General features: G+C 69.5%; 15 protein-coding genes across 17 annotated transcripts in view; 10 read left to right on the forward strand and 5 right to left on the reverse strand.

Annotated features, from left to right (window-relative positions):
* Window positions 1–8,531: 8,531 nt before the first annotated feature.
* On the reverse strand, window positions 8,532–11,332 carry DNAJC22 (DnaJ heat shock protein family (Hsp40) member C22). Its single transcript, XM_075724886.1, has 3 exons — window positions 10,544–11,332; window positions 9,310–9,620; window positions 8,532–8,715 (listed from the first exon to the last, which is right to left on the reverse strand). Exons 1-3 carry the CDS (start codon window positions 11,330–11,332, stop codon window positions 8,532–8,534), a joined length of 1,284 nt encoding a protein of 427 aa, XP_075581001.1.
* A 9,995-nt stretch (window positions 11,333–21,327) lies between these two features.
* Window positions 21,328–23,484, forward strand: C1QL4 (complement C1q like 4). The gene is made up of 2 exons (XM_075725042.1): window positions 21,328–21,849; window positions 23,305–23,484. Exons 1-2 carry the CDS (start codon window positions 21,328–21,330, stop codon window positions 23,482–23,484), a joined length of 702 nt encoding a protein of 233 aa, XP_075581157.1.
* Window positions 23,485–26,801: 3,317 nt separating this feature from the next.
* On the reverse strand, window positions 26,802–30,304 carry PRPH (peripherin). Its single transcript, XM_075724887.1, has 9 exons — window positions 29,940–30,304; window positions 28,690–28,750; window positions 28,352–28,447; window positions 28,098–28,259; window positions 27,901–28,026; window positions 27,601–27,821; window positions 27,149–27,198; window positions 26,936–27,012; window positions 26,802–26,846 (listed from the first exon to the last, which is right to left on the reverse strand). The coding sequence occupies exons 1-9, from the start codon at window positions 30,302–30,304 to the stop codon at window positions 26,802–26,804; spliced, it is 1,203 nt and encodes a 400-aa protein (XP_075581002.1).
* A 2,320-nt stretch (window positions 30,305–32,624) lies between these two features.
* Window positions 32,625–34,528, reverse strand: LOC142596080 (tubulin alpha-1C chain). Its single transcript, XM_075725041.1, has 3 exons — window positions 34,408–34,528; window positions 34,163–34,311; window positions 32,625–33,599 (listed from the first exon to the last, which is right to left on the reverse strand). Exons 1-3 carry the CDS (start codon window positions 34,526–34,528, stop codon window positions 32,625–32,627), a joined length of 1,245 nt encoding a protein of 414 aa, XP_075581156.1.
* Window positions 34,529–44,554: 10,026 nt separating this feature from the next.
* Window positions 44,555–46,578, forward strand: LOC142596079 (tubulin alpha-1A chain-like). Its single transcript, XM_075725040.1, has 3 exons — window positions 44,555–44,675; window positions 44,773–44,921; window positions 45,598–46,578. The coding sequence occupies exons 1-3, from the start codon at window positions 44,555–44,557 to the stop codon at window positions 46,576–46,578; spliced, it is 1,251 nt and encodes a 416-aa protein (XP_075581155.1).
* A 2,881-nt stretch (window positions 46,579–49,459) lies between these two features.
* Window positions 49,460–53,003, forward strand: LOC104023813 (tubulin alpha-1B chain-like). Its single transcript, XM_075725038.1, is given in 5 exon segments — window positions 49,460–49,491; window positions 50,641–50,863; window positions 50,960–51,010; window positions 51,013–51,107; window positions 52,023–53,003. Coding segments are annotated over 5 exon segments (1,353 nt in total). The 5' UTR covers window positions 49,460–49,488.
* Window positions 53,004–53,966: 963 nt separating this feature from the next.
* LMBR1L (limb development membrane protein 1 like) lies at window positions 53,967–59,312 on the forward strand. Its single transcript, XM_075725039.1, has 17 exons — window positions 53,967–54,038; window positions 55,746–55,830; window positions 56,139–56,175; window positions 56,348–56,487; window positions 56,581–56,684; window positions 56,754–56,880; window positions 56,999–57,067; window positions 57,303–57,367; window positions 57,508–57,583; window positions 57,706–57,789; window positions 58,009–58,085; window positions 58,168–58,245; window positions 58,336–58,409; window positions 58,493–58,583; window positions 58,840–58,906; window positions 59,004–59,165; window positions 59,254–59,312. The coding sequence occupies exons 1-17, from the start codon at window positions 53,967–53,969 to the stop codon at window positions 59,310–59,312; spliced, it is 1,467 nt and encodes a 488-aa protein (XP_075581154.1).
* A 2,731-nt stretch (window positions 59,313–62,043) lies between these two features.
* On the forward strand, window positions 62,044–65,756 carry DHH (desert hedgehog signaling molecule). The gene is made up of 3 exons (XM_075724888.1): window positions 62,044–62,355; window positions 64,163–64,424; window positions 65,089–65,756. The coding sequence occupies exons 1-3, from the start codon at window positions 62,044–62,046 to the stop codon at window positions 65,754–65,756; spliced, it is 1,242 nt and encodes a 413-aa protein (XP_075581003.1).
* Window positions 65,757–67,003: 1,247 nt separating this feature from the next.
* RHEBL1 (RHEB like 1) lies at window positions 67,004–68,721 on the forward strand. The gene is made up of 8 exons (XM_075725043.1): window positions 67,004–67,055; window positions 67,535–67,606; window positions 67,834–67,901; window positions 68,001–68,083; window positions 68,204–68,260; window positions 68,332–68,379; window positions 68,473–68,557; window positions 68,632–68,721. The coding sequence occupies exons 1-8, from the start codon at window positions 67,004–67,006 to the stop codon at window positions 68,719–68,721; spliced, it is 555 nt and encodes a 184-aa protein (XP_075581158.1).
* A 3,698-nt stretch (window positions 68,722–72,419) lies between these two features.
* Window positions 72,420–98,716, forward strand: KMT2D (lysine methyltransferase 2D). The gene is given in 56 exon segments (XM_075725033.1): window positions 72,420–72,468; window positions 72,571–72,697; window positions 72,793–73,016; window positions 73,111–73,217; window positions 73,302–73,464; window positions 73,590–73,755; window positions 73,830–73,944; window positions 74,036–74,202; window positions 74,339–74,677; window positions 74,679–75,115; window positions 75,390–75,524; window positions 75,617–76,467; window positions 76,710–76,823; window positions 77,223–77,333; window positions 77,444–77,548; window positions 77,830–78,011; window positions 78,096–78,260; window positions 78,359–78,468; window positions 78,559–78,606; window positions 78,700–78,915; window positions 79,001–79,144; window positions 79,234–79,350; window positions 79,673–79,797; window positions 79,911–80,100; window positions 80,614–80,688; window positions 81,104–81,208; window positions 81,358–81,540; window positions 81,877–81,961; window positions 82,074–82,315; window positions 82,596–82,681; window positions 82,762–82,812; window positions 82,965–84,674; window positions 84,944–85,117; window positions 85,202–85,350; window positions 85,625–86,165; window positions 86,167–87,709; window positions 88,098–88,221; window positions 88,317–88,404; window positions 88,882–88,948; window positions 89,095–89,327; window positions 89,411–92,419; window positions 92,506–92,649; window positions 92,725–92,889; window positions 92,976–93,132; window positions 93,226–93,307; window positions 93,516–93,691; window positions 94,566–94,714; window positions 94,817–94,952; window positions 95,059–95,198; window positions 95,546–96,716; window positions 97,308–97,444; window positions 97,565–97,695; window positions 97,779–98,064; window positions 98,189–98,262; window positions 98,387–98,495; window positions 98,620–98,716. Coding segments are annotated over 56 exon segments (16,122 nt in total). The 3' UTR covers window positions 98,713–98,716.
* A 2,642-nt stretch (window positions 98,717–101,358) lies between these two features.
* On the forward strand, window positions 101,359–104,798 carry PRKAG1 (protein kinase AMP-activated non-catalytic subunit gamma 1). Of its 3 annotated transcripts, XM_075724901.1 has the most exons (12): window positions 101,359–101,389; window positions 101,561–101,627; window positions 102,235–102,338; window positions 102,595–102,676; window positions 102,754–102,812; window positions 102,934–102,979; window positions 103,108–103,162; window positions 103,269–103,395; window positions 103,774–103,939; window positions 104,092–104,129; window positions 104,253–104,399; window positions 104,492–104,798. In XM_075724901.1, exons 1-12 carry the CDS (start codon window positions 101,384–101,386, stop codon window positions 104,588–104,590), a joined length of 996 nt encoding a protein of 331 aa, XP_075581016.1. In that variant the 5' UTR covers window positions 101,359–101,383; the 3' UTR covers window positions 104,591–104,798. The 3 variants fall into 3 exon arrangements, with proteins under 3 accessions (XP_075581016.1, XP_075581018.1, XP_075581017.1); XM_075724903.1 differs by lacking the exons at window positions 101,359–101,389; window positions 101,561–101,627 and having other exon boundaries at window positions 102,203–102,338; window positions 102,595–102,685; window positions 102,736–102,812; window positions 103,269–103,399; window positions 103,778–103,939; XM_075724902.1 differs by lacking the exons at window positions 101,359–101,389; window positions 101,561–101,627 and having other exon boundaries at window positions 102,223–102,338; window positions 103,269–103,399; window positions 103,778–103,939.
* Window positions 104,799–114,455: 9,657 nt separating this feature from the next.
* WNT1 (Wnt family member 1) lies at window positions 114,456–116,308 on the reverse strand. The gene is made up of 4 exons (XM_075724968.1): window positions 116,208–116,308; window positions 115,652–115,905; window positions 115,171–115,436; window positions 114,456–114,944 (listed from the first exon to the last, which is right to left on the reverse strand). The coding sequence occupies exons 1-4, from the start codon at window positions 116,306–116,308 to the stop codon at window positions 114,456–114,458; spliced, it is 1,110 nt and encodes a 369-aa protein (XP_075581083.1).
* Window positions 116,309–120,446: 4,138 nt separating this feature from the next.
* Window positions 120,447–122,860, forward strand: ARF3 (ARF GTPase 3). Its single transcript, XM_075724889.1, has 4 exons — window positions 120,447–120,594; window positions 120,729–120,839; window positions 120,961–121,085; window positions 122,807–122,860. The coding sequence occupies exons 1-4, from the start codon at window positions 120,447–120,449 to the stop codon at window positions 122,858–122,860; spliced, it is 438 nt and encodes a 145-aa protein (XP_075581004.1).
* Window positions 122,861–126,102: 3,242 nt separating this feature from the next.
* On the forward strand, window positions 126,103–128,477 carry FKBP11 (FKBP prolyl isomerase 11). The gene is given in 8 exon segments (XM_075725066.1): window positions 126,103–126,195; window positions 126,197–126,222; window positions 126,847–126,907; window positions 127,762–127,780; window positions 127,783–127,851; window positions 127,975–128,008; window positions 128,095–128,165; window positions 128,260–128,477. Coding segments are annotated over 8 exon segments (591 nt in total).
* Window positions 128,478–128,821: 344 nt separating this feature from the next.
* Window positions 128,822–129,053, reverse strand: part of DRC2 (dynein regulatory complex subunit 2) — a 2,213-nt gene continuing 1,981 nt past the window's right edge. Inside the window, 1 exon segment of the mRNA XM_075724890.1 lies at window positions 128,822–129,053. This exon segment is cut by the window's right edge and continues 17 nt beyond it. Coding sequence (XP_075581005.1) covers window positions 128,822–129,053 — 232 coding nt within the window.

Consider the following 129,053-nt stretch of genomic DNA (forward strand, 5'->3'; position numbering starts at 1 on the left):
CTGCACTAGCCAAGGCGTACCTCGAGTCTCCCAGCTTGTCAGAGCCGTCTTGCTCATGCTTTTTAAGAGTAAAATTTGTATTTATGAAACAACTAGCTGGAAAAAAAAGCAACATTAAATATAAAGCAACAAGATCCCTACAGACTTGGTACAGTTTCAACAGGCTTAATTCAAAGCTACTGTAAGACACTGTCACTTAAGCATGCAAGCAGTAAAACCAGGGAGGTTTAGAACCCATCATAAAAAAAAAAAAAACCCACGTTTACACAAACGCCAGCATTTACAGACGCAAAAGCTGGACCGAGAGCGTGGCTCCTGCACTCGGTGACAACACTCATGACAGCAAGAACTCTTAGATCTCTTGTGTGTTAATGCAACCAGCATCCCAGGAAAGGCAAAATTCACTTTGCTGCCAGCACCCAAAAGCATAGAAATTTTAAACACTTTTGCTGCTTATTTTAGAGCACGGAACACGAGCCTCCCCCCCGCCCCGAGACGGTGCAGGGGCAGCTCCACGTGGCATTACATACGTGTATTTTCCTTGTGCTCCCGCCGCTCCTGATTTAAGGAGCCAGCGAAAGCAGGGGCAGCAGGCACCACATCAAGTCGGATGACAGGTTAAACAAAGAACAACAGGATACACAAGGTAAGGAAACAATAGAGACCCCTCTGCCACGGCAAACCCGCCTAACCCCAAGGAAGGATCTGGCCCCCATTTACAAAACCTCAAAGCCACGTTCACAATGGGGCGGGAAAACACAGAAAAAAATTGCCATTTCAATATGTAAAACGCACGTACCTGAAGACACAAAATATGTTACTAAACATCAGACCTTGCACATTTGAGCAAAACCCACACGCTCATGAAAATGCAATGACAATACTGAGAAACACACGTCTAATTTGCTCCAGAAATAATCAGGAGTTCAACTCCCGTCCACCCCGATCAGGATTATTTTTTAAGGCTATGGTTTACAAGTCTGAGGAATGCAGCGAGGCTGTAACACAAGAACCGGCGGCACTGCCCCAGGGTTCATCGACAGGGTCCTAACGAGCCTCTTTTGATTTAAAAATAGACGCTTCCTATCATTAGATTTTTCCTTTATTAGCTACACAGCAGTTCAAAACTTATTTCTAACCCGTGACCATAGCAATCTAAATCTGAGACAGAGTCAACGCTCGCTGTCTGCGCAAAAAAAGACCGTGCAAAAGAATTTTTTACCTGCAAACAGAGTCCCAAAACGAGAGGTGGTTACAAACTCCTGCCTCGCCGCCTTCAGCTCTCCGAATTAAATGCCTTCATTCGCTTTGATGCCTCGAGGCACTAAATACCACCTCCTAAAAATTGTGGCATTTGAAACTCTGCTCACAGATAGAGAAGCCGGCGAATTTAGCGCAAGGATTAAGCTGCCGTATCGGGATGTGCGCAGCCCCGGAGCTCGACGCCTGGAGACCGCCAGCAGGTCGAGCTCCGAGCTCTGCCGGCCGTGCTCGCGCGGGCGACGCGCTTTGGTTTGCACGATTACACCCAAGTTTCACTTCCCTGCCTGACTGCTTTGTGTCCTCAACCAGGAAACGCTGTGCAGGCGGCGCAGCCATCCAGCTGCCGGGAACCTCCGGTATCTCCTGTGATGTTAAGATAACGCCGGGTTGTGGAGAAGGAAAGCGCTCACGCACTGACCTATGATACCCGAGCTAAATGCCTTCGGTATATATTGCTCAGAGTTTTAAAACCAAACAAAAAAAAAAAAAAAAAAAAAAAAGAGAAACCCACAACCATGCTTTAGAGTTGTCTTTACAATTTCATTTTTTAAATAAAGACCAGCATGCTTTAATCCGGAGGGAGCGCATGAAATACACGGGTACTGACAAAAGCCCGTACCATCACGCTTGAGAGTACTTGAGGTGAAGCCCCTCAAGTTGTCTCAAATGTAATTCGTGAAACAAAGGAACACTTAAAAACTGCCTCTGCACGTACATCCCTGAAAAGCAAATAACCGCAAGAACACTTCATTCCAATAAAGTCTAGAAACAAGCTGTAAAAAACCAAAAAGTTGCCAGTAAAGAAGTTATCGGGAAATCTCAAAAAGCCTGAAAAACACTGCACTTTATCACCCAAGAAATATAGTTTTACCCACTTCAAAGGAGAAAAACAAACGATAATTAAGTCTTGGGGGGGAAAACAAACAACATACAGCGGGTTCCGAATGACTCTTTGGCAAGCTAAATTCTAAGCACAAAAGTAGTCAAATAATGGACTGGAAACAAAACCCCACTGATACAGCTGATGAGTATAAGATGGTAAATCTTTACTCCTTGACGATGCAATTAATATTTCATCCGCTACGCCCCGTGGTAAGAATCTAGAGCCAGACAGTCAGAAGCAGCGCCGGCTCACGTCAGAATCGGGGTTCGGGCTGCTGCGTGACCTGCCTTTAACTCGGCGTCTCTCCCGGCAGATCGGCTGGAAATTTCAACACGGCTGTTAGCCGGGAACCTTAAACAGATCGGCGCGAGAGGGCTGTAAAACACACAAGCGTTTTTAAAACCCAAGTGGAAATTTCAAGACTGGTAAAATAGCAAAGGTTAATGCAAGTTTGGATAAACTCGTTATAGGTGGCGAGCTCCTTCAGATAAGGGCAATATAAGGTTTATATAGCGCACCGAACGCCTCTATAGAAACTGTAAAGCATCAGTACAAAACCGTCAAGAAATCTACCTGCAGGATTAAAATAAAATATGGTTGTTCCAACAGAATTGGCGGGGGAGCAATATAACCTGCAGAAACCCAGCTCCCTCCTGTTACAGACACAGCAACCAAACTCCTCCCAGAGCTGCCAGCCGTTCAGCTGACGACATAAAACTTTTCCAAATCGCACTGGAAACGCACATTACCATTAAATGCACAAATATCAGCGCGTATTCCACCTAATTTAGAAAGAAGGAAAACACTCAAAATTTTACAGACGGCAAGTCAAAAAAGAAACGACTTCTAAATCCCCCACCCGCGGCGTTAGCTTGCCGTGCTATTCTCGCTCCGTCTAGACGGATTATTTCAGCAAACTTTCGGAACTCGATAGCTCCCTATTTGAAGGAAAAGAAGATAAACAGTGAGAAATTTGTCTGGATTTTTTTTTTTTTTTAAATTAGTCTATGGAAGATGCTTTTGCTGAGAAATTGGGAGTTCTGAAAAATAAATAAATCTGCTTCTCGGGAGGGTTTTTACCAGGGTGGTTTGGGGATCGCGGGCAGGCGGCACGGTGGGCTGTCCCCAGCCGCCGCCTCACGCCCGGCTGGAGCATAATTCACGCTGTTCAGTAGCATCTGGCTAATTGGCTTTTGAGTTAAGTAGTCCCTTACCAAGCTATTTTAATCTTGTTGATCGAGCACGTAAGAGTCGTCTCTGTGAGTACACACAACAGCGTTTCAGTAGAATAAATTGTCCTGTTTGTAATTTATAATCATTCTCAAATAAAAACCCCATTTTCCAAGACTCCAGCACCTCAGAGGAGCCGGGTGTTTACCTACGGCACTGGACCCCCCCGCCCTCTGTAATGCACTCACGCAAGAAGGGAATTAACTCAATTTTATAGCGTGTCCTGGAAAAAAACAAAAAGGCAACAATTACACTAGAAAATCAGGAACTTACTCTACCTGTTATGGAACAAAACTTGGAGGAGCAGGTTTAATGCGCCCGCTTGCGCACAGGAACACCCCGACACCCCGACGTCGGGCGCTGCCAGCCCTGACTCACAGCACAAGCGCAACCTGGTTTTTCCCAAATCGCCGCTGAATCCCTGGGGAATTCATCCAGCGCCAAAACCCCGAGACTTGGCGGGGGTTCGGCAAATACCTGTTCAGTTACAGCAGACCAAAATCAGCCTGTTCATCCCTCACGTTCAACAGATGCCTCAGTCGTTTCTGTTCGAAGAACTTAACTGTTTTTTTTTTTTTTTTTTTTTTTTTGCCCTGAAACAGACCACGAAACACATCAGGCCAAGGTTTTAATCAAAGCCAGGCAGCTTTATTACCCCGCATCTAAAAGGAAGGGATCGCACCGTTCAGCAGCGAGCGCAGCACAAGCCCGACTGTAACTTGGGGGTTTTTCTCTTTGCTTTTTTTTTTTTTTCCCTCCCCCCCCTTTTCAAATGGGAACAATCGGTTTCCAGAAGCTCCTTCCACCAAACAATGGCTCGGTCAGAGCGTGCGGGGACGGAGGAGCCCGGCCTCCTCGCCTCTCCGAGCACAGGTCTGGGAAGGTCTAATGCCAGCGCCCACAGCCAATTCCCTGCCTGCACAAAGCAGCTTCTTTTTCTATCCTGGACAAGTCCTTTCATGGTACTGGATGAAGGATCGTAAAATTGTACAATACAAAGAACCATTTTAGGGTTTTAAAAAAAAAAAAAAAAAAAAGTTTCTTAATATCACTCTTGGGCTTTGGGGTTTTTTTTTTTTCTTCAGTATTTCCTCAGGAATGAACCGAACATTTAACCTCAGAGATAATTAGCTGTCTATATTCTGTTTAAATCCACACATTTATTGTTCTTTCACCAAATGCATTATGCAGAGCACGACTGGGCATTAGCTATTCTCAAACACCTACCTCTTATAAGCCAATTGTGTACCGTTTGGCAGCACAAAGAAGTAAAACTACGGATTTCAGATGACAAAATGCTCCCGTACCTATTCCGATGATGCACAAAACCCCACCCGGAGTGTTTACAAATACTTAAACAAGATAAAAGAGCAGACGGCCGGGTTTTGCGTTCTTCAGGAGGGGGCTGCGGCGCGGGGTTCCAGGTGGCACGCTGTTTTCCATACCCACTTTCCATCAACGGGTACTGGGAATTGCCGGTGGGATTTCTGACGCTTTACGCGGCGATGCAAGCGGAGCGATTCGGCAGAAGCGAAATGCTGTTGAGTTGGGACACCAAATTTTGCTTTCCTGAGGCAAAGATCTCTTTGCACTTTCCCTTCTGGTCCTCCCTCCATCCAGTCACAGCTTTCTGTACCCCTTCCTAACCAGCCTGCCCGGGGGGAACAGCTGCAATGGAAACTCGCACGTGTACGCTTGTCCCGTGTAATTTTTGCGTGCATTGCTACTATTTTTAGATTGTATTTGCCAGCATTGTGATCTGGAAGAGTCTCAGCGACTTGCCAAGAATTGTTTCGTGTTTAAGAGGATAAACACGCGCCTTTTAGATTTCATTTTACTTTTTATCAAAATATCTAAAAATCAGAAGCTTTTAAAGCGAAGGAAGGAAAAAATAACGGCAAATACAGCAGAAGATGCCGCCTTTCGTTGCCCCACTTCAAGTGGTGAAAACATCCTTCATCCCCCCACCTCCCTTGAAATGGGGTGAACGGGATTACTGCAGCCCTACTAGAAACCTTCCCCTCTCCCTCTGCTTTTTCTTTGATTGTAGCTAATCTCCAGGTCTGATATCCCAAGACAGAGCTTGAAAATATCCTTAAAAATAAGCCCTATATTTTAATTGCCAGACGTATTATTTTTTAAAAATGCAGTCCCTATATATCCTCTTCAGATTGCAAACCACCTTTAGAGCTCCTTTGTCCTAAATCCACCAAGAACCTTCTGCTTAGGGGTTACATGGCTCGGAAAAATCATAAAATATTTAAACGCCCCTTGAAGAGTAAGCTACAATTTAAAAAAAAAAAACCAAAACCCAAACCTTATGCATTAGACAATACCTGCAAGAGGAATTTAATCTGGCAAACCTGAAACGACAGTAACCTCAGCAGCCATCGCTGTGGCCACATATATGTGATATACAGCAGACCAGCTGCCGAAGCCGCACGCAACTTCCACGCAGATTGTGTCCGAGAGCTAAGACGGGCAGCACGCGCTTTGCTGGCCCAGCGCGCACAACCTACGTTATTAGCGGAGTATCGCGATAAAGGAAATAAGCACCGAGGCCCCAAGCACCGAGCGCACAGAGCAACGCCGTGTGACAGCGGGAGAGCGATACGGACCCGAGTGACGCTTCGGCGGGGACGTCCCGCGCTCCCCGACCATGGGAAGGTCTAAGCAGGCTCAGACCCGCGCTTCTTCCCCTCCGCTTTTCAGGAGGCAGCGTCAATACCGACCGCGGGCACTTCGGGGAAGATTCTGCCTTTTCTCCTCAACCCGAGCGCAGGCGAGGCCGCGCGCCCACGCTCCGTCTCCCCGGGGCAGGGGACGAGGAAAGCCAGAAGCACGGTGCCGGCTACAGTCACGAGGAGTTAAGGAGCTCTCACGCCAAACGCAGATGCCCGCTGCCCTTTCTGCTCTACCAGACCTCCTCCAGGTCCCAAAATCTCCTGGATTCACGCCTACGCTCCAGCCGGACCGCATAACGGGGCACCCCCAGCTTGTGTGACGAAGTTCTGCTTAAAAAGCACAAAGTCCCAGAGCCAAACAGTACGGCAAAACACTCCACGCCCTCAACCTGCAACTTCCGAGGCAAAAGGCCTCAAGATCTACAATGCCTCCAACGAGAGACGCGGCAGCCAGAGCTTTCCAATGGAAGCATCCAGCGGGGAAAACGCAGCGCAGAAGTTAGTGAAAAGTAATCATTATAAAAAGCTCAAAATCACGAAAACAGCTACCAGGCTCCGGCGGGACACTGAAGCAGATCCCACAAGGTAGTCGGTGGGGAATTTTCTGTTGATTGTTCCAGGTTTACCTCCCATCAATTAACAAAGGCCCCACACAGGAGCTTTTGTTTCTATTTCTCCGCATCTCGAGCTCTTCCGACAGCCTGATGATGGCAAGCTGCTTTACAAGAGAACTGATCGGACCATCACACCTCCGCAGAGGAGCATTATACCCAGGGAAGATGGTTACACCAGGGGAACCATTAAGGCACCCTCAGAAAGAAATCCCACATCCCTCACAGGATTTTGCCCCCCTCTCCAAACCAAACAAAATCCTATTCTTCGCCTTCCTTCCTATGGAACCACGGCGTAGGGCCCGTCTCTGCGGGGAAGGAAGCGTCACAACTTCTCTGCAACAGCTCCCTCTGCGGATACATTAACAGCTCTTTTTGCTCGCTCAGGAAGCTGATCAGCAAGCACAAAACGAGACCAGCACCGATGAGCACCCACGGGAGAAAAAGAGTGGGGACCAGGCACTGAAAGCCACCTTCTAACTTACTGCTGGCTCGCTTTCTCACGGAGAAGATCCTGAGCAAATAAGGGGAGTCAGGCTTTAGGTGTGCCGAAGCCCACAGCCCTGTGGAGGTATGGGAAAAATAACATTTCCCTCTTTGCAACTCAGCCTGCTTTTCACCCTCCTCATTAGTTAATTATTTGTGTCACGGTAACAACTAAAGGCCACAGAGCAAGATCTCCAAGTGCACCGGGAGAAGATTCCTGCCCCTGGGATTTACGAGCCAGGTCGGTACAGGAGGAGAGGCACGGCGGAGGCAGGGATGAAGGACAGCGGGTAGAAGCAACGGGCGAGCTGGGCTGCGGACGTGTACCGGCTGCGGCATAAATAATGCATTAACGCTCCTGACCGTCCGCTCCCCGTCAGTCACGCCAGCCCCGCGCTGCCGCGGCTCGCCCCGCCGGCCCCGGCTCCCCGCAGGCTGCCCCGCCGCGGCGAGCCGCGGGCTGCACCATCCCCCCCACCCCCTTTACCCCCTGAAAACCCAGCCCAACCCCCACAACCCCCTTTTGCAGCCTCCCCCGGGTCCCCCCACTGCAACCCCTGCCCACCGCCCCCCGGGCCCGCTCCCCAGCACGGGCTGCCCCTTCCCCATGGTTGGGGGGGTGGGAGGGGGCACCCCAGGCCTCCTGCCAGCCCCTCTCGCCTGTCACTGTCACCCCCCTCCCCAAACAGCCCCCCTCCTGCCCCCCCATTTCCCCTCAGGCCAGCCCCCCTGGCTGCTCCCTCCCCCATAGAGACCCCCCCCCAACCCCACGCAAGACCCCTCAGCCCCCCCTTCCCCACGCAAGACCTCTCCCGACTCCCCCCCCACAAGGCCCCCTCAGCCCCCCCACACCACACAAGGCACCTCAGCTGCCCCCCCCCCAAACACAAGGCCCCTCCCGCCCCCCTCCCCAAGGCCCCTCAGCCCCCCAACCCCACGCAAGGCCCCTCCCGGCCTCCCCTTCCCCACGCAAGGCCCCTCAGCTCCCCCCACCCCACGCAGGGCCCCTCAGCCGCCCCCCCACCCCGCAGGGCCCCTCCCGACACCCCCTCCCACACACACAAGGCCCCTCAGCCCCCCCCTACCCCACGCAAGGCCCCTCAGCCCACCCCCACCCCACGCAAGGCCCCTCCCGGCCCGGCCCCCGGCTGCGACCTCCCCCCGCCGCCCCCCCTTCCCCCCACCCCCGCCCCCTCCCCTCGCTCCTGCCCGCGCTCCCCCGGCCGGGCCCGACCCCGCGGCCCCCGGGCGCCCCGCACTCACCGGCCGTGGCGGCGGGGCCCGCTCGCCCCTGCCCGCCGCCGCCCCCCCCTCACCTCAGGCCGCCGCGATGCACCGGGGAGGGGGGCGGGGGCCACGGCCCGGCAGGAGCCCTCAGGCCGCGCCAGCCAATCGCGACGCGGCCACCGCCCGGTAGCCAATGGCGAGGCGAGGCCGCCGTACCGCGCCCGCCCTCCTGGAGGACTTCACCAATGAGAAGGCGGTGGGGGCCCGGCTCAGCCCGCCTTCCTTCTCCTCCAGCCAGTCAGATGCGAAGCGGGGGCCGGGCCGAGGGCTCCTGGCCAATGAGGAGGCAGAGCGGTGCCCCTGGGCGCGCTGAGACGCGGCTGGGCGCGAGGAGGGAGGCATCCCGCCAGCCAATGGCGAAGCGGCCCAGGCGACGCGACTGCGAAGGCCCCGCCCTCTCCCGCCCCCGGCGCGCGAGAGAGGCGTGGCCAATTTCCGCCGAGAGCCAATCGCATCCGACAATGCCGAGGCCCCGCCTCCCCGCCCCCATGATGGGCGGGCGGGGCGGGGCGGCGGGCGCCGAACGTGGACGGAAACTGCCGAGAGCCACCGCCCTGCAGCGGAAACACCCGAGTGCCCTCCGGGAAAGGCCGAAGACGAGGGGCGGCGGGGGCTGAGCTCGGGGCTGCGCGGGTTCGCGGCCCCGCTACGCCCTAAGCGCCCACCGCCCCGGTCCGGCCCCGCCTCTCCCCCGGGAGGCACCGGGGCTACCGGCTGTGCAAGGGCTGGCGGGTTCTTCGTGTAACAGCCTGCGCGGATCGCCGTGCGACGGTTCGCACAAGCCCCTGTGCGACGGTTCGCACAGCCCGCCATCCATCGCTTTGCCGACATCCCCGTGCAATGGTTTCCCGGTGGCCCCGCGCACGCCTTGCGCTGCTGCGCCGGCCCCCGTCGCACCGAGCGAAGGCACGAAGCAGCAGCCAAGAGGGAAACCTCGTGTTTACAAATCCCCCCGCAGCTCTCAGTCCCCGCCATGGCGGGGGCTGCCGGCGGCGTCACCCCCGCCGCCGCTCTCCTGGGCCCCGCCAGCTCCTCGTAGGCCTCCTGCAGCTCGATGAAGCGCCTCTCGGCCTCCTCGGCACGGCGCCGGTTGTGGTCCGGGTGCCAAACCTTCACCAGCTCCCGGTAGCTCCGGTGCACGTCCTCGGCGGAGGAGCCGGCCGGGAGGCCCAGGACCTGGGAGCGAGAGGCACGCGCTGGGCAGGTGGCAGGGACCTTGCCGGGACCCCCGGGGCTGCGTCTGCCCTCAGCAGCCTGAGGGGACCCCAAAAAGGGTGTTTGCACCCCCAGGGCATGGGAGCAGCCAAACCCCACGGATCCCCCCCACTGCGGCATCCCACCACAGCGTCCCTCCCACCACGGCATGCCTCCGCAGCGTCCCACCGCGGCGTCCCACCTCAACATCCCTCCACGGCATCCCACCGTGGCGTCCCACCTCAACATCCCACCGCAGCATCCCACCGCAGCATCCCACCACAGCATCCCACCGCGGCGTCCCTCCCACCACAGCATCCCGCCACAGCATCCCTCCCACCACAGCATCCCTCCCACCACAGCATCCCGCCACAGCATCCCACCACGGCGTCCCTCCCACCACGGCATCCCACCACAGCATCCCTCCCACCATGGCATCGCATCCGTCCCACCACAGCATCCCTCCACAGCGTCCCACCGCGGCATCCCACTGCAGCATCCCTCCCACCGCAGCATCCCACCACAACATCTTTCCCACCACGGCATCTCTCCGCAGCGTCCCACCGTGGCGTCCCTCCTCAATGTCCCACCATGGCGTCCCTCCTCAATGTCCCACCGCAGCATCCCACCGCAGCATCCCACCGCAGCATCCCACCACAGCATCCCACCGCAGCGTCCCTCCCACCACGGCATCCCGCCACAGCATCCCTCCCACCACAGCATCCCTCCGCAGCGTCCCACCACGGCATCCCACCACAGCATCCCTCTGCAGTGTCCCACCACGGCGTCCCACCTCAACGTCCCACCGCAGCATCCCACCACGGCATCCCACCACAGCATCCCTCTGCAGCGTCCCACCACAGCATCCCCCCTCCACCCCAGGTACCCAGCGCCGCATCCCGCACCTCGTACGCTCGCTGCTGCCTCTCGCTCCAGCTGCTCGGTTCGAAGCCGGTGCCACGATCCTGCGCCGGAGAGCCACCGGCGAAGCCCAGGACCTCTGCCAGATGCTGGCCGGTGCGGAGGGGCAGGAGCAGGAGCTCGGTGGCAGCACGGGGCAGGGCCAGGAGGGTGCTCAGCACCCCGGCAGCACTGCAGAGCCCGCGGCAGGCGAGCGGGGCGGCGAAGGCCAGGCACGCCAGCCCCAGGTGGTAGAGCCGGGCGGCCAGCCGGGGCCGCGGCATCCCGCGGGGTTTGTAGCGCCGGTGCCGCTGGGCAGCAATGCAGGCAGCCAGGCTGGTGGGCAGCACTGCCAGCACCCGGCTCTGGAAGAGGAGGGAGGCGAGGAAGGCTGCGGCCAGCACGCTGGGTGCCTCCGCCGTCTGGTCCCCCACCGAGGAGACCAGCTGCACCCCCAGCCCCACGGCCAGGGGCTGCGCCAGCAGCGCCGGCACCCAGGGCAGCCCCAGCGCCGCCACCAGCCCAAAATACATCCCCACCGTCAGCTGCCCTGCCAGACGCAGGGGGCTGAGGGCCGGCACAGTGCCATCGCGGTCCCCCGGCGCCCCGGCCCCGTTGGCGGCAGCCACCCAGCCCGGGAGGTGCCAGAAGTCCCAGAGCCAGCCGCCGCCGAAGCCGCCCAGCGTCAGCATCCAGAGCAACGCATGGCTGTCCCGGCCCAGGTAGATGTGGTGCAGCCCCAGCGGCCCCCCCAGCGCCCATAGCCCGTAGGCCACCAGCAGCCGCTTGGCCATCGTCCCCCCCGGCTGCGGTGACCAGCGTGGCAGGGCTGCCCAGGGGGGTCACCGCCCCGGCGGGCACCAGCACAGCCCCGGCATCCGGCGCCCTGCAGGATGGAGAGCATAGTCAGGGACCCCTGTTCATGCTGTTCCCCCTGTGCCAGACCCCTCCAGTGACCTGCATGCTCACCCAGGGCTAGTGCATGCCCACCCAGGGTCCTACATGCCCACCCAGGGCCAGTGCATGCCCACCCAGGGCTACTGCATGTCCACCCAGGGTCCTACATGCCCACCCAGGACCAGTGTGCGCCCATCTGGGGTCCTACATGCCCACCCAGGGCCAGTGCATGCCCACCCAGGACCAGTGTGTGCCCACCCAGGGTCCTACATGCCCACCCAGGGCCAGTGCATGCCCACCTAGGGTCCTACATGTCCACCCAGGACCGGTGTGTGCCCACTCGGGGTCCTACATGCCCACCCAGGGCTAGTGCATGCCCACCCAGGGTCCTACATGCCCACCCAGGGCCAGTGCATGCCCACCCAGGGCTACTGCATGTCCACCCAGGGTCCTACATGCCCACCCAGGACTGGTGCATGCCCACCCAGGACCAGTGTGTGCCCATCTGGGGTCCTACATGCCCACCCAGGGCCAGTGCATGCCCACCCAGGACCAGTGTGTGCCCACCCAGGGTCCTACATGCCCACCCAGGGCCAGTGCATGCCCACCTAGGGTCCTACATGTCCACCCAGGACCGGTGTGTGCCCACTCGGGGTCCTACATGCCCACCCAGGGCTAGTGCATGCCCACCCAGGGTCCTACATGCCCACCCAGGGCCAGTGCATGCCCACCCAGGGCTACTGCATGTCCACCCAGGGTCCTACATGCCCACCCAGGACTGGTGCATGCCCACCCAGGACCAGTGTGTGCCCATCTGGGGTCCTACATGCCCACCCAGGGCCAGTGCATGCCCACCCAGGACCAGTGTGTGCCCACCCAGGGTCCTACATGCCCACCCAGGGCCAGTGCATGCCCACCTAGGGTCCTACATGTCCACCCAGGACCGGTGTGTGCCCACTCGGGGTCCTACATGCCCACCCAGGGCTAGTGCATGCCCACCCAGGGTCCTACATGCCCACCCAGGGCCAGTGCATGCCAACACAGCTCCCACGTGCACACCCAGGACCAGTACATGCCCACCCAGGGCCGGTGCATGCCAACACGGCTCCCAGGTGCCCACACAGGGCTGGTGCATGCCCATCTGGGTTCCTGCATGCCCACCCAGCACCCTGTGGGCCCACCCAGGGCCCCCTGAGCCCACCCAGCACCCTGTGAGCCCACCCAGGGCCCCCTGAGCCCACCCAGCACCCTGTGAGCCCACCCACGGCCCCATGAGCCCACCTGGGGCCAATGCACCTCCACAGCCCCCAGACCCTGCGCCGGTGGGGCTCCGGCCCACCCTGACCCACCTCTCCCTGCGGAGCTCCCGGCAGCACCGCTCCCCCCGCCAGACTTTGCCCCGGCAAGACGCCGGCCAAAGGCCACGGCATCGGCATTGCCGCACCGGTGCGGGGACCTTGGCGGGGGGGGCGGGGGAACCGGGTGCCCCACACCGACACCCCCAGCCCCATAACCCCCTTCCGGGGTGCAGCCATCCCCGGCACGCCATGGTGCCTGGTATTGGGGTACCCTCTGCGTGGCGGCTGTGGACTCCCCGCGGTGCCAGGGCCCCCCCTCCCAGCCTGACCCCCCCCCCGGGACTCTCCGCAGCCCCTGTTTGCTCAGCCCGCGCCGCCGCCGCTGTGTTTGCAGGGATTAACCAGCCGCCGGCCGCCAATTTGGTCTCATCCATTATTAACGGCCCCGCAGCCGCCCTGCGCCGGGGGCTCAGCACCGGGAGTGGGGCCTGGGGGGGCTGCAACCCCCCCCGCTCCAGCTCAGCACCCCGCAGGCGATGCAGCCGGACGGGCTTTGGGGGTGCATCGCCTCCCGCTCGCTGCTTCCCTGGGGCTGCATGGGTTTGGGGGTGCAATGGGGCAAACCTCGGGTTTTTGGGGGTGCCTGGGCCCCTGGGGAGCCCCCCCACCCTGGGATGCTGGCATTTGGGTGGGGGATGCTGGCAGCCCCCCCCCTGCTCCGGCTCGGCTGCCCGTCAGGGCGGGCTGACAGCGGCCCCCCCCCGCGCTGCCCACCCTGCGCCTGGCTGCCTCCCTGACAGCGGGTCCCAGCGGACCCCCGCCCACGCTCCGCTGCCCTGAGCCCCGCCACCCTCAGCAGGGAGGGGGGGCACCCCGGCCTGGGTGGGTGCTGGACCCCTCACCAGACCCCCCCAGGACCCCCGGGCTGGTGGGGGCTGTGGTTCCATGCCCCCCCCCCACCTCACCCCCCGTTTCGGTGCAGCATCGATGGCGGGAGGGCGGGGGTCTCGCATCCCAATCGATTCCTTTAAGTATCTGGATTTAAAAATGTCAAATTTGCCTTCGGTGAGCAGGGCCGGCGGTCGATGGGGTAGGGGGGGCAGAGCCCCCCACGGCAGCCTCAACTTTCCCCAGGTGCCCCCCAACACACGGAGCCGGGGGGGCTGCAGAGGAGCCCTTGGGGCACCTCGGGGTGCCCCAGCCCGGGGGGGGATGGGGTGGGGTTAGGGGGGCTCTCCCAGTCCCCCCACGAGCACCCGTTTGTGGGTGTAATTGGTGCCATTGATCGGCCCCCGGCCACCAGCGTTTAAGGCATCGATTTTTGGAGGCTTCCTGCGAATTGAAGCATCTGTCACCGCCCGGGCGTGCAGGCAGCACGGCTGGGGACACGCAGGGAGCACGGCGGGGGACACGCGGGGACCGTGGCCGGCGACACGCAGGGACCGTGGCCGGGGACACGCAGGGACCACAGCCGGGGCCGCATCCTGCCCACCCCTCCCTGCAGGCAGTGGGGTCAGAGGCTCCCCGGCCACGAGCTGTCCCCCCCCGGTCGCTGTGCGTGGCTGTGCACAGCGCTGGGGACACACGCGTGTCCCCATGCACATGTGTGCCCTGATGCACGCACGTGTTCCCACGCACACACATATCCCAATGCACACACATGCCCTGATGCACACACGTGTTCCCACGCACACGCATATCCCAATGCACACGCATGCCCTGATGCATACACATGTCCCCATGCACATGCATATCCCGATGCACACGCATGCCCCGATGCATACACATATCCCAATGCACATCCATGTCCCCATGCACACGCATATCCCGATGCACACGCATGCCCTGATGCACACACATGCCCTGATGCATACACATGTCCCCATGCACATGCATATCCCGATGCACACATATGTCCCAATGCACACGCATGCCCTGATGCACATGCATGTCCCGACACACACGCATATCCCAATGCACACACATGCCCTGATGCACACACGTCCTGATGCACACACATATCCCAATGCACACGCATGCCCTGATGCCCACACATCCTGATGCACACAAGTATCCCAATCCACATGCATGCCCTGATGCACACGTATGTCCCAACGCACACACATATCCCAATGCACACGCATGCCCTGATGCACACACATGTCCCGATGCACACACATGGCCTGATGCACGCACGTGCCCTGCTGAACGCACGTATCCCAATGCACACGCATGTCCCGACGCACCCGCATGCCCCCACGCCCCCCTCCCAGCACAAAGCACCCCCCACCCCAACACCCCCCGCCGCAGCCCAGGCACCGCATCCCCCCACGCAGGCCCACGGGACGCACGCGTGTGCGCGCGGCCGCACCACGCACCCCTCTGCACGCCCGCCTGCACCGGGCGCACGCTCACGCTCGCACACGCGCTGGGGTTCGGAAAAACCGGCCGCGGGGCTGGTTGAAGGCATCCGGCGCCTTCCCGCGTGTCACGCCGCCTTGTCAGTTTGCTGGTAATTAATGCAAACGCCGGGGCCGGAGTCCCTCCGGACTCGTACATCACTGCCAGCGCCGGCTGCGGCGCGGCCCCGGTACCCAAGTGCTGTTATTAGGGGAATTTTATATGTATTAGCTGTTGATGCACATTAATACATTAAAAATGTCAGCGGTGGAGGCCAGCTAATTGTCTGATTTAAATGTCTATTTGTCAGCGCCCGGCTCAGGTGGGCATGAGGCGAATCTGCAATGAGCCCCCGGCCCCGCCGGCGCGGGGGGCAGCACCGTGGGGAGGGAGCCCCCGGCCCCCCGCGCCGCGGCTGGGGGGGACCTGTGGGGTGGGGGGACCCGGGGTGCTGGCGTGGGTGGGGGTGGGCAGGTGGAAGGGGGGGCGAGCAGGACCCCCGCGCCCCGGCCACCCGCCTAATTGCCGCCCAGCCGGGATGGATTTCTCCGCCCGACATCCTCTGCATCCGTAATAAATGCCACTTGTCCAGAGAATTAATCCGGGCCGGCCCGCAGCCATCCATCTCGGCAGGCGCCGGCACGCCGTGACGGACGGCCCTGCCACCGGGGCCCCCGCCGGCGCGGGGGGGGTGCGCAGGCAGGAGAGGACGTAAATCCCCCCCCCCCGGGATCCCCCGGCCGCCCCTTCCCGGGAAATATCCCCCCCCGGAGCCGGGCGATGGCTGCCACCGCCGCGGTCCCCCCCCGGCTGAGACCTGGCAGCTCGTCGCAGCAGTGGCATGGGTGCAGCCTTGCCCCCCGCAGCGGACGGGGGTGGCCGTGGGTGCGCTCAGCCCCAGGGCAGGATCCAGCCCCATGTGGGGCAGCCCCCCCCCCGTGTGGGGGGCTCAACATCATCCCCAGGGGAGACTCGGGGTGCGGATGAGACCCCCCTCCAGCACCCTCAGCCCCAGCACGGTGTGGCTGGCCCCGGGTGGGCCACCCCACCCTGACCCTGGCCCTGTCCCCGAGCCCCCCGCTCGCCGTGTCCTGAGCCCCCCGCTACCGAGGGGCTCCAGACCCCCAACCCCTACCAGCAACCTCCTGGCTGCCTCCTCACCAATTAGCGTCTGGCTAACGAGCCGGGGGGGCAGGAGGGGAGGGCTGGGGGTGCCCAGGAGGTGCTGGGGCGGAGAGGGCGAGGGCGGGGGGCACACCAGGGGCTGGGTGCAGATCGGGGACTGGGTACAGATCGGGGACCGGGTGCAGGAGGTGACCCAGCCGGTGCTGGAGCCCGCGGAAGGGGACGTGGTGGCGGCCCCCCCGACGCAGGCGATGCTCTGCCCGCTTCTGCCACCCCACCAAAGCTGGCTGGGGGGCACCCGAATGGCCCCGGGGCGCCACGGGCTCCATCCATGGGCGATGCTCCCGGCAGCGGGCCCGCGGTGCTGGCACATCCCGCCCTGGCCCTGCACCGGGGTCCCGACGGACATCCCACCGCAGCAGCACCAGGACAGCCCCGGGAGCGGCACCCCCAGCCCAGCCTCGCATCCCCCCCCAACCCCAGCTGCTGGTTTATTGTCGCCATTCAAGGACAATTTTCATCCAATTTCGGCCGGCCCGGCGCGCGGGGCTTTATTGCAAACATGCCCTGGATGGAGCGCGCAGCGCCCGGCCGCCTCCAGCCCATCTATATTCATTTGCACAAGGCTCCCTCCCGGCCTGCGCGGCCCGCGCTGACACGCCAATCTGTCTGCCGTCCCGGCACGCCGCGGCCATGGGGAGGGAAGCCATCAGCGAAGCCGCGGGGAGAGGAAAGGCGACGTCCCCCGGGCACCGGTGGCCACGCGCTGGCGTTGGGGGCCATGCGGCGGGCACCGGCGACCACGCACCGGCACCATGCGCCGGCACCGGGTGCCATGCACCGGGTGCTAGGGGCCGTGCACCAGCGCCGTGCACGCACCGGGCAGCACCGGGGCTCGGGGACCGAGCGCTGGGGCCGTGCCGGCGCTGGATGTGACCCTGCGGGGCCGCACGAGCCAGCGGGTCCTCGGGGGCCGCAGAGGCAGATGGTGAACGTGGAGTCGCCGGACGGCTACGCCGAAGCCTCCCTCCCCGTGCTGGCGCTGCCGGCCCCGCTGGCTGCTCCAGGGGGAACGGCGGGGACGTGGGGCTGCGGCGTGATGCATTTATTCATGCTCTGCGCCCCGGCACCGCGGCTCTGCCGGCTGCCTCCGGCCCCCGTGACTCACGCTGTGCTCAGCTCCCGGCGCTGGCCCCCGCGCCGCCGGCTCTGCGGTTGGGGACACGCCAGTCCCCGTCGGGGTGGCCCTCAGCATCGTCCCGGCTCCTGCTTGGGGCCAACGACGGCGGCTGGGACGGGGAAACCGAGGCACGGCTCGGTGCAGTCACAAAGGACCGGGGACGTCCCTGCCGTGGCCGTGGCCCCCGCCCGGTGCTCGGGCTGAGCCCCCCCAAGCCCAGCCACCCCCGGCAGCCGCCAGGCACCGGAGCCAGGCCCAGCACGGGAGCCGAGGGCAGGATGCGGCCCTGACCCCCCCCCGTCCTTCCCCATCTCCCCGTGGCCGCTCTCGCCGGGGCTGACCTTTCTCGCCGCCGCTATTTTTACCCCCAGCCTCGGCTCCCCCGGACCCCGCTGGCGGCAGCCGGGACCCTCGGCATCCCCTCACATCCTCCGCAGCCAGGGCCCGGGCACCCGCTCCCCACCAGCCCTCGGTGCCTCCTAATTAGCGCTCGGGCTTCCCCTCGCCGCTTGGCTAATTAATTTGCTGTTGCTGCTCATTAGGATCAGCCGGCGGAGGGGGTGGTGGCGGTGGGACTCCGGCGTCCCCGGGGGAGCGGCACAGGCGGCATCGATGGCGCCTGGACCCCGTCCCCGCCGGGGCGAGCGGGGGAGATGCTCTAGCCGCCGTAATTTGTTGCACAAACATTGCCGGGTTTTTCAGGATTGCATTGATCCTCCTGCATAAAGGGCCCATAAATCCATCCAATATCCCGGCTGATTGATCGCCGCCCTTTGGAGGGAGCTGGCCAGGCCTGCAAATTTAAAAACTATACGGATAAATTACAGACGCCGTCGCTACGGTGGGAGCATCTCCCCCACCTGGCCCCCCTCCCCACCGCCCCGGCATGCATATGCACACACATGCAGCACGCACACATGTGCGCTGAGCACGCACATGCATGCCTACGCATGCATACCATGCACACGCATGCCTACGCACGCATACCACGCACATGCATGCACGCAGCACGCGCGCAGCACGCCCACCCCCCCAAGCTTGCATCCACGCGCGCACGCAGGCGTGGAAGGCCCAACCGCTGACACCACAAGGGCACGCGTGGACCCCTGCGCACGGACACGCGTGTGTAAAAGCCACCCATGGGCCCGTCCCCGCCGTGGTGGCTGCGTGCAGGAGGACCCCCCTCGCCCCACAGCCCCCCATGGAGGGACCCCAGGTGTCCCCGGCACGGGGCAGCGCCAGCGCAGGGGCCGCCCAGGGCAGCCAGTGGCTTTTGCCCAGTTTTTTCCTCTTTTCCATGATATTTTTCTAATTGCCGGGAAGCTGAAGGCGAGGGGCCGGTGGTGGCGGCGGGGGGGAAGCGGCTCCTCTCCCGGGAGCGCAGAGGGCAAGACTTCATTTTGCATAACGGAGCAAATTCAGGCAAGATTTGAAAAGAGCAGCTGTAAATCAGCTCCCGGAGCTCCGGCTCTGCCGCGGTGCTGGGAGCAGCCGGGGCCGGATCCGGACCCCTCCGGCAGCCCTGGCCGCATTGGGCACCTCGATGGCAGCGGGGGCACCCAGGAACGGTGGCTCTGTCCCCGTCCCGGGGCTGGGAAGGGACCCTGCGCCCCACAGAGCCCCCCCGGGCCTGGGGCTCCCCGGCAGCGCCCGTGCGCTCAGGGTGAGCCCTGGGGAGGGGTCTCCAAAACCAGGCCTGCGGCCGCCAGCCTGCCTAGCCCCTGCGTGGGGCTGAGCCCCACGGCGCTGCGGTAGCAAGGGGGGGGGGTGTCCCTGTGCACCCCCCACACATGCAGCCCCTGAGCTGCGCACAGCCGGGCACCCCAGCCCCCTGTACCCACCTTGCACCCGCACCCCCAACCCTGCACCCAGCACCCCCCACCCTCCCCTTGCACCCCCCAGCCCTGCACCCCCCACATGCCTGTGCCCCCTCCTTGCACCCTCCCAGCCTTGTGCCTCCCCTTGCACCCCCACCCCTGCACCCTGCACCCCCCGCACCCCCCCTTGCACACCCCCATCCCTTCATCCAGCACCCCCTGCACTCCCACCCTTGCACCCACACCTCTGCACCCAGTGCACCCAGCACCCCCCACCCCCCTTGCACCCCCTACCCCTGCACCCAGAACCCTCCGCACCCCCGCACCTTCCCCTTGGACCCCCTACCCCTGCACCCAGCACCCCCCGCACCTCCCCCTTGGACCCCCTACCCCTGCACCCAGCACCCCCCGCACCTCCCCCTTGGACCCCCTACCCCTGCACCCAGCACCCCCCCGCACCCCCCCTTGCACTCCCCGCACCCCTGCGTCCCCCGCCTTGCACCTGCACCCCGCACCCCCTGCGTCCCCCGCCTTGCACCTGCACCCCGCACCCCCTGCATCCCCACCCCTGCACCCCGTACCCCCTGCACCCCCCTTGCACTCCCCGCACCCCTGCGTCCCCCCCCTTGCACCCGCACCCCCTGCACCCCCACCCCTGCACCCCGCACCCCCCTTGCACCCCCCGCACGCACAGAGCCGCGCACACGCACAGCCCCCTCCCCCCGCGGGCCCCCCCCGCACCCATCACAACCCCGCACACCCTCCCCTCCCCCCCCCCCCGTCCCTCCCCCCCCCCCCCCCGTTCCCCCCCGCCCCCGCCGTGCCCGGTGCCGTCGAGCGGGGCGGGCGGAGCGGGGCTGCGGGCGCGGTGCGCTGCGGGCGGCGGCCCCGGCACGTGGCTCCCGGCGCCGCGGGCAGCAGGTACCGGTGGGCACGGGGGGGCGGACCGGGGGGAGCGGGAGGGGAGGGGGGGGGCTCCGCCGCGGGCCCGGGGCTGCCCGTCCCCGGGGACCCCGAACGGCTCCGGGAGAACGGCCCCGGGCTGCCCGGCCCCGGCGGTGCGCACCGGGGAGAGCGCGGCGTGGGGCAGCGGCGGGGCCGTTCCCGGGGGTCCCGTTCCCGGGGGTCCCGTTCCCGGGGGTCCCGTTCCCGGGGGTGCCGCTCCCGGGCAAGTTGGCGAGAAGTTGCCCCGCGCGTCGCGGCGGCTCCGTCCCGGCTCCATCCCGGCTCCGGTTCCATCACCAGCTCCAACACCGGCTCCGGTCCTGGCTGCTGCAGGAGCTCCGGTCCCGACTCCAACACCGGCTCCGGTCCTGGCTGCTGCGGGAGCTCCGGTCTCGGCTCCATCCCCGGCTCCGGTCTCAGCCCCTTCCCCGGCTCCGCTCCCGGCTCCGCCGCTGTCTCGGGTCCCGGCTCCGCTCCCGGTTCCATCATCGGCTCCGGTCTCGTCCCCTTCGCCGGCGCAAGTCCCCGCTCCGACCGCAGCTCCGCTCCCGGCTCCGGCTCCAGCCCCAGCTCCGCTCCCGGTCCCATCCTCGGCCCCAGCCCTGCGGCTGTGACCACCCTGTCCCTGTCCCCAGCCCCATCTCCAGCCCCACGGCTCTCCCCAGCCCCACGGCTTTCCCTGCTCCCGTCCCCACTCCCAGCCCTGCTGCTGTGACCATCCTGTCCCTGTCCCCAGCCCTGCTGCTGTCCCCGCTCCCAGCCCTGCTGCCGGCTCTGTCCCCAGCCCCGCTGCTGTCCCCAGCCCTGTCCCCATCTCTGTCCTCAGCCCCACTGCTGTCCCCATCCTCATCCCCATCCCCATCTCCATCCCCATCCCCATCCTCATCCCCATCCCCATCCCCATCCTCATCCCCGTCTCCATCCCCGCTGCCGCCCGCAGCCCCGTCCCATCCCATCCTCGTCCCCATCCCGGTCCCCGCCGGAGCGTGAGGCTCAGTGGGCGGCTGGGTGCCGTCCGCCCCCCCGGCACCACCATCGCGCCCAAGGGCGAGGAGGATCTGCTGGCGCTGGCCGCCTCCCGGCTGAGCCGCAGGAAGCGGGTGGCCGGGGCGGCCGTCGGCGTGGCCATGGTGCTGGTGCTGCTGGTGGCCATCCCGCTGCTGGTGCACAGCTCCAAGGCGGCCGCGCACTACGAGATGCTGGGCAGCTGCCGCATGGTCTGCGACCCCTACCCCGGCGCCGAGCTGCCCGCCGCCTCCCCGCCGCCGTTCCTGCCCGGCGCCAAGGGCGAGCAGGGGCGCAAGGGCCGCACCGGCGTGCGGGGCCCCCCGGGACCACCAGGACCGCGGGGGCCGCCGGGCGAACCGGGCCGGCCAGGGCCACCGGGGCCACCGGGGCCGGGTCCCGGGGGGTACATCCCCTCCTTCTACAGCCCCAAGATCGCCTTCTACGCGGGGCTACGGAAACCCCACGAGGGCTACGAGGTGCTGCGCTTCGACGACGTGGTCACCAACGTGGGCAACTACTACGAGCCCTCGAGCGGGAAGTTCACCTGCCCCCTGCCCGGCATCTACTTCTTCACCTACCACGTCCTCATGCGCGGCGGCGACGGCACCAGCATGTGGGCCGACCTCATGAAGAACGGGCAGGTACGGGCCGGGACCGGCACCGCTGCCGGCAGCCCCGTGACGGCTTCTCCCGGTATCCCCGGTGCCCCCCGCCCTGCTCCCCCCAGCCAGCCCCTCGCCCCGTTCCAGCCCGGCTCCTCCGGCCCCATTTCTCCATGCGTCTCCAGCTCCGCTCCCCCTGCCTGCTCCCCCCATCCCAGTTTCCCCATCCCTCTTCCCATATCTTGGTTTTTCCATCTTATTTCCTCCCATCCCAGTTTTCCCATCCTGGTTTCCCTTAATCTCAGTCCCCCCATCCTGCTTCCCCCTATTCCTGATCCCCCATCCCGGCTCCACCCATCCTGCTGCTCCATCCCCTGTTCCCCCCACCCCAGTCCCCACATTCCATTTTCCCCATCCAATTCCCCGACCCCAATTCCCATCCCTCTTCCCCCCCCATCCCTCTTCCCCCCCCATCCCTCTTCTTCAATCCCATTTCCCCCCATCCCTGCTCCCCCCACCCCAGTATCCCCATCCCTGCTCCCCCCATTCCCGTTCCTCCCCGGGAACACGGAGGGGGTGGCTGGGGGAGCCGCCCCACACCTATCCGCACCCATCCCCACCACCGCCCGCCATCGCCTCAGCCTTGGGTGGGGGGGAACACACAAAACCCCCATCCCCGGGGGTCCGGCCACAGGGACAGGGGGACACAGTCCCCCGGGAATGCCGGGTTCGGAGCCGGTGGGGACCGGGGTCCGTCGGGGCCAGCCGCCATCACTGGGGACAATCAGGTGTGTCCCCCCACCCGGGACAGCCACCAGCATGGGGGGGACAGGGCTGTGCCCCCCATCTGGGACAGCCACCAGCACCGGGGGGGACAGGGCTGTGCCCCCCCAGGCCAGTGCCTTTGTTTGCGGAGGCGCAGCCCGTCTGGCAGCTCCCGCACCGCCTCGCCCCAGACGCTTCCCATTTATTACGGGAGAAACGAGGATCGATCCGGCATGGTCGATGCCGGCCCCGCTGTCCCCCCCCCACCCCAGGAGCTGCCCCCCACCTCCCCGGGGGGTGTCCCTGGGCCCCGGGGCAGCGCAGGGTTGGGCCCGGGGCTCCCCGGATCCGCTCACAGCGGGTCCTCGAGACCGAGCACCGACGGCGAGACCCAGCCCCGACAGCATGCCGCGGGCGCGGGGGGGTGACCCTATCCTGGGGGACCCCAGGGTGTTGGGGGGGGCTCTGTCCCCATCCCCTCCTGTCACCGCTGCCAGCCAGCAACAGTTAGGGCACGGGGGGGGGACACGATGGCTCCCTCGCCCGGTTCTGCAGCAGACGGACGGCGTGACCTTGAGCGGTGACGGACAGAGGGGCCAAGCGGGCTGGGGGGGTCCAGAGCAGCTCAGCTGCCCCCCATTCCCAGCCCCACACGCCGCTGCCAGGCTCCCGTGGGGGACGGCATGCCGGGGCGCAGGGCGGGGGTCCCTAACCAGCCGTGCCCCCCAGGTGCGGGCCAGCGCCATCGCGCAGGACGCGGACCAGAACTACGACTACGCCAGCAACAGCGTCATCCTGCACCTGGACGTGGGCGACGAGGTCTTCGTCAAGCTGGACGGCGGCAAAGTGCACGGCGGCAACACCAACAAGTACAGCACCTTCTCCGGCTTCATCATCTACCCCGACTGAGCCCCCCCACCCCAATCTCTCCCCAGTGCAGGGCTGCGGGGATGGGGTCCCGGCTCCCGCCGGGGTGACCGTCCCCTACCATAGCGCTGGGTGCGATGGGACGCCCGCAAGGACACGCGTGTGTCCCCCACCGTGCGCTGCCCCGCGCCTCTTGGCTCCTCCGCACCCCCCCACCCACAATCACACACACCCCCCCCCCCGCATGCCAGCACCCCCGAGGGTGTCGGGGTGTCCCCGGTGCTGCCCCCATCCCCGCGGCACCCCCTGACCCCCGATCGCTGGGCTCCGTGTGTGTCCCCCCCACCCCCACCGATAAAACACTCTGGGTTGGACGTGCAGCTGCTGCCTTCGCCTCCCGGGGGGACGGAGGGGACCCCCGGGGACAGGGCAGAGGGGATCCCCGGGGAGGGGGCTGAGCCGCCATCACTCCCTGGCGCTGGCCCTGCTCGTCCACTGTCCCCACAGCGGTGATGAGCTCCTGGCCACTGGTGGGGGACCCTCATTGTCACCCCCCCCCCACCCCATGCCGGCTGCCACCGGGGACAGGGACGGCGACAGCCCCCCCCACCACGCACACGGGCGTGCGGGGGCACAGACCACCCCCCCGCCCTCCTCTTGGGGACACGCTGGGGACATCGCCTGCCCCGGGGGTGTTTGGGGGCCCCGGGGGGTGTTTGGGGGGCACAGGGGTGTTTGGGGGCCCCGGGGGCGGGGAGCGGAGCCGCAGGACACCGGGTCCCCCCTGCCCGAGCCCTGCAGACCCCGGCGGGGCGCAGGCGTCCCCCGGCCCTGGCCCCGTCCCCAGCCCCTGGCCCTGGCCCCGTCCCCAGCCCCGGCCCTGCGTGGCCGTGGGCCGGTGCTGCCATCGCGTGGCCAGCGACCGGGAGGACACGGCTCCCACCGGCTGGGGCCCGAGGGGGGGGGCCGGCAGCCTGGGGACCCCCGGGAAGGGCTGGCAGGGGTGGGGGCTCCCCACCCAGGCACCCCGGAGACCCCTACAACAAGGTGCAGCGTGAACGATTTTATTATCTGTGCCGTGTCCGCGGGTGCGTCCCCACACTGGTCCCCCCGTGGGTCTGGGTCCTGGCTGCCCCCGGGGGCGGCTGCAGTTGGGGGGGGTGGGATCCCTTCTCCCACGGTGCCCCCCACCTCCCCAGGGTGCCCCATCTCCCCAGGGTCACCCCCACACACACTCTCACCCCCCACCTCCTGACCCCATTCCCAGGGTCCCGTCCCCCCCCGACCCCAGGATTCTCTCCCCACCATCCTGAACCCCCCCACCAGCACCAGGGTCACCCCCAGCCCCGAGACACCCCCCTCACACCCCCCCCCCCAGCACGGTGGGTGCCTGGGGAGACACCGGGAAGAGCCGGTGCCACCACCTCGGGGTCCCCCGGCCTTCGTCCCCCCTAAAGTCTTGCACCACGCCCTCCTCCTGGGGGGACCACCCACAGCCAGGGCAGGAGGGGCCCCCCTCGGCCCCAGGGAACACCCCCAGCCTGCCCAGCCCCCCCCCCAAACCTCCCCAGGGCCCCCCCACCTCCCTGCCCTGCAGGGTCATGTGTCGTCCCCCCCCCAGTTTCAACTCCCAGGGTGTCCCCCACCTCCCCAGGCACCTCTCTGCTCCCAAATGTCCCCCCCACCCCACTCCCAGGGTCCCCCCCGCCAGCCCGGGGGCCACCCCACCCGCGCATTGCCGGACCCTGGGGTGACAAAGCCAGCGCCGCCTTCACCGTCACCTTGGGGTCGCGCCGGTCTCTGTCCCCCCTAAAGAGCAGCACCTGCACCCCCTTCCTGGGGAAGCCCCCGCAGTCAGGGCAGGTGGGGGCCCTCCACTCCCCTGAGCCCTTGGGGGGGGACAGGGGGCCCGGGGGGGCTCCGTGTCCCCCGGTGCTCGCCCAGGGCATGGCCGCGTCCCCGGTGTCAGCGGGCTCAGGGCTGGGCCGGGGGTTCGGGGTCCCCGTCCCCCGCAGGAGGCTCTGGGGCTGCACCCCCCGCCCGGCCCCCCGAGCTGTCACCCCCCTGCAGCGGACAGGTCCGCGGGGCAATCCCGGGGGCTCGCCGGGCGCCCCGGGAACGAGAGGGGAGAACGGGACCGGGGCGTGGGGGGCGGGGCAGGGAGAGGACCCAGGCGTCCAGGTGCCCCCCCCCCAGCAACCGCCGTCCCGGTGAGGGGCACACGGCGGGCCAGCCCGATGCTGGTGTTACCGGCGGCTCCAGAGGTCTCGGTGCCTGCAGAGACGGGGAGAACGGGGCAGGCCCGGGGAGAGGAGCTACCGGAGGGGAGGGCACGCGTACCCGGGGTGCTGCTCTCAGGGCGGGCCGGCAGCGCGGCCCCGCTCTCCGGAGGGAACGGGGCGGCGGGGCCCGGACACCGCCAAGGCCACTCCCGGGCCCGGCTCCGCCATGGCCGCGGGGGGCAGCACCGCCCGCCGCCGGTTTATAAAACACCGCCATCGCCGCTGTCCCGCCCCGCGGCCTAGCGCTGACCAATGAGCGACGGTAACGGCGGCAGGCGCCCGGCTGGGATTGGTTCAGCGCCGCTCCGAGGGGGGCTCGGCCTGTCAGCGATAGGCTGATATCAGCCTATCAACTTTGGGGAGGGAAAGCGGCGGATCATAGAGAGGCTGGGGAAGGGTAGAGCGCCGCCAGGCGGGGGATTGTGGGATAGCGGCGGCTCCACGCCCGCCTCCGCATCGGTGTCCTGCACCCCCCAGGCCAGGGCTCGCCCCCCGGGCCAGCGTTTGCCCCCCGGGCCTGGCCCCCGCCTCAGGCACGGCTCCCTCCCAGCCCCCCCTGCCCACGGCCGACACGAGTGACCCGACCCCGTCCTCGCCACAGCCTTTATTTGCTGCTCAAGCAGGATGGGGACATGGGGGGGGTCGCCCCCCGAGGCCCCCCCAACCGGGCCCTGCACCCCAGCCCACCCCGAGGGGCCAGTGAGAGGGGCCAGCGCCTGGGGACCACAAAACAGCGGCGGGAGGGGAGCCAGGAGCCCCCCGGGGCCAGGGCAGCACGGGAGACATCCGATAAATGTTAAATACAACTGAGGTTGCAGCAGGGAGAAAAATAAAGAGGCGATAAATAGCAATAAATAGAGGGGAGGGGGAGAAGGCACGGGGTGGGGGCACAAGGCACGGGGATGGGGGACAAGGCACCGGGGAGGGGCCGCAGCATCGTGCCGCAGTGCTGGCAGCAGGGCTGGGGGGCAGCCGGCCCCACGCTCTGCTCCCCGGCCCGCGCAGGGCGCGGCAGGGTCCGGCGAAGCCCCCCGCTCCCGTTGCCACCCTGCCAGGTCGGGCGGTGCGTCCCCTCCGTCACTTCTCCGGCTCCGCTCGCTCCTTGTGCGACTCCGTCACCACCTGCGGTGGAGGGAGAAGGTGGGGGTCAGCCCCACGGCAGGGTCGGCCCCCCAAGGCAATGCCCCCCCCCCCCCCCCCCCAGCCCTCACCTGCCCGTTCCGCGTCTCGATGGTTTTGATGAGCACCATCCTCCGCGCCGGGCTCTCCGCAGGCTGCGGCTCCAGCACTGGGGCACAGAGAGGCCGTCAGCCCCCATCTGCCCCCCACCCTGGCGTGCGGGTGGGTGCAAGACCACCCCGGGCAGGGGCCCAGGGACGTGCACCCCTGTGGGGTGTCTGCTCCCACCCCCGTCCCCCCCTCACCTGAGCTTCTCACGCTGAAGGAGGCCACAGGGTACAGGGGGATGGTGATCCTGGGGGGGAGAGGGGCGTGAGGGGGGGCTCCCAGGCATCACTGGTGACCTTGACCCTTCCACACCATTGAGTCGGTCACCCACATCACGGTTAACCTGTGCCGGGCCGGCGGCGGGCTGTGCCCGCGGGCAGGAGAGGAGCCGGCAGCAGCTCCCCCGCCCTCACGCCTTCCCCTGGCCTTGCTGTTATCTCGGCAGCAAGAAGTTCCCGGGGGAACGTCTTGTTTGCCCGCGGAAATCGGTGCCCGGAGCTGCCTCCTGGCAAGGAAATCCCATAACAACCAGGATGACCCACCGAGGCGGGGGACGACCCTCTCCCCCGGCCAGACTCTGCGCCCCGACAGCGATGGGGATGTGAGGCGGCGTGTGCCAGCCTCCCCGCGCAGGGCAGAGCCGCCTCACCGGCTCTCCTCGCCCTCCAGCAGCTTGCGGTACGTGGCGATCTCGATGTCCAGGGCCATCTTGACGTTGAGCAGGTCCTGGTATTCGCGCAGGTGCCGCGCCATCTCCTCCTTCATCTGCTGGATCTCCTGCTCCAGCCGCCCCACCACATCCTGGTAGCTCCCGATCTCCTCCCCGAATTCATCCTCCATCTCCCGCATCTGCCGCTGCAGCGCCTCATTCTGCGGGGGGAGAAGGGGCCGCGTGGTGCCGGGGCCCGGCGCCTGCGTCCCCCCTGGAGTCCCCCACCCCGGCTCTCACCATGCCCTTCAGCCCATCCACCTCGCAGGTGAGGCTCTGGATCTGCCGCCGGGATTCGTTCATCTCCTGCTTGGCCAGCCGCAGAGCTTCGTGGTTGCGGTTGGCTGCGTCCGAGAGGTCGGCGAACTGCAGGGACCGGGGGAATCAGGGCTGTTGGGGACCCCCGGCCCCCCCCAGGGACCCCCGGCCGCGGGTACCTTCGACTTGTACCACTCCTCGGCTTCCTGCAGGTTCTTCACGGCAATGCTCTCGTACTGGGTGCGGATCTCCCGCAGCGCAGCCGTCAGCTCCGGCTTGCAGACCTCCACCTCCGCCGGCGCTGCCGGGCTCGGGGCGCTCACCTCCAGGTCCCGCAGCTCCTGCGCAGGCACGTGGGCCGTCACGCCGCGGCATGTGGACCCGACCCGCTCCCCCCACCCCCCAACCCCAGCCCCAAACCCCGGCCCCCCACCTCCTCATGCAGCTTCTTGAGGAAGCCGATCTCGTCTATCAGCAGCTCGACCTTGCGCTCCAGCTCCAGGCGGGACAGCGTGGCATCGTCCATGTCCTGCGGGGAGAGGCCAGGACGAGCTGTGGGGCAGCGCAGAGGGGTCGGACCCCCCCCAAACCCCCCTAGGTTGGTGCAGGATGGGGAGTGCCCGGTGCAGGGGGCATCGCTGGGGTCTTTGCACGCGTGGGCAGCTGGGTCGGGGGCTGTGCGCAGGGCAGGGGCATCACTGGCGTGCACTGCACGGGGGGGACAGGGGAATGGGCCCTGCGTGGGGGGGACGGGCTCCCCAGCCCCCTCACCTTGCGGAACAGCACCAGGCTCTTCTCCGCATCCTCCCGCTTCTGCGTCTCGTCCTCCAGCCTGGGGAGAACAGGGATGAGAAGAGGGTGGGGGACAGGGCGCAGCCCCCCCGTATGCTGCAGGCACATGGGGATGGAGGAGGAGGAAGAGGAGCCCCCCCAAGCCTGAGCCACCCCCCCCCTCCAGCCCCTGGGCTGGCCCCAGCCCCGGGAAGGGGCAGCCCTGGGGTGTCCCCGTCCCTGCACAGCCAGGGCAGGAGCAGCCCCTTCCGCAGGACCCCCAGATCGTGGGGGACCCCACCCGGGCCCTGTCACACCGCCCTGGGGCTGCAGGGCCACGGCCCCACTGCAGCCCCCCCAGGGCCCCTCGCTGGGACATGCTCCTCCCGGGGGGGTCCAGCCCTGCCCCCGCCCCATCTCCCCCCAGTGCCCGTCCCAGTCCCCTCCCAGTGCCCCCCACTCCGCCATGCCCCCCCCCCCGGTGCCCCGCCCTTCCGCAGAGCCCTGCTCTCCCAGTCCCTCCCAGTCCCCACCCTGGGGCCCTCCCCAGCGCCCCGCCCCTCCAACTGCACCCACCCCCACCCCACCCCCCCTCCCCCGCAGCCCCGGTGCTTTCTCCCGGCGCAGCCCCAGTCCCCGCCCCGGTCCCCTCCCTGGTCCACCCCGGGCATCCCCCGGTCCCCTCCCCGTATGCGATCGGTCCCTCCCCAAGCGCACCCCGGTGCGCCCCCCCCGTGCCTCCGGTGCATCCCTGGGCCCCACCCCGACGTCCCCCGGTGCATCCCCCGCGCCCTGTCCGTGTCCCCCCCGCCCCATCCCCCGGTGCAAGCCCTATCCCCATCCCGGGGCATCCCCCCCAGCCCAGCCCAATGCACGGCCGGTCCCTCCCCGGTGCTTCCCCCGGTCCCCATTGCCCCAGCGTCCCCATCCCCGCCCCGGTGCATGCTCGGGTCCTCATCCCGGTGCATCCCTCGTCCTGGTCCCCACCCCGGTGCATCCTGGTGAATGCCCCGGTCCCCATCCCGCATCCCCATGCACCCTCCCGGTGCATCCTTCGTCCCGGTCCCTCCCCGGTGCATCCCCTGGTCACCACCCCGGTGCATCCCCCGCTCCCCACCCCGGTGCATCCCCCAGTCCCCGCCCCGGTGCATCCCAGTGCATCCCCCAGTCCCCACCCCGGTGCATCCCGGTGCACCCCGCATCCCCCCGGTCCCCCCCCGGTGCATCGCCCGGCCCCGCCGCCCACCCACCGCTGCCGCAGGGCCACCAGGTCGGCTGCCAGCCCGTCCCGCTCGGCCTGGAGCCGGTCCCGGTCGCGGCCGAGGCGCTGGAGCCGGTCCCGCAGCCCCCGCAGCTCCCCCTGCACCAGCCCGGCGGTGCGGGGCGCGGTGGCGGCGGCGGCGCGGCCCAGGGCGGCTCGCAGGTCCCCGTTCTGCCGCTCCAGGGCCCGCACCCGCTCCAGGAAAGCGGCGAAACGATCGTTCAAGGCCGCCAACTCCTCCCGCTCCGCTCCCCGCGCCGCCGCCGCCGCCGCCAGCCGCCCCGGGGCCACGGTGAGGGGCGGCGGCGCCCCGAGGGTGCGGCGCGGGGGGGGGGCGCGGCTGCCGCGGCTCATGGCGGTACCGGGAGGGCGGCGGCCGCCGGTACCGGCTGTTTATAGCGGGCGGGCGGCTCCGCCCCGCCGGGGGGACCCGGGGGTGCGGGCGTGAGGGGAGGGGTCTCCCGGCCGGGGCGGGGGGGGGGCTGCGGGTGTCCTCGGGGCGGGGCGGGGAGAGGGGCCGGGGGTGGTCGGGGACCCCCCTCGGGGTGCGGGGGGCTGCAGGACCCCCCTCGGGATGGAGGGTGGGGGGCTGCAGGATGCGGGGCTGCAGGATGGGGGGGCTGCAGAACCCCCGTCGGGATGCGGGGTGCGGGGCTGCAAGGACCCCCCTCGGGACACGGGGTGGGGGCTGCAGGATGCGGGGCTGCAGGGAACCCCCTCGGGATGCGGGTTGGGGGGCTGCAGGGCGGGGGGCTGCAGGACCCCTGTTGGGGTGCGGGGCTGCAGGGACAACCCTCGGGAAGCAGGGCGGGGGGGCTGCAGGGCGGGGGGGCTGCAGGATGTGGGGCTGCAGGACCCCTGTTGGGGTGCGGGGCTACAGGGACCACCCTCGGTATACAGGGCGGGGGGCTGCAGGACCCCCCTCGGGACACGGGGTGGGGGGCTGCAGGATGCGTTGCTGCAGGACCCCCCTCGGGGTGCAGGGCTGCAGGGACCACCCTCGGGATGCAGGGCGGGGGGCTGCAGGACCCCCCTCGGTGTGCAGGTTGGGGGGCTGCAGGGCAGGGGCGGTGCAGGACCCCCCTCGGGGTGCAGGGCTGCAGGGACCACCCTCGGGATGCGGGTTGGGGGGCTGCAGGGTGGGGGGGCTGCAGGATGTGGGGCTGCAGGACCCCTGTTGGGGTGCGGGGCTACAGGGACCACCCTCGGTATACAGGGCGGGGGGCTGCAGGACCCCCCTCGGGACACGGGGTGGGGGGCTGCAGGATGCGTTGCTGCAGGACCCCCCTCGGGGTGCAGGGCTGCAGGGACCACCCTCGGGATGCAGGGCGGGGGGCTGCAGGACCCCCCTCGGTGTGCAGGTTGGGGGGCTGCAGGGCAGGGGCGGTGCAGGACCCCCCTCGGGGTGCAGGGCTGCAGGGACCACCCTCGGGATGCGGGTTGGGGGGCTGCAGGGTGGGGGGGCTGCAGGATGTGGGGCTGCAGGACCCCTGTTGGGGTGCGGGGCTGCAGGGACCCCCTTTCGGGATGCGGGGCAGGGGGCTGCAGGCATTCTGCCTTGGGGGTGGCCAGGGACCCTCCTCAGGGGTGGCCAGGGACCCCCCTGGGGATGGGGGGCTGCAAGGACACCCATCAGGATGTGGGGCAGGGGGCTGCAGGGTCCCCCCCCAGCGGTGCAGAGGAGCCTGGTAGCACCAGGGACGGTGGGGAGGGGGCCAGGGGGATGCAGACCCCGCTGGGGTGGAGGGAGAGGGGCTGGGCAGCACCGGGTCTCCCCCTGCCAGGGCGCAGAGAGGGGCTGGGGGACCCCATGGGGTGCGTGGGGCAGTACCGGGGGTTCTGGGGTCCCCCCCGAGGTGTGTGGGGTGCAGAGAGGGGCTGCAGGGCGAGCCCCATCCTCAACCCCCGCTGCAGGGCCTGGCAGAGCCCCCACCCCAGCTGGGTCCCATCCTGCCCGGGGTGCTCACCCCACTGAGCAGGCACCGCAGGCCCTGCCCATCCCAGGGAGGGGGGGCCCTGTGGTCCTTCCCCCCCATTTTGTAGGGACAGCGGTGACTCGGCTCTACGGAGGCCGCCGTGCGCAGGGGCAGAGCTGGATGATGGGCTCTGCCCCCCCCCCCCCCCCCGGACCCCCCTTCCCGGGCAGGGAGGGCGGCGCTTACGGGAAGGGGTCAGGGGGGTCCCTCCCGCCCAGGACACCCCCCCTCCAGCTCTGCAGAGCACCGCACCGTGCCAGGACCAGCACGACGCCACGTCCAGCCCGTCCGCACCCGCCGTGCCCAGGGCCCGATCCTGCCCACGCACCTGGGGCTGGAGGGCGGCTGCTGGGGGGGGGGAGCTCCCAGGGGTCCTCACTGCACCTAGGGACCCCCCCCATATGGCAGGGACCCCGGGAGCAATTAAGGGGGGGACACACGAACTCCCCCAGCGCAGCCGGGCACAGCCCGCTGACGCCAAGGGACGCCAGCCCGGCGCAGCCCCCCCGGCACGGCCCCTGTGCCGGCTACAGCAGCGCCAGGCAGCCAGCCCAGCTCTGCCAGGACCCCCCCTCCCCTCGGGATGTCCCCCCAGGTCACCGCAGGCCACAGTGTGCTGGGACAATAAACGAGGCGAGAGTGGAAAGAGCGATTTTAATGAACAGCACCACAGTGTAACCGGCAGAAGAGCCAAGGCACTAATATTCCTCCCCTTCCTCCTCCCCCTCCACGCTGTCGGCCCCCACCTCCTCGTAATCCTTCTCCAGGGCGGCCATGTCCTCCCGGGCCTCCGAGAACTCCCCCTCCTCCATGCCCTCCCCCACGTACCAGTGCACGAACGCCCGCTTGGCGTACATCAGGTCAAACTTGTGGTCCAGGCGGGCCCAGGCCTCGGCGATGGCCGTGGTGTTGCTCAGCATGCACACGGCGCGCTGCACCTTGGCCAGGTCCCCCCCGGGCACCACCGTGGGCGGCTGGTAGTTGATGCCCACCTTGAAACCAGTCGGGCACCAGTCCACGAACTGGATGGTGCGCTTGGTCTTGATGGTGGCGATGGCGGCGTTGACATCCTTGGGCACCACGTCCCCGCGGTACAGCAGGCAGCACGCCATGTACTTGCCGTGCCGCGGGTCGCACTTTACCATCTGGTTGGCCGGCTCGAAGCAGGCGTTGGTGATCTCGGCCACCGTCAGCTGCTCGTGGTAAGCCTTCTCGGCCGAGATGACGGGGGCGTAGGTGGCCAGCGGGAAGTGGATGCGGGGGTACGGCACCAGGTTGGTCTGGAACTCCGTCAGGTCGACGTTCAGCGCCCCGTCGAAGCGCAGGGAGGCCGTGATGGAGGACACGATCTGGCTGATGAGGCGGTTGAGGTTGGTGTAGGTGGGCCTCTCGATGTCCAGGTTGCGGCGGCAGATGTCGTAGATGGCCTCGTTGTCCACCATGAAGGCGCAGTCGGAGTGCTCCAGGGTGGTGTGGGTGGTGAGGATGGAGTTGTAGGGCTCCACCACGGCCGTGGAGACCTGCGGGGCCGGGTAGATGGAGAACTCCAGCTTGGACTTCTTGCCGTAGTCGACGGACAGGCGCTCCATGAGCAGGGAGGTGAAGCCGGAGCCGGTGCCGCCCCCGAAGCTGTGGAAGACCAGGAAGCCCTGCAGCCCCGTGCACTGGTCAGCCTGTTGGGAGAGCCCCCAGCGGGGTCCAGAGCAGGTCAGCCATGGCTGCACGCCCTCGTCCTCACGGGGATGGGTGCAGCAGGAGCCACCCGTCCCACGCAAGCCCGTGGGCAGCCAGCTCAGCCTTTGATGCACCAGGAGCTCCCGGAGCGGAGCCGGCGGCACAGCAGGTCCGGCCAGCCCCGGCGCCAGCCCCGGCGTGAGAACCAGAGGTTCAAAGAGCTCGGGCAGCCGCACCAGTCAAACCAGTGCTGCGCCAGCACCCAAACCAGGGCTGCCCGGCCCCCCACTGCCCCAGGCATGGGGCTTCCCGTCCTCCTTGGCACCGGGCTGGGCCATGCAGCCCGCGGGGCAGGCGTGTCCTGGGGACAGCCCAGACATGGGGACAGCCCAGACCTGTCACCCACACCCTGGGGCAGCCGGTCCCTCCGGGGGCAGCCCCACCTTCTGTCCCAAAGTGCTGACGGGGCGAGAAGGACCTGCTGATCACCTCCCCAGGGACGCCGGCTTCCCTTTGTCCCCAGCCACCCCTTGGGGACAAACCCACGCCGGGGGACACTCACCAGCTTGCGGATGCGGTCGAGGACCAGGTCGATGATCTCCTTCCCGATGGTGTAGTGCCCACGGGCGTAGTTGTTGGCCGCATCCTCCTTGCCCGTGATCAGCTGCTCGGGGTGGAAGAGCTGCCGGTACGTCCCCGTGCGCACCTCGTCTGCGGGGGAGAGCGCGCCCGCCCCGTTAGCGCCCAGCAGCCATTAACGCCGCACGCGCCCGTGGCGCCCGCTGCCGCCCCCCGCCCCGCGCTCACCGATCACCGTGGGCTCCAGGTCCACGAAGACGGCCCGGGGCACGTGCTTGCCGGCCCCCGTCTCGCTGAAGAAGGTGTTGAAGGAGTCGTCCCCGCCGCCGATGGTCTTGTCGCTGGGCATCTGCCCGTCGGGCTGGATGCCGTGCTCCAGGCAGTACAGCTCCCAGCAGGCGTTGCCGATCTGCACGCCCGCTTGGCCCACATGGATGGAGATGCACTCGCGCTGCGGGGACATGCGGGGGGCTTGGGTTCAGCTGCGGTAGCCCCCACCCTCACACTGGTTGGAGCCGTTCACCCCCACACACGTTGCCCCAGAGCTGGGAGTTGGGGTTCCCCAGGGTTGTTCCCAGTCCCCACCATTCCCAGTCCCCACCAGCCAAGGCTCCCATGGGGACAGGGACAACTTCAGCCCCCGGTTTGGGTGCACCCCTGGACCCCATGGAAAGGGGACCCCCGCCCTTTTCTCCACCAGCCCCTGCCCTTCCCATCAGCCACCGGTTCCCGCAGCGCCCACCCTGACCCACAGGGATGGGCCCCCCCCGCCCCCCGGCTCCACTCGGGGCTCCGGGAATTTCGCCGGCCGTGCCCGGGCCGGGGGGAGCGCAGGGGCTGCCCCCGCCATCGCCCCACGCCGCCGTGACTCGCTCCCACGCGTGGTCCCAGCGAGGGGTGCTCCCTGTCCCCCCGGCACCCCCACACCCCCCCGGGACAGGACCCCCTCCCAGCTCAGGGACCCCCGGGGGGGGCTGTGGGGACACCCCCAAGACTTGCGTGGGAGCTCGGGCCACACGGTGCACCCCGGCACGTCCCCACGCAGGGAGCCCGGGGGTGGGAGCACCCAGTTTCGGCCAGGGTGGGGGGCACGACCCCACGGGGCACACGGGACCCCACGCCCCCCCCGCCCTCAGGGCCTGCCCGGGGTGTCCTGGACACGCGAGGAGTCTTCACCCCCCGGTCCCACTGCCTGGACACGGGGGGAGCCGGCGCCCCCCCACCCCTACGCGCTGCCCGGGGGGTCCCCCATCCCCCAGGGGGTCCCCCATCCCCCGGGGGGTCCCCCCACACCCCGTGGACCCCCCCCACGCCGCCCGGCCCTCACCATGGCCGCTCACTGCCCGAACCGTTACGGAGCCGCCGAGGAGGGAGGCGGGGGGGGCCCCGGCGGGGCACCCCAATATACCCCGGGGGCGTGGCCTCCGGCGGGGCGGGGCGCGGTGGGCGGGGAAACGCATTTTCCCCGCCCCTCTGGGATTACGCTGCGGCGCCGGCCACGCCCCCGCCCGCCGGCCACGCCCCCCGCCGCCCCCACCCTCGCTTCCGATTGGGCGGTTCGAAAGCCGGCCAGGGTGCGTAGGCGGTGACGTGAGCGGAATGGAATGTGGAGGGCGGGGAGGGGGGCGGGGGCGCAGAAAGGGTCGGGGGGCGTGAGGGGCAGCGGGGCTGGGGGGGGCTCTAGGGGGGGAATTTGGGGGGCACCGGCGTGGGGGAGCTTTAGGGGACATTGGAGGGGCTTTGGGGGTGGGGGGTCTTTAGGGGTGGGGGCGTTAGGGGGGCTTTAGGGGACATTGGGGGGGCTTTGGGGGTGGGGGGTCTTTAGGGGTGGGGGCGTTAGGGGAGCTTTAGGGGGGCTTTAGGGGACATTGGGGGGCTTTGGGGGTGGGGGGTCTTTAGGGGTGGGGGCGTTAGGGGAGCTTTAGGGGGGCTTTAGGGGACATTGGGGGGGCTTTGGGGGTGGGGGGTCTTTAGGGGTGGGGGCGTTAGGGGGGCTTTAGGGGACATTGGGGGGGCTTTGGGGGTGGGGGGTCTTTAGGGGTGGGGGCGTTAGGGGAGCTTTAGGGGGGCTTTAGGGGACATTGGGGGGGCTTTGGGGGTGGGGGCGTTAGGGGAGCTTTAGGGGGGCTTTAGGGGACATTAGGCCTGGGGGGGCTTTAGGGGTGGGGGGGCTTTAGGGATTGGGGGGTCTTTAGGGGTGGGGGCGTTAGGGGAACTTTTGGGGGGCTTTAGGGGACATTAGGCCTGGGGGGGCTTTAGGGGGGGCTTTAGGGGTGCGGGAGCTTTAGTGGGGCATTAAGGGGGGCTTTAGGGGTGGGCGACATTAGGGGAGCTTTACGGGGGCTTTAGGGGTGTGGGAGCTTTAGGGGGGCATTAGGGGGGGCTTTAGGGGTTGGGGGGACTTTAGGGGGACTTTAGGGGGGCTTTAGGGGTGGGGGAGCGTTAAGGGGGCTTTAGGTCTGGGAGGGCTTTAGGGGGACATTAGGGGGGCTTTAGGGCTGGGGGTGCTTTGGGGGGACATTGGGGGGCTTTAGGGCTGGGGGTGCTTTAGGGGGACATTGGGGGGCTTTAGGGCTGGGGGTGCTTTGGGGGGGCATTGGGGGGGCTTTAGGGCTGGGGGTGCTTTAGGGGGGCATTGGGGGGGCTTTAGGGCTGGGGGTGCTTTAGGGGGTGTCGTGGTTTAGGGCTGGGGGTGCTTTGGGGGGGCATTGGGGGGCTTTAGGGCTGGGGGTGCTTTGGGGGGGCATTGGGGGGCTTTAGGGCTGGGGGTGCTTTAGGGGGTGTCGTGGTTTAGGGCTGGGGGTGCTTTGGGGGGGCATTGGGGGGCTTTAGGGCTGGGGGTGCTTTGGGGGGGCATTGGGGGGCTTTAGGGCTGGGGGTGCTTTAGGGGGTGTCGTGGTTTAGGGCTGGGGGTGCTTGGGGGGGGCATTGGGGGGCTTTAGGGCTGGGGGTGCTTTGGGGGGGCATTGGGGGGCTTTAGGGGCAGGGGGGCTGTGTGTGGTAGTAGGGTCGGGGGGCTCAGCTGGGGGCAGGAGTGGTCCCTGCACCCCCTGGCCGCAGCCCCAGGCCCGGTCCCTGCCGGGCAGCACCAGGGCCCAGGTTGGGCTGGGAGCCAGGGGGGTCCAGCGGTCCCCGTCCCCCTCCCGTCCCCGTTCCTGTCCCCTTCCCGTGGGAATCCCCGCGGGCGCCCGCCGCGCCGGCTCCTGCACCCGGGCCACCGCCTGCGCTCCCCTGCCAGCCCCTGGGGCGGCTCCGCGGGGGAACCCACGCAGGGAGGGTTCCTGTGGGGCAGGAGGGACAGGCTGGGGGGAGTCACCCCCCACCCACCCGGGGGAGCAGCGCCCTGTCCCACCCTGGGCCCCCCCCTGCCCTGGGCTGGGGTGAGCGTGGGTTGGGGTCCCATTCTCAGGGCCGGAGATGGGTTTGGGGACAGCTGGGGACACGGGCAGTGTGTCACACACAGACCCCACCCCTGCAGTGGGGTCACTCCCTTGGTGTCCCCCCCCCCCGGCAAAGGGACCCTGTCCCCACGCAGGGCTGGTCTGCAGAGAGCCCAGGGTGGGGGGGCCAGGAGGTCCCCGTGGGACCACCCACGGTGGTGTCCCCCCTGCCACGGGGACGCTCCTGGCACAGCCAAGAGCAGAGTGTCCCTACGGGGCCACCGTGTCCCCCTGTGCACCCCTGGGGTCCCTGTCCGCCCTTGCCCCCAGGCTGCACCCGGCCCCCACCGCACAGCGCCGTGCACGATGGCTGAGCCCGGACCCCCAGGGCTCCCCTGGGCACCCCCAGTGTTCCCCCAGTCCCTGGGCACCCCGGTGTCCCCCCAATCCTGGGCACCACAGTGTCCCCCCAGTCAGTCCCTGGGCACCCTGGTGTCCCCCCAGTCCCTGGGCACCCCGGTGTCCCCCCAGTCCTGGGCACCACAGTGTCCCCCCCAGTCCCTGGGCACCCCGGTGACCCCCCAATTCCTGGGCACCCTGGTGTCCCCCCAATCCTGGGCACCACAGTGTCCCCCCAGTCAGTCCCTGGGCACCACAGTGTCCCCCCAGTCCCTGGGCAACCCGGTGACCCCCCAATTCCTGGGCACCACAGTGTCCCCCCAATTCCTGGGCACCACAGTGTCCCCCCAATCCTGGGCACCACAGTGTCCCCCCAGTCAGTCCCTGGGCACCCTCATGTCCCCCCAGTCCCTGGGCACCCCGGTGTCCCCCCAGTCCTGGGCACCCCGGTGACCCCCCAATTCCTGGGCACCCTGGTGTCCCCCCAGTCCCTAGGCACCCCAGTGTCCCCCCAATCCTGGGCACCACAGTGTCCCCCCAGTCCCTGGGCACCCTGGTGTCCCTCCAATCCTGGGCACCTCGGTGTCCCCCCAGTTCCTGGGCACCCCGGTGTCCCCCCAATCCTGGGCACATCCTCGGTGCTGGCACCCGCCTGGGGCCGGGGTGGCCGGTGTCCCCATGACACCCGCTCCTTGAGCCACCGATGCCACCGGAGCCCCCCGAGCCCCCACCACCCTGGGTCTGGGGCCCTGCAGGGGGGTCAGGGGGTGCTTTGTGGGGGGCCGGGCAGAGCAGGGACCCCCCCAGCAGCGGGGTCTCCCTCCCCTCGCCGCCGCCGCCGCCGCCCTGCTCCTTTATTGCCGGCTTTGCCGCAATGCGGTGCTGCCCTGTGAGCACCGAGTGATGCTGCAGCCCCCTCCCCACGGCCAGCGTGGCTGCAGCCCCCTGCACCCCACGGCTGCCTCCCCTGCGCCCTGTCCTGCCCCGGGGGTCCCCCCCGGGTCCCCCCTCCCCGGAGCCAAGCCTGCCTTTTGTTGTGGCTCCGGGAGGGAGCGAGGGCTGCGGCGGGGGGACATGGGGCACCCCGGCTGCGGGGACGCAGGGTGACACCCCCCTGCTCCCTCCCATGGGGTCACCCGCTGTCCCCAGCACCTGGGATTGGGGGGGTCCCTCGCCCTGCCTTTTGGAGGGGGGCTGCGGGGTCGGGCACCGTGCCCCTCCAGTCCCACAGTCCCACCCCGAGCCAGCCCGGGGATGGTGGGACCCATCGGTGCCCCCCACTGCGCCAGGGCCTCATCCTGCACCCCAGCGAGGAGCAGCCCCCGCCCCTGAGCCGCCCCGTCTCGCCGTTTCAATGAACCCGTCACATTGATGGTGGCGGGGGACGGACAGACGGACAGAGCGGGACCTCGCCTGCCGCATTGTGCGGGAAAACAGGTTAAAAATAGCAGCAGCCGGTGCCCGAGATGTTGCCCCCTCCCTGGGAGCCGCGGCAGCCCCCGGCAGGGCCGGGACCCCCTGATCCGCGGGGACGGATGCGTCTCGGCTGTGGGGTGCGAGGTCACCAGCGAGGGACCCCCAGGAAGGGCCCAAACTGGGGAGGGGGGGTTGGAAACCTCGGCCGTGCCGCAGGCAGGGAGCCATGACCGGGAAATCAGCCCACGCTGGGCTGTGCCGCTGGAGGGGAGCGGAGACGCCGGCTCTCAGAGCCCCCCCGAGATGCCCAGGCTGGGGATTTGGGGGGGGGGGGCAGCCATGGGCAGGGCTGGGGGGGTCCCCAGTGGGGTCAGGGCCTGTCCCGCTCGGTGGTGCCAGGCGGCAGACATGGCGGGGGGGGGCAGCAACCGTCACCAGGAGCCGCCGCGTTGCTACCAACAGTCAACAGAGCCCGGGCGGCCGGGAAGTGCCGGGGGGGGAGGCTGGGAATTGGGCCAGACCCCCCCCCATGACACCAACACATACCGGGGCTGGGTATTTGGGGGGCTCGGAGGCTGGAGACCCCCATGGCAGGGTGCAGGGGGGCTGGGCATTGGGGTCCCCGGGGCCTGGGTGCCCCCCCCGGCACGGCACAGGGGGGTCAGGCATTGGGGGGGTCCGGGGATGGTGCCCCCCCCCCCCAGCACAGCAGGGAGGGACCCCAGCCCCAGCTCCCCTCATCCCCCAGGGCCAGGCCCCGAGATGGATTTTGGGGAAGGGGAATGCGAGGGGAGGGGGGGTCCCAGGCTGTCTCCTAGCAACCGGTCTCCTAGCAACCCCGCCACCATGGCCCCGTTGCCTGGCAGCGGTCGGCGCGGGGACGAGTGGCCTTCCATACCTAACGAGATGGGAAGGGGCTACCGGCGGGGACCCCCGGCACCCACGGCCCCTCACCCTACACCTTGCATCGCCCGGGGGGGGCTGAGCCGCCCGCCGCCCCACGGGGCACCCCCTGCCCATGGCGCGGGGGGTGGGATGGGCAGTGACCCCCCCTCCCAGCCCAGAGAGGGGTCCCTGAGGCGGGGGTGGCTGTGACCCCCAGCACCCCAAGGCCCTGGGGACGCCCTGGGGACCCCCTGGGGACGCCCTGCCAGGCCCCACACGGGTGCCGAGGGCGCAGGGTGGTGGGGAGACAAAGGCAGGAGATGTTTCGCACACGAGGAGCGACCCGGCGTGGGGCTGCGGCCTGAGCCATTTTGGGGCCAGGGTTCCCCTAAACACCCCTTGGCAACAGGGACCAGCCCGGTGGGAGCCGAATCTGCCGGAGCTCCTCGGCTCGGCGCAGCCAGGGCCGCCCGGTCCTTTGTTCTGGCAGGCGATGCCCAAATCCCGGCCCCTCTTTGTCTGCAGCCCCCGCGGAACCGGGGGGACCCGAGCCCCGGCCCCTCCCTGCCTCCCACCCCACTTCAGCAGCACCCCAAAAGCACTGGGCTGGCAGAGCCTGGACAAAATTGGGAGGAAGGGGTTAGCAAAAGAATAGAAGAAATAAAAGCTGGAAGAAAAAGAGGAAGAGGAGGAAGAAAAGGGGAAAAAGGGGCAGGAGAAAAAACAGGAGGAAGAAGAACAGGAAGATGGGGAGAAGTGGTTGGAGTCGATCTTAAGGGTCTTTTCCAACCTGATTTTGTGATTCTGTGGCATGGGGCAGGGACGTGGGGCTGGCAGCAGGGACGTGGGGCTGGCGGCGGCGACGTGGGAACCTGGAGCTGCCCAGAAATCTGCATAATGTGGGAAATGCAGAGAAAAATGTGATTTCTCAGCAGGAGGGGGCCATCCTGGCAGCTCCACCTGCGGCAGCTGGGGCCAGCCCTGCCCGCGCCTGCGGCGTGGGGTCACCCCTCTGCAGGCACCAAGCCCCCCGGAGCCCCCCGCTCGGGGGGACAACCCCCCCCAGCCCCAGCCACTGGGGGTTTTGCAGGGACAAACGGGAAGAGGAACCCCCTGAGAAGGGGGAACCCCCCAAGGGCCACAGGGCGGGTGGCTGGGGGGGCCGGGCAGGGGCTGCAGCAGATGGAGGGGTGGCTGGGGCACGCGTGCCCCCATGTCCCAGCTCTGTCCCAACCACCAGCTGCCGCAGAGCAGCTGCGGCTCCGTCCACGCCCCCCACCCACAAAAACCATGCTGGGAGCTACCTCAGGGCTTTGTCCCCAGTGTCCCCCCGTTGTCCCCAGCCCCCCCCGGCCCTGCTCGTCCCCAGCTGCCCTGGGGGAAGGCGCTTTCTCCCCCGGCTGGGCCCCGCGGGGCTGGTTTGTGCTGCCCGAGCAGACAAAGAGGCGCTGGAAGGGACGGGGCACGGCCGGGAAAGGGCCAGGCTGTGGCCAGGACAGGCAATGGGCCACGGTGGGGACGGGGGCCAAGATGTGGCTGGGAACCAGGGCACTGGGGCACGGCCAGGCACGGGGACAGCGTCCCTGGGGATGGGGACAGCGGCACGGCCGGGGATGGGGACCAGGGCGTGGCTGGGGATGGGCAGCAGAGTGTGGCTGGGGATGGGGACAACAGCATGGTTGGGGTCAGGGACTAGGGTGTGGCTGAGGATGGGGACAGGGGTGTGAGTAGGAGCCAGGGCAGCGGGCAGACAGGGGGTGGCACAACTGGGGACAGGGACCAGGGCGTGGCTGGGGACAGGGACCAGGGTCGGACCGGGGATGGGGTGGATGGGGACAGGGACACGGCTGGGAACGCGGGCAGTGGCTCAGGGCTGGATTGGGGACGGTGGCACAACTGGGGATGGGGACTGGGGCGTGGCTGGGAACGGGGACCAGGGTCTGACTGGGGATGGGGACAGGGACACAGCTGGGAACCCAGGCAGTGGCTCAGGGCCAGACTGGGGACAGTGGCACAACTGGGAATGGGGACCAGGGTCGGACTGGGGATGGGGACAGGGACATGGCTGGGAACCCGGGCAGTGGTGCAGAACCGGATTGGGGATGGTGTGCAGAACCGGATTGGGGATGGTGGCACAACTGGGGATGGGGACTGGGGCGTGGCTGGGAACCAGGGCAGTGGTGCAGGGCTGGACTGGGGACAGTGGCACAACTGGGGATGGGGACCAGGGTCTGACTGGGGATGGGGACAGGGACGCGGCTGGGAACCCAGGCAGTGGCACAGGGCCGGATTGGGGACGGTGGCACAACCGGGGACGCGGCCCAGGGCGCGGGCGGGGACAGTGGCTTGGCCAAAAACGGGGACCGGGGCGCTGCGGGGGACACGGCTGGGGCCAAGGACACGGCTGGGGACCGGGGGCAAGGACACGGCCGGGGAACCGGCGGCGGGGGGGGGGGGGGGGGGGCGGGGATCGGTCGGTGGCCGCCGCAGCCCGGAGCCCCCCCCGCCAGCCCGGCCCCCCCCCCGCCCGGGCCGGCCTTTGTCTGCGGCTCCGGGGGGGCATTACCTCATCCCCGCCCGCTCCAATGGCCGCCGCCGCCGCCGCCCCCGGGCCCGCCGCCCGCCCCGCCCCGCCGGTCCCTATAAAGCCCCGCGCCGAGCCCAGCGCTGCGCCGCGCCTCTTACATCGACCGCCTCAGCGTCGGGCTGTGAGACCGCCCCGGAGCCGACCGCCGCCATGGTGAGAGGGGGGGGAGCCGCCGCCGTCGTCCCCGCCATCGCCCCCGGTCCCCGTCCCGCCGGCCTCGCCGTCGTCTCGGGTCCCCCCATTGTCCCCGATCCTCGTCCCGACACCGTCCCCGGTTCCCGTCCCCGCCCCCCCCCCCCCGCCCGGGCTGAGGGATGGGCCCCGGGGCTGAGCCCGCACCGGGCGTGGCTCCCGTTACACCGGGCAGGAACGGTCACCCGGGACCCAGTTCCCAGTGTGGCTCCCGTTAAATGGGTCTGGGTGGGTCCCCCTGCCCACCCCGGGGCTGAGCCCTGAGCCCGCACCGGGCGTGGCTCCCGTTAAACCGGGCAGGATAGGACCCCCGGGAGCGAGCCCCGAGCCCGCACCGGGCGTGGCTCCCGTTAAACCGGGCAGGATAGAACCCCTGGGATCGAGCCCTGAGCCCTCACCGGGCGCGATGCCCATTAAAAGGAACAGGATGAGTCCCCGGTGCTGATCCCTGAGGCCGCACCGGGTGTGGCTCCCGTTAAACCGGGCAGGATGGGTCCCTGGTGCTGAGCCCCGAGCCTGCACCAGGCGTGGCTCCCGTTAAACCGGGCAGGATGGGTCCCCGGTGTCGAGCCCTGAGCCTGTACTGGGCGTGGCCGCGGCTCGGTGAGGCAGGATCGGGCCCTCTCTTCCCGGTACTGAGCCGCCGTCCCGCACTGGGCGTGGCTCCCGTTAAACCGGGCAGAACAGGACACCCCCCCCCGGTGCTGAGCCCTCAGCCTGCACTGGGCGTGGCCCCGTTTAACGGGGCAGGGTGGGTCCCCCGGTGCGGGGTGCGGCCCGGGGTGCAGTGGGGTGGGCAGGGCAGGATGGGCCCCCCACCCCCAGTGCTGAGCACCCCGTCCCGCACCGGAGGGCAAGGCAGGGCAGGATGAAGCCCCTCCCCAGCCCCAGTCCTGCACTGGGCGTGGCCCTGGTGCAGTGGGGACCCGAGTGGGCAGGATGAGACCCTGGTGCTGAGCCCCCCCCACATTGGGTGTCGCTGGCTCTCAACAGGGTGGGTAGGGCAGGATGGGACCCTCGGGCTCCCTGTCTCACTCTGGGTGCGGTCCCAGTCCCTTGCAGCAGGATGAGCCCCCAGTGCTGAGCTCCCCATCCCACAACGGGCAGGGTCCCAGCTCCCTTGGGGGGGAGGTGGGCAGGATGGGACCCCCAGGGCATAGCATCCCCTGCCCTGGGCGTGGCCCTGGAACGGGGCCACTCTGCACCCCTTGGTGCCTGCTGGTGCCCAGAACAATGGGCAGGATCCGGCCCCTGGGATGAGCTGGCCGCATCCAGCCCCGGGGACTGGCCCTTCCCAGCTGGGTGCTAGCCCATCCTGCGGGGGGTCCTGGGCTGGTGCTGCGGCTGGGGGGGGTGGGTGGGGGAGGAGGGGGGGAGCCCGGGGGTGACGTGGCCCTGTGTCCTGTCCCCGCAGCGCGAGTGCATCTCCATCCATGTGGGCCAAGCGGGCGTGCAGATCGGCAACGCCTGCTGGGAGCTGTACTGCCTGGAGCACGGCATCCAGCCCGACGGGCAGATGCCCAGCGACAAGACCATCGGCGGCGGGGACGACTCCTTCAACACCTTCTTCAGCGAGACGGGGGCCGGCAAGCACGTGCCCCGGGCCGTCTTCGTGGACCTGGAGCCCACGGTGATCGGTGAGCGCGGGGCGGGGGGCGGCAGCGGGCGCCACGGGCGCGGTGCGGCGTTAATGGCTGCTGGGCGCTAACGGGGCGGGCGCGCTCTCCCCCGCAGACGAGGTGCGCACGGGGACGTACCGGCAGCTCTTCCACCCCGAGCAGCTGATCACGGGCAAGGAGGATGCGGCCAACAACTACGCCCGTGGGCACTACACCATCGGGAAGGAGATCATCGACCTGGTCCTCGACCGCATCCGCAAGCTGGTAGGGGCGGGGAGGGGGCTTGCAGGTGGTGTGAGCTGAGGACAAAGGCTCGGTTCTCAGTCTCACCCTCCCCTCTGGACTAGCTGGGGCTGGGTTTTAGATTTAATATATTAATTAATGTTAATCCTGTTCTGCAGCGGCTGCCATTGGCCAGCAGCGGGCTGCAGCGCAGCTGGGGTGTTGGAGCTGCTCCACAGCGCCGCGGCCCCCGGGCGCTGGCGGTGCTGAGCTGTGCAATTCCCTCTTTGTTCCTGCTTGGCTCTCACCATGGCCCAGTCCAGCTGCGTTGCGGCTTGGGACGGGCGTCCCGGTGATGGTGGAGCCAGCCCTGACCGGCTCCTCCTGGAGCTGTTGTGGCTGTGCTGGGGCTGCGGTGCTTTGTCCCGTTCTCTGATGCCCAAACCCCGTCCCCAAACCTGTCCCCGTTCTGCTGAGCCAGCGGCACCCGGCCTCCCTGCGAGGTGCTCCTGGCCAGTGTCCCACCCCAGGGACCGTGGGGCTTCCCTGCGGGATTCACCGCTCCCATGAGTCGGTGCCCAGCTACCCTGTCACCCATTGCAGTGGCTCCTGCTCTGCTGCTGGAAATCCCCCAAATGTCCTTGTGAAGCCACAAAGGAAGGAGCAACTTCTGCTGCTGCCCGGACTAAACATGCCCCCCCTTGTCTCTCCTTGCCAGGCTGACCAGTGCACGGGGCTGCAGGGCTTCCTGGTCTTCCACAGCTTCGGGGGCGGCACCGGCTCCGGCTTCACCTCCCTGCTCATGGAGCGCCTGTCCGTCGACTACGGCAAGAAGTCCAAGCTGGAGTTCTCCATCTACCCGGCCCCGCAGGTCTCCACGGCCGTGGTGGAGCCCTACAACTCCATCCTCACCACCCACACCACCCTGGAGCACTCCGACTGCGCCTTCATGGTGGACAACGAGGCCATCTATGACATCTGCCGCCGCAACCTGGACATCGAGAGGCCCACCTACACCAACCTCAATAGGTTGATAGGCCAGATCGTGTCCTCCATCACGGCCTCCCTGCGCTTTGACGGGGCGCTGAACGTCGACCTGACGGAGTTCCAGACCAACCTGGTGCCGTACCCCCGCATCCACTTCCCGCTGGCCACCTACGCCCCCGTCATCTCGGCCGAGAAGGCTTACCATGAGCAGCTCTCGGTGGCCGAGATCACCAACGCCTGCTTTGAGCCGGCCAACCAGATGGTAAAGTGCGACCCGCGGCACGGCAAGTACATGGCGTGCTGCCTGCTGTACCGCGGGGACGTGGTGCCCAAGGATGTCAACGCCGCCATCGCCACCATCAAGACCAAGCGCACCATCCAGTTCGTGGACTGGTGCCCGACTGGTTTCAAGGTGGGCATCAACTACCAGCCGCCCACGGTGGTGCCCGGGGGGGACCTGGCCAAGGTGCAGCGCGCCGTGTGCATGCTGAGCAACACCACGGCCATCGCCGAGGCCTGGGCCCGCCTGGACCACAAGTTTGACCTGATGTACGCCAAGCGGGCGTTCGTGCACTGGTACGTGGGGGAGGGCATGGAGGAGGGGGAGTTCTCGGAGGCCCGGGAGGACATGGCCGCCCTGGAGAAGGATTACGAGGAGGTGGGGGTGGATTCAGTGGAAGGGGAAGGAGAGGAGGAAGGGGAGGAATACTAAACTCTCACAAGGGTGCTGCTCTTACAGGGAACATAACCTAGTTGAAGACCCCGCCGTGGGTCTGTAGCAGTGTGTGCGCCGCGGTCTGTCCTGTTCAATGGTCTGTGCTTCAGTGGAAAAGTCTGTTACGGACCCACCCGTCCTCTTCCGTGGGTCTGAATAAAAAGCATTCCCTGTCTTACCCCCTGGCTCTGGTGTCTTTACTCCCTGCTGCAATGTCCCCCCCTGGGTTTGGACGCCGTCGTGGCTGCGGGGTCCCTGGCTGCACCCAGGGTCCCCACCCTGGTCCCTGAGCGTGTGCTTGGGGTTGTGCTGAGCCCAGCACCCTGCAGCCCCCCCCACCCCCAGCACTCTGTTCCCCAAACTGGTCCTCCCTCCCCATCCCACTGCTGGGCTGCCCATGGGGTGGGCACTGTGCCCCCCCATGCATCCCCCCTGCACTGTAGGAGGGGCTGGGAGGGGTGTTGGGTTTTTTTAGGACCAAGAGCGAAGCGAGCCTATGGGGTGGTTTAATTCCTCCTGGGGGGCTGGGGATCTCTGCCCCCCCATTTTGGCAGAAGCCTGGGGGGTCTCTGGGGAGGGGCTGCACTGTCTCAGGGGGCCCTGCTTGGCTGGGGGGGGAGGTCCTGCTGCCCACCATAGGTGGGAGCACTGGGGCTGAGGGTGGCCCCTTCATCGGGATGGGTGCCCCCCCACCCCCCACCCCATCCATGGTGCATCCTAAACTCCCTCTGTTCCCTCCCGCAGGGAAGCGGAGTGGCTGTGCTGGTCCCCACATCCCCCATCGTGGGCAGGGGGAAATGGGGCAGCAGCCCCCCCCAGCTCTGCCTGGGTATGGGGGGAGCCAGGCCCCTCTGTCCCCCCCCCCCCCCCCCCCCCCCCACTGCTGGCTCATGGCTCCTGTCGGGGATAAATAATGAAGGGGGAGATCAACACGGAGTGAAACTCGAGTGGGTGCTGCAGCGAGGGGCAGGGTGCGCTGTGGTGGGGGGGGGACGGGCACCCCGGGGCCCCTGTGCCAGAAACGCCGGCTCCCGGCGATGAGCGGGGCTGGGAGCAGCTCTTCCCCAGCCAGGGCTGGTTGCCACGTTGGCATCGCTTGGAGCCGAGCTGGCCCCAAGCACCAGCCGGGACCCCCGCACCGATGTTGGCCGCGGGAGCCCGATGCGGCCAGGCAGAGCCGGGGGCGGGGGGAGAAACCCCCTTTCCCGGCGGGAGCGGAGGCGCCGGGGCGGCCATGCGGCACGGTTGGGCGAGGCAAATGGCGGGGAGCCACGTCACCCGCCTGCAATGCAGCTGCGGCGGATGCTGCTGCGCCAGCCCCGGCCCTGCGCACCCCGGCGTGGCCGAGGAGGCTGTGGGGTGGTCTCAGCAGGGGGTGACCCCGGTGGGGCAGGGGGAGATGGGAGCGGGGGGCCCCCGGCCAGCGCATGGCGGCTTGTGCTGCCGAAGGGCCGCTGGGTTGTCCGCAAAGCTCTCCGCAAAACAGGAAGGCGGATTATTGGGAGCAAATAGCTCCGGGGGATTAGATGGGGGCTGGTGCTGGGCCCCCCGTGGCTCCCCCCGGCCCCCCGCACCGGGCACCCCGCGGCCTCGCAGGGAGCTGCACCGAGCAGCGGCGCCCCGGGGGCATGGCGGGACCCCAGCTCATCCCCCATTTCATGGGCATCGCAGCCGTCCCTGCGGGCGGGCGAGGGGGAGTGGGGGGGTCTGGGGGGGTGTCACGCAGGAGATGGGGGCCCGCTGCTGCGAACACGGCTGAGACAAAGCCCACTGCAGTGAGGGGGGGTCTGCCCCCCCCGGCAGATCGAGTGGGGTCCCGGGACACGGTGCCCCCCATTGCGACAGGCTCCAGGGCTGGGGGGGCCACCTGCAGATGGGCTGGGGGGGGGGTCCCTGGGGTACAGATGGGCCAGGGGGGTGTTGGGGGGGCTCTCCAGGCTGCAGATGGGCTGGGGGGGGGTCCTTGGGGTGCAGATGGGCCAGGGGAGTGTTGGGGAGGGGGCTCTCCAGGCTGCAGATGGGCTGGGGGGGGTCCTTGGGGTGCAGATGGAATGGGGGGGTTTGGGGGGGGCTCTCCAGGCTGCAGATGGGCTGGGAGTGGTCCCTGGGGTGCAGATGGGGTGGGGGGGGGTCCCTGGGGTACAGATGGGCCAGAGGGGTTTGGGGGGGGGCTCTCCAGGATGCAGATGGGCTGGGGGGGTCCCTGGGATGCAGATGGGGCAGGGGGGTATTGGGGGGGGGCTCTTCAGGCTGCAGATGGGCCGGGGGGGTCCCTGGGGTGCAGATGGGCCGGTGCGGGGGGGGCCGGGCGGTGCAGATGGACCGGGGGCGCGGCGGGGGGAGGGGGGGTCCGGCGGGCGAAGCCGATTAACGGCCTGGGGGGGGGGGTGGGGGGGGCTCCGGGCGCGGCAGCACGTGCCGCCCCCCCCATGTCGCAGTTTTCCTCTGCAGCGGAGCCGCACCGGGCGGGGGGGGGCGGGAGCAGCCGTGCCCCCCCTCCCTCCGCGGCAAACGCACTCGGGGCGGGGGCTGAGGACAGCGGGGGGGGGGGGGGAATCAGACCCCCGGTGCCCCCCACCCCGTGCGGGGGGGACCCTTCGCAAGCCCCGGGCGGGCGCTGCACCCCGCAGCGAGGAGGAGGAGGGCGGGGGGAGGCCCCCAAATCCCCGCAGCGCCCGCCCGGAGGCGGCGGGGGGGGGGGGAGGGGAGGAGGCGGGTCGCGCCACGCTTCGCAGCCAATCCACGGTGGAGAGCGCACGGATGGGCGGGCGCGGTGGCCAATAGGAAGGCGGGGCGGGGCGCACGGCCCGCCCCCCGGGCCGGTATATAGGGGGCGCCCGGGGGCGGCTGCAGCCTGGTACTTGCGTCGATTCCTTGCTTGTCGGGACGAGTAACCGAGCCGCAGCCATGGTGAGGGGGGCACTGCAAAATGGGGGGGCTAGGGGGCGGGGGGGGGGGCAAGGCTGGGGGCTGGGGGGGCGCGGGGGAGTGGGGGGAAGGGGTGGGAGGAGAGGGGGAAAGAGCGGGGTGGGGGAACAGGGTTTGGGGGGGCAGAGTGGGGGCTTCGGGGGTGGGGGGGCATAGAGGGAAAGGGGGGCACCGCAAGAGCGGGGGGGGTAGAGAGGGAAAGGGGGGGCAGAGCAAGGGCTGGGGGGGCCGGGCATAGGGTGGGGGGGCCGTCCTTGCCCGGGGGGGGCACAGCCCACCTGGAGGGGCAGCACGTGGTCCCGGGTACCCCCCCCAACCCCCCGGTGGGGGCGGGGCTCTGTGCCGCTTTTGGCGCCCAGCCCCGACCGTTACTGTTCCCGCGCGCGGGAAGGCGGCACCCGCCCACCCCCCGCCTCTGCGTCACCAACTCCCCCCCAAATCCAGCCCTGAACCCCCAATCTCCCCCCCACCCCGTGGCGGGGGCTGAGGGTCCCCTGCTGCGCCCCCCCGCTCCTTGCACCCACCCGAGTCCAACCCCACGGGGCTGATCCTGCTCTGTGGCTTCTGGGGGAGCCCCCACGGGCTGCCCCCCCCCCCCCCCCCCCCCCCCCAAAATCCTGGCTTTCCCCCCGCCCCGGCTGGGAGGAATGCGCGGGAGCAGGTGGTGCGGCGCAGGGTGCGGCCGGGAATGTGCTGGACCCGCGTGGGGGGGGGCAGAGGGACCCCCCCGGGGGGTGACGCCATCAGGTTTGGGTCGGCTGGTGCAGTCACGTCCCCGCCGCTGCGCCATGTGCTTCCTCCGCCTCTTCCTCCTCCTGCAGCGCAGCCTTGCCCTGCCGTGCTGCGGGGCTGTAAATGTCCTCCCTGCGCGCCATTTGGAAGCAGCTGGAGGGCTGCTGCGGGGCGGCGGTACCCCAGGGCTCTGCCAAACGGGGGCTCCAGTCTGTCCCCAAATACGTCTGTCCCCCCGCCTCCCTCCCAGGGCAGCTCGGTGCCTGGGCTGCCCCGGCACTGCTCAGCCAGAGGTTTGGGATGGCACCCATTTGGCTCCAGCCAGCTGAGCCGGGGAGCAACCGGTGTGAGGGCGGGGGCTACCGCAGCTGAACCCGAGCCCCCCGCGTGTCCCCGCAGCGCGAGTGCATCTCCATCCATGTGGGCCAAGCGGGCGTGCAGATCGGCAACGCCTGCTGGGAGCTGTACTGCCTGGAGCACGGCATCCAGCCCGACGGGCAGATGCCCAGCGACAAGACCATCGGCGGCGGGGACGACTCCTTCAACACCTTCTTCAGCGAGACGGGGGCCGGCAAGCACGTGCCCCGGGCCGTCTTCGTGGACCTGGAGCCCACGGTGATCGGTGAGCGCGGGGCGGGGGGCGGCAGCGGGCGCCACGGGCGCGTGCGGCGTTAATGGCTGCTGGGCGCTAACGGGGCGGGCGCGCTCTCCCCCGCAGACGAGGTGCGCACGGGGACGTACCGGCAGCTCTTCCACCCCGAGCAGCTGATCACGGCAAGGAGGATGCGGCCAACAACTACGCCCGTGGGCACTACACCATCGGGAAGGAGATCATCGACCTGGTCCTCGACCGCATCCGCAAGCTGGTGGGTACAAACCCTGCGTGGGGCCAGCACCACTGCAGCCGGTGGGGAAAGGGAACCCTCCAGTGGGACCTGGATGGTGATGAGGAGCCGGGCTCTGCCTCCATGGTCCGGGTGCATTTTATGGTTCTTGTCACCCTGCACCAGGTTGGGGCTCCCTGGGGGGGTCTGGATCCTGTGAGTGGAGATGGGGATCAGCCCTTTCCCCTCCCCATGGGCTGAATCCCCTTCCTCGGGACCCTGCAAACCCACCGTAGCTGCAAGCCCAGGATGTGGGCTGAGGGTGGAGTGTGCCGGGGGCTGAGATGGGGCTTGGAGGGAGGCTGGCTCCTTTCTGCCCTTGGGGAAACCTTAATTCATCCCTTCTTAGGGTCATGTGAGGTTTCTCCTTGATCCGGACTCTGATCCTTCTTGACCAACTGCTTATGAGCGGTTGTGCTCTGTGTTTAGCTTGTGCTGGGGCAGCTCGTGCCCTGGGAGGGGAGTGCTGGTGCCCAGCAAACCTCGATGGCCACCAGCCTCCTGCCCAGGCGTGCCCCAGGATGGCGGCTCTGGATGCCCTAAGATGCCCCTATAAAGCACCATGGGTTTCCCCTTCCCCAAAGCAGAGCGCCTGGGTTGTGCTGGGTGCAAGCGCAGCAGGGCCCACTCCTGTAGCGGGAAGGAGCTGAGTGTCCCGCAGTTCCTGTGGGAAGGGGCCCCTTTCCCTGAGGGCCGGCCATGCCAACGCAGAGGATGCTGTGGCTGGAAGTGGAGCTTGGGCATTCGGGCAGGTGCCTGCCCCTGCCTGCGTCCCCAAGACAAGTCCCCAAAGGCCTGAGATCCTGGGGTGAATATTTGCCTTCCTGGGCAACTTGGTAGCACCTTCAATTCAGAATTACTGATGGATCGGTCTTGTTTTCTCTTCCCTTCTTCCAGGCTGACCAGTGCACGGGGCTGCAGGGCTTCCTGGTCTTCCACAGCTTCGGGGGCGGCACCGGCTCCGGCTTCACCTCCCTGCTCATGGAGCGCCTGTCCGTCGACTACGGCAAGAAGTCCAAGCTGGAGTTCTCCATCTACCCGGCCCCGCAGGTCTCCACGGCCGTGGTGGAGCCCTACAACTCCATCCTCACCACCCACACCACCCTGGAGCACTCCGACTGCGCCTTCATGGTGGACAACGAGGCCATCTACGACATCTGCCGCCGCAACCTGGACATCGAGAGGCCCACCTACACCAACCTCAACCGCCTCATCAGCCAGATCGTGTCCTCCATCACGGCCTCCCTGCGCTTTGACGGGGCGCTGAACGTCGACCTGACGGAGTTCCAGACCAACCTGGTGCCGTACCCCCGCATCCACTTCCCGCTGGCCACCTACGCCCCCGTCATCTCGGCCGAGAAGGCTTACCATGAGCAGCTCTCGGTGGCCGAGATCACCAACGCCTGCTTTGAGCCGGCCAACCAGATGGTAAAGTGCGACCCGCGGCACGGCAAGTACATGGCGTGCTGCCTGCTGTACCGCGGGGACGTGGTGCCCAAGGATGTCAACGCCGCCATCGCCACCATCAAAACCAAGCGCAGCATCCAGTTCGTGGACTGGTGCCCAACTGGTTTCAAGGTGGGCATCAACTACCAGCCGCCCACGGTGGTGCCCGGGGGGGACCTGGCCAAGGTGCAGCGCGCCGTGTGCATGCTGAGCAACACCACGGCCATCGCCGAGGCCTGGGCCCGCCTGGACCACAAGTTTGACCTGATGTACGCCAAGCGGGCGTTCGTGCACTGGTACGTGGGGGAGGGCATGGAGGAGGGGGAGTTCTCGGAGGCCCGGGAGGACATGGCCGCCCTGGAGAAGGATTACGAGGAGGTGGGGGTGGATTCAGTGGAAGGGGAAGGAGAGGAGGAAGGGGAGGAATACTAAACGCTGGGTTCCTTCTGTTGCTGTAGCATGTCCACAAAATGTCTGCTTCAAACACTTCAGCTTTCTTGTGCACTGGGTGGGGTTGAGCCCCGTGGGCCCGGCTGGAGGGGTGCGCTGCTCTGGCTGGGCTCGTGCTCTCTCCAATGTGTTCATGTCGGTTTTCCATGTGTCTGTACCATGTCTGTGAATAAAAGGCTTTAAGAGAATCTGCCACTGTGTCGGATACAAACCCTCTGTGTCAGCGCCTGCAGCTCGCCGCGGCCGCCTGGCCCCATCCCATGGGAACAGAGTGTCCCTATTGTCTGTGCCCAGCGAGGCGGCCGCCATGGCTGTGCTCCTGCCCGGTGCTGGCTCTTGCCAGCCCTTCCCCGGCTCCTCTGTTCCCTGGGGTGCTACGGGGTGCGGGGGTCCCTGCCAGGGTCCCCTGGGTGACGCTGCTCTGCCGGGTCCCTCCCTGAGCTGCCCTCTCGGGGGCTGTACACTGCTCCGTGCCCCCCCCCGTCCCCCCAGCGCTGGGGCCGGCTGGGCTGGCCCCCTTGGGGGATTAACTCGCCCGGGGGATTAGCCCTGTCCGGGGATTAGCGCGGTCCCAGCGCCCTAATCCCGGCTCCTGCCCGCCCGGGGGGGGCTGCTGCCCTCGTGGGAGCGGCGGGCGGGCGCCCTCAGCCTATCAGGGCTCTCCGCGCCGTCGTGGACCAATGAGCGGCGCCTCATTCACCGCCCAGAGCCAATGGGAGGGAGGAGGCGGGGCCAGGCCGGGCCCTTTCAGGCCGCGGCGGTGCGGATACATTGTAGCGAGTACCGGACGCGAGGGGCGGGGCCACCTGGTTCGGCCGGATTCGGCTCTGCTCGGCCGGGCTCGGCGCGGCGCTTCCCACCGGCGCTACCGGCCCGGTGGTACCGGTTCGCCGCTCGGTACCGGCCCGCAGCAGCCCCGCCCGGCCCGGCCATGCTGGCCGCAGCATGGCCCCTGCGGAGCAGGACGCGCTGGCCGTGCGGGAGCAGATTTTCCACGAGAGGGTCCGCGAGTGCATCGTGAGTTTGCGGGGGGGGAACACGACCCGCGGCCGCGGTGGGTGGGGGAAGGGTCCCGGTGTGGTCCCGGTGAGTCGGGGCTGGGAGGCCGTAGCACCCCCCTCCCGGGAGGGCTGAGTTCCCCGGGGGCAGCACCGGGGCCCGGCCGCCGCTGTGCCCCACGCCCGGCCCTTATCGGTGCCAGGGCCGCGGCGGGCGGCCGTGTGCCCCGCAGATAGCGGGGTCCCGGGGCTCAGCCCCGGGCGCGACCCCTCCGCCGGGTCCGGCCCCGCTGCTGCCCAGCCCCTGCGCCGTCCCGGCTGCCCCCCGCGGCGCAGGGGTCCCGCCGTGCCCGAGCCCCCGGGTCTGGGCCCCGCCGGGGAGCCCCTGGGCGAGCGGGAGGGCTTGGGGGTGCTGGGTGCTGGGGTGCGGTGGTGTCGGAGCCGGGCCAGCCCCGGGCCAGGCTCGCAGCTCTCCCCAGGGTGCTCGGTGTCAGCGGGAAGGGGCCCTGCAGAGCCCCCCCCGGACCGTGGGCACCGCGGAGGGAGGCAGCCGGGGTGCTCCTCCGGTCCCGCTCTGCCTCCCAGGGCACCCGCTGCCACGGGCCCCGGGGTGGGGACGAGCCGGGCGTCCTGCTCCTTGCATCTCCCGAGGGCCCGTGGGGATGCTGCGTGCGGGGCGGCCAAGCGGGCTGTGGCCAGCGGTGCCAGGGTGGCCCTGCCACGGCCCGATTTGGTGCCTGCGGGGAAGAGCCGGTGACCGAAGCCTGGCATCTCTGCCCCAGAGCTCTCCAGACCTCTGCCCCGACCTGTCCCAGGGAGCCGCATCTCACCCAAGGAGCTCCTGGCTTGGCATGGCCAGCGTGGAGCTCGCTCGGCCTGACTTAGCTGAGTGCAGGAGGTCTTGGGGGTCCCCCAGCCAGGCAGAGTTTTGGGCTGCAGGGTACAGCCCGCAGCAGGAGGGGACCCGCGGCCTGAGACCCTTCCCTGGAGCGAAGCAGGAATGGGAGGACCTGCTGGGCACTGCTCCTCTGCGGGTCAGGAGCTGGGCCGGCTCCCAGGGCTCCCTGCCACCCCACCCGGCAGATCCCGAGGACCCCCGGCCAGCCGAGCCCCCCAGGCCGGGCAGGAGGGAGGTGCCACGGCTGCTCCGCTCTGCCTGTGCCAAGGTGGCAGGTTCGCGCGACCTTTCCCCGTCCTGCCGCGTACCCAGCGGGATGAAAGGTCGCCGTGTTCCTCGAACGTCGCCTGCTCCGGCTGGACTTCAGCGTGCCGGCGGGGGTGGGAGGGACGCCGCGGTCGGCCTTGGCGCCCGCCTCAAGGCTGTTCCCACGGCTCTGCTGGGTGCTGGTGCCAGCGGGGCGAGGGCTGTGGGGTCGGGCAGTGCTGGGGTGGGATGGGTGTTTCCCGGGGTCCGGGCCACCCTGATCCCTGTGGACCCCTCAGCTCTGCCAGCACAGGCTGACCCAAGCTGCCGGGTAGGCTCTCCCTGTGGTCTCAGCCCCTCCAGGCCCTGCTGGCCCCTTGGGTGCTGTGGCAGCTTGTGAGCACCCATGGGTGCAGCCCCCATGCACGGGCAGGGCCGAGCACACACGTGGGGCGTAACCAGGGCCAGGAGTGGAAAAATAAATAGGGTGGAGCTGACGGTCCCCATGGCCGGTGGCATCGCCCGGGGTGGGAGTGCTGCCCGCCAGGCCTGCCTGTGCTGCCCGCGCTCCTCTGCCTGCAGATCTGCACCCTGCTCTTCGCCAGCCTCTACATCCTTTGCCACTTCATCATAACCCACTTCAAGAAGCACACGGACTTTGCGGCAGGTAGGAGGGCGGGAGCTGCTGGAGCCGGGCAGCGTTGGCAGCCGCATTCAGCCTCCCCGGGGTTTGTTCCTCTGTCGCGTTCAGCCTCCCCCGGCAGCTCCAGTCCCACCACAGCCCAGGTTGCAGCGGTATCGGTCGCTGCGGGGCACTTCCCCAGCTGCCACGGGAGGGGAGCAGAGCCCAAATCACCTGGGAGCATTTCTGCAGCATTTGGGAGCAGGGGGAAATTTGGGAGCGGGCAGGGAGCGATGCTGCGGGCAGCCCTGCCTCCCTCAACCCCACTGGTTTCATTTTTTTCCCCCCTGCAGTTCATGATGACGAGGATGCTGCTGTCAACAGGATTGCGTAAGTTCCTGCCCGGCTCGCTCCCAGCCTGCGGGATGTTTGGCCGCTTCCTCTCCCTGCCCAGCCGGGACACCGGGGGCCGGTGACCCTGGGGGCCGTGGCCGGGCTGTGGCACCTGCGGGGGCCCGGAGCTGGTGCCGGAGCCGACGCTTGTCCCTCGTCCCTCCCGCAGGCTGGGGCTCTGCACCTTCACCTTGGCCGTGGCGCTGGGCGCCGTGCTCCTGCTGCCCTTCTCCATCATCAGCAACGAGGTGCTGCTCTCCTTCCCCCAGAACTACTACATCCAGTGGCTGAACGGGTCCCTCGTCCACGGTGGGTGCATGGGGGGGCCCCAGGGTGCCCTGAGGGGTGTGGGTCGGGGTTGCCCCCCTCTGGGAGCTCAACCCACGCTGTCCCCTCCTCCAGGCCTTTGGAACTTGGTCTTCCTCTTCTCCAATCTGTCCCTCGTCTTCCTCATGCCCTTCGCTTACTTCTTCACCGAGTCAGAAGGTTTTGCGGGATCCAAGAAGGTAGGAGGCCCTGGGGGTGTCCCCCCAAGCCCCCCCATCCCCGGCTCCTCGCTAACCCCGCTCCCGCAGGGCATCATGGCCAGGGTGTACGAGACGTCGGTGGTGCTGCTCCTGCTGACGCTGCTGGTGCTGGGCATGGTCTGGGTGGCCTCCGCCATCGTCAGCAACGACGCGGCCAGCCGCCAGTCACTCTACGGTGGGTGCTGCCAGGGTGCCCTGGGGCTCTGTGGGCTCCGGTGGGGCAGGATCAGGCCATGTGCTGAAGGGGAGGAGGGATGCCCGGTGCTGCTGGCCTGACCCTGCTGTCTCCACAGACCTCTGGGAATACTACCTGCCCTACCTCTACTCCTGCATCTCTCTCTTTGGTGTACTGCTACTGCTGTGTGAGTTGTGGGACATTGCCCCGAGGTGCCCTGGCCCCGGCGGTCCATCCTGCGCCGGGTGCGGGTCCCCTGCGTGCCCGGCTGGGAGCAGGGGCTGCTCCCTGCAGATGGTCCCGGGGTGCAGGGGGGTTGCGGTGCGGGGCTGAGCCCCCAGTCCCTATCCAGCACCCTGCTCGGGTGTAGGGAGGGGTAGGATTCTGGGGCACCCCCTGCTCATCCTCTCCTCCTGCCGCAGTGTGCACCCCCTTCGGCCTCTCCACCATGTTCACCGTCACGGGGAAGCTGCTGGTGAAACCCCGGGTAAGATGCCCCCTCCCCAGGTCTCGCTGCCCCAGCCTGGGGGCTTGCTGTCCCCAGGACTGCCTGGTCTCCCGTGCGGGGCACCGGGTGCTGTTCCCACCCCTCTGCCAGCTGCTCACATGCTCCTCACCCATCCCCAGCTCCTGGAAGACCTGGACGAGCAGTTGAGCTGCACGAGGCTCGAGGAAGCCGCCATGTCCCGCAGGATCTCCTCCGGTGGGTGCCTGGCACGGCCGCTGGCTGGGAGGGGGTGGCTGGGGGCAGAGCAGGGGCCCCTCTGCCCCACCGCATGGGAGCCCTCAGCCCCCACGAGCCCCTCGGCATCTCCTCCCTGGCAGGCAAAGCTTCCTGCTGGCTGAACTTGAACGTGGAGCTGCTGCGGGAGCAGTTCTTCGCCATCCGGAGCAAGAGGCGGAAACTGGGTAAGGAGCCTGGGGCGGGGGGGCAAGCCCAGGACGCCTGGGTTCACTCCAGCTTGGCACTGGGAGCACTGGTTCCCTGGGAGCCTGTGCCCCATGGAGGGAGGGCGGGTGTGAAATTGGGGGGGGGGGGGGGAGGGCTGTAACCCCCTGTCCCAGCGCCTCAGGGCCCCCCTCAATCTCATTGCTCCCCTCTCACCCGGGCATGTCCCCCCCCCGCAGAGCTGCGACACCGAGCGTCACCCTGGCAGAGGAACCTGGGCTACCCCCTGGCCATGCTGGGCCTCCTGGCACTGACCGTGAGTGTCCCGGGGCTCCCGGGGGAGCTGGGGCTCGTCTCTGTCCCCCCGGCCACCCTCACTCCCTCCCGGCTCCTCCCAGGGCATCTCCGTGCTCATCGTCTGCTTCCACGTCCTGGAGCTGCTGCTGGACGATGCCGCGATGCCGCGGGGCATCCAGGTACCCGGGCAGGGGGGACAGGGGACAGCGAGGGGTTGTGTCCCGGCCCGAGGACCCCCCCCCGCAACATGCCGCCTCTTCTCCCGGCAGGACGCGTCCCTGGGCCAGGTCTCCTTCTCCATCTTGGGTTCCTTCGGAGCTGCCCTGCAAGTCGTCCTCATCTTGTATCCTTCAGGCGGGCACTCGTGTCCCCAGCGCTGTCCCCGGGGCCATCCCACCCTGTTCTCCTCCTTAACGCCCCTCGCAGCTACCTGATGGTCTCCTCCGTCGTGGGCTTCTACAGCTCCCCCCTCTTCACCCGCCTGCTCCCCGAGCGGCAGGACACCCCCCTCACCAAGGTGGGAGCGCCGGGCTGGGGGGCTCCCGGGTCCCCCTCGGGGTGCAGGACCCCCGGGCCCCGCAGCGTGTGCGTCCCTGTGCACTGGGCCACGTCCCCATGCGAGGGCACCGCGTCTGCCCCTACCTCCGGCACAGGCGCGGGCAGGGTCCCCGTGGGTCTCCAGCACCAGACACCCCCTTCCCCTGGCCAAGGGGCGGGGGGCCAGGCCCTACGGCAGTACTGCTCCCCCCAAAACGCTCCTTCTTCCCCCCCAGATCATCGGGAACTGCGTCTCCTTGCTGGTGCTCAGCTCGGCCCTGCCCGTCTTCTCCAGGACGCTGGGTGAGCTCTCGGGGTCTTGGCAGGGGAGATTGGGGTGACCCCAGGACTCGGGTGTCCCTGGGAATGGGGTGCCCTGACCACCCCCTCCCCGGCCCAGGGATCACCCGTTTCGATCTCCTGGGGGATTTCGGCCGCTTCAACTGGCTGGGCAACTTCTACATCGTCTTCCTCTACAACATGGGCTTCGCGGGGCTCACCACCCTGTGCCTGGTGAAGAAGGTCTCCTGGGCTGTCCAGGCCGAGCTCATCCGCGCCTTCGGTGAGGACAGGGACGTGGGGACGCAGGGACAGGTGCTGGGTTGTCGTCGTGTCCCCCCCCCCCGCCCTCACGCTCTCCCTCTGCCCAGGTCTGCACAAGCTGCCGCTGCCCGTGACGCGCCGCCGGCCCCTCGGCAAGCCCTGCTAGGGCTGGGGGACAGGGACGTGGTGTCCCCCCCCGCCCCGTGGTGGCCCTCAGCATGGCCACCAGCCGCAGAGCCGGCCCCGATGGCACCTGGTGCTGCAGGGACGTCGGAGCCCCCCGGGGAGAGCCAAGAGCCCATGGTGGGGGGCCTGGCCCCCTCCCCCAGGTCTATCTCAGCCCATTGCGCTACTGAGCCTTGGCCTTGAGCCGTGTCCCCCTCCCAGCCCCCCCAGGGGCACGGGGTCCCCCGGGGGGCTGCACTGGCTGCAGCCCCCCCCCCCCCCCCGTTTACATACCTCGTGCGAGAGCAGCTAGGTCCCCCCCCCGGCCCGGTGCTGCCCCAGCTGCTCCCTGGGGTGCAGCTGGGTTTTAAGTGTACCCCCCATCCCACCCCGGGACTGTCCTGATGCTACAGTGGGGGTCCCGTGCCCCCCCCCTTGCCCACGGTCACTCCACACCCCGTCCCTGTGTCACCCGCGGGGCTGCCGGGGGGCACTGGTTGTCCCCCGCCGCACGGCCTTTGGGGTCGGCAGGGGAGGAGCCGGGCTGGAGGGTCCTGGGGTGCTGGGGACGAGCCCCCACCCTGGCAGGTTGGTGTGACGAGTCTGTCAGGTCTCTGTTACCACGGAACTTGTTTGGAGCAATAAACAAAGTCTTTTTTTTAATATAAAAATAGCCGAATCTGGGGGGGGGGGGGGGGGGGCGTGTTTATTCCCCCTGAGGGCAGGGCCGAGCGTGGCGGGGGCTCGGTGCGGTGAGGCAGGGCCCGCTCCCTGTCTGGGGGGGTCCTGGGCTTGTCCCCCGCTTCCCCTCTCCCCATGGGCCATAATTAACCCTCGTCCCGGCCGGGGCTACCGAGCCGCTTCCAGGAAGGGCCGAAGGCGAGGGCAGCTCCCTGCCCCGGGGCTGACGGCCCCCGGGGGTGGCGGGGGGCACCGGGGCCGCTTTGGGGTGCGGGCGGGGTGGGCTGAGCTGCCCCCCGTGAGGGGCGGGGGGGGGTCTGGCCCCTGAGCTCCTGGGGAGGGGGGGGGTCGTGCGGCCGGAGCGGAAACTGCCCGGGGAACCGGCCCCCCACCCATCCTGCCCCGGCTGGGGCCCAGCCAGGCCGCCCCCCCCATGGCGGGGGTGGGGGGCCCGGGCCCCCCCTGCCCCCCCCCGGCCGGGGCCGAGCAGGAAGCGCAGGAAGCCTGGTTTATATTGCAGGAAATGAGGCCACCGGTGCCCGCGATTTCCCCGCGACCTGCTCCCCTCCCAGTCACCCCGGGCTGGCACCGGGGCTGGGGGGGGGGGGGGGCAGGACCCCCCCGATCCGCTCCCAACTCCCCACCGCCCCGCTGCTGCCTCCTGCCCTCGCCGGGGCCCTCGGCACCCTTGGGTGCTTCGCTGGGAGCTCTTGGGGCGGGGTGGGGGGGGCACGGCCTCAGCCCCGTGGGGAGCCCGGTCCCGGGGGTGCCCCTTTCCCCGGGGTGCCCCTGTCCCCGGGGGAGCCCGGTCCCAGCCCCGGGGGTGCTCCTGTCCCTGGGGGAGCCCGGTCCCGGTCCCTGGGGGACCCCGGTGCCGGGGGTGCTCCGGTCCCGGGGCGCGGAGGGGCCGGCCGGGGCAGGGCAGCGGCAGCGGAGCCCCGGCGGGGGCGGCCCCGGGGGATGTGGCCGCCGCTGCCGCCGCTCCCGGGGGCCGGCTCCGAGGCGGGGCCCGGCGGGGCTGCCCAGTGCCGGAGCCGAGCGGCCGCAGGTGGGGGCAGCCCGGCCGGGGCGGCTGCGGGCAGCGCACGGTGCCGACCGGCGCCCGGGGCAGCCGGTACCGGGGGCTGGGCCAGCAACGGGGACCGGTACCGGGGGTCGCACCGAAGAGGGGGAAACCGGGGTAGGGCCAAGAAGGGGGTCCCGGGAGCGGGGCTGTGCCGGGGGACGGAGCAGGTGCTGGTACCGGCGGCGCAGCGTTAGGATAACGGGTGTCCCCGGTGCCAGGGGCAGCGGCAGGAGAAGAGGTGCCGGGACCGGCGCCGGTGGCAGGAGAGGGGGTCCCCGGTCCCGAGAGCCGGTGACAGGAGAGGGGAGAGGTCCCGGGACCAGAAGCGCGGCGTTAGGACCGGGATAAGGGGGGTCCCGGTACGGGAGCGCGGTGCCGGCAGCGGGGAGCGGCGCCGGGAGCGGAGCGCAGGGTGCAGGCGGGGAGGGGGGGAACGGGATCGGGGCGCGGGGTCAGGTCCCGGTGCCGGTCCCGGGGCAGCGCCAGGAGCGGGGCGCGGGTGCCCGGGGCAGCCGCAGGAGCCGGGTGACCGCTGCCGGTCCCGGTGCGGGGTGCCGGTGCCCGGTGCCGGGCCGCAGCGGTAGGAGGGCTTCCCCCCACGCTCGGGTTGGGTCGGGGAGTCCCCGGGGCCGGGGTGCAGCGCCAGGCTCGGGGGTGCCAGGCCCGTGAGCGCGGAGCCGGCGGCGGCGGGGCCGTCCCGGTAACCCGGGCGCCGCGCTCCGAGTGGGTGGCGGCACCGGCGGGGGGGGGGGGGGGCGGCGGCGGCGGGGGGGGGGGGGGGGGGTGTCAGTCGTCCCGGGCGGCCGCGGATCCCGCAGCGGCGACGGGGCCGTGGGTGTGAGAAGGAAACGGCGCCGACCCGCCCCTGGCACCGCGACCCTCTAAAAGCCCCGGGGCCGCCGCACCGGGACCATGCCCGCCCCGGCCGCCCGTGCCCCCGGCGACTGAACGGGGCCCGCGGAGGCAGCGGGGCCCGGCGGCCGGGATGCCCCGGCGGAGCCCGCTCGCCCTCGGCCTGCTCGGCCTCGCCGCCTGCCTGCTGGCCGCGCCGGCGCTGGGCTGCGGCCCGGGCCGGGGCCCGGTGGGGCGGCGGCGGCTGGGGCGGCGGCAGCTCTCGCCGCTGCTCTACAAGCAATTCGTGCCCAACGTGCCCGAGCAGACGCTGGGGGCGAGCGGGAAGGCGGAGGGCAAAGTGCTGCGGGGCTCGGAGCGCTTCAGGGACCTGGTGCCCAACTACAACCCCGACATCATCTTCAAGGACGAGGAGAACACGGGGGCGGACCGGCTCATGACCGAGGTGGGGGCTGCGCCCGGCCCGGCCCGGCCTCGCTCCCGGGGGCGCGGGGATGCAGGGGCGGGGGGAGGGCGGGGGGGGAGCCCGGAGACCCTCCCCGGGGGGCACCGATCCTCCTCGGGGGGCACCGATCCTCCCCGGAGCGCACGGACCCTCCCCAGGGAGCACCAACCCTTACCAGGGGGCACCGATCCTCCCCGGGGCTCACGGACCCTCCCTGGGGGGCACCGACCCTTCCCGGGGCTCATGGACCTTCCCCGGGCGGCACCGACACTTCCCGGGGCTCACGGACCCTTCCCGGGGCGCACGGACCATCCCCGGGGGGCACCGACCCTTTCCGGGGCTCACGGACCCTCCCCGGGGAGCACCGACCCTTCCCGGGGCTCACGGACCCTTCCCGGGGCGCACGGACCCTCCCCGGGGGGCACCGACCCTTCCCGGGGCGCACGGTGCCTCGCCCCGGTCCCCGTCGCCGTTCCCCGGCCCTTGACGGCGGCACGGCGGGCACCGGAGCCCCGGGACGGGGCGGTCGCGCCGCGTTGGGCGTTCAGGACCTGCCGTCGGGGATTAACGGGGCAGGGGCGGCCCGGGCTCCGGCCGCCGCACCGGGCGCACCGGGTACCGGCGGCTCCGCTCCCCCCCACGCCCCGGGGCGGTGCCGGCGGGGCGGCTCAGCGGGGAGGGGGCGGCCCCGTCCCCCCCGAATCCGGGCCGGCGAGAGCCCGGGCCGCGCCGCGCCCCGCCGGGATGCTCACGGTTGCCATGGCGAGGGGCGGCTCCGCGGTCGCCATGGCGACGGGGGATGCTGCGAGTGGTCCAGGCGGCGCCGGCGGCTCCCGCGGGCCGGGGCGGCGGGGGTGGCGGGGCCGGGGCGGCGGGGCCCGGTGGGGCCGCGGGCGCGGAGCCGGCCCGGGGTGCGGGCGGCTGAAAGGGCCCTTTGTGGCCGTGCCGGCATTCCCGGGGCCTGAGGTCAGCGCCGGGCTGGAAGGCGCCTATTGTCGCCGGGCCGGGCCGGGCCGGGCCGGGCGCATTCCTGCCCCCCCCGCCGCTGCCGCCCCCCCGGGCCGGGCCGCCCCGGGCCCGCGCCCCGCACCCCCGCCTCCACGGCCCTGCGCTCCCGGGAGCGGCTTTGTTGCACGGAGGGACGTGGGGCACCGGGGTGCCAAGGGATGCCACGACCTCACCGGCTGCTGGGGGGGGGGACCTGGGGGGAGCTCCGACCCCTGCACCCCACACCAGTGCTGCCGCTGCTGATGGGGAGAGGGACCCCGGAGCCGCCTGGGACCCCCCCGCCATCGCCCCCGGCTCTGGGCACTGGACCCCCAGCCCCCCCCATGCACCCCCATGGCCCAGCTCCCCCCCCACCCTGCCTGTCCGGCGCTGAGCCCCCCACGGTGCCGCTCCAGGATTCGGGTCAGGTTCAGGGTCAGCTGCACCCCACAGCCCCCCCCCTGCTGGGTTAATCAGTCACAGCCATGGCTGCGGGGAAGGTGACACCGTCCTGGTCCCCGTCCCGGTCCCCTGCCCGTTCTGCCCGGCTGCCCGCACCGGGGAGCAGCTCCACCACGGGACCCCGGGGCACGTTAACGTTCAACCCATGCCCAGCTGGTGCGGCAGCTCCGCCGTGCCCCTCTCCACACCTGGGGGGGACACCCCGTCTGTCCCCCACCAGCAGCCCCTTTGGGCATCCTCCAAGCCCTGTGCAGGCCCAGTGTCTGTCTGTCCGTCTGCGTGCAGGACCCCCTGGGGAGGGGACGGGGTGCTGCGGCGGGGCTGAGGGTGATGCTGGTGCTGGTGTCCCCCCACCCAGCGCTGCAAGGAGCGGGTGAACTCGCTGGCCATCGCGGTGATGAACATGTGGCCGGGGGTGAAGCTGCGGGTGACGGAGGGTTGGGATGAGGATGGACACCACCTCCCCGACTCGCTGCACTACGAGGGCCGGGCGCTGGACATCACCACCTCCGACCGCGACCGCCACAAGTACGGCATGCTGGCACGCCTGGCCGTGGAGGCCGGCTTCGACTGGGTCTACTACGAGTCCAAGGCGCACATCCACGTCTCAGTCAAAGCAGGTACCATGTGCAGGGGGCTGCCGTCCCCGTAAGCGTCCCAGCCTGCGGCCCCCGCAGCCCCCTCTGCTCCTCCTCACCATCCCAGATCCGCACGGGATGCAGCCCTGCTCCAGCCCGCGTCCGGCCCCAGCGGGTTCAGCCTGCGTCTGGCCCCAGCCCAGCTCCCCCCCGGCCTTTCCGGCCACCAGATTGGCAAAAAACCTCACTTCCCTCCCCCCACCCCCCAAATTTTGCCTGGCTGGAGCCGCCCTCGCGGTTCAGCTCCCGGTGCGGGGCACCGCGAGGGTTGTTAACGCCGCTCCGGCCGGCTGCAGCCCAGCCCGTGTCCCCCAGCCCCGCGGCTGCTCCGGCTGGCAGCCCCCCGTCCGGCCCAGAAATGACAATCGCCAGAAAGTGAAAGTGGCAGTAAATGTCACCGTCCCCAGCCCCAAACAAAGGGCGTCAGTGCGGGGCAGACAAAGGGGCCCTGCAACGCCCAGCCTCCCTGGGAGCCGTGCGCAGGAACTGGGGCGGGGGGGGCTTCGGAAAATACCCGCTTTGTTCCGGGGGCGGTTTGGGGGCCCGGGGGGGCGGCTTCGCTCGGGGCTGTTTCCCCTCTGGAGGTGGTGGCTGGTGGAGGTGGCCGGCGGGGGCCAGGGACCCACAGCTTTCTCCATCCGTCCAGATAACTCGCTGGCTGTCCGCACCGGCGGCTGCTTCCCTGGCCACGCCACTGTGACGCTGCGGAGTGGCGAGCGCCGGGGCCTGGCCGACCTGCGCCGGGGCGACTGGGTGCTGGGCGCGGAGCCGGGCGGGCGCCTGGTGCCCACCGAGGTGCTGCTCTTCCTCGACCGCGACCTGGGCCAACGCGCCTCCTTCGTGGCCATCGAGACGGCCAGCCCGGCACGCCGGCTGCTCCTCACCCCGTCCCACCTGGTCTTCGCGGCCCGCGGGGCGGCCAACGGCACAGCCGCCTTCCTGCCCGTCTTCGCCCGCCGTGTGCGGCCGGGCGACGCGGTGCTGGCCCACGCGGCCGGCGGGCAAGGGCTGCGCCCTGCGCGGGTGCTGCGGGTCTCGCGGGAGGACGGCGTGGGGGTCTTCGCCCCCCTCACCTCCCACGGGACCTTGCTGGTCAATGGGGTGCTGGCATCCTGCTACGCCGTCCTGGAGAGTCACCGCTGGGCCCACCGTGCCTTCGCCCCCCTCCGCCTCTTCCACGGGCTCCTCTCGCTGCTGCCCACCCGCGCCGAGGCAGGCAACGGGACGGCGCCGGAGGCCGGCATGCACTGGTACTCCCGCCTGCTCTACCGGCTGGCCGGGGGCGTGCTGGGCCACGAGGCCCTGCAGGCGTAGGGGTCCCCGGGCTCCCGAGTCGCCGCGCTGCAGGTCGTGCCGAACACTGGAAGCGGGGGGGCTCCAGGCCTGGGCCCCCCTCGGACCAGCGGGCGCTGGGGAGGAGGCACGGGGGCACCCCCAGCCCCACGGGGAGGTTGGGGTGCCTCTCGGCTCAGCGCTGCCCAGGGGCGTGGGGCGGTGGGGACAGGGACCCTGGGATGGGGTGGCGTGGGGTGGCCCAGGGACCTGGTCTCAGCCCCCTCCCGTGTCCTGGACCCCCCCGCAGCGCTGCCTGGCCGGGTCCCCGCGCCCCGGGCCCCCGCGTGCTCCCCCTGTATTTATTGCTTTATTAACCACTGCGCCTGGGGCCGGGGTTGCTGTCTGTTGAGCCAAGGCCGGGCATTGCCAGACCCTGCCCTGGGGCCAAATCCAGCCCAAGGAGGGGGGCTGCCGAATCAGCCCAACACCCAGCATCTGGCAGCGGTCCCTGTCCCTCTGTCACCCGCGGCATCCCCGTCCCCGCAGCTCAGTGCCACAGGGCAGCTGGACGGGGTGTCTGCCGCGGGCACCCTGCGCCGGGCCCGGCTCTAACCGCGCTAACCGCTAACCCGCCCTGCTTGAGAGTTTTATTTTTCTATTTATAAATGGTAATATAAATGTCCCCCGCGCCCCGGCAGCGGGGCCCGCCCCTCGGGGCAGGGGGCCAGCCTGCTTTTAACCACTTCTGTTTAAAAACAAACAAAAAAAGAAATACTACTATTTAATTGTTTGGATAAATAAAGAGACTTTATGGCCCTGGTGGAGCCGTGGCTGGGAACCGGGGGCTGTGCTGGGGGGGGGGACCCGGGGGTCGGGCATCCCGGGGGGCTGGGGGTCCCTGGGGCTGCGGGGGGATCTCGGGGAGCAGGAGGTGGGTGCGGGGGTCCCCGGGGGTCTGCAGGGCGGGGCGGTGGGGGGGCAGGAGGCGGGGACCCCCCGCCCGCTCAGGTGTGCGCCCACCACGTGGCCCCAGCCGTTCCCTCCGTTTTCATGAATGGAGCCCCAGCGGCCAGCGCGCCTGCGCCGCCGCAGCGCCCCGCCCCCGCCGCCGCCGCTTGGCCAATGGGAGCGGGCGGGCGGGCGGTGTTGTGGTCACGTGGGGGCCGCCGGTGTAGTGGCGGTGGCACCGCCCCCTCCCCGCCGCGGCGGGCGGTTTATAGCGCCGTGTGCCGCGCCCGCCCGCACCGCCCCCCCCCCCCCCCCCCCGCCCCGCCGCGGCGTGGGCCATGCCGCTGGTTCGCCACCGCAAAGTGCTCATCCTCGGGTACCGCGCCGTGGGTCAGTGCGGGGGGGGAAGGGGGGCCTCGTGGTGGGGCTGTGCGGGAAGGGGCTGTGCCCTCTGGCTCTGGGGCGGCGGGGGGGGGCGCTGCCCGGGTGGTGCGTGGGAGGGGGGCTGCCCCACAGGGCACTGCCGGGGGCACGGGGTGCACCGGGGGGGGGGGGGGCGAGCCGCGTCCCTCGTGGGGGTGCCTCCCGCCGCCGTGGGCTCGGAGCACGGCGGGTCCCCCCACCTCGGGTGGGGGCTGTGGGGCAGGGCTCTGCCTGGGCACCCACCCCGCGAGCACCCATCACCCCGGGAGCCCCCGTCACGCTGGGAGCCCCCATCAGCCCGGGGCCGTGTCCCCTGGAAGCCCCCGGAGGGGGTGGCGAGTGTAGGGGCATCGAGACGGTTCCCCTCCCTCTGTCGGGCTCCTTCCCCCGCCCCGGGGGGATGCAGGGACCCCGGCCCCCAGCCCTGCGCTTTCCCCCCACCCCAGGCAAAACCTCCCTGGCCCACCAGTTCGTGGAGGGGAAGTTCATGGAGTGCTACGAGCCCACAGTGGAGAGCAGTAAGTTTTTTTGGGGGGGGCTACCTGCCTGGGGTCCCCCTTCCTGCTGCTTCCATGGGGCCACGGGCGATGAGAGCGGCTGCGTCCCCGCTTCTGGGCTGCGCCCCAAAGCCTTGTGCCAGGGGCTGAGGCACCCCCGGAGTGGGCTGGGGTGGGGGGAGGCTCGTCCCTGGTGGGGGGTGCAGGGGTCCCGGGGCAGCCCCATTAACCTGGTGCCACCTCTGCAGCCTACAACAAGATGGTGGTGGTGGGGAAGGACGAGTTCCAGCTCCAGCTGGTGGACACGGCCGGGCAGGTAATGCCAGAGACAGGTCCTAGGGCAGGGGGGGGGCCCGGGGGGCGAGGGGCTGCTGGCCCCGGAGCCACCCCTGGCACTGGCCCTGCCGTCCCCCAGGACGAGTACACCATCCTGCCCCACTCCTTCGTCATCGGCATCCACGGCTACGTCCTGGTGTACTCAGTGACGTCCCTGCGGAGGTGAGGGACCCAGCCACCCTCCCTGCCGGGCTGTCCCCACGCCCTCGGGGCTGGGTCCCCTTTGGGGGGGGGGGGGACCATGGTGGGGGGCAGTGCCCGGAGCTCCCCTTCTCCCCGCAGCTTCCAGGTGGTGAAGAGCCTTCACAACAAGCTGTACGAGAGCCGGGGGAAGACGCGGTAGGTGCTGTCCCTCCCGGGGAGGGGGGTGCCCGGGGAGGGCCGGGCCCTCACCCTCCCCATACCTGCAGCATGCCCGTGGTGCTGGTGGGGAACAAGGCGGACCTGTCCCTGCAGAGGTAAGGAGGGGCTCTGGGGGTTCCGGTCCCTCCCACTGTCCCCCCGCTGGGGACCCGGTGGCCCATCTTGCCCATTTGCTGCTGTGTCCCCAGCCGGGAGGTGAGGACAGATGAAGGGAAGAAGCTGGCCGAGTCCTGGGGGGCCATTTTCCTCGAGTCCTCAGCCAAGGAGAGCCAGGTCTGGTGACGTACCCTGTCCAGGGCTGGGAGCGGGGTCCCCAGGGTGCTGGGGCTGATGTCCCCCGTCCCCAGGTGACCCAGGGGATCTTCACCAAGATCATCGAGGAGATTGACCGGGTGGACAACTCCTACGGCAGATCGACCGGCTGCCGCCTGATGTGAGCCCTGCCCGGGGCAGACCCCCAGGACGGGGCAGACCTCCCACAGGACCTTCCCCCCGGACCACGGTGGTGGCTTCGGGGGGGCACTGGGACCCACATGGTCCCGCTGTTATCCGGGACCCCTCACTTTGCACAGGCTGTGGGGCTCATGAAGGGACTGGGAAGCGGGGTGGGAGTCCCATCCCAGCCGGGGAGCACCCCCTGCTCGTAGCCCCTGGCCCCCCCCCCCCCCCACGCACGAGGACACGCTGGGGCTGTTCCCCCTCCGGCTGCGGGGAGCCGGGGCTGAATGCGGGTGTTGTTCCCGGCGCGGGGCTGCGGTCCCGGCTGTGCCGCGCTGGCAGCCGCTGCTCGTGGGAGTCGGGGCCGCGGGGCTGGAACAATTAAACGTTGTTTTGTCTGTGAACCCCCTCGGAGCCCAGGCTGGGGCTGGGGGGGTCTGCTCCTGCCCTGGGACAGGGGAGGAAGGTGAGGCAGCATGGGGGGATCCCCCAACACCCCAACATTGGGCTCCCCCAGCCCCAAATGCAGTGTGGGGCACAGCCCCCCCATGGGGCTGAGCACCCTGGGGCTGTCACTGGGACCCCGGGGGGGCTCTGCAGCCCTGTCCCCCCCACCCAAAAGCTGCACCCCCGGGCTGGGTGCTCTGCAGTGCCGGGGTGCCTGGCCTGGTTGCGGTTCCCGGTGTGGCTTATCTCCACCCTGCCAGGCTAATTACTGCTAATTACCCAATTAGGCTGCTAGAGAGGAGCAGGGTGCTGCTGAGGGGGGAAGTGGGGTGCGGGGGGGGGGCTGCTCTGTGCCCCCTTGCTCGGTGTTGGGATGGGGGGGGGGGGGCAGCGGGAGCTGGGGTGTTGCAGCCTGGGGGGTACCGGGGTTCTGGGCCCCCGGAGTCCTGTCCCGTCCCCCCCCCCGCGACCTCTGGGTCTGGGCTCAGGCCTCCGCGGGTCCCTTGGCTCAGCCGGTACCGGTCCTTGGTCCCCCCGGGGCTGGCCTGCCCCTGCTGGGGGTCCCGGGGCGGGGGGGTCGCCGGTTGTGACCGAGTGGGGCCGGGGCTGCTTCCCCCCCCCCCCCCCCCCCCACGCCGGAGCGGGGTCCCCGGGCTGCCCCGCGGGATCGCGGCGGCCGGGCTGATCCGGGACCGGGGAACGGAGCCGCCGCCCCGATCCGGTCCCGCTCGGCCTACGGGTGCCCCCGCCGGCTGGGGGGCTGTGGGGCCGAGGGGTGCGGGACGGAGGCGAGTGGGGGGGCCGGGGGCGCAGAGCGGGCGAGGGGGCACGCGTGGGGCTTCCCGTGTGCGTGGCCCTGGGCTGTCCGGTACCGGGAGGGACCACGGGTACCGGGAGGGGTCCCGGGGACCTGGCGCTGCCCCACGGGGGTACAAGAGCCGTGGCTCGGCACCACGCGGGAGCCGTGGGGAGCGCGTCCCGCGCGTTCGCGATCCAATACCGCCGGCGGCGGCCCCGGGGACACCGGCACCGGGCGCGGAGCCCTCCCTACGGGCACCCACGGCCACCCGCGTCCCCGGCAGGGCCGCTCCGGTCCCCACGGTGGTGGTGGTGGGGGGGGGGCGGAGCCAGCGCCGTTGCCCGGTGCCGCCCCGCCGTGCCCACGTGCGCGCCGCCCGCCCCGGCGCCGGCGGGGTTAAGCGTCGCGGAGGGATCCCTCCCGGCAGCGTGCGCTGCGGCCCGCGCCGTCACACCCCCCGCGGCCGCAGCGCCCGCCGCCGCGCACCCGTCTCCCTCCGCCCGAACCCCCCGCCGCCAAGTAGTGCGGGCGCGGCGCCCCCCGGCCGCGGCCCCCAGGGCGCAGCGCGGCGGCCCCCGGCGGGGCGGGCGGGCGGGCGGGGCGGGGCGGGGGCGGGCGGCGGGACCTACTTTCCTCTGGAAATGGCCGCGCCGGGGAGCACCGTCCGCCCCGCGCCCCGAGGCCCGTCGGCGTAGGGGCGGCCGCGGGGGTAAGAGCCGGGCGAGGGGCGGGGGGGGCGGCCCCGCCGGGGCTCCCGCGCGTTCGTGTCCCGGGCCCCCGCGGCCCCGGAAGGGAGAGGCCCCGCTTTCGGCCCCGGGCCGCGCCGCCTCCGCCGGGCCGCGCCGCCGCCGCCGCCGCCTCCTCCCGGCCAGGCCTCCCCGGCGGCCGGGCCCGGAGCGCGGCCCCCGGGCTCCCTTTGTGTCCGCTACCGGTACCGGCGATGCCCGCCGCCCGGGGAACCGGTGGGGCACGGGCCGCCGCGCCGCCGCCCGAGCGCAGGTACGGCCGGGCCCGCCGCCCCGGGGCCCCGGTGCCGGTGCCCGGGTAGGCCGCGGCGGGCCGGGGCACGGGGCCTGGCTGGCTCGGCCCCCCCGGAGGGCCCGGTTGTACCGGGGAAGGGGGGAAGCGTGGTCTGGGGGCACCGGGGAGGAGGGGGGGGGGCGTCCCCGCGCGGTGCTTCAGCCCCCCCGGAGCCCCGGGGGCGCGGGCAGGGCCGGCCGGGCCCCTCCGCCGACCCCCCCCCCCCCGTCCCCGGTGCACGCCGGGGCCCTTCCGGGGAGGGCGCAGCCGCCCCGGGGCGGCCCTAATCCCCCCGGGATTACCGGGGAACCGGAGGATATTTGCTGGGGGGGGGGGCGGCGGCCCCCCCACCCGGGCAGGGACCTCACCGGGGGCTCCCCCGACCTCCCCCCCCCTCCCTCCCCGCGCCGTTTCGGGGGGCAGCCGGGGTTTCGGGGTGCCGGGGGCTGCCCCTGCGTGTTCCCCACTCCCCGGTGCCCCGTGCCGTGGGGTGCGGGGGGGTGTCGGTGCGTGGAGCTGGGGGGGGCCCGCGGTCGGGTCGGGGGTCTTGGCTGTGGCTCGCGGTCACGTTTGGGGTCTCCTTTGCCCTCCCCCCGTGCTTTTGGGGTGTACGTGAGGTACTGGGGGGGGGCATGGCCCCCCCCCACCTTTGGTTGTTGTGTTTGTGGGTGACCCCCCCCCCCCCCCCCCCCCCATTTTCCCCCCTGCACTCGGTGCCGGGCCTGGGGAAACTGAGGCACAAGGCAGCGGCCGGGTGCCAAGGGAGGGGACCCCGCGCACCCCGCTTTATCGCCGCACCCCAAATCCCACCCGGCCCCACGGCGCAAGGCACCGGGGGGGTCCTGGCTTTGCTGCGGGCGCTGAGGGTGCTTCCCCCCGACCCCCACCCCCCATGGAGCTGGTGCTGCTGCTCCTGGCGGGGGGGTCCTGGTAGCTCCTGGGGGGGGGTCCGGGTGGCTCCTGGGGGGTCCCGGTGACCCACCGGGGTGCCAGTGTGGCACAGAGCCGGGCTTGTCCCCCAACTCTGCGGGTTTAATCGAGGTCATGCACCCCCCCCGGCCCCCGCAGGGGCCTCGCTGGTGGGGAGGGGGCTGCCCCAGGGTGTCCCCACACTGTCCCCACCCTGACCTGGGGGGTGACACCTGGGGGGCCAGTGGGTGACAGGGGGAGCGGGGAGGAGCCGTTCCCACCTGGCGGGGGGGTTGTGGACCCCCGAGGAACCGGGTCGTGGCACACGTGAGGGGGGATGCTTCGGCCGGGCTGAGACCCCCCAAACTCACCTCAGGGGGAGCGGCTGGAGGGCGCTGCCCTGTCCCTTGGGTGGGTCATGGGGGGCTGCGGGGGGGCCGGGGAAGGTGCCCTTCATCCACGCGCCGATGGATCTCGCCCCCTCGCAGCTGCAGGCCTCCCCCGAGGGACGCCGGAGGCAGGATGGACGAACAGAAGCCGCCCAGCGAGGAGAAGGAGGCGGACGTGCCAGGTGAGTGTGGGGCAGGGCAGGGTGCTGGGTGGGGGGGGGGGCTGGCGTGTCCCCCCATGGGTCCCCCCACTCCACGGTGGCTGATGGCCAATCTCCCTGCAGCCGATGGGGCCGTGGCCTTGGAGGAGATGGGCAGTGCGGAGGGGGACCCCCTGAAACCCCCGGAAGGAGCCTCCGCGGGGCCGGAGCTGGAGACCACGGACACGAAGGGACCTCCCCAGGGCGGCAGGTGAGGACGGGGGGGCTCGGGGGGTGGCGGCGTGGAGCTGGTGGGGGGGTCCTGAGCGTCCCTGACACCCCCCTGTCGTGTGTCCCCCCACCCAGCACACCGGCCCGCCGCTGCGCCCTCTGCAACTGTGGGGACTGGAGCCCGCACGGGCAGCGGGAGCTGCAGCGTTTCGAGCCGGCGCCCGACTGGCCCGAGCGGCTGGTGGGCCATGAGCCCCCCGAGAGTCCAGGCCAGCCCCCGCCAGAGCCGGTGGGCGACGACCTGGCGCAGATCGGCTTCTCCGAGCGGGTGACTCCGGTGCAGCTCTTCGAGCCGACGGGTGAGCGCAGTCACGGCTCCGGGGTCCCCGTCCTGCCGTCCTGGGTGCCCTGCCCGGCCTGGGGACCCCCCCCACTGACACCCCCTCCCCACAGGGCACTGCTGGGTCCACCGCTGGTGCGCAGCCTGGTCCGCCGGCGTGGGGCAGGAGGCGGCGGGGCTGGCCGGTGTGGACAGAGCTGTTTTCTCAGGGATCTCACAGGTGAGCGGGTCCCGAGGTGGGCAGCGGGGGCTCGGCCCGGCCCCGGGCAGCGTCTCTGACCCCGCTGGGCTCCTTCGCTTTCAGAAATGTGAACACTGTCGGCGGATGGGGGCTACCATCCCGTGCCGGGCGACCGGTTGCCCCCGCCTCTACCACTTCCCCTGCGCCGCCGCCAGCGGCTGCTTCCAGTCCATGAAGACTTTTCGGCTTCTCTGTCCCGAGCACGTGGCCGAGGCTGTGCAGATGGGTGTGTACGGGCTGGGGCTTCTAGCCCTGGGTGCTGGGTCCTCTCCTGCCCTGGAGTGGGTTCCCGGGGGGGCAGAGGCCGGTGAGGAGGTGGTCCTGACAGCTCCCTCTCTCTTCCTCATCCAGAGGATGCCCGCTGCTCGGTGTGCGATGGGCCGGGCGACCTGCGGGACCTGGTTTTCTGCACCAGCTGTGGGCAGCACTACCACGGGGCCTGCCTGGACATCACCCTGACGCCCCGCAAGCGCTCGGGCTGGCAGTGCCCCGAGTGCAAAGTGTGCCAAACCTGCAGGTGAGCCCGCGGCGCCGTGGCGGGGGGGACGTGGCCCTCACACCCCGCCCGGCCAACCTCCTTGCACCCCGCAGGCAGCCCGGCGAGGACTCCATGATGTTGGTCTGCGAGGCTTGCGATAAGGGCTACCACACTTTCTGCATGGAGCCGGCCATCGAGGGCCTCCCCGCTGACTCCTGGAAGTGCAAGGTGCGTCCTGCTCTCGACGAGGGGGTACCGGGGATGCCCGATGTCCCTCCTACCCGCGCCTGACATGCCTCTGCCTCCCCCCTGCTTGCAGAACTGCCGGGTTTGCTCGGATTGTGGCCGGCGCCCGTCAGGGCTCGACCCCGGATGCCAGTGGGATCGGAGCTGCTCGGTGTGTGAGGGCTGCCAGCAGCGCCGCGCCACGGAAGATGCCCGCGGGGCGCCGGCACACGCACCCCAGCCGGACCCCCCTGCCCAGATGTGAGTGGGAATGGGGGGACTGGTTGGGGGGTGCGGGGCTGGGTGCCCTGTTTGGAGGTGGGAGGATGGGTCCTGCAACCCTAGGGAGGGTGACTCCTGAGCCCCGCTCCCCTCACCCCGGTCCCCCCCAATCCAGGTTGGTGTCCCCTGACCGCAGCGAGCCGCCGGACGTGCCCGTCCCCCCGCCCCAGCTGGAGCCCGTGGGGCGCGATGAGAAGCCGCAGCTGGGGGGGGACCCCGAGGAGTCACCCCAGGGTGACGGCGGGTCTTCTCCCAGCGAGCTGACCCCTGTGGAGGTGCCCCCCAGCGAGCTGACCCCTGTGGAGGTGCCCCCCAGCGAGGCTCCCCCCAGCGAGGTGCCCCCCGATGAACTGTCCCTTGACAAGCCACCTCCTGATGAGTTGCCCCCCGACGTACAGCCCCCCGAGGAGCCCTCTCCTCTCGTGGAGGCCCCCGAGGAGCCCCCTCCTCTCATTCTGCCCCCCCGACGAGCCACCCCCTGATGAGCTGCCCCTCGAGAGACCGCCCCTTGACAGACCCCCCCTTGAGGAGCTGCCCCTCGGTGAACCATCCCTCGATGAGCTGCCCCCCAACGAGCCACCCCTCGACAAGCTGCCCCTCGACGTACCTCCCCTCGACACGCTGCCCCCCGATAAACCACCGCTCAAGAAGTCGCCCGCCGATGAGTCTCCCCCCAACGAGCTGCCCCTTGACGAATCTCCCCACCACGAGCTGCCCCTTGAGGAGCCGCCCCCCGACGAGCTGCCCCTTGAGGAGCCGCCCCCTGAAGAGCTGCCCCCCAGCGAACTGCACCCTGAAGAGCTGCCCCCCGAAGAACCACCCCCCGAAGAGCTGCCCCCTGAAGAGCCGCCCTGCATTGAGCCACCCCCCGAGGAGGACCCTAAGCCACCAGGTAAATGGGGGACCTCTGGATCTGTCCCCTTTCCCCTCCCACTGTCTCCCATGGGTGCGGGGGGTCCCATGCCTGAGTCCTTTCCCAGCACTGCTCTGGTATGACCCTCAACCCGTTGACCCCGATTTCATGCTTTGATGCCCCGCTTTGGGGGTACGTGTGGGGTTGCGGGGGTGTCTCTGGGCCATGCTTGTTGCCTCAGCCCCAGGCTGGGTAGCACAGGGGACAAGGGGACCCCCGTGGCCCCCCTCACCTGCGGCCCCCCATCCTGCAGGTCTCCTCCCTGAGGTGGCGGTGGCAGAGGAAGCGCCAGCCCTGGCCCTGGAGGTGCCCCCCGAAGAGGAGATGGAGCTGGAGCCAGAGCCCTTGCTGCCCCCCGAGATGGCACCCCCGCCCCCGGCTCCCCCAGGTGGGTCTGGGGACACCCCTGTGTTGGGGGGGGGGGTGCCTCTGCTGGGGGCTGCCGTGTTACCGTCCCCTCTGTCTTCTCCATCCCCCCAGATCTCCATGCCGTCTCGCCTGCCCACCTCCCAGACCCCTCGCCCGACGCCAAGGAGGACGAGGTGCCCGAGCCACCCAGCCCAGCCCTGCCTGAGCCCCCTGGCAGCCCCAGCACCGCCATGGACACCGAGCCTCCCAGCTCCCCGCCGCCCCCCCTGGGCTCTCCTGCCTGCACCCCGGCCCCCACCGAGCCCACCGAGGACGAGGAGATGGAGACGGCCGGTGGTGAGGGGGAGTCGCCAACCAGCCCCCCCGGAGATGGCCCCCATGCCAGCCCTGCCCCAGAGCTGGGGCCCTTCCCAGGCCTGCCGGAGGAGGAGGAGGAGGAGGAGGAAGAGGCTCCGAGGCTGGAACGGGAGGGCACCAGCGGGAGCTCTCCGCCACTGAGCGAGGAGGATGCGCTGGAGGAAGGCCGGGCTGGGGGGGACCCTGAAGCCAAGGGGTCCCCCTTGCTCCTGGAGCCGGAGGAGCTGGGCCCCGAGACCCCCATGGAGGTGTGCGCTGCCGGGGAGAAGCTGCTGGGGCGTGGAGACGAGGGGGGCCCGGAACCCCCAGCCCTGCGTCCCCGGCCCGACATCCTCAACGAGATCTCCAACCTGAGCCAGGGCGACACGAGCAGCAGCTTCCCCGGCTCGGAGCCGCTGCTGGGGTCCCCGGACCCCGAGGGCGGGGGCTCGCTCTCCCTCGAGCTGGGGCCGGCCTCGGCTGACGCCAGCCTGCAGAAGGAGGACACCGGGTCGCTGCCGCTGGGTGCTGAGACCGACGACTCGCTGCTCTTCGAGCCGGCTGCCAAAGGGGACGGGGACAAGAGCCGGCGGCGCAGCTCCCCAGGGCGCTCCCGCGTCAAGCAGGTATTGAGGGGACCCCACCAGCGCCGATTTCGGGGGGGACACCCACCATCCTCACCGCCCCGCCGGGGCCGTGCCCCCCTCCCCGGGCTGCCCCTGCGGCGAGTAGGCGAGGACTGAGCGCGCGATGGGGGTGGGATGGGGGCCATGCCCCTCCGCTGCCCCTGCCCTGGCCGGGATGCATAGCGGGGGTCCGGCCGGGCCCCCCCGGGTTGCTGTAACCCCCCCTCTCCCCTTGGCCCTAGGGTCGCAGCAGCAGCTTCCCCGGGCGGAGGCGCCCCCGAGGTGGGTCCCATGGGGGCCGGGGCCGGGGCCGTGCACGCCTGAAGTCGACCACCTCGTCCGTTGACACCCTAGCAGTAAGGCTGGGCTGGGGCGGAGGCGGGGGGCCGGGGGGGTCCCCAAGCTTTTAGGTGGCAGGGCTGAGAGCCGAGCATTGTCCCCCATCCCATTCCCCGCCATCCTGGTCCCTTGGAAAGGCTCGGGAGCCCTCGGGGTGGTGTGGGGTGGGTGGGGGTCCCGGCGTGGGGGAGGTGACCGCCTGGGGCTGTGCTGTGTGTCTGGGGGTTTCTCCCCACAAGCATGGGGCTGGTGCGGAGCTGGCCCCCTGCGGAGGGGCTGGCTTGCAGGCGGGCAGGGGGTCTGCTGCCCCTGCGTCTTCCCGTGCCCCCCAGTTTGGCACCAGACTGTGGCTGGTGCCCCCCAGTCCACATGGAGAGCGGGGGTCCTTGGTGCTGAGCCCCCTGCTCTGTCCCCAGCTTGCCGATGTGGAGAGCTCACCCAGCAAGGAGGAGGATGAGGATGATGACGACACGATGCAGAACACAGTCGTTCTCTTCTCCAACACCGACAAGTTCGTGCTCATGCAGGTAATGGGGACTCAGCAGGACGGACAGATGGACGGGGCAGGACAGACTCCTGGTCTCCCCCAGCTCCTGCGTGTCCCCCCCTGGCTCCTCTCACGGCCTCTCTCCCCCAGGACATGTGCGTGGTGTGCGGCAGCTTCGGGCGCGGGGCCGAGGGGCACCTCCTCGCCTGCTCCCAGTGCTCCCAGTGCTACCACCCCTACTGCGTCAACAGCAAGGTGAGGGGGGACCGGGTCCCCCGTCGCTGCGCCAACCCAGTGGGACCGCACTAGCCCCCTTGGGGACTCACACAGACAGGCTACGTCCCTTGGGGCACGCACACGACATCGTGCCCAGTGTGTCCGTGGGGTTGTGCCATGCTCTGGGGTGTCCCCGCGGCAGTGCCAAATCCTGGGGTGTCCCCCATGGCGAGCTCTGGGGTGTCCCCTGTGGCTATGGCGAGCCCGGGGACCCCCGTAGCTGTGCCCAGGGCTCACACAGCCACCCTGCCCGTCCCCAGATCACGAAGGTGATGCTGCTGAAGGGCTGGCGCTGCGTGGAGTGCATCGTCTGCGAGGTGTGCGGCAAAGCCTCCGATCCCTCCCGGCTCCTGCTCTGCGACGACTGCGATATCAGCTACCACACCTACTGCCTGGACCCGCCGCTGCAGACCGTGCCCAAGGGCGGCTGGAAGTGCAAGTGGTGCGTGGGGGGCACGAGGGGAGCCACGACGGGGGGCTCAGGGCTGGTGCTGACCCCTCGGGACCCCCCCCTTCTCCTCCCCAGGTGCGTGTGCTGCGTGCAGTGCGGGGCGGCTTCCCCAGGCTTCCACTGCGAGTGGCAGAACAACTACACCCACTGCGCGCCCTGCGCCAGCCTGGTCGTCTGCCCCTTTTGCCGCGAGAAGTACGTGGAGGACGATCTGCTCATCCAGTGCCGGCACTGTGATCGGTGAGCACCACGTCCCCACGGTGTGTGGGGGGGTCTCGGTGTTTGGGTTCTGCCTGTGGGGTGACTGAGGTGTGTGATGGGGGCCCCGCTGCCTGCAGGTGGCTGCACGCGGCGTGTGACAGCCTCTTCACGGAGGAGGAGGTGGAGCAGGCTGCGGATGAAGGTTTCGACTGCAGCGCCTGCCAACCCTACGTGGTCAAGCCGGCCGGTGAGCGCCTGGGCAGGGGGAGCCTGTGGGGTTTAGGGGACATTTGGGGGATGCGGGGACTCACCTCCTCGTCTGCTTTTCCCTCTGCAGTGCCTGCACCTGCCCCGGAGAACGCCTCGGTCAAGGCCAAGGAGCCAGGTACGTGCGGTGCCGGGGTCGGTGCCACGGGTTCCCCAGGCTTTTGTCCCCAATGCTGGCTTTTGTCCCCAATGCTGGCTTTTGTCCCCGCAGAGCCCCAGTATTTCCGCTTCGAGGGCGTGTGGCTGACGGAGACGGGGATGGCGGTGCTGCGCAACCTCTCCCTGTCGCCTCTGCACAAGCGGCGGCAGCGCAAGGGCCGGCTGGGCACCCTGAATGGGGAAGGGGGGCTGGAAGGGGGTGACCCCCTGGGCCCTGATGACAAGAAGGACGGCGACCTGGATGCCGACGAGCTGCTTAAAGCCGAAGGTACATTTTCTCAGCGGGCGAGCTGGGGGGGTGCGGTGTGGGGTTGCCAGGGCACCCTGCTGATATTTGCCCCCCGCCCCGGCAGTGGGTGTTGAGCACATGGAGTGCGAGATCAAGCTGGAGGCTCCGGCCAGCCCTGACCGCGACATCGGGGCTGACGTGGACTCGGGGAAGGGGCTGGAGGACCCGGAGGAGTGCAAGAAGAGGAAGCGCAAGCCGTACCGGCCCGGTGAGTGCCAGCCAGGGACGCCCTGAGGACTGGAACTCCCTCCCAGCCCCGCTGTGACCCCCTTCACCTCCTCTTCCTCTGCCCACCAGGCATCGGCGGCTTCATGGTGCGGCAGCGCAAGTCCCACACCCGCCTGAAGAAGGTCTCGGCCGTGCTGGCTGAAGTGGGACGCGAGGGGCTGAGCGCCGAGGGGCACCCGGAGGATGGTAGGGCCCGGTGGCACCCGTCCCTCTGCCTTTCCCTTCTCTGCCTTTCCCTTCTCTGCCTTTCCCTTCTCTGCCTTTCCCTTCTCTGCCTTTCCCTTCTCTGCCTTTCCCTTCTCTGCCTTTCCCTTCTCTGCCTTTCCCTTCTCTGCCTTTCCCTTCTCTGCCTTTCCCTTCTCTGCCTTTCCCTTCTCTGCCTTTCCCTTCCCCGAGGATGGAGAGGGACCGTGGGGTGCTGCAATGGTGCTGTACCTGAGCCCTTCCCACGGCACGAGAACAGCCCCAAACTCTTTTTGGGGAGGTATTAACGGGGCGGCTGTTGCAGGAGCTCCGGGGGACCTCCCAGCCGAGGGCGGCCTGGATCCAGGCTCAGCAGAGGGGGATGAGAAGAAGAAGCGCCGGGGAAGGAAGAAGAGCAAGTTGGAGGACATGTTCCCCCCGTACCTGCAGGTGAGGTGGCCCTGGGGTAGATGGAGGTGGCCCTGGGGTGGGGATGGCCACCATGGCCACCGCGGTGGCCACTATGGCCACCCCGGCACTGACGGCAGCTCCCCCTTCGTCAGGAGGCATTTTTCGGGAAGGCGCTGATGGACCTGAGCCGGAAGGCGCTGCTGGCAGCGGGCGGCGTGGGGGACGGGGCTGCCCGCCCCTCCCTGGGCCAGGGCGCCCCACGCCCCAAGGGGGACCCCAACCTGGCCGGGGCACTGCAGGGTGCCCCCCCCGACAGGAGGGAGACCCCCACACACCCCCGAGGTGAGCGCGGCCGGGAGCCCCAGTGGGAGCCCAAACCCCGGCTATCGGCCCGAGAGGGGTGACGGGGGGGGTTAGTGGGGGGGTTTGGGGGTTGCCATGGATCTCAGGAAGCTGTTGGGGGACCCCTGGGGTTGTTGAGAGCTGTTGGGGATTGTTGGGAGCTGTTAGGGGACCCCCCAGGGTTGTTGGGAGCTGTTGGGGGACTCTGGGGGTTATTGGGGGACCCTGGGGTTGTTGGGGACTGTTGGAGTACCCTGGGGCTGTTGGGAGCTCCTATGGACACTGGGGGCTGTTGGAGAACCCCTGGGGGCTGTTGGAGGACCCCTGGGGCTGTTGGGAGCTGCTATGGACACTGGGGGCTGTTGGAGGATGCTGAGGGCTGTTGGGGGTTGCTGTCGGCCCCGGGGGCTGTAGGAGGACCCCGGGGGAGGTTAGGGGACCCCAGGGGCGGTTGGGGGGTACGGGTCCCCACCCCGAGGCGGCCCAGCCCCGCTGAGGCCTGGTGACCCGCAGGGGACGACAGCACCGACGGCAGCGCCGCCGCTCCCGACGATGACGGCAAGGACGACGCGAAGGCCGAGGACCTTGGTGAGCCCCGTGGACCCCCGTGGGCCGCCGGGCTGTGCGGGACAGCCCGAAGGCCGAGGCCTCCGCGGGGGCCTTGGAGAGGCGGCCTAGAGCGTCTGCAACCATAGAGACGGGCGTGCTCCATGGCCGAGGAGTACGCTCTAGGCAGCGCGGGAAGGCGTGTGTGGGGAACTCTATGGTTTTCCCCTAGGGATTGCCGGGCGCTGGTGACCATGAGTAGCGGCTAGAGCGCCCCCGCGTGGTGCGGCGGTCTGCCCCGCCCTGGAGGACTGGGGGGGGTCTCCTGGGTCCCCCCCGTAGGGGCCGGGGGCGATGGCGGCCGCCCCGTGTGGGCCCCGGGCTTTGGGGGGGGGTCCCGAGCCCTGAGGTGGGGGGTCCCGGGGTGCTGGGGGCACCTGCTGATTCCTCCTCGCAGGGGCTGATGAGCCGAAGGATTCCCCGGACCCTGGGGACGCTGAGAAACCGGCCACCCCGGGCGAGGGTGCGCTGAGCTCCGACCTCGACAAGATCCCCACGGAAGGTGAGGCCGCCCCGCACCCCCCTCGTCAACCAAAATGAGGGAGGATCCCAGGGCTGGGACCTCTGGGGTTTCTCCTCCACTTCCCATCAGCATGAGATTTGCACCGTGTGCTGCCTGTGCTGGTTCAGCTCTTTCTTTTCCCCTTGCAGAGCTGCCCAAGATGGAGAGCAAAGATGTCCAGCAGCTCTTCAAGGACGTGCTGGGCTCGGCGGAGCGCGGGGAGCAGCCCCTGAACTGTGTGGCCGCGGGGATGGAGGCCGGCGGTGCAGGGCAGGACCCCAGCCGGGCGCAGCGGCCATTCCTGCAAGGAGACCTCCAGCTGCCGGGGCAGGGTGGGTGGAGGTGGCCCAGCCCCGAGCCGACGTGCGGTGATCGGTCTGGGTCCTGCTGGGTGGGGGAGAAGGGCCAGGACTCACCGTCTGCCCCGGGAAAGCCAACATGTTGTGTCCTTGTTGGGGCTGAGCTGTCTGAACAGCAGCGGTGCCTGTGCTACAGGAGAGCCTGGGCTCCAGGGTCTTCCCTATTGCTCTGGGAATGAATGTGGAAAGCGTTTTGGGGGTATATGGGGGGGATCTTGGTTTGTCTGAGGGCTGCTGGGGCCCCTGAGGCAGGCGCAGGCTTGAGCCCCAGCTCTGCCCTCCCTGCAACCCCTCTCCCTTCCCTTGCAGGGAGCGTTTCCCTGGGCTCACTCTCCGGAGCCGTCTCTTTGGACTCCTATTCGGGCGTCTGCCAGTCCCCGTTCCTCGACAACAGGTACGTAGGGAGAGCTGGGGTCGGCCTCCTTGGAGGGAGCGAACCCTGGGGTGTTGCGGGACCCCCCGCCTCTTCCCTCGCACCGGCCCATGACTACTCCTTCCCTGCACAGGGAGCGGAGCGGCTTCTTCAGCCCAGACCACTGCGAGCCCGAGAGCCCCTGGGCCAGCAGCTCGGCCGCCACCACCCCCTCGACACCCACGACGCCCACAACGGAGGGCGAGGGCGACGGGCTCTCCTACAACCAGCGCAGCCTGCAGCGCTGGGAGAAGGATGAGGAGCTGGGCGAGCTCTCCACCATCTCGCCCGTGCTCTACGCCAACATGAACTTCCCCAACCTCAAGCAGGATTATCCAGGTAGGGCTCTGGGGGGGCTGCGGCCGCCCCGTTTGTGGGGAGCTGGGTGCAGTGTAACAACTCTGGTCGCTGTTCGAAGGGGAGATCCCTTCTACTCCGGCACAGGGCTTGGCTGCGGGACTGAAGTGCTTCTCGCAGTGACAATGGGGGGTCTCGGTGCCAGCTCCCGTGCATGGGGCTGTCCCCGCACGTGAAGGAGGACAGTCACCCGCCAAGGGCCCGGGTGGGCTCATCAGGCATGGGCTAACGTCACTTTTCTCTTCTTTGTCTGCTCCTACCGGACTCCCAGACTGGTCGAGCCGTTGCAAACAGATCATGAAGCTCTGGAGGAAGGTCCCCGCCACAGACAAAGCCCCCTATTTGGTGAGTGCCGGGGTGTCGCTGGGGCGGGGGGGGCCTGGGCGCCGGGGGCTGCGAGTCAGCTGGCTTCGTGTTTTTGTTAGCAAAAGGCCAAAGATAACCGGGCGGCTCATCGCATCAACAAGGTGCAGAAGGTATGTGCTGGAGCGGGGAGGTGCCCGGTGGCCCTGGCCCAGCCCTGGGGGACATGGTGCGCCCACCTCCTGCCCCCTTAGCCCCTTCCCCAGCCCGTGGGGAGGGCAGGCAGGGGGTCCCCGCAGCCCTGACGGCTGGGCTCTCTCTGCAGCAGGCCGAGAGCCAGATCAACAAGCAGACCAAAGGGGAGGGACTGCGCAAGCCGGAGAGGCCCTCGCTGCACCTGCGGATCCCGGTGCCGCCGGGGGCACAGCCTGTCTACATCGGCAGTCCCCCCGCCGCTGGCGAGGGCTTCTTGAAGCCCCCGACGGGTGCCGGAGGGGGGCCAGAGTCGCCCAGTGAGCTCTTCCTCAAGCTCCCGCCTCAGTCCCCTGCCCAAGTGCCTTCGCACGATCCCTGCGGTGCGGCGCCCACCTACACGCTGGAGCCCCGCTTCCCCTCGCCCCTGGGCCAGAGCCCCACGGCGGGTGCTGCCTTCCAACCCTTCCCTGGCCAGCCCCAGCCCCTCGCCGGCCCCCGCACCGGCCCCGGCTCCCAGCCCCCCGACTTCCACCCCACGCCGCCCGGAACCCCCCGGCACCAGCCTGGCACCCCCGACCCTTTCCTGAAGCCCCGGTGCCCCTCCTTGGACAACCTCTCGGTGCCGGGGAGCCCTGGGGCCCGGCCCCCTGAGGCCCTGCTCTCTCCCCTGCCTTTTGGGGAGCAGAAGAAGGGCCTGGAGGTGAAGAAGGAGGAAGGGGGGAGCCTGGGGGTCTGCTCGCCTAGCTACACCCCTGCCATGGGCTACGGGGACTCCCCGGGCGGCCCCCACCTCTCCGCTGCAGAGTTGAAGGCGGCCGACGTCTTCAAAGCCCCCATGACCCCACGGGTCTCTCAGGTAGAGCCGCAGAGCCCGGGGCTGGGGCATCGGCCCCCCGACCCCCATCCCCTGGCCCCCTCGCCCCCCGGCCACCCCGATCTCTACCGCCAGTCGCCCTACCCTGACCCGTACTCGCAGCCCCCGCTGACGCCCCGGCCGCAGCCCCCCGAGGCCTGCTGCGCTCTCCCGCCCCGCTCCCTGCCCTCCGAGCCCTTCTCCCGCATCCCTGCTAGCCCGCAGTCCCAGTCCAGCTCCCAGTCCCCCCTCACCCCCCGGCCGCTCTCCAACGAAGCCTTTTGCCAGTCCCCCGTCACCCCCCGCTTCCAGTCCCCGGACCCCTACTCCCAGCCGCCCTCCCGGCCCCAATCCCGGGACCCCTTCACCCCCCTGCACAAGCCCCCCCGGCCCCAGATGCCAGAGCTGGGGTTCAAATCGGTGCCGCTCTCACACAGCCCGGCGGCCGGCGGGGGCTTTGGGAGCACCCCGGCAGGTGAGCCCCATGCCAAGGCGCCGGGTGGGCAGCAACCCCCCTTCGCCCGCTCTCCCGGCGCCAGCGTCTTCCCAGGTGGCCAGCCCCCCATGCGCTTCACCTTCCCCCCGACCGTCTCGGAGCCGCTCAAGGGCTCCCCGTCCCACCAGCCCCACGGGATCAACAGCCATTACGTCCCTGGCAAGACCCAGAGTTCGGCCTACACCTCTTCCCCTGGCTTCCACCAAGCCGGCAGCCCGCTGGGGCCGGGCACCGCGGCTGCTGAGACCTACAGCCTCTCGCCCCTCCGGCCCCCCTCGGTGCTGCCGCAGCAGCCCCCATCCACCCCGCAGCAGCAGGATGCCTCCGTCGCCTTCCTGCCCCGAGCTGCGCTGGGGCCGCCGGCCGACAAGAGGGAGGAGGCGACAGCGGGGCTCTCGGCACCCCCAAATCGGGACCTGGCGGAGCTGCCCGTCGGCCAGGACGGGGCTCTCGGCACCATGAGCCAGTCGGAGCTGGAGAAGCAGCGGCAGGTAAGGGCTTGCTGGCGGTTGGGCTGCATCCGTCTGGGTTTAAGAGGGGATGTGAGAGAGGAACCGGGATCTCTGTGGTCAGCAGTGGGGCAGAGGAGCGTGTGTCTGCTTGTAGCTCCTTCCCCAGAGGCGTGGAGGGGGCACGGGCACCCGGGGCGGGGGGCGTAGATTGGCGTGGCCGAAGCAGTCTCCGTGCATGGTTTGTCCCCAGGGTTGCACTGGTCTTGCTCCCCTGTCCCTGCTCTCTCCTAACGCTCGCTTCCTTCCAGCGCCAGCGGCTCCGCGAGCTGCTCATCCGCCAGCAGATCCAACGCAACAGCCTGCGGCAGGAGAAGGAGAGCGCGGCGGCGGCCGCCACCTCCTCATCGGCGGGCTGGGCCCCCGAGGCCGGCAGCCAGGCCTTTGAGCTGAGCCGCGGCATGGCTCCCTACCAGCCAGCACAGGTAGGAAAGCTCGGGGAAACAGCTCTGCTGGGAGGCTGCGGGTGGATGGAAGAGGTGACAACATGTCCTTCCCTCCTTTTCCAGGACAAGGGTCTCCTCGGGACGCTGGCCACCGCGGCCAGCGCTGGCAAGCTGCCCGGCTCCGTCATGGTGCAGGCAGCGTTCGCGCAGGATGAGCGGCTCTCCCGGCCCCCGCCGGCGGCCACGCCGTCCGCCCTGGATATCAACGGGAGGTGAGCACCCAGCGGCAGGGCGATGGGCTCGCTGCAGCCGGTTAGAAACAAGTGGGGCTTCGCCTTGGTGGGGCGCATCCACCCCCCAGCTCTTGCTTGTGGGGATCGCCCAAGGGGGACGGGGTGACTGTGGTTTTGTTGGGCGCCTGGTGTAGTCTGAGGGGGTTGGGAGCCCTGGGCTCCTGCGTGTGGTGCGTTGTGGCCGCAGCATTGCTGATCCGGTCCTGACACCGCGGTGTCACTGATGCAGTCCCAACACTGCGGTGTTTTGTAGGGCGGCAGTGGGACCCCCCCAGGCCTTCTACCCCCGCGGGGTCTTCCCGGCGCCGTCCCCGCAGCAGCACCTCTGGCAGCAGCAGCAGCAGCAGCAAGCGGCCACGGCCCTGCGACTCCCCGTCGCCTCCCGCTTTGCCCCGCCAGCCGCTGGCACCCCTGTGGGCAGCCTGGGCACCCGCCTGCCAGCGCCCGCCGAAACGGTGCCCGCCTCACCTGCCGCCCTGGGTGCCCCCTTCATCGAGCTGCGGCACAACGTGCAGAAGGGACCTGGGGGTGTCGTGGGCTCCCCTTTTGCCCCCCAGGCACCCCGGCCACGCTTTTTCCTGCCTGGCGAGGAGGGCACCCCGCAGGCCCTCTGTGCCCCCGTCGTGCCCATGCAGGCGCTCCCCACTCCGGCGCTGCAGCCCCAGAAGATGCCGGTGCCGCTGCCGCCCGCCTCCCCGCAGGGCGCCGAGATGAGCAACAGCCACCACCAGCCTCACGCCAAAGCGGTCGCTCCCCTGCCGCTGCCGGCCCCCAGCCTGGAGCTGCAGCACGTTCCCCCCGCGCCCGCTGTCCTCCGGCTCTGCTCTTCGCCCCGACGGACCCAAGGACGGCCCCGCACCGGACCCCGTGCCGGCCCCGGGGAAAAGCCACCTGAGCCTGGAGGGGGGACGTCTGCCCTGCGAGGTGCCGGTGGAGCCCGATTTGGACGATGACTTTGGCTCCCACAAGGACCTGGAAGATGATGATGATTTGGCCAACCTGAGCTTGGATCCAGATGTGGCTAAAGGGGACGATGATTTGGACAACCTGGACAGCCTGGAGACGGCAGACCCCCACCTTGACGACCTGCTGAACGGCGATGAGTTCGACCTGCTGGCCTACACTGACCCCGAGCTGGACACCGGCGACAAGAAGGACATCTTCAACGAGCACCTTCGCTTGGTCGAGTCGGCCAACGAGAAAGCCGAGCGCGAAGCCCAGCTCAAGACAGAGCCGCCGGCGCCCAGCTTGAAGCTCCCCGACCCTGGGGACGGCAAAGACGCAGCCCCATCTGTGGAGGACCGGGAAGTGCCCAAGGAAGGGCTGGTGCCCGGGGTGGGTTTGGGACCCGCTCCCTGCCCGACGGGCGCTGCGCTGGCACCTGACCCGGCTTTCAAGGCGCAGGGCACAGAGGCGAAGGCGGGCTCACTGCCCGCCGACGTCAAGCCCAAGCTGGAGGACGGCTGCCTGAAGACCTCTCCCTGCCAGTTCACCACCAGCGGCCCCGAGCGGCTCCCAGTCCCCGTCAAGTCGGAGGCCCTGCAGAGCACGGATAAGATCTCTGCCTCGCTGGGGCTGAGCCTCAAACCTGGCCAGACCCTCTTGAGCCCTGGAGCCGGCCCGGCTCGCCTCGGCTTGACTCACTTCCCTAACAGCAGCCATGCCGGTGTTTCTGTGCCAGACAAGGACCCCTATGCCGGCCCCAGCCGCGGGCTGGCCCCTGCCCAGCTGGGCAGCCAGAGCAACCCCTTGCTGGAGAAGTTCGAGCTGGATGGTGGAGCCCTGGGCCTGGGCAGCGCCCGGCACTCACCAGCCGATGACCTGGACAAGATGGAGAGCTCGTTGGTGGCCAGCGAGCTGCCCCTGCTCATTGAGGACCTGCTGGAGCACGAGAAGAAGGAGCTGCAGAAGAAGCAGCAGATGTCAGCCCACCTGCCCCGGAGCACCCCTCACCTCCCGGCCCCAGGGCACCCCATGCTGCACACAGCGGTGGCCGGGCAGTCCCCTGAGGGGCAGCCCCCCCGCCTGGGCACCCCGCAGGCCCCCCTCCAGCTGGGGCTGGTGGCCAGGCCGCCGTTGATGCCACCACAGCCGCCCCGGCTCGGCGCACCGCAGCAGGGCCCGGGGCTAGCCCCCCACATGGGCATGGCCCCTGGGCAGTCCCACGTGCTGGCAGCCCCCCACGGCGTGCAGGTGGCCCTGGCGCAGCCGCAGCAGAGCCAGCAGCCGGTGCTGGTGCAGAAGCCGATGGCCGGGGTGCAGCCACCCGCCCTGGGCCTGAAGCCCCCCCAGCTCGTCATGCAGCAGCAATTGGCCAACAGCTTCTTCCCGGACACAGGTAGGGGCTGCGGGTCGTTGTTTTCGGGGGGCGCGGGGCTCTTTTGGGTAGGGGGAGCGTAGAATTATAGAATAGAATCATCGAATCGTTTACGTTGGAAAAGACCTTTAAGATCATCTAGTCCAACCACTAACGTAACGCTACCAAGTCCACACTAAACCAATTAAGGGTAGACTAGGCTAAATCATGTCTCAAAGTGCCACCTCTGCCTGTTTTTTGAACGATTCCAGGGATGGTGACTCCCTCTGGGAGTCACCTCCCACCTCTCTGGGCAGCCTGTTCCAATGCTTGACTACCCTTTCCGTGAAGAAATTTTTCCTAAAAAAAAAAAAAAAAAAAAGCATAGGACTGAACGTGCCACGGCACTGTTTATCGACTCTCTCGGCAGACCTGGACAAGTTTGCGGCCGAGGACATCATGGACCCCATTGCCAAGGCCAAGATGGTGGCACTGAAGGGCATCAAGAAGGTGATGGCTCAGGGCAGCATCGGGGTGGCCCCGGGCATGAACAGGTAAGGGGCATGGTGGGCAGTGGGGCAGGGCCTGGGGTGGGCAGGGCACCTCGACCCTGGCTCACCCCTCGTTTCTGCGTGTCCGCCTGCAAAAGGCAACAGGTTTCCCTGCTGGCGCAGCGTCTCTCGGGGGGCCCGGCTGTCTCTGAGATGCAGAATCACTTGCTGGCGGGGAGCGGGCAGGTGAGCGGGGTGTGCGGGACGGGGGGCCCTTGGGGCTGCCTGGCTCATAGAATCATAAAATCATGGAATCGTTTGGGTTGGAAAAGCCCTTTAAGATCATCCAGTCCAACCATTAACCTAACGCTACCTAGTCCACCACTAAACCAATTAAAGAGAGAGTAGTAATTTTGTGTTTCCTGGCTTGGGGGCTGGATTGTTTTTTAATGAAAGTAAAAACTGGGAATCATTAAGGTTGGAAAGGACCTCTAAGATCATCAGTCCAACCATCACCCCAACACCCCCATGCCCTCTAAACCATGTCCCCAAGTGCCACCTCTGCCCATTTTTTGAACACCTCCAGGGATGGTGCTCAGGACCCTGTGGGCAGGAGCCACTCTGCCTGGTGGGGTTTGCAGTTCCCTGGGGAGTTGGGGGCTGTGGGGAGGGGACAGGGGGGCATGGCACAGTGCATGTCCCCAACTCTCTCCTCTCTGCCAGGAGCGGAGCGGCACCGACCCAACGCAGGCTCGCCCTAACCCACCCACCTTTGCGCAGGGTGTCATCAGTGAGTACCGAGGCGGCGGGGGGGCCGGGGGTAGCGCTGGCCTGGTCTCATCCTGCCCACGCAGACCAGGCTGAGCAGGGTTGTGGCCAGGCTCGCTCCAGAGCCAGGGTCCCTGCTGATCCGAGCCCTTTTCCCTGCTCCCGCAGACGAGGCCGACCAGCGGCAGTACGAGGAGTGGCTCTTCCACACGCAGCAGCTCCTGCAGATGCAGCTGAAGGTGCTGGAGGAGCAGATCGGGGCGCACCGCAAGTCACGCAAGGCCCTCTGCGCCAAGCAGCGCACCGCCAAGAAAGCCGGGCGGGAGTTCCCCGAGGCCGACGCCGAGAAGCTGAAGCTGGTGACGGAGCAGCAGAGCAAGATCCAGAAGCAGCTGGACCAGGTAGGGCTGTGCGGGCATGCCGTTCGCCCGGTGCTAACGCTGTTGCCGTTCGCCCGGTGCTAACACCGTGCCATCCCCGGCAGGTGCGGAAGCAGCAGAAGGAGCACACCAACCTCATGGCTGAGTACCGCAACAAGCAGCAGCAGCACCAGCACCAGGCCTCGGCCGTCATGGCCCTGAGCCCCTCGCAGAGCCCCCGCCTCATGTCCAAGCTCCCCGGGCAGCTGCTCTCGGCGCACGGCGTCCAGCAGCCGGCGGGGGCTGTGGTGGGCGCGCAAGGCCTCGGCCAGCAGCCAGGGCAGCCCGGGGGGCTGCGCCTGCCCCAGGGCGGCGTGTCCATGGCCGTGCAGCAGGGCCTGTCCTTCATGGGCCAGCAAGCTGTGGGGAATGCCCCGGTGCCTGGCACCTCCAACGCCTTCTTCGCCGGGAACCCTGCGCTCCGTGGGTTGGCCACCGACAGCCGCTTGATGCAGGAGAGGCAGCTCCAGAGGATGCAGCTGGCCCAGAAACTGCAGCAACAGAACATGCTGGGACAAGTGTCGCTGCAGCAGCAGCCGGGTGTGATGGGTCAGGCATCCATGCAGCAACAGGGCGTGATGGGACAAGTGTCGATGCAGCAACCGGGCGTCATGGCACAGGCGTCGATGCAGCAGCCGGGTGTGATGTCGCAGGCGTCGATGCAGCAACAGGGCGTCATGGCACAGGCGTCCATGCAGCAGCCGGGTGTGATGGGACAGGCGTCGATGCAGCAACAAAGCGTCATGGGCCAGGCATCGATGCAGCAACCAGGTGTCATGGGACAGACCTCGATGCAGCTGCAGGGAATCATGGCACAGACACCGATGCAGCAGCCGGGCGTCATGGCACAAGCTTCGATGCAGCAGCCGGGCGTTATGGCGCAGCCGTCGATGCAGCAGCCCGGCGTCATGGGACAAGCGTCCATGCAACAGCCGGGCGTCATGGGACAAGCCTCGATGCAGCAGCCTGGTGTCATGGCGCAGACGTCGATGCAGCAGCCCGGTGTCATGGGCCAAGGCGCGATGCAGCCGGCAGCCATGGTGGGACAGCCCAGCCTGCTGGGGCAGCAGCAGGCAGCACCGGCCCTGCAGCCAGGCGCCGTGGGGCAGCCCATGGTGCCGAAGCAGCCGGGGCTGATGGGCAGCCAGCAAAGCCTGCTGGTGCAGCAGCTCTCACCTCAGCAGCAGCCAGGCTTGCTGGGCCACGCGCAGGCGCCGGGGCTGCAGCACCAGGCCGTGCTGGGCCACCCCCAGCCCCAGCGCCAGGTCCTCCTGGCCCCCCACCAGCAGCGGGTGCTGGGGTCCCCCCAGCTGGCACCACAGACTCCGGGGATGCTGGGCCACCGGCTCGTGCTGTCCCAGCAGCTGGGGCAGTCACGGGCGCTGCTGACCCCGCAGCAGCAACAACAGCAGCAGCAGAACTCAACGGCCGCCCAGCCAGGCCTCCTAGGGCTGGGCCAGGGGCAGCCCCCGATCCAGCACTTTCCGCAGCACGGAGCGGTGGGCCAGGCCCCCTCTGTGCTGCACCTGAGTCAGGGAATGCAGCCGGCCCCGGCGGTCCTGGCTGCCAAGGACCAGCCTGGAGGGGCGGACGGCAGCGCCCTGCCCGCCGAGAGCAGTGAGAGCGGGGGGCAGCTGCATGGGGGCCCCCAGGAGCAGCAGGGAGCCCTCAACCCCCCGGGGCTGGGTGGCCCAGAGCCCCCGGCCCCCAAGCACCAGGCTGAGCTGGGACAGGGCCAGCAGCTCCTCTTGGCCTCCCCGCAGCCGGGCATCCTGGGCTCGCAGCCGGCACTGCGGGCAGCCCCCATGCAGCCGGGCAGCCTGCTTGCCCCGCCGCCGCTGCAGAGCCCTGGGGCCCCTCGCCCTGAGCTGTCCCAGCAGCACGGGGACGCTGCTGGAGTGACGGAGCCACCGCAGGGTATGGTGCTGCCGCAGGCGCCGCGGCCCCCGGAGCAGCCGGGTAAGGGGCCGTCGGGCTCACTGCAGAGCCAGCCGCAGCCCCCGCGGCTCCAGAGCCCTGGGCAGCACAAAGCGGGGCCGGTGGTGCCAGCGCCGGGGACGGCCACGCTTCCCCCGGGCCTCCTGGGGCAAGTGTCGGGGCCGGTGATGGGCCAGATCCGGGCGCAGCTCCAGGGCGTCCTGGCCAAGAACCCGCAGCTGCGGCACTTGACGCCCCAGCAGCAGCAGCAGCTCCAGGCCCTCCTGGTGCAGCGGCACCAGCAGAGCCTGCTGCAGCAGAGCCAGGCGCTCCGGCCCCCTGGACCCTTCCCCGGGCAGGCCCCGGACCACGGCTCCCCGGCCCCCGCGGCCCGCCAGCCCCCTCGCCCGCTTGGGCCCCTCTTCCAGCCGCGGCCGGGCACCCCGGCGGAGGCACAGACCGGCTTTGCCACCGAGCAGGGACGGGCGCTGCCGGGACAGGCCCCCCAGCAGCCCCTGGCCGAGCTGGTGCAGGCAGCCCTGGCTGCCCGTGGCCCCCAGCCCGGCCTCGTCCGGCTCCCCACGCCACCAGCCCCCTCACCCCTGGGCTGCGCATCCCAGCACCTGGCCAGCCCCGAGCAGAGCCCCCAAGAGCCAAAGAAGACGTCACCAGGGGTCCCAGCCTCGGCCCCCAGCCCCGCGGCGCCGGTGGAGCCAGGGCTGACGCCCACGCCGAGCAGCACCCTCCCCGACCCGGCGCATGGACCCTGGGACACCGAGGCACCCAGTGCGGATGTGGCCGACCCCGGCGAGCCCCACATCAATGGGGCTGTGCCAGAGGGGGCCCCCATGGCAGGCGAGCCCCCCCAGGTGTTGGTGAAGCAGGAGCCGAAGGAGGAGGCGGCGGCGGCACAGTGTGAGCTGGACAGGGACGAGGCAGTGAAGCCGGAGGCCAACGGGGACCCCGGGGCCGGCCAAGCCCACAGCCTGCTGACGCCAGGCGGCCGCTCCGAGGCTGGACACCTCTTGCTGCAGAAGCTGCTGCGGGCCAAGAATGTGCAGCTTTCGGCGCAGAGCCCGGGCGAACTCAACGGGCACGTGGAGAGCCGGGGCGCCGGGACGGAGCTGCAGCCGCAGCCGGTGCTGCTGGGCCGGGAGGTGAGCGGGGTGCCGCGGGGTGGGACGGGGGGCAATGGCTGCGGGGCTGCGCTCAGCACGGCTCCCGCTCCCCTCTCCCTGCCCAGGACCCCTCCATCGCCAGGAAGCCAGCGGCCACCAAGCCCAAGCGGGTGCAGAAGGCCAACGAGCGGGTCCCGGCCTCCCGTAAGAAGCTGCGGAAGGACGAGGGGCTACGCCCCGGCGAGGCCCTCATGAAGCAGCTGAAACAGGTACGGCCACGGGGCCGGGGGCATGGCAGGGGGCTGAATTTTGCCACCGCCGCCTCCTCACCATTCTGCCCTCAGGAGCTGTCGCTGCTGCCGCTGACGGAGCCGACCATCACGGCCAACTTCAGCCTCTTTGCGCCCTTCGGCAGCAGCCCCATCAACGGGAAGAGCCAGCTGCGGGGCGCCTTCGGCAGCGCTGTGCTCGATAGTGTGCCCGACTATTACTCCCAGCTGCTCACCAAGGTGAGGCGGGGTTGTACCCTTCACCCCCCACGCTATCTGGGGGTCCTGTGCCACCCCACCGTGCTCACCACGCTGTTTCCCCCCAGAACAACCTCAGCAACCCACCCACGCCGCCCTCCTCGCTGCCCCCGACGCCGCCCCCCTCCGTGCAGCAGAAAATGGTGAATGGTGTCACGGCCCCCGAGGAGCTGGGCGAGCAGCCCAAGGATGCTGACCCAGCCCGTGAACCCCATGGCCAGAAAGGTGAGTTTGGCTGGCACGAGGGTGGCACAGAATCCCTGCCGCCACTTGTCACCCCCGCCTTGTGACACCTGCCCCTGCCCCTTCCCCACGCAGAAACGCCGGCCGTGGAGGTGAAGAGCCTGGACCTGCTGGCAGCTCTGCCCACCCCTCCCCACAACCAGACCGAGGACGTCAGGTGAGCCACCGGCCGTGGTGGCGCCTCCTTGCCCCCCCCCCCGTGACGCCTCCTTGCCCCCCCCCCCGTGACGCCTCCTTGCCCCCCCCCCCGTGACGCCTCCTTGCCCCCCCCCCGTGACGCCTCCTTGCCCCCCCCCCGTGACGCCTCCTTGCCCCCCCCCCGTGACGCCTCCTTGCCCCCCCCCGTGACGCCTCCTTGCCTGCAGGATGGAGAGCGACGACGAGAGCGACTCCCCCGACAGCATCGTCCCCGCCTCATCCCCCGAGAGTGTGCTGGGCGAGGAGCTGCTCCGTTTCCCCCTGCTCAGCGAGGCCAAGCCGGAGCTGGAGGAGCGTGTGCTGTCCCCCATCATCCCCATCATCCCCCGGGCCAGTATTCCAGGTGGGCTGGGCCGTGCTGAGCGGGTGTACGGGACCAGGCAGGGGCAAGGCAGGGCAGGAGGGGGTCCACGGGATGTACAGATCAGGCAGGAGGGGATTCATGGGACCTACAGAGACCGGTTAGGGGCAAGGCAGGGCAGAAGAGGGTTGATGGGATATACAGACCAGGCAGGAGGGGGTCAGTGGGACATACAGACCAGGCAGGAGGGGGTCAGTGGGACATACAGACCAGGCAGTGGCAAGGCAGAGCAGGAGGGGGTCGGTGGGACGTACAGACCAGGCAGGAGGGGGTCAGTGGGACGTACAGACCAGGCAGGAGAGGGTCAGTGGGACATACAGACCAGGCAGGAGGGGGTCAGTGGGATGTACAGACCAGGCAGTGGCAAGGCAGAGCAGGAGGGGGTCGGTGGGACGTACAGACCAGGCAGGAGGGGGTCAGTGGGACGTACGGACCAGGCAGGAGTAAGGTAGGGCAAGGGAGAGGGTCTGCAGGGCACATAAATCAAGCAGGAAGGGCTCTGGGCAGTGTACAGACGGGGTCCCTGGATGCGTGGGCTGGTGGGGGTGTGGGGGGGTAGGGGAAGGGTCTTTGGGGATCGCAGGCTGCAGGGAAGGGCTCTGTGGGGTGTGCTGCACCCAGGCAGCAGAGCCTTGAGTATGGCCCCATGCATTGGGGCTGGCCTGTTCCTGAGGGTCCCCCAGCCGCTCCCCAAGGGTTTCCCGTTGGTGCTCTGTCCCTGCGCCCCAGTCTCTGTCCCGTGGTGATGGATTCCCAGCAGTGTTTCTGCAGGGGTCCGGGGCAGCTGGGTGGGCTCATGGGTGGCTGTCGGTGGGGCTGGGTCTGCTCGGGTCTGACCCCTCTCTCCCCACGCCAGTGTTCCCCGACACGAAGCCCTATGAGGCTGCGGAGCCCTTCGGGGCCCCTCCCGGGAAGGTGGGGGCGGTGGGCCCGGGCACCCCGTGGGAGAAGGGCAAGAGCAGCGAGGTCTCCGTTATGCTGACGGTGTCCGCAGCGGCCGCCAAGGTGAGCGAGGGGACGGGGGGAGGTGACACCCTTGGGGTCCTGGCACCACCCTACGTGGTGGTATCCGGTGCCCCGGACCCATCCCATCCTCCTCTCGCCCAGAACCTCAACGGGGTGATGGTGGCCATGGCTGAGCTGCTGAGCGTGAAGATCCCCAGCTCCTACGAGGTGTTGTTCCCAGATGGCCCCATGCGAGCGGCCGTGGTCGAGGCCAAGAAGGTGGAGACAGACATGGCTGGTGAGCGTCTGCCTCGTCCCCACGGGCTCCCCTGTGTCCACAGCCCGGGCTCCCCGCTGTCCCTGGGCCGGGTGCTCGGTGACGGGCTGTCGTCTGTCTCTTGCAGGGGTGCTTGGTGGTAAGGAGAAGGCGGTGCTGGCCGGGAAGGTGCCAGACAGCAGCTCGGAGTGGCTGAAGCAATTCGACGCGGTGCTGCCTGGGTACAGCCTCAAGGGCGAGCTGGATCTCCTGACGCTGCTCAGACAGGTCGGCAGGGTGCGGGGGTCCCCCCAGGGCCATGACCCTGGATTGGGGTGTCTGTAAGGCTGTGGCTACGTGGGGGGTGCAGGAGGGGACCCTTTGGGACCAAGCGTGACCATGTAGAGAGGTGTGGGGGGATCGCTGTAGGTGCCCCATGATTGCAGGGCAAGCACAGGGGGTTTCCTGAGGGGCCGGGTCTCCCCGTGCTGAGTCTCCCAGGACAGCATGGAAGGGGTCGGGGAGGTCCTTGCAGGGCTGGGAGCGCAGTGGGGTCCCTGCAGGGCCAAGGACCCCTCACCGTGACGTGCAGGGAGGTTGGGACTCTGACCCGTGCCCCCCTCCCCACGCCACAGGAGAGCCCCGCGCCTGAGAAGACCCTGCACCACTGCTACGTCAACAACGTCTCCAACCTGGACGTGCGGCAGCTCTCCGTCATGCCCCAGGAGCCGTCACCCCCGCTGTCCCCCTCGGTCCCCTCCCCGTCCAGTCCCACTGAGGCTGCCAGGGTCCCCGACCCCGAGGGGGCTCACGAAACAGCCCCAGCCCCCCTCTCACCCCTGCCACCGGCCCCCTCGCCAGCCCCCCAGGAGGAAGGGGCTGCGGCCCCCCACTCGCCGCCCCGCTTCAAGCCGCGCTCGCGGCCACCGGAGGACGGGGACGAAGCGCGGCCCCGGCTGAAGAAGTGGAAGGGGGTGCGGTGGAAACGGCTGCGCTTCCTCGTCACCATCCAGAAAGGGGGAGCCAAGCGGGACGGCGACAAGGAGATCGCGGAGTTCATTGACAAGCTGGGCACCACCCTGCGCCCCGAAAAGGTGCCGCGGGACCTGCGCAAGTGCTGCTTCTGCCACGAGGAGGGCGATGGGGCCACGGACGGGCCGGCCCGCCTGCTCAACCTCGACCTTGACCTCTGGGTCCACCTGAACTGCGCCCTGTGGTCCACGGAGGTCTACGAGACGCAGGGAGGGGCCTTGATCAACGTGGAGGTGGCCCTGCACCGCGGGCTGCTCACCAAGTGCTCCCTGTGCCAGAAAACCGGCGCCACCAACAGCTGCAACCGCATCCGCTGCCCCAGTGTCTACCACTTCGCCTGCGCCATCCGCGCCAAGTGCATGTTCTTCAAGGACAAGACCATGCTGTGCCCCTTGCACAAGCTGAAGGGCCCCTGCGAGCAGGAGCTGAGCAGCTTCACCGTCTTCCGACGCGTCTACATCGAACGGGACGAGGTGAAGCAGATCGCCAGCATCATCCAGCGCGGCGAGCGGCTCCACATGTTCCGCGTGGGTGGGTTGGTCTTCCACGCCATCGGGCAGCTCCTGCCGCACCAGATGGCCGACTTCCACAGCGTCACGGCCCTCTACCCTGTGGGCTACGAGGCCACGCGCATCTACTGGAGCCTGCGGACCAACAACCGCCGCTGCTGCTACCGCTGCACCATCTGCGAGAACAACGGCCGCCCCGAGTTCGTCGTGCAAGTCATCGAGCAGGGTCTGGAGGATCTGGTCTTCTCTGACTCCTCGCCGCAGGGTAAGGGAGCTGCAGGTGCCGGCCTGCTGCCTTCCTCCACCCCCTGTCCCGCTGATGGGGAGGATGGGGTGATGCGAGGGCCCGGGGTGGCTCAAGCTGGGGGTCCGCACCAGCGGACAGCCTGGAGCAGGTCCCTGGCTCCAACCCCCTCTTCCCAAGTAACCAGTGATAGGACGAGAGGAAATGGCCTCAAGCTGTGCCAGGGCGGGTTGAGATTAGATATTAGGAAAAATCTCTTCATGGAAAGGGTGGTCAAGCATTGGAACAGGCTGCCCAGAGAGGTGGTGGAGTCCCTGTCCCTGGAGGGGTTCAAAAAATGGGCAGAGGTGGCACTTTGGGCCATGGTTTAGTGGGCATGGTGGTGTTGGGTTGATGGTTGGGCTGATGATCTTAGAGATCCTTTCCAACCTTAATGATTCCTAGTTTTTACTTTCATTAAAAAATAATCCAGCCCCCAAGCTAGAAAAGATGAAATTATTCCTCTTCCTTTAATTGGTTTAGTGGTGGACTTGGTAGTGTTGGGTTAATGGTTGGACTGGGTGATCTTAAAGGTCTTTTCCAACCTAAACAATTCCATGATTCCCTCGGCAGCCGTCTGGAACCGGATCATCGAGCCAGTGGCGATGATGAGGAAGGAAGCCGACATGCTGCGACTCTTCCCCGAGTACCTGAAGGGCGAGGAGCTCTTCGGCCTCACGGTGCACGCTGTGCTGCGCATCGCTGAGTCGGTAGGTCCTGGGCAGGGCCGGGGGGCTCTTCTCTGCGCCATTGGGGAAGGGGCCGTGACCGTGCTGGTGGGGCTGGGGGCGGCTGCTCGACCCACGGCCCCTCCGCTCCCTCCTCGGCAGCTGCCCGGCGTCGAGAGCTGCCAGAACTACCTGTTCCGCTACGGCCGCCATCCGCTGATGGAGCTGCCGCTGATGATCAACCCCACCGGCTGCGCCCGCTCCGAGCCCAAGATCCTCACCCACTACAAGCGGTGAGCGGGGCTGGGATCCACCGGGAGGGGTGGGATCCTTGGGGATCCCTCAGATCTGATTCCCTCTCGCCTCCCCCGGGCAGGCCCCACACCCTGAACAGCACAAGCATGTCCAAGGCCTACCAGAGCACGTTCACGGGCGAGACCAACACGCCCTACAGCAAACAGTTCGTGCACTCCAAGTCCTCCCAGTACCGGCGCCTGAAGACGGAGTGGAAGAACAACGTCTACCTGGCGCGGTCCCGCATCCAGGGACTGGGGCTTTACGCGGCCAAGGACATCGAGAAGCACACCATGGTCATCGAGTACATCGGCACCATCATCCGCAACGAGGTGGCCAACCGGCGGGAGAAGATCTACGAGGAGCAGGTGGGGCTCTGGCGGCATGTGGGGGGGGTTAGGTGGGAAGTGAGGGACTCGGGTGGGATGTGGGGGGACTTGAGTGGGATGTGGGGGGACTCAGCGCAGCTGCTGACGCCCTCTCCCTCCCCAGAACCGCGGCATCTACATGTTCCGCATCAACAACGAGCACGTCATTGACGCCACGCTGACGGGGGGCCCGGCCAGGTGAGCGCTGGGGGGGTTTCAGGGTGGTGGGACCACCCTAGAGGGAGCAGTGACCGTCCGTCTGTCCTGCCGCCGGGGTTGGCGCTGACCCCCACACCTCCCTGTCTCCCCCGCCTCACCCCAGGTACATCAACCACTCGTGTGCCCCGAACTGCGTGGCTGAAGTCGTGACCTTCGACAAGGAGGACAAGATCATCATCATCTCCAGCCGGCGCATCCCCAAAGGGGAGGAGGTCAGACGGGGGTGCGGGGTGGCCGGGGGGGGGGGCTGGGGGTGGCCGGGGGTGGCGGGGCCAGGGCTCTGTGCCGGGCCGGGCTCTGTGCCGTGCCGTGGGTGACTCCCCGCTCCCCTCCCAGCTCACCTACGACTACCAGTTCGACTTTGAGGACGATCAGCACAAGATCCCCTGCCACTGTGGAGCCTGGAACTGCCGAAAGTGGATGAACTAGCTGGGAAAAGGGGCTGGGGGCCGTGGCCCCCGCCTCGGAGACCTCGCCAAAACCCCACCGGGGCCGCGGGAGGTGCCAGGGCGGCCGGGCAGGCGGCGGTGGCCGGGGCACGGAGGTTCCGGCGGGGAGGGCGGCCGCCGCGGAGCCCGCCGGCCCTGCCCGAGCGGGATGGACGGACGGATGGACGAACTGGCAACTCAGGGTTTTCTTTGCTTCGTCCTGCAAGGAAGGGGAGGAGGGGGGGGGTCCAGTGAGACCCCCACCCCCACCACCACCACCCACCGCCCGCCTCCCTCGTGGGGGAGCCACGGGGGAGCAGAGTGGTCCCAGTGGAGCCGGAGCGAGTTCGGAGCCGGCCTGGATACATCAATTTTTTTTTTTTAATTTTTTTTTTTTTTTTTTTTTTTTTTTTTTTTTTTTTTAGAAACAAAACTAATAATATTTGCTCGCTAATTACCAAGGTAACACAGACTCCTTGAGCTCGACAATCCGGGCTCTGCCCCGTCGCGCCGCGGCGGCCAGAGCTCGCTCGGTTCCTTTGATCTCTTTTTGTTTGTGCGTGTGGACAAGACCCCGGAGCGCGGCGGCGCGGGAGGAGGCCCCTGCGGCGAGGGCCCCCCCCGACAGACACAAGGAGCTTCTGCACCCAAACCTACCTCATTTTAAGTGTTAGATTTTTTTTTCTTTTTTTTTCTTTTTTTTTTTTTTTTTTTTTTTTAATTGTTGGTTTTTAAATGTGAGCCCCCCCTCCCCTGCCCCATCACCCCTTTGGGCAGAGCCTCCCGTCACCGGAGCCAGACCCCCAGGGCTGGGCTGGGGGTCTTCCCCTTGGGCTCCATGGGACACAGTCCCCCCCCCATGTCCCCCCTCCTCCTCCTGGCCCCTCGCCGGGGAGATGTGGGCGGCACGGGGGGGTCCCCTGCCCCGGGAGGTCCCAGCCGTGCCAAGCCGTGAGGTGGGGACGGGGCGGGGGGGGGGTGCCAGACCCCCTCCCCCAGCACTGCGGGGGGCTGGTGGGGATGGGTGGGTGCCCCCCCCCCCCACCGCTCACCCACAGCACCCACGGCTGGGGCCGCTGTCGGCACGGGGTGGGGGGGGGAAGGTTATTTATCTATTTATACCTTATATTGTATATACTAGGCGGGGGGGGAGGGGGGCTCTTTGTGCTCTGCTGGGCTGAGATTTGGGGTGCAGGGGCAAGGGGGGGCCGCGGCATTTTTAAACCCAATCTCCGAGGGGGGTGGCGGGGGGGGGGGGGGCCTCCTGCCAGGCAGGGGCGGCCTCGGAGAGCGAAGCAGCGAGTGGGCATTAAACACCGGGGCCCCCCCCCGTCCCCGCCACCCACCCTGACCCCCCCCGGGGCCACCGCCTGCACCCCCACCCCCCCCAAACCCCCCACCCTTTGGGGGGGGACCCCGCCGGGATGCTCGGGGGGAGCCAGGATCTCTTAACGCACAAACGCACGGCGTGGGGGGACCCTCCGGTCCCCGGGGGGGGTCTGGCCCCCCTTGGGGGGGGCTGAAGGGGGTTGGTGCTCCCTGTCCCCCCTGTCCTCGTCCCCAAATCCCCGGTGTGGCGGGGATAGTGCGGGGAGCGGGGGGGGCCGGGCAGGGCCAGGGGCGATCGTTAAAAAGCTGCTTCTGCAACTCATCAAAGCTGCAAAAAGGTTTAAGGTAAAAATGTTTAAAAAAAAAAAACAAAAAAAAAAAAAAAAGGAAAGGAAACTGAAAAAAAAATAAAAGGACAAAAAAGCAAGAGTGGGGGTGGGGGATGAGAAAGTTTTAACAGAAAATATACGAGAAATTTAACTTTCAGAGCTGTACATAGCCGGGGCGTGTAGAAATCCCGTTTTTACCAATACCGAAACCACTGGATGTTATTTTAAAATAAAGCGCGTGAGAAGCCAGCCCGCCTGCCTCCCTCCTGGGCCGGGGGGGCCAGGGGGGCCCCTCCCCGCGGGCTGAGCCGGGGCCTGGCCTGGCACTGGGGTGTCCCCAACGTGTCCCCTCCGTGTCCCCCCCTGATCTGTCCCGGGGGGCCTCAGGGTTGGGGTCCTCAACATGGTGCCCCCCCCATGTCCTCCATGTCCCCCCCGCCCCGGGCTTGTGACCCTGCCCCAGGGGACCCCGAGGTGTCGCCCCCCCCTTTCCCCGGGGCACACACAGGTGTGTGTCCCCCCATGTCATGTGCATGTCCGCCTCCCATGTTGTGTGTATGTGTCCCATGTCGTGTGTGATGTCCCCCATGTCGTGTGTGTGTGCCCCATGTTGTGTGTCCCCCCCATGTCGTGTGTGTGTCCCCCATGTCGTGTGTGGTGTCCCCCATGTCGTGTGTGTGTGCCCCATGTTGTATGTCCCCCCCATGTCGTGTGTGTGTGCCCCATGTTGTGTGTCCCCCCCATGTCGTGTGTGTGTCCCCATATCGTGTGTCCCCCCCCATGTCGTGTGTGTGTTCCCCATGTCGTGTGTCCCCCTCCATATCGTGTATGTCCCCGCCATGTCTCGTGTGTGTCCCCCTCCGGGCAGCCGTGACCCGGCGGGAGGGGAAAGGTCACCCTGCGGTCATGAGTCACGTGTGCCAAGCGCTTCCGGTCACGTGGGCGGTACTGGCGGAAGTCGGTGCCAGGCGCCGGGCGGAAGTAGAGTGGCGGCGGCGGGACGGACCGGGGGCCATGGAGGTGGGGGGTGACAGCGCGGCCGGGGCCGGGAAGGAGCGGGATCGGGGCCGGGGGGGAACCGGGGGGGAACCGGGACCGGGAGGGACCGCGGCTGGGGCCGGGGGGGGAACAGGAACCGGGCGGGAGCGGGGCCGGGGCGGGAGCCGTGGCCCGACCCGTGTCTGTCCGCAGGATCCCGGCCCCGGTCCCGGTCCGGCCGCAGAGAGCCCGGCGGAGCCGAGCCCCTCGGGGCTGGAAGGTGATACCGGGAGCGCCTGGGGGGTCCTGGGGTGCGGGGGGTTCCCGGGTCCGGGGGTGCCGCGTAGGTTCGGGTGTCCCGGGGTCCGTGACGACCTTGGGGGTCCCTGTCCTGGGGTCTAGAGTGTCCTGGGGCCCCGGGGTGGGGGGTTCCCGGCTTTGGGGGGTCCCGGGACCCTGGGGTGGGGGGTCCCGGGGTGGGGGGTCCTGGGGTTTGGGGTGTTCTGGGACCCCAGGCTGGGGGGGTCCTAGGCTTTGGGGTGTCATGGGACCCCAGAGTGGGGGGGTCCCAGGGTTTGGGGTGTCCCAGGTGTTGGGATGTTCTGGGGCCCCAAGGTAGGGGGTCCTGGGCTTTGGAGTATCCCAGGACCTCAGAGTGGGGGGGTCTCAGGATTTGGGGTGTTCTGGGGTGGGGGATCCCAGGGGTTGGGGTGTCCCAGGGCTCTAGGGTGGTGGGTCCCAGGGGTTGGGGTGTTCCAGGGCCCCAGGGTGGGGGGTCCCAGGGTTCAGCCCTGGGGTTTGGGGCATCCTGGAGCCCTGAGGTGGGTGTCCTAGGGTCCGGGGTGGCTCCTCGTTGCTGGCGGGTGCCTCACGCTGCCGGTCCCCAGGGGAGCCCCACTATGGCGCCTACACCGCCTTCATGAAGTCCCACCGCTGCTATGACCTGATCCCCACCAGCTCCAAACTGGTCGTCTTCGACGTTTCCCTACAGGTGGTCTAGGGCTGGGGAGCAGTTTTGGGTCTGGGGGCTGCGGGATGGGGGTCAGACTGGAGCCTGGGGGCTCACCTGGAACCAGGAGGCAGGCTGGGGGCTGGGGGCCGGTCTCGGGGCCGGTCTTAGGGCCGTTCACCCACCGTATAAAGGTCTCGCAAACCGGGGTGGAGGGTTGTGGGCTGCCGGGGGGTCCCCGCTCCCCCGTGGGGTGCCCCGTCCCTCCTGTGATGTCCCCCGTGTCCCCGGGCGGCAGGTGAAGAAGGCTTTCTTCGCTCTGGTCACCAACGGCGTGCGGGCCGCCCCTCTCTGGGACAGCAAGAAGCAAAGCTTCGTGGGTGAGCGAGCGGAACGAGGGGTCCTGGTGGGTGGCGGGGGGCTGGCGGGACCCCGTTCACCCTGCCCATCCCCTCAGGCATGCTGACCATCACCGACTTCATCAACATCCTGCACCGCTACTACAAGTCACCCATGGTAAGGACCGGGGTGTCTGCGCAGAGCTTGTCGCCCACTGGGACTCCGGGATCGCGGGATCTGGCCTCTGCCCACCCCACGCGTGGTCACAGTTGCTCCTGGTTTCTCTCCTTGTGCCCAGGTGCAGATCTATGAGCTGGAGGAGCACAAAATAGAGACATGGAGAGGTGAGAGGGATTGCTGCCAGCTGCCTCCTGCCCTCACAGGACCTGCCTGGGGTGCCCGGAGCCCCACGGCTCTGCGCCCCACCTGCCCGCAGCACTGCCAGTTCCCTCAGCGTCTCCTCTCCCCGCAGAGCTCTACCTACAAGACTCTTTCAAGCCGCTGGTCTGCATCTCCCCCAACGCCAGGTACCCCCGGGCTGTGGGGAGGGGGGCACGGCTGGCAGCAGCACCCTCGGGTGCGAGGCTGGGGTCCGGGTGAGCCTCTATTCCTCCTCTCCCTTTTGCCCCGCAGCCTCTTCGATGCCGTCTCCTCCCTGATCCAGAACAAGATCCACCGCTTGCCTGTCATCGACCCCGACTCAGGGAACACGCTGTACATCCTCACCCACAAACGCATCCTCAAGTTCCTCAAACTTTTTGTAAGTCCTATTCCTGCCCCGCGGCGGCGGCGGGGGCTGCCCCGCGACGAGCTCGGCCCAGGCTGTGCCAGGTACCGCCGGCTCCAGGGCGCTGGGCTGGGTGCAGTTTCGGCACCTCGTGGTCTATCGCGGGTGCTGGGGGGGGTCCCTGGGACGCTGCATGGACCCCGCAGCCCATCCCCGCCGCCCCGCCTGCGCCGCCTCTGACCGGGGGTCCCCCAAACCCCGCTCCGCACCCAGCGCTCTCTGCTTTCACTCCTAGGACCATGGCCCAGGCCCCCCATGAGCCAGGGGCGGCCGGAGCCGGCAGCACCGCGGGGCCTGGGGCGCAGCAGCCCAAGCCAGCATCAGCGCTGTCCCCCTCCCCATCCCCTGTAGATAGCGGAGGTCCCAAAGCCCGAGTTCATGGCCAAGACGCTGGAGGAGCTGCGGATCGGCACCTACAGCAACATCGCCATGGTGCGCACCAGCACCCCCATCTACGTGGCGCTGGGCATCTTCGTGCAGCACCGTGTCTCCGCGCTGCCGGTTGTTGATGATTCAGGTAAGGACGGGGCCCGGCATGGGGCATGGCGCGTGCTGGCTGTCCCCAAATCACCGGCTCGGGGTCTGCGTCCCCTCCGGTGTGCCGGGGACCGACCGTACAGAAACCCGGCACCGCGGGCGCCTCTCACAGCCATTTCCTTCTCTCCCTAGGGCGGGTGGTGGATATCTACTCCAAATTCGACGTTATTGTGAGTGCTGGGGGGGCTGCCGAGGTGGGGAGGGGGCAAAGCCTGGGTTGGGGGGGGGGGGCTGCGGGGCAGTGGGGGTCCCACGGGGCCCAGCTGCGTCCCCAACACCTCTCCCCGCCCCAGAACCTGGCAGCCGAGAAGACCTACAACAACCTGGACGTGACGGTGACGCGGGCGCTGCAGCACCGCTCCCACTACTTCGAGGGCGTCCTCAAGTGTTACAAGCACGAGACGCTGGAAACCATCATCAACCGCCTGGTCGAGGCCGAGGTAATGCGTCCCCCGCGGCACCGGTGACAGGCAGGGGGCCGGGGTCCCCGCGCCGGCCTCAACCCCCTCCCTCCTTGTCCACCGCCCGCCAGGTTCACCGGTTGGTGGTGGTGGATGAGAGCGACGTGGTCAAGGGGATCGTCTCTCTCTCGGACATCTTGCAAGCCCTGGTCCTCCCGCAGGGCCCCTGAGGCGATTTTGGGGGAATGGCGGGGGGGAGATTCAGCCCATCCCGGTGCCCCCACCCTCCCTCTCCTGCCATGCCGCGTCCCCCCGGGCTGGCGGGGACACCTGGGGCGGGGACCCCACTCACTCACCAGCAGCGTTTAGCAATAACCTCCAGCCGTGGGGCAGCCCCACGCCGCCCCAGCCCTTCCCCAGGCAGGGAGAGCCCACGGCTCCCCCTACGCCGCACCCTGCGCCCCGAGGCTGTGGTTTTGGGGTGCTGGGGGCAGCCCCCAACCCCTCCCCGGGGTGTAGGGCCAGGTTCAGTCACCTCCAGGCCAGGGCCATTCCCCATGCAGACCCTCGTCCCCGCTCACCCCTCCGCCGCGGGGTTTCGCTCAGTTTGGTTTTAATCGCCCTCGTTCAGCTCCGTCCGGCCTGGGACCCCCCCTGGGGCCTCCCCCTGCCCCCCAGCCACGCTTCCCACCGGGCCGCGTCCGCACCTGCCACCGCTTCGTGCGTGGAGAGAAACCGTGAATAAACACAGACCTGGCACAAAGCCGGCCTCGCCGCGGGGTGCTCGGGGGTCACCGGCCGCCGGTGCTGAGGGAGGGGGTGCCCAGAGAGGGGGTTCATCTCTCCCGCCCCGCTGCAGGGCAGGGGGAATCTGCTGAGCTCGCCCAGGCCCTAAATCCCTGTTTGTTCCGCCTGTGGCTTTTCTAAAAGGCTGGGATTGGGGCTGGGACAGGGACGGGGACGCGGTGGGGGACAGGGACCCTCGCGGTGGTGACCGCAGTGAGTGGGGTTGTCGGGGCAGGGGCTGGGGGAGGCTGGAGGGCAGCGTTGGGGGGGTGGCCAGGGTGTTGGGGTGGCTGGGGGGTGCTGGCGGGGGTTGCCGGCAGCCCGGCCACATGGTTCGCTGCCGGTGCGGCTCGGGGGAGGCGCGAGGCCCGGCCGTGCTGAGCGCGGCACATTCCCGGCCAAGGGGGAGGCCGAGACGTGGCCCCCGCCGCCACCACCAGCTCCCGCCAGCGCCAGGGTCCGGCACAGGCTCCGGCGCAGCGGTGCGAGGTGAGAGACAGGACGGGTGCCCGTGGGGTTGGTAGGGGGGGCCCGGTGCCGTACCGGGGGCTGGTGCCGGTGCCGGTGCCGTTGCCATGCCGCCGCCGGAGGGTTGCTAAGCTCCGCTCGGAGCCCGCGTGGGCTGCAGCGCTCGGTGCCAAACCCGGCATCGCCTCGCTTTGTCGCAGGGGGGGAAGGGATCCTTTGAGGGGGGGGAAGCACCCCCGGGACGGCTGCTGGGGTCCCCGTAGCATTGCCGGGCTCCCGGCCGCCGGGGCTGCCCCGGGTTGGGGGGGGGGCACCAGGACCCACGGCCTCCAGCCTGGTGCTGCCACCGGCCAGGGCACGGGGGTCCCCGGGGACGCACGTGCGGCGGTGGCTGCGTGCGTGTGCGGGCGGGCGCGTGGCTCCGGTGAGGCTCCGGTGAGCCACGCGGCTGCGGGACCCCGCCAACCGCCCCCCACCCCGGCGGGGTGTCCGCCCCCACGGCGGGGTCCCCCCCCTGGGGCCATGCTGGGTGGGCCGGAGCGGGGCACGGGGCGCCTGCGGATCCGCGAGCGGACCAAGCTGCTGCTGGTGGAGATCGACACGGTGGCGTGTTGCAGCCCGGACGCCGGCATGGCCGCGGGGTGCCGGCCCGCGCCCCCCTGGACCTACCGCCGCATCGCCGGGGAGTACGCGTGAGTGGGGACGTGCAGGGTGGGGGGGTCCCTGTCCTGCACCCCGGCACCCACCCGGGTGGCCCCCCCCGGCCCTCACACCCCCCTCTCTGTCTTGCAGGTACCTGGAGAAGCGCTTCGTGGCGGAGCTGGCCCCCCCCTGGCCCCCGGTGCCCCCCACTCCCCCCTTCTGCCCGCAGGACTTTACCACCCCGGCCCCCCCGGGGCACGAGACCCGGCCCCGGCCACCCCCCACCCGCTGCCCCCCACAGCCCGAGGGGCCGGGGAGCAGTGGACCCCGGGGCCGGCACCCGCTGTGTGCACCCCGTCCCCCGGTGCCGGGGGGCAGGCCGGGCCCCCCCAGCTACGAGGCCCACATGCAGCGGGTGCAAGCGGCCCACGCTCGCCGTGGGGGGCCACCCCCTTACATCTCACCCCCTGCCTACGACGCTCCCCACCGCACTCTGCAGCTCCGGCCCCCCCGGAGACCCCGCAGCCCCCCACCGGCACCCCGGGGCCGCAGGGCTGTGCCAGGGGGCTGGAGCCACACCTTGCCCCGGGCGGCCACCGAAGCCGGGCACTGGAGGTCCGGTGGGGTGCAGCCATCCCCAGGGGGGCCCGGCACCCCCCGGCACAGCCAGACGCTGCCCCGGGCTGCGACCAGCCGGGAGCGGGTCCTGGGGCACGGGAGGGGACGGCGGGGGACGGGGGGCCACGTCCTCATCGACGCCACCCGCGTGGTGGTCCGGGCGCAGTACGTCCCCCCACCGCAGCGGCAGCAGGTCCGCTACGCCAGGGGGTCCCCGGGGCCCACCGCCCCCCACCCGAGCAGCCCCCCTGCGACCCCCGCTGCTGCCACCCCTCCCGCAGTGGCACCCTCGCCCCCCCGGGAACCCCCCCGCAGTCCCTGGCAGAGCCCGGGCGGCTGCGGGGGTCCCCGGGGCCGTCCCCCGCCGCGGCGGCCGGCGCTCTACGCCCAGGCGTTGCGCGAGGCCGTGTCCCGCATCCGGCGGCACACGGCGCCCGACTCCGACTCGGAGGCGGAGGGGGGCGCGGGGGGGTCCCGGTGGCGGCACTGCCGCGACGCCCGCGCCTACAGCAGCAGCAGCAGCAGCCTGGAGAGCACCGGGGCCCCCCCGGGGCCTGCCAGCCCCCCCCGGGCCTGAGGGGCGGGGCTTGGCAGGGTGTGGTGCCTTCGGGGCGGGGCTTAGCAGGGTGTGGTCCGGGTGGGGCGGGGCTTGGCAGGGCACGGCCCTCGGGGCTGCGGGCTGACCCCAATAAAGGCTGCGGGATCCCCGTGCGCCGCCTCCGCCCCTTGTGTGTGCGCGGTGAGGGGGGGCGCACTGCCCCCATCGCCCTCCCCGGGGCCCCCCCCTGCACCCCTGGCTCCATCCCCACACACCCCAGTGAGGACCCAGGGGTCCGGACACCCACCCACCACCCCCCCGGGGGTCACGTGAAGGCCCCGGGCGTCCCGGCGGGCACCGCAGCGCGTCACGGCGTGGGTGGGACGCGCTGGCCCCCCCTCCCCACCACCACCACCACCGTGTCCCCCATAATGAGTAGGTGAGCGTGGCCGGGCTGGCCCGCGGCCACCGGCCCCACGTCACGGCCGGGGGGGGACCCCGGGTGAGTCACTGGGGGGGACCGTCCCCCCCGACGGCCACCACCTCTTAGTCACGCTGCGGGAGGGGGGGGAGGATCCCCGTGGCCAGAGGAAACCGCACAAATAACGTGTCCAATTTGCACGTTATTTAAAAACCGGCTCCTCCTCCGCCCCCCTGCGCGACCCTGTCATTATCCCGGTGACACCGGCCGGAGGTCACGGCGCGGGGCAGCCAGCGCAGCGGGGGACCCAGGCCTCCGGGGCCTCCCGCGCCCCGGGGGGGGCTGCTCGGGGGGCAGCCCCGCGGCCACGTCACCCCACACGTCCCCCGACATGGCGCGTGGCCTTGGGTGTCCGGCACGGCACCGGGGTCCCGCGCCCGGGCCTGACCTGAGCCGTGCCGGCGAGCTCAGCCCACCGCAGCACGGCTACGGTCCCGGCACGGCTCGGCGTTGCCTGGCGTGGCACGGTATGGTCTGGCACGGTGCGGCACAGCTCGGTGCAATTTGGCACAGCTCGGCGCAATCTGGTACGGCTCAGTGCTGCCTGGCGTGTTTTGGTATGACCCAGCACGGCTCGGCACAGCTTGGCACAACCTGGCATTGCCTGGCACAGTTCAGCACAGCTTGCCACAGCTTGGTGCGGTTTGGCACAGCCAGGCACGGCTCAGCACTGCACAATGCAGCCTGGCACGGCTCGGCAGGGTACAATGCGGCTTGGCATGGCACAGCGCAGCCTGGCATGGCTTGGCACAGCACAATGCAGCCTGGCATGGCTCAGCACGGCTTGGCACAACCTGGCATCGCCTGGCACAGCTCAGCACGTCTTGCCACAGCCTGGTGCAGTTCAGCACAGCCAGACACAGCTCAGCATGGCACAACGCAGCCTGGCACAGCACAATGCAGCCTGGCACGGCTCGGCACGGCACAACGCAGCCTGGCACAGCTTGGCATGGTTTGGCACAGCTTGGCACAACCTGGTATAGCCTAGCACGGCTTGCCACAGCCTGGTGCAGTATGGCACAGCCAGGCATGGCTTGGCACAGCACAACACAGCCTGGCACGGCACAGTGCAGCCTGGCACAGCTTGGCATGGCACAATACAGCCTGGCACAGCTCGGCACGGCACAACGCAGCCTAGCACGGCTCGGCATGGCACAGTACAGCCTGGCACAGCTCAGCACAGCCCAGCAAAGTCTGGGATAGCCCAGAACAGCTCGGCACGCCTTGGCACAGCCCAGGAGAGCTCAGCGTGGCCCAGCACAGCCTGGCACGGCTTGGCACAGCCCTGTATTGGCTCGGCATGGCCCGGCATGGCTCAGCACGGCTCAGCACAGCCCTGTATCAGCTCGGCACGGCCCGGCACAACCTGGCACGGCTTGGCACAGCCCTGTATCGGCTCGGCACGGCCCGGCACAGCCTGGCACGGCTCGGCACAGCCCTGTATTGGCTCGGCACGGCTCGGCATGGCCCGGCATGGCCTGGCACGGCTCGGCACGGCCGGGCACGCTGCCCGGCATGGCCCGGGGTGTCCCAGACGCGGGGGAAGGCGGCGCGGCCCTTTCCGTGGGCTCAGCTCCTGCCCAAACCCCTCCCGCTCCCCGCCGAGAAAATCACCTTCTAATTCGGGCCGCGCCGGCGCCAGCGCCGCCCCCCCGGGCCCCCCCCGCTCCCGCCGCCCCCCAAAACCGGCCGCAGCCCGGGGCCGCCCCGGGGTCCCCGCGGGGGGGGAGGGGGGGGCAGCCCGGCCGTGCCCACGCGTGGCACCGGGGGGGCCCAGCCGGTACCGGTGCCCCCGGAGAGGGGCGTGGTCCCGGCGGCGGCCGCCAGGTGTCGCCGCGCAGCCGGTGACCGGGGGCACCGGGGGGCACCGGGGGTCCCGGCCCCGGGCACGGGGGAGACACCGGGGGGGGGACACGGGGACCCTGCCCTGCGCATTGCGCTGCTCCTGCGGCTCCCAGCCAGGACCCGGCCACGGCCACGCGGGTGCTGGTGTCCCCCGAGAGCCGTGACACACGTGTGTCACCGGTGCCAGCTGTGTCCCCAGAGAGCCACAGTCACACGTGTGCCCGTGCCAGTGGTGTCCCCGTGTCCCCCAAGAGCCATGATCCACGTGTGTCACCAGTGCCGGCGGTGTCCCCAAGAGAGTCACGGTCACACGTGTGCCCGTGCCAGCGGTGCCCGAGAGCCATGACCCATGTGTGTCACCGGTGCCAGCAGTGTCCCCAGGAGAGCCACGGTCACGTGTGTGTCGGTGCCAGCCGTGTCCCCAGAGAGCCACGGTCACATGTGTGTCGGTGCCAGCCATGTCCCCAGAGAGCCACAGTCACATATGTGCCAGTGCCAGCGGTGTCCCCGTGTCCCTCGAGAGCCATGACCCACATGTGTCACCGGTGCCAGTGGTATCCCCAGGAGAGCCACGGTCACACGTGTGCCAGTGCCAGCAGTGTCCCCGTGTCCCCCGAGAGCCGTGACCCACGTGTGTGCCGGTGCCAGCGGTGTCCCCAGAGAGCCAAGGTTGCACATGTGCCATTCCCAGCGGTGTCCCCGGAGAGCTGTGACCCACGTGTGTCCCCAGTGCTGGCAGTGTCCCCAGGAGAGCCACGGTCACGTGTGTGCCGGTGCCAGCCATGTTCCCAGAGAGCCACGGACACACGTGTGCCAGTGCCAGCGGTGTCCCCGGAGAGCCATGACCCACGTGTGCTGGCGGCGCTGGCCGTGTCCCCACGGCGCGGTGGCTCCTGCGTGCCACACCACGGCCACACCACGGCCAGGCGGTGCCGGCCACACCGCGTTCCCGGTCAGCCGCGTCCCACCACGTCCCCGCAGCACGGCGTGGCCGCGTGGTGCCAGCCACGTCCCTGGGCGCGGTGCCGGCCGCGATGCCGGCTCTCCCAGGCCGCACGGCGGAGTCGGCGGGAAGGGGGTGCGGTGAATGCGGCATTGTTGCGCGGGGTTGGAGTCACAGATAATTACCTCAATTAGTTACAATGGCAGAGTAATAAATACAGGCTTAGCGGCTCCTTCCCCACTGCGGCTTCTCAGATTAATCCAGCCCGGGCGAGCGGAGCTGAAAGGAGTGATGGACAATTCATTAAACTCGCCGAATGCCGCACAAGGCACCCGTGAAGGCCGGCGTTAGCCCCCGGCGGCTCCGGCTTTGTCCCTAATTGTTCGTCTCGGGCATTGGTCACCTATCGGGGAGTGGGTGACGGCGACGGTCCCCCCGGGGCTGGCATGCCCGGGGATTAGAGGCCAGCCCTGCCACGGTTGCTGGGCGCGTTGGCCCCGCGCCGGAGGAATGCGGCGGCCGGGAGGGGCGGCCGGACAAGCCGGGCGCTGGCGGGACACAGGCACAACGCCGACCGGAGGCGAGGGGAGCCGGGACGGGGCCGCGCCGCTGCCGACGGTTAACGGGGCACGGGATGGGCACAGGATGGGGATGGTCCCGCAGGTGGGCTGGTGCCATCGGCCAGCCCGTGCGGCTGGGCATGGCTCTGTCCCTCTGTCCTGTGCCCCTGGGTGCTGGCCTGTCCCTCTGTCCTGCACCTCTGGGAATGACACCGTCCCTCTGTCCTGCACCTCTGGGCATGGCTCTGTCCCTCTGTCCCTCTGTCCTGCACCTCTGGGAATGACACCGTCCCTCTGTCCTGCACCTCTGGGCATGGCTCTGTCCCTCTGTCCCTCTGTCCTGCACCTCTGGGAATGACACCATCCCTCTGTCCTGCACCTCTGGGCATGGCTCTGTCCCTCTGTCCTGCACCTCTGGGAATGACACCATCCTTCTGTCCTGCACCTCTGGGCATGGCTCTGTCCCTCCGTCCTGCCACTTCTGTGTGCCATCTGTCCTTCCGTCCTGAAACTTTGGGCACTGTCCCAGAACTTTGGGCACTGTCCCATCCCTCTGTCCCACACCTCTGGGCAAGGTTCTGTCCCTCTGTCCTGCACCTCTGGAAACAACCCTGTCCCTCTGTCCTGCACTTCTGTGTACCATCTGTCCTTCTGTCCTGAAACTTTGAGCACTGTCCCATAACTTTGGACACTGTGCTGTCCCTCCGTCCTGCACCTCTGGGCATGGCTCTGTCCCTCCGTCCTGCACTTCTGTGTGCCATCTGTCCTTCTGTCCGAAAACTCTGGGCACTGTGCTGTCCTGTCCTGCACCTCTGGGCATGGCTCTGTCCCTCTGTCCTGCACCCCTGGCCCCTGTTCCGTCTGTCTGTCCTGCACCTCTGGGCATGGCTCTGTCCCTCTGTCATGCACCCCTGGCCACTGTTCCATCCCTCTGTCCCGCACCTCTGGGCACAGCTCTGTCCCTCTGTCCTGCACTCGTGGCTATCCCGTCCCCGTGTCCTGCACCCCTGGGCAGAGCCCCCCCCGCGCCCCATCCCTCTGGGGGGGCCCAGCCCGCAGCAGACCCGGCCTGCGGCTGCCATCCAGCTGTTCCCCAGCTTCCCAGATGTGCCGGGCTGGCGCGGGGCGGGCCCGCCCTGGCCCTGGCCCTGGCCCTGGCCCCGCGCCGGCCCCGCCGCTGCGACAGCAGCTATTTCCAGCGCCCGGGCGTATTTGTACAAGCCAGGGAGGTCTGCACCCTGCAACCGGGCGCCCGCCCTGCGCCCGGGGTGCCCCTGCCCACCCGGGGGTCGCGGCTGCCTGAGGTGCCCGGCGGTCACCGGCGCACAGGAAAAGCTGAGTAACAGAGGTGACTTATAAGAATGTCATTATCTATATTCCTGACTCGCTACCGCAGGAAAACAGGCTATTTTCATGCCCTGTGCGTGTGCAGAATTTAGCAGGCAGATAACTCCCGGCAGGCGGGAGATGCTCGGAGGGTTATTTCGGGCTGTGTTCCTTTCCAGTCGTTTTTTCTCGCATTTCTTTATTTTATTTCACCACGCCAAGCTGTGTTTTTACCTTGGCATGGACAGTGGGGGCCCCCGGGGTTTTTTTCTTCCCCCCCCCCCACCGTCTCTGGGTCTAAACATCAACTTTTCCACTATCGACTCCCGGGGGATATTTCGGGCAGCGGCAGCGTCATCCCGCAGCCTTTGATGCCACGGATCCCCAGGGGCCCCGCGAGGTTCCCGGCTCCGACCACGGGGCAGCCCAGGGTGTGGGGACCCCGGCCGCGGGCGGGTGCTGACGGGACAGGGGGTCCCCGGGCAGGGACAGCTCCCTGTGTCACCGTGGATGTCACCGTGGATGTCACTGTGGATGTCACCGTGGCCCCACGGTTCACCCCGTGCCGGACATGGGGACAGGGGTTGCAGCCCGTCTCTTCGCCCTGCCCCATCCCCAAGGTGCGGGGTTACGGTGCAGCGGGTGCGTGCGGGTCCCACGCCCGCCCTGGGGGATGCCCACCCCGGTGGGATGCCCGTCCCACGTGGGATACCTGTCCCAGAGCAATGCCCTTCCCGGGGATGCCCGTCCTGGGGCTATGCCTACCCCTTATCCCAGGGGAAAACCCATGGCACGGGGATGCCCGTGCCAGCGCGGCACCTGCCAGCCGCGCAGCTGCACCCCACCTTTGCCGCGGTCTTCCTCTGGCTGCAGCCAGACCCCACGCACGGGCGCGGGGCCGTGTGTGGGGCCCAGTGCCCGGTCCCGGCCCCCCTGGCCCCGGCCCCAGTAACCTCCGTGCCCTCCCCGGCCCCCCTCCTCCCCCGGAGCCGAGGGGAGCCGTCAGCCCCGGCCGGGAGCAGTGATGGACGATGCTCATTCCCTGTCTGCCGTCTTGTACCTCCCGTGGCCGCTCCCAACGCTCGGCCCCGGCGGCACCAGCGCTGCCGCCCCGGCAAATTCCAGCGCCGGGGATGCTGCAGCCCAGGTGCCATGGTGATGGGCGCCCCGGCCGTGGGGATGGACGCCCCGGCCAGGAGCGGCGGCAGGGACAGCTGGGCTGGAGACGGGCACGGCGGGAGGAAGAAGGAGGGGATGACGGAGGGGAGGGCAGAGGAAAGAAGGACGGACAGACAGATATCTGGAGGGGCTGACAGACACAGAATGGGGAGGTGAGTGGATGGAGAGGTGACGGACGGACGGATGGATGAGGGCAGCGAGGGCCGGCTGCCCAGCCCCTCGGTTTGGGGGGCATTGCTCCCCCCTCGCAGCTCATCCCCTCCCTCCCCTGGCCCCCCAGAAAAGAATCGGGGCAGGACTGATAAAAATATATCCTTTATTCTTCTCTAAAGGCTATCAGTGAAACCTGTACCAAAGCATTATTATTATTAATTATTATTAATTATTATTATCTTTAATTACAAAAAACAGGGCCTGGGGCCAGCGAAGCGCGGGGGGAGAGCGGCATTAAACCGTCCACAATAAATATTTTTATTTACAGTGAGAAGGGGACCCCGCAGAGCCAGGGTGGCCAGGAAGGTGCGTGGCACCGAGCACACCCAGGCCGGCTGCTGGCCCCAGTGCAGCCGCTCTGCCCGGAGCAGGGACCGGGGGGGGTCCCCAGGGCACAGCCACATGCCCACCCATGGGCGCCTTCAATCCAGCCGGGCACCCGTCATGGGGGGTGGCGCGGACCCCCTCCGGGGCTGGGCAGAGGGGTCCCGGGGGCTCACAGGCACTCGTGCAGCACCTGCGTGTTGGTGCAATTCAGGCAGCTGACGTGGCAGCACCAGTGGAAGGTGCAGTTGCAGCGCTCGGTGACGCGCTGGGTGCGCGTGCGGTACCCGCGCCCGCAGCACAGCAGCTCGCAGCCATCCAGCCCCGGTGAGGAGCTGTTGCAGAAGCGCCCGGCCGTGCCCGCCGTCCCCGTCTTCCCGCTGTAGGTGCAGAAATTGGGTGACTTCTCGAAGTAGACGAGGTCGTGGGGCGAGGGGGGTTTGTGGGCTGGGTTCTCGGGCTCCAGGTGATGCAGCTCCACCCGCGACGCCCGGTTGCTGCCCTTGTTGCCGTAGATGACGCGGGAGGCCCCGTCGAAGCGGTCCTTGAGGACGTCGCCCACGGCGCGGAAGGTGGGCAGCCGCATCCAGCACGTGCGGACGGTGCAGGAGCCTGACATGCCGTGGCATTTGCACTCCTGGCGCATCTCCGAGAAGACCGTCTGCAATGGGGGGGGGGACGGGGGGTGCTGTGAGCTGCCTGGGACCACCCCCCCGGGGACCACCGCGCTCCCGCACCCCCGACACAGTGCTCAGCCTGCCCAAAGCCAGGGGGGAAACCCCTCCCCGACGGCTCCCACCCCATGCGCAGGGACAGGCTGGGGGGCTCTGTGGCCGTGCCCAGCCCCGTCCCCCGCCGGCGCTGCCCGCGGCCCCCCGTGCCCTCACCATGCGCCCGGCCTCGTTGTTGTGCAGGTTCATGAGGAAGCGCAGGTCGCGGCCCTTCTCGCTGGAGTCCACGAACTCCCTCCCGAAGAGGCGCCCGAAGTCGATGTTGTCGCTGCAGCCCCCCCAGTGCCAGTCGGGCCCCCCGGGGCCGCGGCGCCGGTAGTCGCAGGTGCAGGACTCGATGGAGCCCTCCGAGCAGGACCGTGCCACTGAGTGCGTCACGCCGGCGCTGGTGATGGCGAAGATGAATGCCGTCTCCCGGCAGCCTGCGGAGGGGAGCGGGACCTCAGGGCGCAGCCGGGACAGGGAGGGGGCACCCGCCGGCACCCCCAACCCGCAGCCGCGAGGGGCCGGTGATGGGCTGGGGGATGCTGATGCCCTGCGCTGAACCAGGGGTGCTTTGCCGAGCATCCCGGCTCGGGGGTGCCGCCGAGGGGGTCCGGGGCGCCCCGCGCCGCCTCTTGCCGCCCCGCGGCCTTACCCCGGTTGACGATTTTGCCGAAGATGTTGGGGCCCTGGGAGGTGGGGCAGTTCCAGCGGCGGTTACGGAACTGCCACTTGCACTCCTTGATGGCGGTCTGGAGGCCGGAGCTGACGCTGTGCAGGATGCCGGGGTTCTGGCGGATCAGCTTGCGCTGCTTGCGGCTCAGCAGCTGCAGGCTGGGGTCCAGCACCAGCTGCACGTTCTTGGAGTCCGTCAGCAGGTTGGTGGACGAGGCCACGTTGATGATGCCCCTGCGGCACAGGCAGGGACGGCGATCACTGGGGAGGGGGTCCCGGTGTCCCACTCCCCACCTCAACCCGCCCCCCCCCCAGGGGGGGCCTGACCCGGCTCCTCTCCGCTACCGGAGCATCCTCCTCCCCGGGCATCCCCGCAGCTGGCTCCCACCCGGGGGTCGCAGCCGTGGGTCCCCCCTCCCCGACTCGCACCTGCGCGCCCCATTCCCAGGTACGGGGCGGCCGTACCGGTGCCAGCCCTGCTGCCCCCCCCACATACACCCCGGTACCGGTACCGGTTCCGGTACCGGCGGACTCACCACCACCGCCCGCTGTTGTTCACCGCCAGCGTGTTGGAGAGGGAGGAGAGGGCCAGAGCCCAGAGCGCCCGGAGCGCCAGCCCCAGCGCGGCGGCTCGCATGGCTCCGGCACCGGGAGGCCCCGGCAGAGTGCGCGGGCGAGCGGCCGCCGGGGTATTTATGGTGCCGCGGAGCCCCCGGCCCGGCCGCTACATCCACGCGTGTTTCCGGACGCGCGGGGCGCGGGCAGGGCGGGCGGCTCCGCTGAGGGCGGCCACGGGGGGACGCGGGGAGAGCCGGGCGGACGCGCTGACACCGGTACCGGTACCGGCTTGCAGCCGGTGCCCGGGGCGCGGGGTCGGGAGCGGCGTGCGCGGTGCTCCCTGCCCGGTCCCCGGAGCGCGGCGTCGGGCGGTCGGTGCCCGGTGCCGGTGCTCGGCGATCGGTGCGCGGTGCCCGGTGCCGGTGCTCGGCGGTCGGTGCACGGCTCCCCGGGGAGGCGGCTGGGCCGGACTGGGCTCGGCGCGGCGGGTGCGCAGCGCTCAGCACCCGGGAGCATCTTCCAGCCCCTTCCCTCTTATAGGGGCGGCGCGGAGGGTCCCCGTGGGCCGGTCCCGCCGAGCGGGGCCTCCCCGCGTCCTCGCCCTAACAATGGGGAGCGGCGGAGCCGCGGCACCGCTTATGGGGCGGCCGGAGCGGCGGCGCCGGGCCTGTCCGTCACGGCCCGGATTAGCCCGGCGGGAGGCTGCGCCCCGGCCCCGGGCCCGCGGCACGGCCGGGGGAGGGGGGGGGAACCCGGCCGCCGCCCCCCGCCCGGCCCCGAGCACACGCTCTGCCGGTACCGGCGAGGGGAAGCCGGCACGGCCCGGGACAGCGGCTGGAGCAAGGAGGGAGCGGGTCCCGGGCTATCCCGGGACGCCCCGGGAGCAAGGAGGGAGCGGGTCCCGGGATAGCCCGGGATCTCCCGGGACAGCCCCGGGCTCACGGAAGGAGTAGGTCCCGGGATAGCCCGGGATAGCCCGGCACGGCCCGGGAGCAAGGAGGGAGCGGGTCCCGGGATAGCCCGGGATCTCCCGGGACAGCCCCGGGCTCACGGAGGGAGCAGGTCCCGGGATAGCCCGGGACGCCCCGGGAGCAAGGAGGGAGCAGGTCCCGGGATAGCCCGGGATCTCCCGGGACAGCCCCGGGCTCACGGAGCGAGCAGGTCCCGGGATAGCCCGGGATAGCCCGGGACTCCCCCGGAGCAAGGAGGGAGCAGGTCCCGGGATAGCCCGGGATCTCCCGGGACAGCCACGGGGGAGTGGAGTGACCGGATCTCCCGGGATAGCTCCGGGCGCACGGGAGGTGCAGAGTCCCGGGACAGCCCGGGGCGCGCAGGGGACCCCAGTCCGAGGACCCCCGGGTTTGGGGGGTAGGGGGACGTGCACCCCCCGGGGCGCGGCACCGTCGGGGCTGCTCCGGTGGCCGGGACCGGTCCGGAGCCCCCGGCCCCCTCGCCCGTCCCGGCTGCGTCCTCCCGGGGCCGGGCTGTCCCGGGCTGTCCCGGCGGCAGAGCGGAGGGGTCCCGAGCCCCGGGCCCTGCACCCCGAGCCCCCCGCGGACGTGGCCGTGGGTGCCCACGGTGTGTGCGACCTCCGTGGGTGGGACACGGCCCCGCACGGCTCCTCCTGCCCCGGGACGGCCGGCGTGGGCCGGTAACGAGTGGCGGGGGGAAGGACCGGGGGAGAGGGATGGAGGGAGGGATGCAGGGATGCGGGGATGGGGGAATGGAGGGATGCAGGGATGGAGGGCGTGGGGTGATGGAGGGCAGGGCGGGGGGTGCCCGGGCGGGGTGGGGGGCTTGGCGTGCCCATGCTCAGGGCACGGTGACCGGGGCCGGTGCACTTGCCCCGGTGGGGCCGGGGGGTCTGTCCCTGCTGTCCCCCGCCCGGGGGGTGGGGTGGTGGGCTGTGTGACCCCCCCCCGGGGCGGGGGCTGAGCTGAGCCGAGCCCCGCGTTGCGGCGGGGCCCGGGGGGGGTAATCCCCCCGCCGCGGTTTCCCCGGACCAGTCATGCGGGGCCGGATTAGCCCCGCTCGCCCGTCACGGCCCGGGGCCGCCGCTCACGATTTCAATTCAAGGACGGACAAAGCCCGGGCCGGCGGCGGAGGGGGGGGTCCGCACCGGGCACCCACCCCCCCCACACCCCCTCCCCCGGCCCGGGAGGGGCCCGGGGCCGCCCCGGGGTTTGCTCCAGGCCGGCGGCTCCCGCCCCGGTTCCCGGCCGGGCCAGGCGGTGTCCGCGCCCTCGGGCCGCCGCCCCGTCGGGGCTCCCGGGGCTGAGGTCAGCGGCCGCGGGGAGGCCCCGGGGCGCGGCCGGGAGGGCGCTGCCCGGCTCCGTGCCACCAGCGGCGGGGCGCAAACGCGACCCCCCCCCCCCCCCCGCCCCGCTCCATCCCGGGACCCTCCCCCACTCCCCCCGCACCCCCTGCCCCGAGCCCCCCCCGGTGGCTGCCCCGGGGATGGGGGGGCGGGGGCGATGCTCGGGCCCCCCCCCCGGCCCCGGGTGTCCGCGGCGCGGAGCGGCTCCCGCAGCCGTCGGGGCGGCCGGTGCTCCCGGTGCTCCCGGTGCTCCCAGGGCAGCCGCCCTTACCTGCCCGGGGCGGGGGAGGGGAGCGGGGGGGGGCGCGTCCCGTCCCGTCCCGCTGCACCGAGCAGGGATGGACGGAAGGACGCGGGGACGGACGGACAGCGGGACGGACGGACAGTGAGACGGACGGACAGCGGGACAGCTGGGCGGACCGAGGGACGGGACGTGTGTGTGTGGGGGGGGACGGGGATGCCCCGCGCCCGCTGCCAGCCCCTGCCCGGCCCCTGAGCACCGGGCCGGGCTCGGTACCGCACCGGGCCGGGGGGAGCATCCCTGGGACCCCCGCGCGGTTATTGGGGTCCCCTGTCCCCCCCCCGCGCGGTTTTTGGGGTCCCCTGTCCCCCCCGTGCAGCACAGGGCACCCCCCCTCGCCGTGCACCCCCCCCGGACAGGGCTGTGCCCTCCCCCGGTGCTCCGGGGACCCCCCTCCACCCCATCACCCCCCCCTCCGGTGCACCCCCCCGGTGCACACACACACCCCCCCGCACTGCTGCAGCCGCTGCCATGGAAACGGCTCGCGGCTCTCGCGAGCTCGGCGCCCCCCCCCCCCTCCATCCCCGCGCGCCCCCCCCGGGCCCGGTGCGGAGCCGGGGGGGGGGGGGGGGGGGGCACCGGGAGCTCTCGCGAGATCGGCGCGATCGGGCCTCCGCTTCCGGCGGCGGGAGCGGTGCAGAGTCAGCTGCGGGCGGGGGGCGACACCGGCACCGGCACCAGGTGCGGGGGGGTCTGCACCGGGGAGCGGGGGGGGTCCGGGGCTCCGTGCATCGGCGGCTGCGCTGCACCGGGGCCGGGGGGCGGGGGGCACGGCACCGGCGCGGGGGGGCTGCAGCGCGGTTTGGGGGTGCACGGTGCATTGGGGGTGCGGAGCAACCCGGGGGAGGGGGATTGGAGAGGGAGGGGGGGGCTGATGCGGTGCAGCGGGAGGGGGGCGGGGGCGGGGGGCGATGCGGCGGCGGCGGGGGGGGCGGTGATTTGGGGGGGGGGGCGATGCAAGCCGGCGGGGGGGGGGGCGGTGCGTTGGAGGGGCGCAGGGCGAGCGGGGGGGGGGGGGGGGCGGTGAATTCGGGGGGCGTCGCGCCGAGGGGCTGCGGGGGGGCCCGGGGGCGGGCGGCAGCCCACGGCCGGGAGGAGCCGGCTGCGGGTGCCCCCCCGCCGGGGAGGCTGCAGGGCCGGGGGGGCCGCGCACGGGCTGGGGGGCGCGGGGCGGGGGGGGTGTCAGGGGTGAGGGTAGGGGCTGTGCCTCCCCCCCCACCCAGGGGGGCTGGGGTCCGTGCCTCAGTTTCCCCCAGCGCAGAGCCCTGGGGATGCCCTTGTGGGGCGCAGCGCAGGAGGGGGGGGTCCCCACATCCCCAGCACCGCCCTCCCCCCCAATTTGAGCTGCAGAGAGCGGCGGCCTCCATGCGGCACGTGGCCCCGGACCCCCCACCCGGGCTCCCCCGAGCCCCGCATCCCCCCAGGCCACAGGGATCCCCGATCCCTGCAGTGCCCCAGAGCACAGGGGGGGATCCCTGGAGCCCCACAGTCCCCCACCCCCCACCCCTTCCAAATTCTCAGGGCCGCTCCCCAGCACCTGCCCCGTGCCCCCGCAGGATCCGGCCTCGCCTGCGGACGGGAGCCAGCGCCGCCGTCACCATGGGCAACATCTTCGGGAACCTGCTGAAGAGCCTGATCGGGAAGAAGGAGATGCGGATCCTGATGGTGGGGCTGGACGCCGCCGGGAAGACCACCATCCTCTACAAGCTGAAGCTGGGGGAGATCGTCACCACCATCCCCACCATAGGTGCGCGGGGTGGGGGGCGGGCGCCGGGGCGGGGACCCTTCCCCATCAGGGCTCTTTGGGAAGGTGGCGGGGCGGGGGGGGGGGGGCTCGCGGCTCCGCGTGCCTCAGTTTCCCTCCGCTGTCGCTCCCCGCAGGGTTCAACGTGGAGACGGTGGAGTACAAGAACATCAGCTTCACCGTGTGGGACGTGGGCGGGCAGGATAAGATCCGGCCTCTCTGGCGGCATTATTTCCAAAACACCCAGGGTAGGTTCCCCCCCGCCGCCGCGGGGATGCGGGGAAGGGGACGGGGCTCGCCGGGGGAGCGGGGCGGCCGCGGGGCCGGCCGGATCCCGGGCTCCCAGCAGCGCCCGCTCGCTGCCCGCAGGGCTGATCTTCGTGGTGGACAGCAATGACCGGGAGCGGGTGAACGAGGCGCGGGAGGAGCTGATGCGGATGCTGGCGGAGGACGAGCTGCGGGACGCCGTCCTCCTTGTCTTCGCCAATAAGCAGGTGGGGCTGGGGGCGGGGGTTGGCCCTGTGGCGGGGCCGGGACCATCCCCGGGGCGTCGGGGCTGCTGGCTGGGTGCCTGTGGCGGGAGCGTGCCCATCCCCGGGGCGTCGGTATTTAGCAACCCCCTGTGGCAGGACCGTGCCTGTGGCATCGGGGTCCGGGGTGTGCGAGACCCCGTGGCAGGAGCACGGCCGTCCCTGCGGCGTCGGGGCTGCCATCACACAGTGTGTGTGGTGGGGCTGTGCCTGTCCCCGCGGCATCAGGGCTGGTGTTTAATGCTCCCTCTGGCTGGACCGTGCCCATCCTCGTGGCATCAGGGCTGGTGTCCCACATCCCCATGGCAGCCCCCGTGCTCCTTCCCACGGCGTCAGGGCTGGTGCCTGCCCCCATGGCAGGATAGCGCCCATCCCCATGGCATTGGGGCTGGTGCCAGCCCCCATGGCAGGATAGCACCCATCCCTGTGGCATCAGGGCTGGTGCCAGCCAGCCCCCATGGCAGGATAGCGCCCATCCCCATGGCATTGGGGCTGCCATCAGCCCCTGCAGCAGCATGGTGCCTGCTGCCGTGGCATCAGGGCTGGTGCCAGCCCCCATGGCAGGATAGCGCCCATCCCTGTGGCATCAGGGCTGGTGCCAGCCAGCCCCCGTGGCAGGATAGCACCCATCCCCATGGCATTGGGGCTGCCATCAGCTCCTGCAGCAGCACTGTGCCCGCTGCCGTGGCATCAGGGCTGGTGCCAGCCCCCATGGCAGGATAACGCCCATTTCCCATGGCATCAGGACTGCTGTCAGTCCCCATGGTGGGGTAGTGCCCATCCCCATGGCATCAGGGCTGGTGCCAGCCAGCCCCCATGGTGGGATAGTGCCCATCTCCGTGGCATCAGGGCTGGTGCCAGCCCCTGTGGCAGCACGGTGCCCATCCCCGTGGCATCAGGACTGCTGTCAGCCCCCATGGCAGGATAGTGCCCATCCCCATGGCATCAGGGCCGGTGCCAGCCAGCCCCCATGGCAGGATAGTGCCCTTCCCCATGGGCACTGGGGCTGCTGTCAGCCCCTGCAGCAGCATGGTGGCCATCCCCGTGGCATCAGGGCTGGTGCAGCCCCTGTGGCAGCACGGTGCCCATCCCCGTGGCATCAGGGCTGCTGTCAGCCCCCACAGCGGCACAGTGCCCATCGCCGTGGCATTGTGGCTGCTGCCAGCCCCCGTGGCAGCACGGCGCTCATCCCCATGGCGTCAGGGCTGGTGCCAGCCCCCGTGGCAGGATAGCGCCCATCCCCATGGCATCGGGGCTGGTGCCAGCCCCCATGGCAGGATAGCGCCCATCCCCGTGGCATCAGGGCTGGTGCCAGCCCCCGTGGTGGGATAGTGCCCATCACCGTGGCATCAGGGCTGGTGCCAGCCCCCGTGGTTGGATAGTGTCCATCCCCATGGCATTGGGGCTGCTGCCAGCCCCCGCGGCAGCACAGTGCCCATCCCCATGGCATTGGGGCTGGTGGCAGCCCCCGCGGCAGCACAGCACCCATCCCCATGGCATCAGGGCTGGTGGCAGCCCCCATGGCAGCACAGCGCCCTTCCCCATGGCATCAGGGCTGGTGGCAGCCCTCGCGGCAGCACGGCGCCCATCACCGTGGCGTTGGGGCTGGTGGCAGCCCTCGCGGCAGCACGGTGCCCATCGCCGTGGTGTCGGGGCCGGTCGCGTGACCCCCGTCTCTGCCCTAGGACCTGCCCAACGCCATGAACGGGCTCGCCAACCAGCTCAAGAACAAAAAGTGAGCGGGCGGCCACCAGCCCCGGCCCCCCCCTGTGCCCCCGGCCCCCTCCCCGGGACCGTGCCAGGCCCCCCCCCGGCCGCCCCCTCCCCTGCCCCGGTTGGGTTTTGCTTTCTTCTGGCACCGGTTGCTGTGGGGTTTTTTCGCCTTTTTTGGGGTCTCCTCGGTTCCCCTCGGATCTCGTGTGTGCGTGCGTGGAAATATAGCTATATATAACGTATCGGGGGGGGCGGGGGCAGAGCCCCCGGGAGCGGGACGGGGGGCTGGGGGCTGCCTTGGTGCTGCCCTGCCCGGGGGGGCCGTACCGGGGCACCCCGTCCCCGTGCATGTCCCCCGCCGCACCCCTCGCCTTCCTCTGGACCAAATGTGGGGGCAGCGGGGGCCGCAGGGGGCATTTGGGACCATACGCACCCCCCCTGCCCCCAGCACTCCCTCCCGGCCCCGCGTTCCCCGGGGGTCCCACACGTCCCCCAGCCCCCCCCCATGTCACTTCGAGGCAGGTCTCCTCCCCGCAGCGTGACCCCCCACGGCGGGGGGAGGCACAGGGCTGCCGGGACCCCCGCGTCCCCCTGCCCGTACCCCCCCCTCCTCCTCTTCCTCCCCCCGGCCGCCTGCACCCCAGCCCCATGCCAGCGTAGTGATTGTACGGCCCTGCCCCTCACGGACGGACGGACGGCCCCATACTGTGTGTCCCCCCCACCCCAAACTCCTCGGCACCGTATTTATACCCCCGGTCTGTCTGTGCTTGGTGTGACGTGTCGCTGCGGCTCTGCCCCCGTCCGGGGACGTGTGTAACTTGCCCCCCCGTGCCTGAGACGGTGGGTGACCCCCCCCTCGCCCCCCCCCCCCCCCCCCCTTGGATATTAAAAATGTTTTATGTAGCGCTGCCCCACGGCTCTTCTTCCGCAGCCCCTCCCACCCCCGGCGACGGGGGGTCCCGCCGAGGGGGACGGTGATGGGACAGCCCTGGGCTGGTTTTAATTAGAAAGAGCTTAGCGGGGTGAGGGGGGCTGGCGGGGGGGGGTGAGGGGGGCTGGCGGGGGGGGGTGAGGGGGGCTGGCGGGGGGGGTGAGGGGGGCTCCCCCCCCCTTCCCAGGCTCATCTTTAGGGGAATATTGGATGAAATGGTAAATCCCATTAGCGCTAATCCCAGCCGGGGCGTGGGGACGGTGCCAGCGCCGGGGACGGGGTGCGAGTGGGGGCTCAGCATCCCCCCCGGTGTCACCCCCCCCGCCACAGGCCAGGGGAGTGGCTGAGTCCCATTTGGGGCCAGCGCCGCTGTCCCCCAGCCCCGTGTCCCCCTCTGGGTTGGTGGCTGGGGGGCTGTTGGCCCCCAGGACTCCCCCACCCCATGCCGGTGACACTGAGCCGGGGCATGGTGCTGGATGCCCCGGGTTCCTCCTGCGTGGGGGGGGCTGGAGCAGGGGGAGTGGGGTTCCCCCCTGGGCTGGGTGCCGGGCTCCCGGAACTTCCTGGGGACACCCCTGGGACAGGGACACCCTGGGGGGCACCCTGGGGACACCCCTGAGATGGGGACACTGGGGACACCCCCAGGATAGGAACTCTGGGGGACACCAGTGACACCCTGGGGACACCCCAGGTGATGATGGGGGGTGTCCCTGGGGTGGTGACAGTCCCCAGCGTCCCTCTGGGATGGTGATGGGGGGTGTCCCCACGGTTGTCCCTGGGGTGGGTGACAGGGGTGTCCCTGGGGAGTTCCGGTTCACAGACGAGGTCCCCATCTGGCTGGACTGTCGCGGGAAGCGTGTCACCGTGGAGCGGGGTGACGGGACACGGCCGGGTGACACCGGGGGGGGTGGGACAGCTGGGGGTGACAGACCCAGCCCTGGGGTGGGGGCCGTAGGGTCCTGGAGGGTGACAGCCAGGCCCTGGGGGGTGACTGAGTGGGTGCCGGGGGGTGTGACAAACCCACCCCTGGGTGACAGTTGGGTCCTCCTGCATGGGGGGGGGGGGCTGGAGCGGGGGGTGACTGGGGCTCCCCGATGGGCTGGGAGCCGCAGAGGCCGGCACCGGCGCGTTCCCACCGGCCAGGCCAGCGGCTTTGTCTGGCGGGGGCCGGCCCCGGCGCTGACCCGGTGGCCCTAATCCCATTAACGACCTGGCCCCCAGCCGCCAGCCGGCTTCCCCACCTCTCGGCAACCGGGGGCTGGTATGTGGGTGCGCCGGTGGGGCCGGCGTGCCGATGCCGTCGTCCGGGAGCCGCACCGGGGCCTGCGTCGGCGCCACCGCTGCCGCCATCGCCGCCAGCATGGGGTGAGGGAGCCGGGCTTGCCCGCCATGTGCCGGTGTGACCACCCCCGAGCCGGGGCTGCTCCCCGTGTCCCCCCGGCTCTGCCCTCCTGCCCCGGGGGCTGGTGCCCTCCAGGCGCAGGGATGCGGGGGCTTTGGGGTGGGTTCGGCTGCGCGCCGGGCCCCCAGCCCAGTCCCGGCCCCCTCGGTGGCGAGGGGCTCAGCTTCCCTTGTGCCGCTGGGCCGGGGGGGCTGGATAGGGGTGCTGGGGTGCCGGGAGAAGGGATGCTTGGCACCCACTGGGTGCCGGGGAAGGATGCTGGGCCCCGGGTGGGTGCTAGGGAGGGATCCTGGACCCGGGTGGGTGCTGGAGAGGGGTCCTGGGACCGAGTGAGTGCTGGAGAGGGGTCCTGGATCCAGGTGGGTGATGGGAAGGGATCCTGGACCTGGGAGGGTGACGGGGGAGGGGTCCTGGGTCCCGGTGGGGTGCCGGTTTCTCCCCGGCTTTGCTGCCGGCCTGCCGGTACGAGTCCCGAGTCCCGACGGCGTCGGTGCTGTGCCCATCCGGTGCCGCGGGATGAACTCTCCGGCCCGGCCCCCCCACCCGCACCCCCCGCCCGGGGGTGGGCAGCGGCGGCCGGCTCAGCCCGGGACCACCGGGACAGTCCCCGGGGCACCGACGGACGCCGGTGCCAGCCCGGGCTGGGTGGGCAGCGGAGCGCGGAGGGACGCGTGTCCCCGGGCACCGAGGGGGGTGGCCGGGCCCAGGGATCCCCCCACCACCCCCGGGACCCACCGGGGCTCGGGGGCAGCTCCGGCCGCCCCGACGGCGCCTCGCCTGTCCCAGGGCCCGGGCCCGGTGCCGCGTCCCGGTGCCGGCGGGGGCGGGGCCGGAGGGGGGGGGGCGGTGCCCGGGGGGCGCCCGGGGGCCGGGCCGGGGGGGGGGGGGGGGGCGGTCCCGGTGCTGCCGCCGCCGCCGCCGCCGCCAGCCCGGCCATGCCGTCCCCCGCCGCGCTGCTGCTGCTGCTGCTGCTGCCGCCGCCGCCGCCCGCCCGCGCCGCCGAGAGCGAAACCGAAAGCGGTGCCCGGGGGGCTGCGGCTGGAGACACTCGTGAGCCCCGGGGGGGGGCGGGGGGGAGGAACGGGAGCACCGGGGATCCCCGGCAGCCCCCTCGGATGGGGAGCTCAGAGCGGGAGCGGGGCACCGGCGGGGACCGCGGCAGCGGGCGAGATGCGGTTGTCCGGGGGGCGGAGGGGGGCACCGGGGAGCCCGGCCTGGGCGGGGGGCTCAGGGGGCACCGGGAGGACCGGGCTGGGGCGGGGGGGAGCACCGGGAGGACGGGCTACGGAGCAGGGGGCACGGGGAGGACCGGGCTGGGGGGGGGTGGGGCGCACCGGGAGGAACCGGGCTACGGAGTGGGGGGCACAGGGAAGACCGGGCTGCGGAGCGGGGGGCACCGGGAGGACCGGGTCTGCGCGGGGGGGGGAGGGACCGGGGAGGACCGGGCTGCGGGGGGGGGACGACACACCGGGAGGACCGGGCTACGGAGGGGGAGCCCGGGCACCGACGGATCGGTGGGAGGGGAGTGGGGGGGGGGGGGGGGGGGGAGTCCGGCTGACGGAGCGCTCGGGGGCCCCGTGGGCACGGCGGGTGCGTGGACCCCGAGGCGGGGGGAGCGGGGGGGGGGGGCCCGTCCCAGCCCCCCCCCAGCCCCCCGTGACCCCCGGTTGCAGGTGGCCTCCCCCCGAGGGCTGCACGGAGCTGTCGGCGCCCGGGGACACGGTGCACATCCACTACACGGTGCGGGGCGGGAGGAACACGTCAGCACTGCGCTCGCCGGGCGGGGCCGGCACCGGGGGGGCCGGGGGGGCACGGGGGGGGCACCGAGGGGGGCCATGGGACAGGCACTGGGACTGGCATGGGGATGGCGCTGGAGGAGGCATGGGGGACAGCAGGGGATGGGCCCTGGGTGGCACCGGGACTGGCATGGGGGTGGCACTGGGACAAGCATGGGGGTGGCACTGGGACAAGCATGGGGGACAGCCCTGGGATGGGCCCTGGGTGGCACCGGGGACTGGCATGGGTGTGGCACTGGGATGGGCCCTGGATGGCACTGGGACAGGCATGGGGTAGTGGCATTGGGACTGGCATGGGGACAGCCAGGATGGCACTGGGTGGCACTGGGACAGGCAAGGGGTAGTGCATTGGGACAGGCATGGGGACAGCCCCAGGATGAGCCCTGGGTGACACTGGGACTGGCATAGGGATGGCATGGGGACAGCTCCAGGATGGGCCCTGGGTGGCACCAAGACAGGCATAGGGGTGGTGGCACTGGGACTGGCATCAGGGTGACACTGGGACTGGCATGGGGACGGCTCCAGGATGGGCTCTGGGTGGCACTGGTGAGGGGGGACAGCCCCAGGATGGGGACGGGTTTGCACTGGCACCAGGACCAGCACGAGGATTGCCCTGGGGCTGGCCCTGGGCACTGGGAGCGGGCTGGGGATGTCCCCAGGGTGGCCCTGGGGGTGGGGGGGGCAGCAGGACCAGCCCCGGGACCAGAGTGGGACAACGCTGGGACCCGCACGGGATCAGCGCCGGGGGCAGAACCGCCTCCGCGTCCCCAGGGGTGACCCGTGCCCGTGTCCCTGCAGGGCAGCCTGGAAGATGGCCGATCATCGACACCTCGCTGAGCCGGGACCCCCCGCTCCAGGTGGAGCTGGGCAAGCGCCAAGTCATCCCCGGTGAGTGCGGGGCCAGGGCGGGCACCCGGGGCGGGGGGGGGGGGGGGTTTAGCCGTGATCCGGACGGGCCGTGGGGTGCTCCTGGCAGCCCCCGCTCACCCCTCTCCCCCCGTCTCCTTACAGGCCTGGAGCAGAGTCTGCTGGACATGTGTGTGGGGTAAGCCGGGCGAGGGGGTGGGCAGCGTCCCCCCGCCACAATGTGGCACAGGGGACACCGGCACCGACGGTTTCTCGCTGCGGCAGGGAGAAGCGGAGAGCTATCATCCCCCCTCACCTGGCCTACGGCAAGCGGGGCTCCCCTCCCACCATCCCAGGTGAGCGCAGCCCTCGGGGGTCACCCGGGGGGGTTCCCTATGGGGTCCCCACTGGCCCCTGTGGCCCCCGCTGAGGCTCTGCCCACCTCGCCAGGTGACGCGGTGCTGCGGTTCGAGGTGGAGCTGGTTGCTTTGTCCCGGGCCAGTTACTGGCAGAAGGTGGTGAATGAGGTTCTGCCGCTGCTGTGCCTGGGGCTGGTGCCGGCGCTGCTGGGGCTCATCGGGTACCACCTCTACCGCAAGGCCAGCAGCCCCAAACTCTCCAAGAAGAAGCTGAAGGAGGAGAAGAGGAACAAAGCCAAAAAGAAATAAAGCCTTCACCTCAGCATCCCTGGCTGCTCCGTGTCTGCTCTGCCCGGCTCCGGGGGGCGGTGGGGGGGATGGAGCAGTGGGAAGGGGCTGTGCACCACCCCCCCTCCACCCCGAGCTCCCTGCCCGCTCCGGCAGCGGGGATTTTGTGTGCCCACGGAGCTGACGTGTCAGACATGGAGGTTACAAACCCTGACCTGCCCCGACAAAGCTCAGCATGACTAGAAATAAGACCCTGGCGTGCTTTTTTGGGCACAGTTTAGCTCTTTTATGGCAACTCCCAGCAGTCACGGTCTCTGCGGCATCCCCAAGCGCCAGGCTGGGTGCCCCAGTCCACGGGGTGATAATCAGCCGCTGCCAACGGAGCTGGGGCTGGGATCCGGGCGGGCGTCCTCTCCCAAAAGGCTGTAAGGGTTGTCCCGGTGACTTTGTGCACAGCCCTCCCTGGCATGGAGCAAGTCCCTGGGGACGCCGCTCTCATGCTCGACAGCGAGGAGTGGGTTGAGCTCGCCGAGCACCTCCCGGCTGCCGGAGATCCCCGCCAGGTACTGCCTGAGCAGCTCCCGCAGGCGCCCGTTC

The sequence above is a fragment of the Pelecanus crispus genome, chromosome 26 (assembly GCF_030463565.1).
Source record: "Pelecanus crispus isolate bPelCri1 chromosome 26, bPelCri1.pri, whole genome shotgun sequence".
Classification (NCBI taxonomy): domain Eukaryota; kingdom Metazoa; phylum Chordata; class Aves; order Pelecaniformes; family Pelecanidae; genus Pelecanus; species Pelecanus crispus.

Bases quoted from the DNA above. Each gene is read 5' to 3' on its own strand.
- DNAJC22 (XM_075724886.1), bottom strand. From the start codon at position 11,332: ATGGCCAAGCGGCTGCTGGTGGCCTACGGGCTATGGGCGCTGGGGGGG. The intron at 9,621-10,543 runs GTGCGGGATGCG...TCTCGCTCCCAG, and splicing joins GGCAGCAGCGAGCGTACGAG to GTCCTGGGCCTCCCGGCCGG. The intron at 8,716-9,309 runs GTGCGCGGGGCC...CTCATTGGCCAG, and splicing joins CCGGCGCAGCAGCGCAAGGC to GAGCCCTCGGCCCGGCCCCC.
- C1QL4 (XM_075725042.1), top strand. From the start codon at position 21,328: ATGGTGCTGGTGCTGCTGGTGGCCATCCCGCTGCTGGTGCACAGCTCC. The intron at 21,850-23,304 runs GTACGGGCCGGG...CGTGCCCCCCAG, and splicing joins ACCTCATGAAGAACGGGCAG to GTGCGGGCCAGCGCCATCGC.
- PRPH (XM_075724887.1), bottom strand. From the start codon at position 30,304: ATGAGCCGCGGCAGCCGCGCCCCCCCCCCGCGCCGCACCCTCGGGGCG. The intron at 28,027-28,097 runs GTACCCGCGGCC...CGGTCCCTGCAG, and splicing joins AGGAGTGGTACAAGTCGAAG to TTCGCCGACCTCTCGGACGC. The intron at 27,013-27,148 runs GTGAGGGGGGGA...TCTGTGCCCCAG, and splicing joins CTTCAGCGTGAGAAGCTCAG to TGCTGGAGCCGCAGCCTGCG.
- LOC142596080 (XM_075725041.1), bottom strand. From the start codon at position 34,528: ATGCCCAGCGACAAGACCATCGGCGGCGGGGACGACTCCTTCAACACC. The intron at 34,312-34,407 runs GTGAGCGCGGGG...TCTCCCCCGCAG, and splicing joins CCTGGAGCCCACGGTGATCG to ACGAGGTGCGCACGGGGACG. The intron at 33,600-34,162 runs GTGAGTGTCCCC...CTCTCCCAACAG, and splicing joins TCGACCGCATCCGCAAGCTG to GCTGACCAGTGCACGGGGCT.
- LOC142596079 (XM_075725040.1), top strand. From the start codon at position 44,555: ATGCCCAGCGACAAGACCATCGGCGGCGGGGACGACTCCTTCAACACC. The intron at 44,676-44,772 runs GTGAGCGCGGGG...TCTCCCCCGCAG, and splicing joins CCTGGAGCCCACGGTGATCG to ACGAGGTGCGCACGGGGACG. The intron at 44,922-45,597 runs GTAGGGGCGGGG...TCTCCTTGCCAG, and splicing joins TCGACCGCATCCGCAAGCTG to GCTGACCAGTGCACGGGGCT.
- LMBR1L (XM_075725039.1), top strand. From the start codon at position 53,967: ATGGCCCCTGCGGAGCAGGACGCGCTGGCCGTGCGGGAGCAGATTTTC. The intron at 58,410-58,492 runs GTATCCTTCAGG...CGCCCCTCGCAG, and splicing joins CTGCAAGTCGTCCTCATCTT to CTACCTGATGGTCTCCTCCG. The intron at 58,584-58,839 runs GTGGGAGCGCCG...CTTCCCCCCCAG, and splicing joins AGGACACCCCCCTCACCAAG to ATCATCGGGAACTGCGTCTC.
- DHH (XM_075724888.1), top strand. From the start codon at position 62,044: ATGCCCCGGCGGAGCCCGCTCGCCCTCGGCCTGCTCGGCCTCGCCGCC. The intron at 62,356-64,162 runs GTGGGGGCTGCG...CCCCCCACCCAG, and splicing joins CGGACCGGCTCATGACCGAG to CGCTGCAAGGAGCGGGTGAA. The intron at 64,425-65,088 runs GTACCATGTGCA...CCATCCGTCCAG, and splicing joins CCACGTCTCAGTCAAAGCAG to ATAACTCGCTGGCTGTCCGC.
- RHEBL1 (XM_075725043.1), top strand. From the start codon at position 67,004: ATGCCGCTGGTTCGCCACCGCAAAGTGCTCATCCTCGGGTACCGCGCC. The intron at 68,084-68,203 runs GTGAGGGACCCA...TTCTCCCCGCAG, and splicing joins TCAGTGACGTCCCTGCGGAG to CTTCCAGGTGGTGAAGAGCC. The intron at 68,558-68,631 runs GTCTGGTGACGT...CCCCGTCCCCAG, and splicing joins CCTCAGCCAAGGAGAGCCAG to GTGACCCAGGGGATCTTCAC.
- PRKAG1 (XM_075724901.1), top strand. The intron at 103,163-103,268 runs GTACCCCCGGGC...TTTGCCCCGCAG, and splicing joins TGCATCTCCCCCAACGCCAG to CCTCTTCGATGCCGTCTCCT. The intron at 103,396-103,773 runs GTAAGTCCTATT...CATCCCCTGTAG, and splicing joins TCAAGTTCCTCAAACTTTTT to ATAGCGGAGGTCCCAAAGCC.
- WNT1 (XM_075724968.1), bottom strand. From the start codon at position 116,308: ATGCGAGCCGCCGCGCTGGGGCTGGCGCTCCGGGCGCTCTGGGCTCTG. The intron at 115,437-115,651 runs GTAAGGCCGCGG...TCCCCTCCGCAG, and splicing joins CGGCAAAATCGTCAACCGGG to GCTGCCGGGAGACGGCATTC. The intron at 114,945-115,170 runs GTGAGGGCACGG...CCCCCATTGCAG, and splicing joins ACAACGAGGCCGGGCGCATG to ACGGTCTTCTCGGAGATGCG.
- ARF3 (XM_075724889.1), top strand. From the start codon at position 120,447: ATGGGCAACATCTTCGGGAACCTGCTGAAGAGCCTGATCGGGAAGAAG. The intron at 120,595-120,728 runs GTGCGCGGGGTG...CGCTCCCCGCAG, and splicing joins CACCACCATCCCCACCATAG to GGTTCAACGTGGAGACGGTG. The intron at 121,086-122,806 runs GTGGGGCTGGGG...TCTCTGCCCTAG, and splicing joins TTGTCTTCGCCAATAAGCAG to GACCTGCCCAACGCCATGAA.